At 39.5% G+C, this 144,179-nt stretch overlaps 2 protein-coding genes and 1 long non-coding RNA gene across 5 annotated transcripts in view; 1 reads left to right on the top strand and 2 right to left on the bottom strand.

The window, feature by feature from the left end:
- The window catches only part of agbl4 (AGBL carboxypeptidase 4), a 498,974-nt gene extending 488,344 nt beyond the window's left edge, over positions 1–10,630 (bottom strand). Inside the window, exons 1-2 of the mRNA XM_079826732.1 lie at positions 10,544–10,630; positions 8,248–8,370 (exon numbers count right to left, since the gene is read on the bottom strand). Of these exons, the coding sequence (XP_079682858.1) occupies positions 8,248–8,370; positions 10,544–10,577 (157 nt within the window). The 5' untranslated portion in view covers positions 10,578–10,630. The remainder of the gene's footprint in view (positions 1–8,247; positions 8,371–10,543) is intronic.
- A 15,178-nt stretch (positions 10,631–25,808) lies between these two features.
- Positions 25,809–116,875, top strand: elavl4 (ELAV like neuron-specific RNA binding protein 4). 2 transcript variants are annotated; one of them, XM_079827844.1, is made up of 8 exons: positions 25,809–26,334; positions 61,209–61,295; positions 67,361–67,601; positions 85,122–85,225; positions 95,851–96,004; positions 106,931–107,156; positions 110,396–110,434; positions 112,813–116,875. In XM_079827844.1, the coding sequence occupies exons 1-8, from the start codon at positions 26,287–26,289 to the stop codon at positions 113,138–113,140; spliced, it is 1,227 nt and encodes a 408-aa protein (XP_079683970.1). In that variant the 5' UTR covers positions 25,809–26,286; the 3' UTR covers positions 113,141–116,875. The 2 variants fall into 2 exon arrangements, with proteins under 2 accessions (XP_079683970.1, XP_079683971.1); XM_079827845.1 differs by lacking the exon at positions 25,809–26,334 and adding an exon at positions 44,869–45,241.
- Positions 70,075–85,265, bottom strand: LOC307133065. 2 transcript variants are annotated; one of them, XR_013817364.1, is made up of 4 exons: positions 82,896–85,265; positions 77,804–77,945; positions 73,389–73,682; positions 70,075–72,009 (listed from the first exon to the last, which is right to left on the bottom strand). It is a non-coding gene; the product is annotated as an uncharacterized lncRNA (long non-coding RNA). The 2 variants fall into 2 exon arrangements; XR_013817363.1 differs by having other exon boundaries at positions 70,075–73,682.
- Positions 116,876–144,179: the final 27,304 nt, after the last annotated feature.

The raw sequence follows: 144,179 nt of genomic DNA, 5'->3' as shown, positions 1-144,179 counted from the left end.
ATAAACATTGCAGATTTATTTTTACAGCCATCTTTGATCATATATATATATATTTTACAGCCATCTTTGATCATATATATATATATATATATATATATATATATATATATATATATATATATATATATATATATATATATATATATATATATATATATATATATATATATATATATATGGAACGATTACCGGTTTCACTATAAACCACGGTAAAATGTACTGACGGTCAGTAAGATTGTTTGAAATTTAATTATCATTAAAACCGTGTTTGATTATCACGATTTTGAAAACTCGCAGTAAATCCTGTCCAGCCAGCATCATTCTAGCGCAGGTGCAGCGCGCAACGTTGTTTTTTGAATGAGAAGAAATGGCAGAAGGCAGTGACAGTGCCGGGAGATTTTTCAGCCTTCTAAAAGGACCAAATCTGAGGTGTGGTCATATTTTGGCTTTTACAAAAGTCCTGAGGGAAACTTAATCGAGTATGGTCACCCTGTCTGCAGAACATGCAGAAAAAAAGTCGTTGGGGAAAACACTTCAAATCTGCCGAGTCGTTTTCGTGACCACCCACTGTTGTATAGCAAACGCAAGGCAAGTGGACTTTGACCTCAATACCAAAACTATGTCTGGGAAATAATTGGACACAAAGTTGAGTTGAAATATTTTATCTCACTCACTTGAAATGAATGTGAAGATTCCACAAAGAAAAGTTTTGCAGCTAGTGGCTTTGAGCCAAAGACGAACGAACACGTTCAGACAAGACTAGGGTGACACTCGTTAGTTACTCCCTAACACTGGTAGACACTGTACATACACACACACACACACAATATATCAACTGAATGTGCTAAAACTGGCTTTTTAGCCATTTATTTTGAAAAAGGGTTTAACTTTTTTCTCAAGATCGGAGCAAGTGATAGCTAATGCATCTATACTATTATTTTCATTTTTTACAGGCTATCCGAGGGGATATTTTATCCTTTGACTGTGTATTAAATATCATTTCCATTTTGAAGGTGCTGACTTTCACTGTAACAAAGGAAAGGCTACGAACGGTGAAAAGTTATCACTCGCTGACAGGTGGCTTTCTGACAAATGAGCCCACATCGCCACAAACCTGTACATTTCCACATCTTCTTCAACATAAAGGGAAGAGCATTTGATTAATGACCGTGTGTGCCTAGCTCCGAAAACTTTGCTGAACTATTGCGTCTTAAGTCCTTCAATTGACACAGGGGCTTCAGCTCTCAAAGTCACTTACGTCAAAATCCCAGATTGTTGCCAAGAAAGTGCCGCTTCCCTTTTGTCAGTGTGTAAGTGGTTAACATCATTTCACTGCAGTGTTGCTTTGCTGAAACAGCAACAGGACATTAATTTGACATTAGCGCTGTAACATCAATTCCTCTCCATTTTCCAACTTGGATAATGCGTTTACTGGAAGCAGATTAATATCTATTCCATAAATCATTCAGAGAATTTGCCGAGCCAGAGACATGGGGGTAATGTCATATATGTTAGCTGATCCCGGTCTTGCGGCTGGATGTTCATTAATCAGTGCCTCGGGGTCCTTGGGGCCAGTCAGAGGGGAAAACAGAGAAACTTATAAAACATCCTGATTATTTATTTATATTGACTTTGGCTCTGTAACTTATGTTAATATTCTATGTCCTTTTATTGTCGCCCTGTGCCACAAAACATCATCCACTCTCGACTATCGCTGACCACTGACAACATCCAAGCAAGCCTACGATGAACGTCATTGTTTTGATAACAGTAATAAACATCTCGAAGATGACGGATGGCTCGACTCCTAAAGCACAATGTATACACCGTTTTATTATTAGTTCCGGTAGAGTTGCTCAGAATTATATTGATTTATCAAGTTACTTTAGAATTGATTCGAAGCGGTCAGTCTTACGTTTCAGACACTGGATCCATAACCAACTGCTTTCTTTCAGTTTAACATTCAACCCAAACTACCCGATAAGACCAGAAAGACTCGCTCCACCTAAAATTTGTACTATTACAGAATATTTCCAAGACCAAAAAATCTATATATAAAAAAAAAAAAAAAAACTCCCCACAGGGAGCCTAGCCACAGGCGAGCTCTTTCCCCGCAGAGGGGTGAATTGGTTGGCTGTCAAGAATATGAAAGCTGAGTCTCATCTGCTGGAGACCCTGAACCTAATCTCCCAGCAAAGAATGATATTGTGCCTGTTCCAGCCATACTGATTCACTGTCAATCTGGCCCAAAGCTGCTCTCAGCTGCCCACTTGACCTTGTCACTGCAAAAGCACTTTATTTTCATTACATCACTGTTCATTCAGGCCGGCAAAAAGTGCCAAACAAAGGCCATTTACTCAAAAGCATTCTTCAAAATATCATAACTTGCTTTAATTACAGTTTTCAGCGAGGTAGACCGACAAGAGCAGTCACTTTCAAATGAAACACTTCAATTTTTACCCCTCCATTTAAAAGGGAGATAATTATCCATTAAAAGCCCCGCTCACATGGACAATAGTCTCTCTCAGACTGCGCTGCCATATGCTAAAATAGTATGGTTAAACAAAAGACACTGATTTTTGCACAAACATGTTTGACGACAAAGGTCTACTGCTCTCCTGGGAATTCAAGGGTGTATCACATTTGTAGAGGTAACAGAGGGTTATTCTAGCTGTTCACCGTATACATCCTTCTAAATCTTTATTTAACTGCCATGTTAAAGCAGCACTAGGTAACTTTTGCTCTCGGGCTCCCCCTACAGTTGTGAAACAGTATTGTCCTCTACTACTGTCGTAAACTGTCATTCTACATCAGCGGATGCATCGCACGTGCATTTGTTGACATGACAACTTTGATAGCCCTGAACACTGCAGGAGTTCACATGCAGGTGTTCTGCTTGCGTCGCGTGTGAAATGTCTTCATCCCAGGTACAGTGGCACATGTTTCAGCATGTCATATGAATATAATTTCATGGGTTTTATTTTTTTCAAACGCCAAATGATCGCGATGCTCACGTTTACAAGCCAGCGTCATTATAGTAGCCTAGTCTATTGGTTCCCGTTTTACAGAATCTATATGATACTTCAATTCAATGTTTGAGTGGTAGGTAATAACCATATATCGTCAATATTATAATATCAAGCTACCCTAGATGAATCTGTAAATTTGAAAAATCGATTTGCATTATAGCTTGAGGAAAGACAAATAAACCAATATCACAGACATGTTAGGTATCCTAAAATATGATTTTGTATGTATTACGTATATACTTGCAAGAATGTAGCCCCTCCTCCTTCAGCTCACGCCAACGAGCAAACGCTGGCCCAATGTTGATCCTCATCCTGCCTTTAATCCGATCACTTTCTCGTTTCCTCTTTTTGCTTTCCTCCGACAAAACCTTTGCTTTCTTATTTTTCTGTGCTGCTTCGGCCATGACTATAACATTTGGCGAACAATTATAGTTTTTCTCGCACGTCCGAATTTAAGGAAGTGGGGGTGGGGGTGGAAGTGACGTATATGCTTTAAAGCAGTCGAATTTTGTAGTTCTTTTTTTTCTCAGGTTACTACCCGAAACCCGAAGTTTAAAAGTACGATTAAAAACGATACAGACCCCGTCAGGCTATGGCAGACGTGTCATTCAACCTATTGTAAGTCAATGTATCATCACAAGAGTTTTGAAAATATATTATGAAGGTTGAAAAGTTACCTAGTGCTGCTTTAACATATTGTTCAACTAAGGTGCTGTTAAATTGATATTCTGTTTATATACTAGAAAGATTTGATCATGAACATGTCAACATCACACGCTTATGTTAACATGTTACATTCTGCTCACACATGAAACTAGTGTTAATAATCTGCTGATAAAATATTGGTTATAGATTCCCTTACTTTGTAATTGTCTGTTAAACAAATCATATTTAAAATGTACTTTTGAATTAAGTATTCACTTTTTAAAAATATTAAATCAGCAATTTACTAACGATAAATGTTAAAATGTCCTATCCTAGCTTAGTTCATTTTTATTTTATTTTATCCTGTGCTAAAGGTGCAGAATTTACACTACTTTTATCCAGCAAAGATCCATTAAACTGATCAAAAATGACAGTAAAGACATTTATAATGTTACAAAAGTTTTCAATTTCAAATAAATTATATTCTTGAATGGTATGTTGACTATGTTCACACAGGGCTTGACGTTAACACCCGCCAACCCACCATTTGCATCAGCTGTGATGTGTAACACAGTCTCTCCCACTAGCCACTTTGGTGGGTTGAATTTGATTGTAGTCTTCTCAAAAGGCATCTGTTATAATCTCGTTGAACATTATAACCAATCATGCGTGATTCTGTTGAGCTTATGAATGCAATGTCTAACAACCAGAGGTGTTCAGATTGAGTTTTGTTCAGTTTTGAGTTTTGTTCAGAGCGCGCTCTCACTCACTGAATCCTGCACTCTCATCATAAACAACAAAGCAGAGATGTAGTCATTCATCATACAGTGATTGACTGTTTGTGTTCTATTACAGCAGCGAAAATAGTTTCAAACAAAGACCACAGCAGAACCATAGCACATCTGATGTTACTGGGATAAAGTTGCCTTGATGTTGGACGTTGATATTCGCAAATTTCAGGATTGTCTCTAAAGTTACATACAACATTGGTATACACTAGGGATATTGGGCCGATACACTAGGGATTTCGGGCCGATACCGATACCGAATTTAACAAACAATTATTGGCCAATACCAATATTTTATTAATTAATTTTATTTGAAATGTTGTCATTAAAATAGTGTTTTGATCATGTTTTAAATCAGCAAAGTAGAAAAAAAAAATATGTACTTATTGCCTAATAGATAGTTTATTGCTGCATTATCAAATCATTTCTAATGAACAAAGACTGGATCCATTTAAAGGGTTAGTTCACCCAAAAATGAAAATTCTGTCATTAATTACTTACCCTCATGTCGTTCGACACCCATGAGACCTCTGTTCATCTTCGGAACACAAAGGAAGATATTTTAGTTGAAATCCGATCGCTCAGAAAGGCCTCCATTGGCACAATGCACTTTACACTCTCAAGACCCATAAAAGGTACTAAAGACATCGTTACAAAGTCCATCTCACTACAGTGGTTCTACAATAACTTTATAAAGCGACAAGAATCGTTTTTGTGCGCAAAAAAAACCTAAATAAAGAATTATATAGTGATGACCGATTTCAAAATAATGCAACATGAAGCTTCAAAGCGTTATGAATCAGCGAGTCGAATCATGATTCGGATCGCGTGTCAAACCGCCAAACTGCTGAAATCATGCGACTTTGGCGATTCAAACCGCTGAATCGACTCACTGATTCATAACGCTTCGAAGCTTCATGATGCCTTGTTTTGAAATCGGTCATCACTATATGAGTCGTTATTTAGGGTTTTTTTGCGCACAAAAACTATTCTCGTCACTTTATAAAGTTATTGTAGAACCACTGTAGTGAGATGGACTTTGTAACGACGTCTTTAGTACCTTTTAAGGGTCTTGAGAGTGTAAAGTGCATTGTGCCAATGGAGGCCTTTCAGAGCCATCGAATTTCAACTAAAATATCTTCATTTGTGTTCTGAAGATGAACGGAGGTCTTGCTCGGGTGTCGAACGACATGAGGGTAAGTAATTAATGACAGAATTTTCATTTTTGGGTGAACTAACCCTTTAACATTCAGCAGGCCAACATAAATATATACATACAACAGAACAAAGATACATATGAAATAAACAGTGCTTTTTAAGTAGGTTTAATGTTACATAACTGCATATTCTTTCACTGTATAAATTAAATGCATATATTATTATTACATTGAGACGTAGCTAAATTCTACTGTACAACATTAATCCTGTAACAATTACTTTGTCAAACTGAACTTTTATTTTGACAGGTTGCCGTGAAGACCTTTGAGTTTCTGTGTGTGTGTGTGTGTTTATGATATGACGTTAGATTTTGTCGAATTAACCGGTAAAATGCTCATGAAGTGACTGGAGATGAGGTTCATTCATTCATGTCCTCATATATTGAGGCGGCAGAGGCTGAAAAACACTGCAAGTTTCAGTGTGTGAGGTAAAAGAAACCGCGCGTCTGCACCATTCATTCACACAGAGACCCACAGAAACATGCAGGGTTCATATTTGAACATTTATTTATCAAAACTTTGACAAATTCTGTGACATTCCACGTTATGCAGTAAATTCCGTGTTTATGACTGGATTCTGTCTGTGTTTTCCGCATCGCAGAAATGAATCCTTATGAAAGTTACAAAAGTTATGTAGTCAAGAGTAGTTTTTTTTTGGCCTTTTGTTGTTTGATTAACATTAAAACACAGACAGCAGCGCAGCAGGAATATTACATTATAATCTTGGATTATGCAGATGACATTACACAGCTCTGTGCCTTCACGCAGTTAATTAATAAAGCATCGGTTTGTTATATCGGCCTTTTTCATGCTATAGCCGATGGTTGTAAATTAGGGCTGGGCGATATGGCCAAAAAGTGATCTCGATAAAATCTTTTCATATCAGTCGATATCGATAATTATCCCGATAAATGTCAAATATTTATTTCTTTCAAATTTAAAGGCAGATTTTTGCTCCTAAGTGAAAGCTGTAGAAACCAGACTGATAATTGTGGTTTTAAACTACTTTTTATTGTCAGAATATGACAAACACTTCAAGTGTTTGAATTCTTTACACTTTTCCAGTCATTTTTCCTTAAAATTAATTTCTTAATAAATGTCTTAGTTTCTGCGTGTTCTATGTGATATTGTTTCTAGTCATGAAACGAGTTTGTGTTGCCTGACTATGGCATATATCTTCGGCACAGTTTGTAGTGCAGTATTAATAATATTACATGTTTTGTCTCTAAGAAATGCACATTTGACAGTGAGTGGACAGTAGTAGTAGTAGTAGCTTGAGTTAGGAGGATGCAGATGTACTGTACATTGATGTTCATTAACTAAAACACGGGCATCTGTAAAAATTGTAACAGCCTTGTTTTTATATGATATAATTTATTTATTATGACTGAGTTTTATTCAAATTAACCATTGATCTTCCATAGTATCATCGATTTAGATCATGATAACCACAGTTAAAAGCATATAGCTCTTCACTACCATGGTAAAATATATCTATATGGTTTCTATGGTATTTGTATGAAAACAGTAGACCTAATGCACAAATTCTATAGCTAAATAAAAATACTGTAATAATATTCCATTACTCCTTTAATACATTCCATACATGTCTACATTAATAATATAATACAATTCTATATGAATATCCCGCATTTCTGGCACAGTACCACGGTGCAGTTAGTGTCACAACAGTAAATCCATGGTAAATTATGGATCAGATCGAAAAGCTTTCTGACTGTATCATTGCGCACACTGTTTCTCCTGTTTGTCAGCGCGGTTCCATCTGGCTTTAAACTAGTTTAAATCACAGAGACATTTGTGTTTTTCGTTGAATTCACACGCTTCTTGCTGAATCTCACAGCGCTGCTTAGTGGTCGCGTGACCGATCAGAGTAAACCGATCTCTTCTAGTGAGCTCGCTGCCATTTGGACTTTGACCCGAGCGGATAAATGGTCTGTGTGACACGGTTAAACAGTTTGTGCTACCTTTTATCAACAAATTCGTCATCTTTGGATGATGACTCAAGGTTAGTTTCACTTTTGATTGGACGTTCGTCGCAGCTTCCTTCTCGTGTTGAGTTTCTTTGCCAGTAGAGCGGGTACTTTTGATGTGCAAATTAAAAGCTGCACGCTGATCGGCTCTGACTGGCTGTTGTCGTGTTTATTTCTGCTGTGCGATTGGGTGTTAGAGCAATCCATATAGAGTAAAAATGTCCAGAGCTTATCGTTATCAACATGAATTTTATCGCGATTCGATATGATATAGTTTATCGGCCCAGCCCTATTGTAAACTGATTTTAAGTGAAATATCGGCGGCCGATACATCGGTGCATCTGTAGTATACACGTTTCTAACTTTAATAGTATTTAAAGAGAATGACTTGCAGTCATAAAACCAACTGTAAAGTGTTCATCTAGGTGTCAGTTATGATACCTTTTATATTTTTGATATTTAATCAAATAAACTGTCAAATCACATGAAAATATGGATATGCATTTCACTCAGCTACTGTGTGGGCTCATTCAGTATAGAGATGAAAATGGGACTGTAAAAATACAAATACTCTTACCACTCTCAAAGCAGGCGTCAAAGATGACATGACCTTTCTTGGGTGGTCCGGTGTATCCTGGAGGGGTGATCATCAGTTTGTTCACATTCCCCACCAGAGCATCCTCTCCCCCGGCTTCATTATCTGCCACACAAAATTCAGAAGTATGTGATTGGCCCACAGTTTCAAATATCAAAAAACTCATTTTAAATATTCATTTTAATACACAAAAAACTGAAATTACTCAGCATATTCCTGTAACACAGCAATTGAAAATGGCACACAGGGTTGTTCGTCTGTGTGCACTGTGTGTATGACGAAAGAAGTGCCAATATAGAATCTATTGAGTTTCTGAATCATTTTTACATTAACATGAGCTGAAAAATGACAACAGAAATGAAACATCAAAAATAATAAAAGCAGAAACTATTACAAAAAAATGGTTCTCCCAAAACGGTGTCTTAATTTACTCCAAATCTGTATCACTTTCTTTCTTTCACTGAAGCCAAAAGGAGATGTTAGGCAGAATGACAGCACTCAGTCACAATTCACTTCCATTTAAAGTGAATGGTGACTGAAGCGATGAGGATAAATAAATGAGGATGAACTTTCATTTTAGGTGAACAAGGCATTTAAGTATTGCTGAACATCCACAGAACAAACAAACATTAGAAAATATTAACATAAAATTAACCTAACTGTAAAATATAGTTCCCTTAGAGTGTATAGATGGTTTTCCAAAAATGAAATTTACTCACCCTCATGATGTTCCACACCTTTCAAAAAAGTTTCTTTCTTCTGTTGAACACAAAAGATGATATTTTAAAGAATGTTGGTAACCTGACAGTTGATGGTAGCCATTGACTTCCATAGTATTTATTTTCCGACTATGGAAGTCAATGGGTCAACAGTCAGGTTACCAACATTTTTTAAAATATCTTCGTTTGTGTTCAACAGAAGAAAGAAACTCATACAGGTTTTGAACAACTTAAGGGTAATGAAATTTTTTTCATTTTTGGCTGAATCATCCCTTTAAAGGATTAGTTCACTTCATAATTAAAATGTTCTGATAATTTACTTACCCCATGTCATCCAAGATGACATGTCTATCTTTCTTCAGTCGAAAAGAAATTAAGGTTTTTGAGGAAAAACGGGGAGCAATGAGTTGAAGGTTCAAATTGCAGTTTCACAATTTGACATAGGCGGAAGTACCAACCCAGTGTTTACAAGTGTGGAGAAGGAGGACCGTTCAAAAGTTTTCTGTAAGTATGTTGAACGACACATGTGTCAATTTATTGTTTAAAACGGTTCTTTTGTGTGTGTATCCTGGATGTTTTGAGTTTTAGTTCTCAGTCCGCCTAGGTCACGTACGACCTTTCCAACGTCCTGGAGCATAAGCTAGTGCAAGATAAGCATTTGTGGTTAAAAAGTATATACTTTTTTATTTTATTTTTTAGAAAATGACCAATCGTTTCACTAGAGAAGACCTTTATTCCTCGGCTGGGATCGTGTAGAGCCCTTTGAAGCTGCTTTGAAACTGCGATTTAAGTTGGAAGTCTACTATCCCACCTTGAATCCTGGAATGTTTTCCTCAAAAACCTTAATTTCTTTCGACTGAAGAAAGAAAGACATGAACATCTTGACATGGGGTGAAATCAAAGAGAAATTTTAATTCTGGAGTGAACCCTTAAAAAATGTAAATAAAAATACTACAGTATTTACCTGTGCGTGCGCACATGTCGAGAGAGAGAGAGAGAGAGAGAGAGAGAGAGAGAGAGAGAGAGAGAGAGAGAGAGAGAGAGAGAGACATCGATGGGATGAATTATACATGAATTATACAACTATACTAGCTAGTCAAGACTTGTAAGGCTAGCATAAACGATTACATGTCTAGTAAACTTTACCAAGAAATGCATAGCAAACCTAGTATAGTCCCTTAAAGATGTAACGTTGGTAGAGCCAGTAAAGTGTGAATATATCAGTCACAGTATCTGGAAACGTCCACCTTAACCAGGCTGGACTACAAACACACGTGGGATTGCGTTTCATGACTTATGCAGCTGTAAGTGAATATATATTGCAATATATAAACGCTTTGTAATGTCTTGACTCTCCGAGTGCTGGAAAGTATCACAATAATAAGGTTTATTCGGCTAACGTTAGCAAACAGTCACTGTGTTTACATGGACGAAGCGCTCATGTCATGCACCTGACGGCTATATTTGCACGCGCTACATGCACAGACAGCATCCAACGCGTGTCTGTCAATAGAAAAAGGTGAGATGATTGTGTATGAATGTGTTTTAATTTTACACACCAGTATCGAGATGTTCTCTGCTGTTTTCTTCCATCTTCCGTTCTCTCAACCTCACACGGGCTTGCGACGCTGAAGGAGCGTTTCCAAGACGACGGCGTGCTGCCGCGCGAGAGGAAGGATTTGACGTAACCAGCAGGTGCAAGCGCGCGAAAAGCGCACAGCTCCCCCAGCCACACGGATGTCTCCCCACAACGCGCCAAGTAAAGCGTGCACATGGAAAGAAAATGTCAGCAGTGTTTACAGAGTACAAGCCCTTTATTAGCTGCTGATAAAACATGCACTATAACATCCACTATATTATGCGTTCATGGTAAAAAGAAAAAAAAAAGTGTACTGTTACTTCATCCTCTACCGTTAAAGACCTGGGTGTTATATTAAACAGCAACTTCAAATTTCATTTAACAAAAACAGCCTTTTTCCACCTCAGAAACATTGCTAAGCTATGTGACATGCTATCTGTATGCAGAAAAGTTAGTTCATGCATTCATGACCTCAAGACTAGATTACTGTAATGCATTACTAGGTGGTTGCCCAGGCTGCATACTACTCAATAAACAAGCAACAAAAAGGTTTTTTGCTTACTATAGGTCAAGAAAATATGAACATATAACACCAATTTTATCATCTCTACTGGTTACCTATTAAGTTCTGTATCAATTACAAAGTATTACTGACCTATAAGACCCTAAACAGTTTAGCTCCTATGTATTTAACTGATCCTCTCGCACTACAATCCTTTATGCTCTTTAAAGTGTCATCCATCTTTAAATGATGGTTCTAAAAAGAACATTATTTTGTGTATTTGGTTTAATGAAATGTGTAACATTGGCTACCAAAGCTAAGCAATAGGTGGGTTCAACATCGGCTGTGGCTGGATGCAACCATAGACTGTAAAAAATACTTGACGTCACCCATAGGATTCTGAAGAACAGTTTTGAAGCGTAAAGTAGGGTCGAGCTGGCCGTTGCCATCTTGTCAGCGCGTCATCGCACGTCACTCCCGGATAACAGAAAATGGGCAAAAGGGCGGGACGTGGGTGGAGCTGAAGTGACGCAATGACTAACAGACAGCAGATAAATGGCTATCCATCTGTCACTCAAAGTAGCCACGCCCTTAATTATGCAGAACTTTAAGGCTTTATATAATGCAAAAAAAATTAAAGTTATAAAAAAAATTCACACCCCCTCACAGTTGTCATGAATGGCAAAATAAGCCCTATAGACCAAAAGCACAATTTGTACCAGGCTAAACATGTGTTTTTCTGCTGTAAAGTTGGCTATTTTAACATGGGGCTCAATGAGATTCTGCTCCCTTCTGGAGCCTGTCTCTAGCGGCCAGTCGATGAATTGCAGTTTAAGTCACTTCCGTATTGGCTTCAAGAGAAACTGCGGGAGGTTGCTGCTTGGATGCAACCGATCGGCAAGAGTAGCCGCATGCAGGTAGCCTGACGTCGTCATACTCAATTCTAGTCAGAATATGAGTCTGATTCTGCTCCGTTGGGCTGTGATTATGGGACGTGTTTCAACCGAACCAGGAAAGACCTCAATTGGATAGACCTACAACCAATCGGAGCAACGGAGCGACCGAGCGACGCATAACGTTAGTTGTCAAATGTCAACAGAACTCAACTGTACTGTGTTGCCAAGTCCACGGGTTGAAGCGACCGCAATTATGTGATATACAGACCCAGGAATGCAAATTTTAGCAGGCAGTCCTTCCAAAATAACACATATTTTACCCCCCAAATGTCTTTTTTCCCGGAGAACCCCCTTGGAAAGCTATTGGGCTTGTTTTTGGCTAGTTTTGAGGAACGTTAGCAATTGGGCGGGTTTTGTTGTAAACACTTGGCAACCCTGTCTGCACGCACGCTGGACTAACGTTAGAAGAAAAAGATGAGTGTAAACTAACTTTGCCGGTGTTGTAAAAAAAGAATTTAAGGATACACAGAGTACTTACCAACACGATCATCATTTCTGAGAGAAATAGTAAAGGTGAATGCATATATGAACAAGTTCTCCGTTAGGATTAGAACAAATTCAACCCAAGCGGCTTTTGATGACGTGGATGATTACGTTACTGTTGATCATCTGTCCATCATCGTCTAAAGCCCGCCCTGACAATTTCATTGGTCCGAACAGCTTCTGTTCGGGCATAATTACTTCTCTATTGAGCAAGTCCAGACCGAACTGCCCGAGTAAAAATGTTGTGGGCGGGGCTAAGTTCGGCTGGCATCCAGGCTAGCATGCAGGGGGGAGGAGCTGCAAACGGAGACGTGAAGTCAGACACTTTCTGCTTCCAGTAGTGACGCTCGTGCTGTGTTGCATACTTCATCACAGCTAAAGTGAAATAAATCCCATATTTGTCGAATACAGATGTTTCAGAGACATTTTCATTCAATACTTTATGTACTGCTCAATACAGTGTCTGTTTGTACAATAATAAAGTTGAACATAAGCCTACAATGAAGTGGGGTCTATGTTTTTATCAGTTTTATTTTGATAAACATGACAATATAACATCGCGACTACATAAAAAGAGCTTTTACTGTTATAAAAACTGATTTTTTAGATTAGATTAGATTCGATTAGATTCAACTTTATTGTCATTACACAAGTACAAGTACAAGGCAACGAAATGCAGTTTAGGTCTAACCAGAAGTGCAATAGCAGCAAGTGCAGGATATATACAATGGTTGCGTAAGTGCAGGACATAAAAATGTTCTGAATATATATAAATATGTATAAGTAGAGAGATGGTTATTACTATAAGTAGAACTGAATTTACAGATGAATATATACAGTGAATAAATATACAGATGGCTATTACTATAAACAGAATTTACAGGTGAATATGTACTATGAATAAATATACAGATGGCTATTACTATAAACAGAATTTACAGGTGACTATGTACTATGAATAAATATACAGACGGTTATTACTTGAACAGAATTTTACAGTTAGAGGTATACAATAATATGTTAGGCTAATATGAGGAATATAGCAGTGGATTAAGTTAGTACAATAAATTATGGACAGAGCTATCCGAAAGAAAGTGTAAAAGTGCAGTGGAAAGTGGTTGCATATTCCAGTTAGAAGTACGGTGCAAAATGCAAATGTAAACATTGTTACTGTAAATACAGTCGGCAGTGCAGATGAGCATAATCCAGTTACGGTATGGTGGTGCAGAATGCATAAGTAAACAGTTGTTACTGTAATAAACAGTCAGTAGTGCAAATAACAAAGTGAAGGTGGATGTGAGGTAGGAGAGTTATCAGTTTATGAGGGAAGTGGATCAACGGGGGTTTGAGTTCAATAAAGAGACAGCTCTGGGGAAAAAACTGTTCTTAAGTCTGCTGGTCCTGGTCCGGTGGATCCTGAAACGCCTGCCGGAGGGCAGGAGAGAAAACAGTCTGTGGGCTGGGTGAGAGGAGTCCTTGAGGATGCTGCGAGCTCGATGCAGGCAGCGTTTCCTCTGGATGTGTTCGATGGCAGGCAGTGGAGTCCCTGTGATGCGCTGGGCAGTTTTCACCACCCGCTGCAGTGCCTTGCGCTCCGCAACAGAGCAGCTCCCATACCACACTGCCACACAGTTGGTCAGGATGCTTTCTATTGCGCAGCGGTAGAAGTTCACCAGGATAGCCGAGGAGAGCTGATTCTTCCTCAGTGTCCTCAGGAAGAAGAGGCGCTGGTGAGCCTTCTTGACCAGGCTGGAGGTGTTGGTCGTCCACGACATGTCCGCCGAGATGTGGGTCCCCAGGAACTTGAAACTGGAGACACGCTCAACAGCCATTCCATTGATGTGGATGGTGTCGTGTGTGCCTCTTGACTCCTTCCTGAAGTCCACAATGAGCTCCTTCGTTTTGGTGGTGTTGAGGAGCAGGTTATTATCAGCGCACCATGTGGCCAGGTGCTGGATCTCTTCCCTGTAGGCAGTCTCATCGTTGTTGCTGATGAGACCAATCACCGTAGTGTCGTCCGCAAACTTGACGATGGAATTAGTTCCATACACAGGCTTGCAGTCGGAGGTGAAGAGGGAGTAGAGAAACGGACTTAGCACACAGCCCTGTGGTACACCAGTGTTAAGAGTGATGGATGTGGAGCAGGTGGATCCTGATCGAACATTCTGGGGTCTGTCAGTTAGGAAGTCCAAAATCCAGTTACACATTGAAGTGTTGATGCCCAGGTCTCCAAGTTTGGCAATTAACTTGGATGGGATGACAGTGTTGAATGCTGAGCTGAAGTCAACAAACAGCATGCGTGCATAAGTGTTTTTACTGTCCAGATGGGTGAGCACAGAGTGCAGTGCCATGGAAACTGCATCCTCTGTGCTCCTATTGCTGCGGTAGGCAAACTGGTGTGAGTCCAATGTGGATGGTATAGAGTCTTTTAGGTGTTCCAGGACCAGCCGCTCAAAGCACTTCATAATGATGGGTGTGAGTGCTACAGGGCGGTAGTCATTAGGGCACCTCGGGCTGGAGTGTTTCGGCACTGGCACAATGGAAGTGCGTTTAAAGCATGATGGTACAGCTGCTTGGGCGAGAGACAGGTTGAAAATGTCTGTAAAAACCCCAGCGAGCTGCTCCGCACATGCCCTGAGCACACGTCCAGGGATGTTGTCTGGTCCAGCAGCCTTGTGCGCGCTGATCCGGCTCAGTGCCTTGCAGACATCTGTGGAGGAGAGTGTGATTGGTGGGTGGTCAGCTGAGGGTTTGAGCTTGGTGGCAGTTTCTCTGTTGTCTCTTTCAAAACGAGCATAAAAGTAATTTAGCTCATTCAGGAAGTTGACATCAGTGGCTGCGGGGGTGGAGTGGGGGGGTTTGTAGTCACTGATGGCCTGGATGCCCTGCCACATGCGTCGAGGGTCAGAGTTGGAAAAGTGACCCTCAATCTTAAGCTTGTAGCAGTGCTTGGCCTTTTTGATGCCCCTCTTCAGGTTTGCCCTGGATGCGCTGTAGGCTTGTGCATCTCCTGATCTGAAGGCAGTATTGCGTGACTTCAGCAGGAGTCGTACTTCCCTGTTCATCCAAGGCTTCTGATTTGGGTATGTGGTGATCTGTTTCTGGGTTGTAACACTGTCAATGGTGGTATTGATATGATCCAATACTGAGGAGGTGTAGGAGTCCTAATATTCACGGAACATTTGTGAGCATTAGTGGAACTGAAAGGGTTAGTTCACCCAAAAATGAAAATTCTGTCATTAATTACTCACCCTCATGTCGTTCGACACCCGTAAGACCTCCGTTCATATTCGGAACACAAATGAAGATATTTTTGTTGAAAGCTGATGGCTGAGAAAGGCCTCAGATAGGCCTCCATTGGCATTCAGTACATTTAAACTCCCAAGACCCATAAAAGGCACTTAAAACGTCGTTACAAAGTCCATCTCACCACAGTGACTCTACAATAATTTTACGATGCGACGACAATAGTTTTTGTGCGAAAAAAAAAATCAAAATAACACCTTTATCCAACTTGTTCTTGTCTTCCGTGTGTGCCTCCACGACGCATGCGCGAGAATATTACGCAGATCCGGCGTTCGGACACATGACCCAGAAGCGATTTGTTTACAAGCAGAGGAAGACGCGCGTATCTAAGCTGTTGGATTCTACATTGATCGTGCTTTAGGTCTCGGCGTAGTGCTCAAAATGGGGTTAAAGTGTGCATTTCATGGATTCCCGAACCCCGGCACTACGTCATATTCTCGCGCATGCGTCGTGGAGGCACACACGGAAGACAAGAAGAGGTTGAATAAAGTCGTTATTTTGATTTTTTTTTGCGCACAAAAACTATTGTCATCGCTTCGGTGTGGCTGAGCCTTAACTTTTACAAAGAATATCTCTTTGGGTTTGAGACTTTGAGCTTTGTAACTCTGCAGATCTTATACATGCACAAACAGCTACATAACACACTAAAGAGAAAGGAATGGTCAATGGTCACAAAACTCTGGTATACCTAGGGAGAGTGTTTTTGCATTTGGCTCCTAAACTCTGGAATAGTCTTCCTGATAATGTCCGGGGCTCAGACTCACTCTCCCAGTTTAAATCTAGATTAAAGGCGCATCTCTTTAGCCAAGCATTCACAAAATGCATCTCATAACCTTGTACTCCAGTTATATCAGATCAAATGCACATGATTATCTTTGCTTAATGTTATGAACCTCAGCTACACTAATTATTTTCCATTTGCTTTTCTCTTTTATCTCGGGATTCCCATCCCTAGGTAACTAGAGAGTTCGTCAGCTCGTTTGGATTCAGCCTCTTACGAAGACTTCAGATGCCCCAAAAACCTGTGAAGAGATGACTCCAAGACCAAATCCTGCGAGGACTTCAGATGACGCAACTCTGAATCAACATGCACCACTGCTAAATTTTCTATATATCCTAATAATTTTGTTAACAACATGTATTCATCACTTCAATGAGCTCATTGTTTCTGCCTTAAATAAATACCCTTCATTGTTTAAATAAATTGTTGGCTAACTGCGTGATTTGTATACATTTCTTAAAGGGTTAGTTCACCCAAAAATGAAAATTAGCCCACGATTTACTCACCCTCAAGTCATCCTAGGTGTATGTGACATTCTTCTTTCAGACGAATAAAATTATATAAAAAAAAGTCCTGGCTCTTCAAAGCATTATAATGGCAGTGAATTGTTGGGTCATTTTTGAAGTCCATAAAAGTGCATCAATACATCATATAACTGCTCCACACGACTCCGGGGGGGGGGGAATAAAGGCCTTCTGAAGCAAAGCGATGCATTTGTGTAAGAAAAATATCCATAATTAAAACTTAATAGACTAAAATAACTAGCTTCCAGCGGTCAGCGGTACGTGAGTCGACTTGCGCTAACCCTTGACGCATGCATATTGACGAACGCAGAAGAGCAGAGGATAGAGCAAAACAAAACGTAGCGTTGGCATTGTAGCTCTTTTAGAGCAAGTCGACTCGTGTACCGCCGGAAGCTAGTTATTTTAGTCTATAAAGTTTTAAATATGGAATTTTTTTTTTACACAAACATGCCACTTTGCTTCAGAAGGCCTTTATTAACCCCCCGGAGCCGTGTGGAGCAGTTATATGATGGATAGGTTCACTTTTATGGACTTCAAAAACGACATAACCATTCACTGCCATCATAAAGCTTGAAAGAGCCATGCAGGACATTTTTAATATAACTCTGATTATATTTGTCTGAAAGAAGAATGTCACATACACCTAGGATGACTTGAGGGTGAGTAAATCATGGGCTAATTTTCATTTTTGGGTGAACTAACCCTTTAAATACATTACTTGGACTGCTCTAAATTGCAATGTAGACACATGCACAGCTGTAAAGCTGCTTTTAAATTATATGTATGGTGAAAAGTGCTTTGCACTGTAAAAGAAGATGATCAATTATGTGGTTTTATTTAAAGATACCATTGTTATTTCCCAGCATGCTTTGCACACGGCTGGAAATGGAGAGAAAATATTGAAATCAAGTGTTATTTGATGTGTTTTTGAGTGGAGGGAAACATCTGTTAATGTTTAATGTTCAGTTATGTTTGACATTTGAGAGAGTTTCTGTTATTTTTGATTGTTTCCATTGTGCAGAAGAGTAGAGCTTATGGTTAGGTTGTGAATAACTGCATGTAGTAATAATATGAAGCATGTTGCTTTGTTCAATGATCAATAACTTTGCTATTGCCAGTGCAGTAACAAGTTTGTTTCTGCTTGTGCTGTGCTAGCAGCATGCAGTCTTTTAATTGTACAATTTAACTCAAAGTTAAATATAAACAGGCCATTTCCATTCACTCAATTTCACACACTGAGAGCCAACTTAACAAAAACAAAGCACATTTCACTAAAAAATATTAAATGTTATTTTTAAGTAAATAGGACATAACATCTTTTACATTTAACATTTAAGTGTACAAATAAATGTGGATTGAATTGAAAAATGTAATCGAGCAACTGAATTACTTAACGAAGAGTGCATTAAGTGGTCAGTATAAGAAAGTAATTTTATCATTAATGATCATGTGATATTGGGTGGCATGTTCACACAATTTCATTTCTGAAACTTTTCTCTTAAAACCCATTTGTGCCCAAATTGTTCTGAATGGTTTCATGCATATAGTCATATATAGTCAATAGTGTCCTATGTGAACATGTTCTGCATTTATTTTCCCCAGGTTTTTTTTTTTCTTTTCGTTTTTCTTGAAAATCATATTTGAATGTGCGGCAACTAGTTGTATGCACCCCTTCAATGCCAAATTTGAATAGGAGGAGAATATTTGTCATCCAACTCAAAATAACTGCTTTCAACAGATCCATCTTTATTCATAAACAAAAGTAAAAGTCGTAGAACATTCGATGCAAACTCAAAAAAGCTGCATCTATCTTATAATCTTGTAATTATAAACACAACAAACAACAAATACAATACACTTAAAGTGGTGGAACATAGAGCAGAACAGACGAATGAAAAAATTGCATCTATGTAACAAAAAAAATAACAAAATAGCCCCATAGTATTCAATGGCTGACTGTAGTAGGTGATTTCATATAATAATGTAAATGTAAACTCATTACTTGTATGAATTTCCACATTATAATGGAATCGTAAGCTACTAGTCATTAAAAGAATTAGGGTCCTTAACTGATTAGAATGAAATGCATCCATTCTAAACTGGATAAAGGGTCCTTAAAGGGTTAGTTCACCCAAAAGTGAAAATTCTGTCATTAATTACTTACCCTCATGTCGTTCGACACCCGTAAGACCTCCATTCATCTTCAGAACACAAATGAAGATATTTTAGTTTAAATCTGATGGCTCTGAAAGGCCTCCATTGGCACAATGCACAGTTCACTCTCAAGACCCTTAAAAGGTACTAAAGACGTCGTTACAAAGTCCAACTCACTACAGTGGTTCTACAATAACTTTATGAATCGGCGAGACTAGTTTTTGTGCGCAAAAAAACCCTAAATAACAACTTATATAGTGATGACGATTTCAAAACACGGCATCATGAAGCTTCGAAGCGTTATGAATCAGTGAGTCGAATGAGCAGTTTGGATCGTCAAATTTCAGCAGTTTGGCGGTTTGACACGCGATCCGAATCATGATTCGACTCACTGATTCATAAAGCTTCGAAGCTTCATGATGCCGTGTTTTGACATCGTCATCACTATATAAGTCGTTATTTAGGGTTTTTTTGCGCACAAAAACTATTCTCGCCGATTCATAGTTATTTTAGAACCACTGTAGTGAGATGGACTTTGTAACGACGTCTTTAGTACCTTTTAAGGGTCTTGAGAGTGAACCGTGCATTGTGCCAATGGAGGACTTTCAGAGTCATCAGATTTCAACTAAAATATCTTTATTTGTGTTCCGAAGATGAACGGAGGTCTTACGGGTGTCGAACGACATGAGGGTAAGTAATTAATGACAGAATTTTCATTTTTGGGTGAACTAACCTTTTAATATTTTGGCCCTTACAAGACATAATATCATAAAATATGATATTTTCCCCTATCAAATTAAGGTCTACTGTTCAGCAGAGATGTCAGATAAAGGGTTAAGTTTTATTTTAGGTGGGATATTATGAAAGCAAAAAGCACTAAAGAAGACCAAAAATCTTGATTTATTAACAGTATATGCCATTTCCCCATTATATGTATTTACAAGTCATTTGCCTTGGACTTTTGACTAAGTATACAAAAAACTATTGATCTGTTGTAAGATTTGTTTCGTTTGGATGATTCTAGAGACCTTCACGATTATGTAGATGTATATATATATCAACAAAAATACTTAATAGTAACATGAAAATAACCTTTCTTTGGGAGGATTTGCCTTTGCTATGCTTCCTGGAAGCAGGGGTAGGAAGTTGGCAGCCAAATGTGACAGGAAGGAAGTTAATCCCTTTTTTTCCCCCCCTTGAAATCCTTTATTTTGTTGTTTGCTTGCATGTCATTGAGATATAAAACATGGATAATATCTAGAAAAATACTTACAAAAGGAAAACGACAACTATACACTGCGGCAACTATAGTTCCGAGTGGGCTTACAAACATGTTTTTTACCAAGCACCACACAAACAGCCAGTACACAAGCTGAAATAAATATTTAAAAACACAAATGTTAATTTATCACAACAATGTTATTCTATAAACATAATTTTTTTGGTTACTGTATGTCATCAATGCAACACAAAGATTCCTAATAAAGTGGTAGTGATAGGCTATGGCTTTGTTTCAAACAGTCACATGCAGTACGTGACTTCAATTGCTCTGCCCTTTGGAGTGACTAGGATATAGTGATGCTCACTTTTGAATGGAATTCACTCCCATTTATAATAAAGCGGGTTAGCACTCAACATTTATGCCTTATATGAATTTGAAAAAGAATCATATTACTATCTCTAGCTACCTTGAACCTGATATTTCTTTTTCTTATATTGTGAGGACGGAGATCGAGGTCATCAACCATCCCTCTACAAGTGTCTAATTTTTTTTTAAATTGCAATGTTCCTCACAACCGACACTGGCTGTCTCTCAATATAGATTGATTAAAGTGTATGGATTCCAGGACAATTGGAGCATAGCCTCTGCCATCAACCACAATCAAATCCGACCTCATTCATTTTCCATTAATAGTGCAGCTTTCTGATTAGCCTGCAAATGAACAACCATATGACTTGCGTTTCAGGAGGACACAGGCATAGAGACCCTCAGCCACTAATTTTCAGGTTATGAGCGGAGCGGCGAGTGTCAGAAGCAGATGAAGAGAACGGGGGTCGTCTTTAATAAGACAAAATTGGCAATGATTTTTTTTCCTTGCGATTATATTTGACGGCAAACTACAACCAGCAGGGCAGCCGGGGTAGTTTGATTGTTTTTAAATAATGAGGAATTGTGCTGCACAGTACACCCTTCAAACTGAAAATTGAAAAGCTGTCCTTCATGGTGTGTCATTCCCTAACATCTCCAATTATCTGGCTCCATGCCTCCCTGTTTATTTATTGAGACTGTCAATTCGTATTATGAATCGGGCGACAAAAACATAGATCGCTCAAAACGATCTCCTCCTCGTTCTTTTGTGTCTGCGGACGTCTGCGCATGCTCCAGGGTGCGTGCGATGTGCATGCATACGCCAGATCTGTGAACAAAAAGCAGGAAATATAATTGTAGGGGAAATAGAATCACAGCAGATATTCCTATGACAATTATGACGTGCCTGCAAAAGCAGAATTTCTTCTTCGCGCGCTGGTCCTGTCATGCGGTCTGCCAAGTGAACAGATGATTTAATGAACCCATCAATCACAGAATACAAAAGCGAAGTACAGTCCACTTCTTGATCCTCTGATTTTTTAATTGGTTCCCACGAGACGCAGTGTTTTTTCCACATCAAAATAAGTTTTACCCCACCATTATAACCGACTCTGCTGCTAACAATCATGCGAGACGAGTGTGACGCCAACGACTATGGCAAAACTGGATCGAGTTAAACATTAAAGATGAGACTTTATCTTTTGGGCTGGAGGTATTTGAAGCAAGCGCTCTAAGAAGAGGCCACTTGAGTGTTTGTAAGTGTGGGTGTGCATTTCCAACGTGCCCAACATGTTTTTGGTGGTGTACAGGGAAACCCTTTTTAGACGGACCATGTTGGGAATCCACGCATGAGTCTCTTGCAGTGAATGGCAGGTCATCTGCATGGAACAGACAGCACACAGGAGAAGCGGCAGGCTCTGAACAGGCTTTATGAAGACACATAGAGTCACTATGGAGACAGCAATCAGAATCCTCCTGGGACCCTGGTGGACAGAGGAGGGAGAATGAGAGGCAGATGACTCTGGAATCAAGCAGTAGACTCCATGATTCAAGTGACAGCCCATCCCATTGCGTGTGCACGTACACACACCGTCTCCTTTACGATTTTTAACCAGGTCTATTGTATACGCTAAAATCAGGTATGGGCTACGGTACTTGAGAGTGAGAAAACAGAGCTTTTTAGCATATTTAGCAACAGTGCCACACTTGGTGCATTCTAAACTTCATAAGGTTTGCCCATAATGATGCTATTCTAAATGGATTTAGCATTAAAAGTTACAACGCAGACGCTATGGAGGTACAATAAATGTAATGCCTCATGCACACACCCTCTATGACGTAAAAATGGTTGTGTTCTCTCTCAGCGCTCTCTCCATCTCTCTTTTTTCAGTTGGCTTCAGTCCACCCTAACAGATGGGTCGGTGTCAATAGGCTGCTATTAACTGGACACACGCCTCTCATGGGGCCTGGAGACCAGATCATACTGTACCATACGCATTTTTCAAAAAGCGGAAAGAAAGAAACAGCTTATTTTCCTGCAGTCATAGCCACTTTCAGCTAACCTCCGCTTTTCACACTCACTAGAAACAAAACAGGTTGAAAATGACTTATTCTTGCCTGCTTTGTTATTTTGAGAGAGAAACATATGGTTTTGTGGTTTGTCTTGTACCTGAGTTTAGCTGCATCCGTTGGCATAAAGATGATGATTAGGCTTTGCCATGCTTAGACAATATTATAATTGTTAAACAAGAAATTGTTTAACACAAAACAACATAATGAATCTTGACACTTTTATCCACTCTCTCAATTACAGCTAAACATTTTAAATTAAACATACTGTGAAAGTCTAATTTAGTATGCATATTGAATACTATTTTTTAAATGGTAAGATTACAGCGTTATGCGGTCATTGGCTGATGGGAATACATCTGCGAGAGTATGACTAAATCGATGTATAACAATGACCTCACGATTACTCATACTTTTATAAGTTTGTCCATATAAAATAATTATAAAGGAACATGAACCAACATTTAAAATCTAAAGCTAAGAATATGAGTCACTAAAAGCAGTTATTTATACTAAACAAACAAACAAACATTAAGTTAAAATAAGCAGTATGATTTAAATCTGATTTGAATACTGTATTTTCAGGTTGTTTCTTATTCTCAAATGAAATTAAAGGGTTTGGTTGTTGATGTTTAATTATTCATAGGACAGTCATTACTCCTCTGGTTTCTCCTGGGAATCAGCGTGTAAGTTTCCATCTAAAGATTATTGTATTTTTTGTATCTTTTGAAACTACTTTTGATGAATCATAACGATTAATTTTTAGTAAATTCACAAAAAACACAATTGAAAGACAAATTCCGTTTAATCCCACCGGTCACAATTTTTTCTTATTTCTGAAAGCTCTAAAAGTGTTGGCCAAGAAATTCAACTTTTAAATGAAAACGTATCAATGTCATGTGACTAGTGTGAGAGGTCACATGACCAGATCAGTTTACTTCCTGCTTGCACATCTAGACGAATATGTCTTCCCCAGACTAATACAAAAAGAAGCAAGTAAAACAGCTTAATTAACAGATAGAACTATCATATTGTGTACACATGTTCTTTAAAGGGTCTACCACTGATATATTTTGAGAATTATACTCCTGCATTTATTATTATGTATTTTGCTCGTAAGAGGTGTAAATTTGTTAACGGTCACAATTGTGACCTGTAGTATAACACAGTATCTCAATTGAAAACACAGATCCCGGCTGCCAATCCCAGCCACCATTCATCCACTTCTACACAGTTCAAAACTACCAGATGTGACCCCCCAAGTGCTGTGTTTAGCATCACCACCCTTCCCACACTTGAAAAAGAGGCAAACCGAAAGTGGCCACGACAGTGATGGCCCAGCACCTGTGTGAAACGGCCCACCCGCCAGGCAGAACACAAAATGGTGTTGCAGAGGTGAACCATCCAGAGGACGAGGCGGATGTCCACAAGAACCAACCAGTGTGACCCACCGCCCACTGGTAGGGCACACCAACCGGCTCTCATGAACATCCACCCCATCCTCCAGACAGTTCACCTCTGCATCGCCACCCAACAGTCCACCTGGCAAATGGGCCGCCCCATCCTTGCACTTCCCATCTGAGCCACAGTCACCCCCAACTGCCAGAGATGCCGCACACAGCATGCACGTCTAGGAGGTCCAACACGTCTGCAAAAAACTGACTGGGATCAACAGCCAAAACCTGTGCTTTCAATTGAAGAATTAGAATTCTGACTATGCTGTTTCCCACCGGTCACTATTGTGACCGAATATAAAACCTAATATTTCACTAACTTCAAGAACATACAATCAAAGAGGGCATACTGTTTGTGAGTTAGGTAGGTCTAAGGAGTAAAATGCATGTACTCAATTTACAAGGAAAAAAATGTGATTAATAATCAGGCACTATGCCCATTCCTTTATACATACAGTACAATGGCCCCAAAATGTATTTGAACACTTAAGCCACATTTAAAATGTATACATTTCACTGCAACAAACCAAGTGGAATATGTAAACAAATGATGCTAGACCTTTCAGAATCAACCAAGGTCAAGTCGTATTAGTAAAAAGGTAAGTTCACACAGTTGTCTCTAGCACAGTAACCACAGGTTACTTCATCACATTGAATATGCACATGCCCACCTTACATTTGACAACCAGAAAGTATGCTTGTGCAACCTTTCTGTAAAATAAATACCACTTGGTTTGATATTTTGTAAATGTAAATGAAGTGGCATTTATAAATATCCACATATTTACATTCATACGCAAGTATCCAAATGCATGTTGGGGTCGGCGTAGCTATGTAAAGCAGTGAATCGAAGCACTGAACAGTGCACATTTACGCCAATGTCTTGCTCTGACGCCATTTCAGAGGAAGAGACGTGTCCGTTTCACAAATATGCTCCGGGAACGATATGCCGACATCTCAGCAGGGGTTTTCTCCGGCTAGGTGCCACTGGTCAAAATGTTCTTAATGCTATTGGTCTATAAATCAGCCCCGTTCTCTCCCATACATCAAACATGGCTGTCGTGAGGCGACGAAAGGCGCGGGGGGAGGCGAGAGAGAAGAGAACGGAGGTGAGCGGGTGCCAAAGCGATCATGTGTTCCCCGCAAGCAGCAGGAGGAGAGCCGTGAAGCCAAACGGAGAGGAAAAGATGAGCCAGGAAAGGCAGATGTGCCTGTGTCATGTCTGTTATGAACAGTCTTCCCACCTTGTGGTAACACTGTGAACTGTAACTGCAGGAAAGCGTGATCGAGAAATAGACAGAGGGAGAGAGTGGAGGGTGGGGTGGGGGTAAAGAGAGATAGAGAGAGAGGGAGTGTGAGGAAGGGAGGGAGCAAGGAAGGAGAGAGAAAGAGAAAGGGTGAGGGATGGAGAGAGAGAGCGAGAGAGAGAGAGAGAGAGAGAGGAGTTTAAACTAAGAGCTATGTTTTGGGACGAACTAATCTGCTAGAGAGCAGTGTGAGGATCGGAACGCATTGTGCGAGCGAGTGTGTGGAGGACAGATAAGGGAAGAAGCCCGGCAGACCGACTGCTTGTTTTAATGTGCTGACTCTGGGGAGCTAAAAAAAAAAAATATTGACTCTTCAGTCGTGTGCCGTGAGCCAGGGCACAAGCGCCACATTTAACAGAGGTGCACCAGAAAACACGGGCGCGAGAGAGGAGAAAATACATCCAGCAGCAGCCAGACAGCACATATAGAGGATTTCTCCTTCCTTTTCTTCTTTTTTTTTAATCTGTTCATTTTTCTTTCTTTTTTTTGCTCGGGACTGATTCCCATTTCCAGTAAAGAAAAAGGAGCCGTAGAGCCACGAGAACGCGAAAAAAAACCTCACAAAAAAAACGACGAGAAACGAAACACCGCCAACAAGATGTTTGAAATCAGCCGAACACTGAATGCTGCTTTGTTGAGCAATGAGGTAAAGGAATTGGATTTTCTTCTTCTGTCACCTCACTTCTCTAAGTGTGTGTTCATTATTCCGTTGTGCGTAACGTTTCTCTGTTTTATCAGTGTGTCCATGCTTTTAAATGTGGCAGCTGACAGGTCTAAATGAATGTGCAGGGATTGAGCATTTAGGTCCAGTTAAACGGCTGCTAGCTAAAGGCAGAACCTCTTTGCTCTCCGGGCGTACTGTAATGGATGAGAGACTAGACTCGCTCTCTCTCCCTCTCCCACGCACAATCATTTCATTTTCTCATTTACTCAAAGCAAGATAGCTGTAACTGCTGAGCTTGCTTGATGACTTGCCCATCTGGGGCTTGCACTGACTGTGTGCGTGCGTGCGTGTTTGTGTGAGTGTAGCGCCAATGTGAACGTAAGCACACGGCTCTTTATCACTGTGGCAGTCCAGTTTTCTCTTTCCTTTCGCTATTTCTTTAGCCTGTATATTTCGTTACCACCTTGGCTAGCATTCTGTTCTATTCCTCTTCTCTTCTTTTCTCCTCTTCCCTGTAAATGCGCACCTCGCGAGCAGTGTCTGAAGATGATGGTAAGGTGTTCACAGAACTCGGCAGTAGCCCAGGCGGAGGGCTCCTTCCCAGGCATGGGCTCGCTGCTTTCCCCCCGAGATCCATCCAGCCCACTGGGGGCCAGGGCGCTGGGGGTAAGAGGATAGACGGATCTGTCAGACAAATGAACGAGAAAGTAGATGGCACAGTAGAATAAGAACACTAACTTCATTTAGGTAAATGTGTGCAGCCCTAAGGCTTGAATTAGCCAATGTTTTCATGCCTCATTGTGTGATGATACGGCCGCCCACTCCGACTAGATCTTTCTATCAGTTAGCCAGAGAGAAAGAGAAAGAGAAAGAGCGAGACAGATTGCGAAAGAAAAAGCAGCTTGTGTAAGTGTATCGTTTGTGTATTCCTGCTCGGAATGTGTTTGTGCGGCAGTGTGCTGATGCCTAAAATTGAAAGTGCGCCACGTGTGTGTGTGTGTGTGTGTGTGAGTGTGTATGCTTAAAGTCATTTGAGCCTAGTAAGGTTAGATTTTTGTTTCTGCCATTATTTTGTATTACAAACAACTTTCTGAATGTGTTCTTTTGGTGCTCCTGCAGCCTTTCAGCACAAACGTGCTTGGAAATAGAAAGTATGTGTCTTATACTACACAGTGAGTTACTCTCTATTGTATTTATTTAATTCGTAGCACATCAAAATTCAGCCGCTGATTGGTGGCCATACTAGTAGATAAATAGCTGGCTTAGGCTTTCCTGATTATAATGAATGTGATTTCACTCAAGTCTGGAGCTATGAAAGTGGATATCCATCTTTACATTCTCATTCAGTAATTTCTGATATTCTACTACGGGGTGGGGGGTGGGGGGTGGTTGAAGAGAGATGGCTGCATGGGAAAGCCCTGGCTGGCAGGCTGGTGCTGTAAGCGCCGGTCGGTTAAGAATAAATCCCTGACTTGGTGCATTAAATCGACACGAAACTGTGGGTGTCTAATCTGTGATGGGCTCTCGTTCCTCGTCTCCACAAAACAGGATCAGCCTGCCTGCCTGGAGCCGCACCACATTCTCACACAAATCAGACTCATACTGACAGCACTGGAGCTCTTCTGCCAGTGCACAAACACACACAAGTATACACACACACACACTGCGATCGCATGCAGCTGGGTGTTCATAGGCACAGAGAGCAAATTTTTAAACCCTTCTTTACAACCTTTCTGAGGTGTGTGTACACACTTGCCTTAAAATCCTCCACAGCTCAGGGATTTGAAACATTCTGAATATTCATCCTGGTGATTCTCTAGCTCTAAGAAGACAGAAAAAAAAGAAACAAGGCATGTTAAGTCACAACCACAAATATTCTCATTTGCACTACAAAACCTTTACAAGTAAATCCAGAAAATCGCTGTCATCCAGCAATCAGTTACTGTTTGGCCTGGGAAGGTGGAAGATCTATGCAACATTTGATATATAATGAAAATTAGTGACAGTGATATGTATGCGCCACTAGTCGTTATGAACCGCGTGACTGCGCAACGTGTTATTCTGGATTTTTCACATTAGCAGTTTTTGAAGATAAAGATGGTTTGATGAGAAGTGAAGCTTCTCTCTGTTTCTCTTTCCTCCTCGAGACTGTCAACAAACAGTTTTAAAGATGTTAAAGATAGAAATCAACAGAATGAAATGACTGAAATACCATTTTCAGTTGCTATGTCTGGCATATTTTGATTTCACATTTTTTACTGCTATACAATAACGGTCTTTGTACATCATATGTAATAATTTTATTTCTGGTTATAAAATACTCCCTTGCCAATTTTCTCGTTTTTGAATTACATTTGGATTATAAATTGTGCTGTTTATTCACATGGGGGCAGGGAAATGATGCTGGACTGTTGCTTCTCGTAAAAATCTGCATTTGTGACTCACATTTATCCGCAAATACACAACTCACATTTCAGATTGTAATTAACCAGGTTAAATCAGACCATCGTTACAGTGATTAATTGTGCCTTCATTAACTGAAGCCAGATAATTTGCATACATTAAATCATTGTACAGGGAAGAAGTAGAGGTCTGTCTAGGCATTTTTTTGTGAGAGGGAGAATTTATTCTCCTTTCTACTTCTCTGTCAGTATTTTTTTCCACATGCATTAGGTTGCTCTCAGACATCTTGCTGAGGAAAACGACTAGAAAGTTCCATTTGGATGCAGCTTTTTCAATTATATTTCTATATGCGCAGCATGTGTAGAATTCATATATCAAAGTAATGATTGTATTTTATGATTAAGTAAATCAATCAAGCAATGAAAACACTAGATCCGAAGATGTTTTTACAAACATGAACTGACATTAAAAGCCAAGCGCAATCATGAGAAGCAATGGATCACTAACTCGGAGATCATTTATTTATCAGTGCGCGGCGTTAACATCTACCTCTAAACAATCTGGAATAATTGAATAAAAATAAAACATTTTATTTTGCGGAAGTAGCAAAGCAGTTGCATCACATAACAGTAGTTATGTTTGATTTTGGTATCTTCGTGCCAAGCACTCTCATGGGTTCTCAAGCATCCAGAAGACATTGAAATGATTTCTAATCATGGTTAATAACCGCAGTGTTTTTTTTTTAAATTGAGCATGACACATTGCCACTCGAGATACTGCGCTAAGCAGGATACGGTGTGATTTCCAATTACAGAACATTTTTTAGTATTCAGCACAAATAATGAAAACCTCTGAAATAGCACAAAAGTATAATCACAAGAAAAACGGCGTGTTCCGATGAAAATACATCCGACTTGGTAGGGTTACGTGTATTAATCCAAACACATGCAGATTTGCTAGATTACAAATTTCTGATGCTGATTGGAGATGCTGTTCATGCGCACACACACACACTCCAGCAGTCCACGGGTTACAGCTGCTCTGTCAAATGCTTTCGTGCTCGCTTTCTAACTTCATTTTCAGCCATTTTTGAAGGTTACGTTCACTCCTAAATTCGTTGGAGGGAGCTGAGAAACAAACAGAGATGAGGGGGAGAGGAGAGGGAATTGAAGAGCGATTGGCAAATGTCTGTTGGCAGTGCGAGAGATAGGCAGGGTCATCTCTATTTCACAACAATGATTAGCTCTGCCCATCTGCCGGCTCGACAGGCTCCTCCTGCTGTGATTGCAGTGTTCTCTGTTCAATGTAGCCCTGGAAATTAGTTCATTTGTGCTGCTCAACCCCAGCCTAACTGTACTGAGAACAGGTGCAGCATTCTACCCCCGCACAAAGCCATAGCGAGCGTGTGCGCGTGTGTGAATCCTGTACAAGAGCAGCCGAGCAGCAAGCAAAGCAGACTCATCAACTGTGAAAAGATTCGCATCTCGCAACACAATAGCAGTAGATTGCAGTGGATCAACTTCCTGTTCAGAAATAAGCACCTTTTTCTCCTTAGTAGGACGTCTCTCCTTGCAGAGTTATTAGCTTTCACCTCAGAATTCCGACATCAATACCTTTTTACCTCTGTGTATATTTAGCAGGGTACAAAAGCTACTGTGTTAAACCAAATATGACACTAGCACTTTATTCTCACTGCTGAGAATTTTAAGTAGTTCCCATCAATATTCTGTCCAAATTTAATTCCCAACGGCTCTGTCAAGAAGCCTCAGTCTGTGATTCTGTGCTAGTGTGGAAATGGCAGAGCCTTCACAGAGAAAGATCTGGAGCTCAGAGCCCTGCAGCTTCAGAGGCCACCGCTATTGTCAGGGCACTTTGCCATTTTGGAAGAAAAGGCCGCAAGAATGAGCTATTTAACATGTGGGTCACTCAACGGTCACTGCGCGCACGCACAAGGCATTCGTGTGGGAATTAACCACCTTTCACTGCTCAAACGCAAGTGTGTGTGTGTGTAAATGACAGAGTGCAGAAACAGAGACTCCTGTTCCGAAAACTAGTGATGAAGGACCACCTGTTTTTAATAGACATTTACCAAATGTTGCACAGAACTGCATCCAAAAACTGTGTGAGCATTATGGTGACGCTCCAAGCTCATATGGGTTGTAAATAGATGTGAAAATAAGAGAAACTAAACTAATATTTCACATTTTGTGAATACCAAAGAAAACATCATTGTTGTTGTTTTTTCGTAATCTGATGGATGACAATAAAAAATGTCTATCTATATCTATCTATCTATCTATCTATCTATCTATCTATCTATCTATCTATCTATCTATCTATCTATCTATCTATCTATCTATCTATCTATCTATCTATCTATCTATCTATCTATCTATCTATCTATCTATCTATCTATATATCTATCTATCTATCTATCTATCTATCTATCTATCTATCTATCTATCTATCTATCTATCTATCTATCTATCTATCTATCTATCTATCTATCTATCTATCTATCTATCTATCTATCTATCTATCTATCTATCTATCTATCTATCTATCTATCTATCTATCTGTCTATCTATCTGTCTATCTATCCAATATAAAACATGAACTGACTGCAATAATGGCCCGGTTGACTACTGAGTTTGGGTCTAACTAAAGAGGCAAACCAAAGCTACAATTCACATGGGACCCTAGACATCCTCTGAAACGTGTCTAAGGATGCATTAGCTCAAGCAATCTGGCTGCAGAGCCATAAACGCTCGCAGTTTTGTGTTTTCAGGCATAAGCATGTTAAGCAGAGAAAGAGGATAAGAGTGCTCATTAGGAAACAAATGTAATGAAATTACGTTTGTATTGTCATCACAAGGGTGCGTGTGTGTGTGAGAATCTCAGTCACATAAATATGACACACAAACAACAGACACCTCACTTACATATACGCACTCGCACACCCACTGGGCTTCAGGATGCTCGTGCATGCGAAAGTAGATGAAGAATTCTCCATTGGGGGCCGTCACCATTGAGGCGAAGAGCAGGTGTCTCCAGCCAGGCAGAGAGAGAACCAGGGCAGCCTGCCTTGGTTGAGCCTTTAGCCCCACCAGAGTTCCCCTTGCCTGGGAGGACAGGTGACATCTGGCCCCTGTGCCTATGTAGTGGAAGATGCTTCCTCCAGGGACGACAGTCACTACTGAATCTCTGAGCCCTGAGTCGGTATGGAAAAATTGGATTTTTTTCCCGCTGCCTTTACTTTTTGATGATTTCACAGGGACTGGGTGTTGATGAAGATTGGGGGTCTTGAAAGCTCTCCCCTTTTTCTCTTTGAAAAGACAGCGAAAAAAAAAGAGTCAGTGAAGAGAGGGGTCAGCGTGAGTGATACAGGCACCATGACCTGGAAGTAAAAAGCCTGTGATTTCAGCAGCAGGGGGCGAGTGCTGGCGATGATGGTCCCCAAAGAAAAACCATCCACTTACCTCTCTATGCGTACAGAATAAAGGTCTAGTCTTCATCAGGAGTTTCAGGGCTGTGATTTCTGCAGGGAAAAAGAACATCAAAACAGAGGATCCAGTGAACAGCGAGAGCTTTGTGTTTTAAGTGAGACTATTCAAGCAAAGCCATAAAAAGATACAAAATAAAAGAATGAGCAGAAAAGGGGGAAAAATTACAAAGGAAGAGTAATTTCTATGGCTGAGCCAGCACTCAAGACTGTTACCGAGAATGCATACAAAAATGCACAGTATTTTCGAATGCAAAAAATAGCAGCAGTGCTGTTTTATTCGTCCAGAAAAAGAAATAGACATTTTAATGATTCGGTATTTCAGGAATGATGATGGAGTGATTTTTAAAAGAGAAACATTAAACGCTTACACATGAATGTGTGTTAAGTGCATGAATGCTCGCTTGTCTGGTTTACCCCGGCTTGCTTAAGTACTATAATTAATGGTTTTGTTAATTGAACAGGAATTGCGAAGGCGCTGTAGTGTAGAAAGCAGCACCAGTAATTCATCAATTTCACTCTTTTCCTCCTTCTCTTTTTCACGTTGCGCGCACGTTACTTTTACAGCTTGAGCACTGGCTACAAGGGCAACATTAGTTGGCAAATTATACGAGCCACCATATTTTAAGACGAACTCAGGACAGGATTTGTTCACTCAAATTGAACAAAACATGCTGCTGTTATTTTACAGGAAAACAGATTCCAAAGACTCCTTGAAACACTCCAATACGTTGATTTGCATGTTAAATACATTAAGAAAAGCAGTCAACCCTGACCGGCTGTTATTAAAGAAGTCCAATCATCCATCAGAATCGGCGGCCATTTTGTAGTGGGATTATCCGCTATGACACGCAGGCTGTTTCTAAAGTGATAAATGTGCTCTCTGCCTGAATGATAGCCTGTGCCCAAGAGCTGACACGTTGACGAACGGCGCTGTTTCCCCGAATTGATAGGTTCTGAGCCCATACATTTCATTGATTCGTTAATTGTTCGAGGGAGTTGGAGGCGCCTGACTGTCATGAATAAATGATAGATGCCTGGCATGTGTGCATTACCGAGGAAGACCTTTGAGGCGTGGTGTTGCTTCCTCAGAGACGCCAACCGTCCTCTTCACAGCCCCGAGGAGCTGCTGGTCCCCGTTAGTTTCCCCTCACATTAATAATGCATTCTCTCTAACAGCAGTGTTCAGCATTAAATGCTCTGCCATGGAGCCTGTTCAAAAACATCAATACAAACTCACTGAAATAACCCTGTTTCAGGCAGAGGGGGGAAAAAGAAGTTACATATGCTAATTGCTTCTTAAGGCATTCCTTCTGTCTACAGCTAGCGGCTCTTGTATCCTTTTCTCTTTCTGAATCTTTTCTCTTGCCTTGCTCTCGTCTGCTCTGAATAAGTAAGGCACCATGAATTCTGGGAGAAAGACAGCATGGATGGAGGGGAGTGGTGCAGAAATACTGACGATGCTTTTCCCAGGGCTCAGAAAGACAAGGTGATGGAGTATCTACAAACAAGGAAAGATAGGCGGGGGAACGGGGGGAACGTGAAAAGGAAAAAAGAGAGATCGATGGCACATTTCTGTTCGATTTTACCCCAGAGATATGTGTTGTACATATAATATCAATGAGCTAAAAATGACACTTTTTTCAGATAACTCATAGTAGATGCTTGGAATCAAATTCTGTCAGTGCAGCTTTAAAAAAAAAAAAAACGACTACATGATTGCTATTTGTCATATGAATATCTGAGACATGTAAATGTGTCAGTCTAGTGGCACAGTTTTAGGGGACTAGTTGCAATATTGACCTATTGGGTATAAATAAATGTGTGTATATTTGGCAGTTATACATGTTTTGAGCGGCAGAGATATAAAGTTAAGAAACTATTTTTTCATCGGACACTTCATATTAGAGCTATGACAACTTTTTTTCTTTCCTTCAAAATGTAAATCATACATATTCAGGCACCAAAACACAACCTTATTAAAATCCACTACAGACTAATTGAAATCCACTATGGATATTCATTGTTGTAGAGGAATGCATAAAATAATGAATAAGCTACATTCATCTTGTGGTTGCTCTTAGCGAAACCTGGCCTGGTCTGCACAGTGAAAGCGTAGCCCCCTCTCTGAAGGGAAGCACTGATTAAAGACCAGGCCAGATGGACCGCAGCGGTCTTCCTCATCGCGCTCGAGAGCTCCGACTGCGATCAAACACAGCAAAGGCCACCCTACAGCCAACCATCATACAACTCGATCTTCACCATCGCTCAGTCTCCCTCCAGCCAACCATAAGTGGCTGCACCACACAAATGAGATGGAGAGAATCGTCAGTGATATTAATGATCAGAAAAGAGCGTCTTGCTCAATGTCACCTTCGTTTTGAACAGGCCACAATGAGAGCCACGCACCGGGTTAGATATCTGCTCAAGGATTCACCAGTGCCACATTTATCTAATTTTAGCCACAATTAACAAGGCTTTCCTGAATTGTAAAAAGTCATCATGATAAGTACCATCAAAATCAGCATGATAATTATTTGTAGTCATATTTTTGACCTTGATGTTTTTTATTAGCACTGAAAATCTATAAAACTCAGCGTTTTTAAGCAAAAAGTGAACAGACATGGATGATAGGGGAGAGCAGACATGGATGATAGGGGAGAGCGGAGCACAACCTAACGCGGGGTTAGTTGTGACACACATGGTTTAAAACTTTCCACACATGCCAGGATGACGAAACTTAGAGCATTTACTAGTTGCCATATCAACATTATTTAGAGAAAACATTGCGGCAAAATTAAAAAATCTATGGAAGATATCACTGAACATTTATTTAACCATAGCAAAAGTAAATTTCTTGCTTAAGTTAATTTTTCATCTGTTTTTTGTGTTTATTTAAAATAAGACAAATCTGATATTATTGTAATCTTATATCTGTTATTTAACAGTTGATAACAGTTAACTTTCTCATACGAAGGGAGCCCAGCAAACATTGGTCCGACGGCAACGTCGTGTGCCTGGATGGCATAAATCGGTAAAAATATGTAACGTTAACACAGAACATTTCCGAAAAATGCATTCCACTTTCATTTTGGAACTATTTTTCAATCATTCACTTTAATGCTGATCTAATCAGCAGAAGACACAAGCCGGAGTTTAAATCCAAGTTGAGCAGGTGGGGTGCGTTGTATCTGCGTTACAATTAGCCCCTATTAGAAATATGATATTATATTCTATACTTTTATGAATTCTATTGAGAAACCATGAGAGAAAAGTGAATAATGACGGAGAATCAATGTTCAGAAATGATTAATTATTATTATGTTTTTAGTTATGCTGTATAGCTGTATTTAGCAATGTGTTTGTTGTCGAACTCAAAAATGTGTATATTTTAATGATTAAAAAATGCTATTCTTTTATTTTTAAAAAGTTAATTATTGTATTTTATTGACAAAATATTTTAGTTTGTCTTGGACATTTTTTTGATTATATCAGATAACATTTTAAGCTGTCATTTGGTCATGTTACAACGTGCCCCTCACATGTTACAATGTACCCCACCTCTGGGGCATGTCGTCACATTTCACTTTCATTCTTTCAGGGTAAATCAAGAAAAAAGTATACACTGTATTAATGAAACAAAACCACATAATTGTACTAGATGTGTGAAATGAATGTGGGAAAAAATAAATACTCTGAACCCCAAGTGAATTTACACAAACTGAGAAAGTCAAAAAGCATTCGGTTGTGCCCCGCTCTCCCCTACATATGTTTTTACCAGTTAAATCTTAACTCAAACATTACCTGAATCCTTATCCTCTAAAATATCTCGGATACGAAGCACAACCGTCGTTTTTAGACAGGTTTTTTCGTATTTGAACGTGGCGAGCTCCATCTGGGTGAGCCGAGCCTGAGCTCAGCAGCCTGACACTTGCAGTGCTGCCTGGCGGTGAAGCCGCCAAAAAGAGTTGATGTGGTGTCGAGGTTCTCCTTTGAGAAGGTGACAGGAACAGGAATTGGGCTGGGTGATACTCATGTCCTCTGACAGAAAGAGATATTTGCTTCAGAGGGAGAAAACTTCACCCCTTATTCCCAAGACGAATGAGAATTGTGACAATCGGGATATGTCAAATAAGAGAGAGAATTTGATGTGAGGAGAAAAAAAATATTTGTCCTTCAACAAATCAAAATTGAATAGAAATAGTAAGTCTGGGAATATCCGTTTCTTGTTTTTGTTTAGTTTTTTAGTCATATTTTTTTTTAACAAAGTAATTTGAGGGAAAATACTAACTAAAATAAACATGCAGTGTTTTGAATGTATTTCAGTTTTTCTCTACCTAATCTATGAGTGAATTCCCAAATTACAGGACAAATTGAAGTGCCGTTGGAAAACTTTCGAAATTTTTAAAACAAGGCTCCAAATGAGATGTGCAATTTTTAACACACTTCAGCTGACAGCTTGCAGGGGATCTACACTTCAGTGTCTTTAAATAAACCTGTTATTATTCAGGGTGAAAATTGAGACAAAATAAATGCTCCATCTCACCGGAAGATTTTTCTCAGTTGAAACAATTATCACCATGTCTGTTGCATGTTTTAACATGTTAAACGCTCAGAATAGATGCCTGGTGCTCGTGGTGGAAGCAGGAGTGAATGTGAAGTGAATGTGCAAGAAGCATATTGTGGAAATCGATAACATTGACAGGACACTGAGGGAGCATGAGTAACACACTCATCCGAGTGGACTGCGGGTTTGAAATATTTGACAAACAAGAACACCTGGATTTGTGGTTATGGCCAATGGGAAGAAGTCAGGTGGGTGCGTGTGTGTTTGGAAGCAGGGAGAGATGGGGCATGCAAGGTTCAGAGTAATTAGTTAGATTGAGGGCTGAAATGAGGAAGTGTGAGAGGAGGCTGGGGCTAAGCATTTGTGTGTGTGCGTGTGTGTGTATTTGTGTTAGAGGCCAGGTTGGTGGGATGCTCTAATTGGAGCTAAGCGGCCGCAGAGGATCAGAGGTACTCCAGAAACAAAGGAGCACAGGCAGAGAAAGAGAGGGAGAGAGAGAGAGCGGTTGCAGTATTGGGTGTGTGCATGTGTCTCTTAGTGTTTGAGTGAACAATAACTAAAGTGACATTTTACATGCTCAGCTAGCAAAGGCTTTGACCAAACCTCTGACTGCATCAAAATCACACACATGGCCAAACTCAGTTTTGAAAATGAGAAGAGACATTCCTACATGATTAAAAAAAAGAAATGTACACATGAATATTTTCATTTCCAAGAAAATGTGTTCTGACTAAAAACAGCATTTCAACCCACAATGACAAATTAAATTCCAATTTACAATCATATTTAACTACTGTAAACCGAACGCATCCAAGATAGAAAAGAATACATTTTCAGTGTCAATTAGTTAGCTGAGCATATAAAAACACAATTTTACAGAATGAAAATAAATCAATTAGCCTCGTTGCTTTTAGCTCGTTACTCAATTCGCATGCTGCTTCACTTTTAATGGCTTTTTGACAGCCGATAAATTATATGATTTACATTAGCTGGCCTGTTATAAAACCCCTCTGCCGGTGGTCAGAACAGCCATCCTTTAGCTCGACAATACCTGCATAAAAAGCCCATTTGGCAAAATGGCCGACATAAAATGCATGTGGGTTGGAGGACAAATAACAGCATCTTATATAAAATGATGCTATCTATGCTATTATCTGCTGTTCGTTTTTCCGAGAGGCTTATCCAACGAATGATGACTAAATGAAAGTCGTTTATGTACAGACACACACATACAGTACACTTTTCTGCAATAGTAAAGATCCCCGAGGTCACATCCTCCCACTCAAAACCTCCATGTATTCTTGGCCAAACCTCCCACCGCAGACCTCATGCCAGTCTAATCCCTAAGACCCCTCCCTCCATCTGTCCCCACCCAGCCCAGGAGTGAACAGAGAGACAGAGGGTCACACGCCGCCTCTGAGTCATACTGGACGCGTTCCCTCATCCTGCACGTCTACTGCTGGTGTGCACGGCCCCAATTCAAAGCACTTTCTCATACGAAGGGAGCCCAGCAAACATTGGTCCGACGGCAACGTCGTGTGCCAGGATGGCATAAATCGGTAAAAATATGTAACGTTAACACAGAACATTTCCGAAAAATGCATTCAACTTTCATTTTGGAACTATTTTTCAATCATGATGGGACGTGTGTCAGAGGGCTGTCTTTTCAACGGTCATTAAACGTCCAAATGTTTGCTGGGAGATCTCATACTGGATGCTGCAAATGGATTGATTTTACCCAGCAAGCAATAGCAGCCATTTCACTGCCTCGAGTAACCCACTTCTAGCCAAATTAACCTTAAATTTGATTTCTTGTCGTTTTTGCCAAAATAACTCACAAGATGTGTGATATTCCATCATGTAAGCAAAGTCAACCGTGATTACAAGGTGTTTAGTTTCACTTTATATTAGTTAGGCTTAACTACTATGTAATAACATTTAAATGAATCATTTGATACAATGCACTTTTTGTGTACATACATGTTTTTACATTGTACTTACATTTACATTGTACTTACATCTATAATTAATTCCTGTAGTTACATTTGTAATTACACTGTTGACAAATCCCTTACACCTAACCCTACCCTTAAACTTACCCATACCACCACACCAGATCCTAACTTTACCCGTATCCCACCTCAATATCAGCAAAAGTGTTTTGCAATACAATATGAACACAATAAGTACATTGTACTTATTTTTTTGATGCAAGTACATAGTAGTTAAGGCCACCTAATATAAAGTGGGACCAGTTTCCTTTTCTTTGACGTGATCTAATTGATGAGTAGTCTATTCTTGGGCTATGGTTAGTTTATTAAATTTTCACTGACAGCCCAAATTTTGCCTTGTTTTAGCCTAGACGTCAGGACTGTGTTTAGATGGCTATTAGATGTTTTAATTAAATGGGTAGGTTCATATTTATATATATATAAGTGTGCATTTTAGATGCTATGACTGCTCATCATTTTACAGTCTTGTGGTGTGATTTTTAAAAAATACCAAAATCCCACGTAGTTTCTTAATTCATATGGGGTCATAAAAGTGCATGTGTAATTGTCTAACAATTTGAAAACCATTTTAGTTGAGATGTTAAAATGCAGGTCACAAATACTGCATAATGATAGTGATTAAAAACAAAATACTGATATTTTCCAAGCATAAGCTATTTTGAAAATAGCATGATAGCTGGTATATTACTATGCAATGCAGATATTTCTGATTTGTCTGATGCTTATGTTTTTAGTACGTACCCTGTGAATACAGGGAAATTCAAATTGAACCTTCCAGATGGGACTCGTCTCCTCTTCTATCTGCAGTCTCAGCTGTTACAAAGACCAGCAGCTGACATTTAGTCCTTTATAAAGATTTCCGAAAAAAGAGAAGGAAAGGAGAGAGAAAGAGAAAGATAACTGTCATTGTTATTTATGATTTGTTGATGTTTCTGCCTCTTTACAAAAGCATGGTGTAGAATACCTGGTGAATGTTACAGTAATGTCACAGCATTCTAATCTATTTTGTGTTATTTATTATTGTTTGTAACTAACTATTGCCAGGAGCCGATCTGTTCTCCTATTATTGTCTGAAATAGACGGAAAGAAAAAAAAATTCAAGAGAATAAGAGAGCGAAACATTCAATCTATATGCAATAAATCCACTCCACTGAAATATAACATGAAAAATACATCTGCATAAAGGCACTCAGCACTTTGTTTACATTCAAATGAGAGAGCAGAGACCTTGGCATTGACTACCCACATGAATATGTCTCTCTCACACGCACAGAACTCTGAAATGCCTAATGATCAGATGTAGAGAAAGTAAGAACCTAGCAGTTTCCCACCACACTTTCCTCTCTTGCTCTGCATAAACACACGCAGTATGAAAGTCAAAGTCAAAGTGCACATTTCCACCTGCCACCCATGTGATGATGAGAAATGGTTGGTGGTGTCAGAAGGGTGGAGAGGGTTTCTGCTGGTTTTCGTTCAGTGGTGGTTTCCATCAGTGGTTGCTAGACTTCAGATTGGTAAACTGACACAGGTTAATGGACTGACTCAAGTTTGCCTGCGCTATAATGTGAGGTGCTGTATAATTGAATCAAGCCTGCATATGAGTGAAATGACAGGCGGGTTTTTTCTATCTCTCTCTCTCTCTGTTGGTGGGAGGAACCTGAATTAATGTCTTGTTGTGAGGAAGATGAAAGGTAATGCCTTCTATAACTCACATGGTGCCACATGGTTCAGTGAGCAATATGGGAAGCAAACACATAACTAGATTATGCCGAGTTTCGTGATATGGGCTGTACATTGCGGTTTTAAATAATGCATTTTCAATGTTATGTTATATACGTATATATATCTCGCTACTGGGCCAAACACATTTAAAAAGAACAGAGAAATATAAGTAGTCTACATGAAGTTTGGGTTTTCTCGGGTTGAGCTCTCAAGTACGGTGTCCCTAAAAGAGTGAGGCCTGGCCGTCTAGTGAGAAATGTCGTTCATTTTTTATGGCTCCGCTGGACTCTCATGCCAAAAGTGGTTCTTGTCAAGTCAGTTGCTCACCGTAAGGGACCTCCGCTGTGGTTTTTAGAAGTGCAGGTGCAGAGACGATAAGACCTCAGCCGTTTCCCAGCCCATTCCAGCCCTGTGATTTGTTCTATTGTACCAGTACAGCAGCACAAAGACCCACACCATATTAAAATGACACCCCCATTATTTCCCCACAACAAACCTGAGAGCAAAATGCATTCACACAAAACTCCCCGAAGACCCATTGAATGTGTAACATTAGGATTGTGTATGCGGAGTAAATGGGTGCAAGCAGGAAATGTGTTTTTGCCCGTGATGAATTCCATATCTTGGTAAATAAAACAAGATCTGAAATCCCTTCATTCGGCGAGCAGTCGCTCTCGGGCAGCCCTCACCGGTGGAGATGTGAAATGGGTTTTGTCAGGGGTGGGAGCGGCTGGTCTCGCGGTTAATTATTGATTCAGTGCGCGTGCAGCTGCGAACAACAGAGAATGTGGGAAGAGTTTGCACTAATATTTAGAAAAGAGAAAATGGAAGAAAAAAAAATAATGCATCGGGTGTCATTATTTTACAAAACTGTCGTAGATGAAACCGGAATGCAGGAATGAGTTTGAGTAGGTTGTGATGTCACTACATGGGAAGGCCGAGTTCATAAATATTAATTAGCTTGTGCTGCTGTTGCTGACGTTCTACACTAATTTAACATTGAGATACAATACGTACATTTTTAAGCAATTCAAGATACTAAGTCACTAAATAAATTATTTTTTCTACGATGTAAGTAACCATGATTTGTGAGACTCAACCTTACACCTGAAATAACCATAGAAATAAATTGCCTGGATTAATAAGATCTACGACACAATATTTAAACAAATTTTAAATATTAAACAACAAAGGTTTAAACCAATTAAGGGACGGAGGAGGGGGAGAGACCTTCCTTCAACCCAAGAATTCCAATTATGTGAACACGTTATTATGTGTGTAACTTACATATAATAATGTAAATGTGTAGGCTTCTATATGTGTATGTGTGTACAAGCATGAGGTAGCCATCCGCTTGTTAAGTCGTGACGTAAGGAACGCCGTTTCTGGGTCCAAGCCTCAACTCGTTTCACTTGAGAATGCCATCGACATCCAACATCAAACATTTAAAAAAGTTAAACATTTTAAATACTTACAGTCTACTCAACAGTCTCCGTGCTCACAGCGTCGCAGACATGAATATTTTAAAGATTTATAAAAGATGAATCACTGTCTGGCCATCTGGAATTTTGATATGGAGATAAAGGTTATGATTATATATTTTGTTGTAGTATTACACCACATTGTGTGTGTATATTAGCACTGTTTGTTGTTTTTCTTGAGGTATGAGCGCTTGGACCCGGAAGCGCTGCTGCGTGACCGCATAGCACCAATACGCTGTGACCAATAACTTATTTACCACTTTATTATAAATGTATAGTTCACAAATATATCATTAAAACTAGGGCTGTCAATTTAACGCGTTAATTATATTTATTAGTTACAGTAAAAAAATAACACGTTAAAATTATTAACGCATTTAAGCACTTGCCCCGCCCCAGACCAACTTAGGTCATCTTACATTTCATACAGTTGATTGATAAAGAATATGATGCAGTAACTCACTGTGTGATGAAGCCTATAGAATGCAGTTAGAATGTCCATAAAATTCAAGGTTGAGTTTTAGTCTAGGGGTGTTTTTACACTGGGCACATTTGTTGTGGTCACGCGATTGTTCCCGGCGGTGCTATGCTCGAATACACTGCAGGCTCACTCTTGCTCATGCTTACATGTGTTTTATTGAACTAAATATGTTGTCATCTGATAAAACGCATGCGCAGGTTACTTTTCTTGCACACCAGAGTCCGTGTTGCTTTCGCATTCACGTGAATTGCGGCACAGCTCGAGCGCAAGTTGCGCAACCGATCTCAGACAACCTCCTTCAGGCAGCCTCAAATTCAATTCCCTGAGCTCAGCACAAGTCTGCAGTGCTCCTGTCAGAAATTGAAGCTTTCGCACCTCTATCGCCCCCCGGTGGCCGGTCCCAGTATAGCTCCTAAACCCCACCCCTCCATGTATTTGAATGGACGCGAGACACACTAAACAATTCATTTACACTTCAAATAATTGTTTCCTAAAGATGGTTTCTGTCATTTTAGGCAGTTTTTATTACGATAATTTAATTTCAAGTGTTCGTTTTTTAAATAAGTTTAGTTTTAGTGAGTTATTTGATGCTATAAAAACGGGGGGTGTGACGTCATGATTGACAGCTGAGATTGACGGCTTCTCTGAGTGAAGTTGTCACTGAGGCACTAACTGACTTTTTTCAGGATTTTTGGGAGGAGATTGGAGCTTTAGCTTTAATTTCTACATTTCTATAACTGTTTATTTCACACCAACACAATGAATTAATCTGCATCTGCGAGAGTGTGGGCGGGCTTTTGATAATCGCGCCTCTACTTCCTGTTCTCTACTGCGCAACTCCAGTCCCGAGATCGCTACTGCGCAGACTCGGTCCCAAGATGTCAGCGCCGTGAGCGGGCCTATGAAAGCTTCAACTATGGTCAGCGGAAGTCAATGAAGTCGCGTCGTCCATATTTTTTTACGGTCTATGGCTCAGCATGACAGCTTTCACATTACCAATGTTTCATGTGAACCGTGCCCCGTTTCGAACTTAACTGCCAGAGTGAAAACACAATGCGATACTGATATTATACAACAGTGTAATAAAATAGTCAAGTAAGTTAATATTGTGTTGTTTTAGACACAATATTGTCTGTTTTGCTCAGTTTTGCCAACGAAAATATAAGGACAATGTAGAAATGTTTGTCTCCGACTCCGAGCGATACACAGCGTAATCCGCATTTTGAATGAATCAGGTGAACCAATGATTCAATGGTCCATTATGGCCCTGTCCCAAATGGTACCCTAAACCCTCACGGTCTTCCTCTGAGTCCGCACTTTCACTTTGTAATGCCACTTTGACTGCCGGGAAGAAGTCCGCTGCGTAACGCACACCAGTGCGGGCTCGGCAGAAGTGCGCATCGAGGGCGCATATCGACCTCAAAGGGGGCGCTCGCGAGCACCCTTCTGAGACCTAAAATGACAAATGGGACACCCTGCGGTCTCGTGGATTTAACGGACACGCGCACACAGCGACCATTGTAAGTCCACAAGACCGAAAGTGCACATGAAGTGTGCCATTTGGGACAGGGCCAAAGAGAATGATTTACTTCACTCCTGAATGAATCAGCCAATCGAACGAATCGAATGAATGAATGGATGACTCAATGACTCCATTAGACATTTATCGCCATCTATTGGCAGTTTTAATTTCTTATTTGGAGTATTATTGCATTCAACATTATTTCATATTTCTATATTAATAAAAACAGACATTAAAGGTATAACGTTAGTTCTCCCAAAAATATATATATATATTTTTTTTTTACACAATAATGACTTTAAATGATCTTTTGGGAGTAATTTCTCAGCCAAATTTGATGTGTGATTAATTAATTAGATTAAAAATTGTAATCGCTTGACAGCCCTAATTAAAACGTGTGTTAATTGTTTAAAACTCTTAGGTCGGTAACGTTAACTGCTAGTGGCGCCAAAATTACAACATGTATTGCTCAACAGATTGCGTCTCGAAAATTACTTAAAAATAGTATGAAACCGAGTAAAAACCACTCTATGTGCGCGTGCGTCTTCCCTCAGGTTCCAAATAGTACATAAATCCCTATCTAGTCATCACAAGTACAGTTTGCTTTTGACACTACACTTAAATCCAAAATGTTTCACGTGTACCTGTCTTCCACACGCAACCGAAGGTCAAATTAGCTGTCAATCAGAGCCCGTTATTTCCCCAAAGGCGCGCCGCTCCCCACGGACTCGCGCCTCACCCTCTCCAACCGTCTCCTCAAGAGCAGCGCGCGCCACCCCCTGTCTGTCCCCGCTCAGCCAATCAGATCTCACACCAGCCTGACACTGTGTTCCATAAATGGTGTGGAGGAAAAAGGGACGCTCGCACTACTAGCTCCACAGAATCAAGGGAACCGATCTTTTTTGTTTTTATTGTTTTATTTTGGATACTTCCCCCTCAGCTACATTAATTTATGACAAAATAGACGCTCTCCGACCGCAGCTGTAAGTTTTCGACTGCATCTCAGCATCTCTCAGCCGACCTGTCTGCATCCGACTGTCCTTGGGTCCACGCGACACATCTCCTCCAAGACTTTCGGGAACGACTCCCCACAAAAACGCTCAAAAGCGCAACGTTTGTTTTTTGAACCGGGTATCTGAATAAAATAACGAGCTTTTTCCTTTTTTCCCCTTTCACCTCCGGACACGAGAATGGTCATGGTGAGTAACGCAATGTGTTCGCATTTGAAAGAGAAAATCACTGAAACACGCCGTCACGCGCAGCCTTAGAATAATCCCTTCATCCCTCGTAATACTCCTTCAACAACTTTGCTCTTTTCCTTTCTCCTAAGCACATAAACGGCGACAATAGGGATGAAGACAAAATGTTATTATTTAGAGATTATTTTTAGGGTGCGCATTTCGCGTAAAGGTGTGTGTGAATGTGTGTGCAGTTATGGTTTTGTACAAAGAGCAGGTGTGTGAGATCAGTAACCTGTGTTTTCTTCAACCTGATACTCAGTCGATAACAACTGTTGTTTATTTAATTAAACAAGTTTCGTAACACATTTGCCAATGACTAAAAATATGAATTGCCTTAATCAGTGGAGTTAAACTGCTATTGACCACTTGCTGATATTAATACAGATATGCAGAGATAAATATAAAGTTAATGCAAAATGATATATAAACTAATATATTACAGAATAATGACCGTTGTCCAGGGCAACATTGTGTAATTGACTGTTCATTCGTTTCCTGACGTGTCAATGTTAATCAACTAAATTCAACATTCATGTATTTATTTATTTGTTAATTTATTTAGCATTGTTTGTTATATAAGAGAGGTTATTATTGCAGAATAAAACCTGTGATAATGACCATCAGACTGTAAATTATCCGTATGCGTATATTTACATGGTGTGTGTATATATTTATTTAACATACTCCGCAATCATTGCATGCTTTTCTTGCATTAATTAGCATTGCATCCTATTTCCATAATGCCTGCAGGTGCAATCAGTCTGCTCTAACTCAAGCTGAGACCTTGGTTGCAATTGATTGCCTTTGCTGGTTCCGAAAGGGCTTTTGCTAGCCGAAGTGCCTGTGCCTTCGACTGCAAGGCTGCCTGAGCGAAAGTGTTAATTTTCCAGAGTAGAGCAGATGACGGACAGCTGAGGCAGCCAGTGAGAGACGTGAGGAGGAGGGGGCTGCTCTGACCTCACCAATGAGGAGGGGGCAGGGAGTGGGGCTGCAGCGTTCAGCTCATGCTGAAGCCCGTGCATTCACAAGCAGCCTCACTTGGAGGAGGAATGCCCACTCTCTCTCCCGCTGGCCGCACGCTGCCTCGCCACCGCTGAGACACATACTGAGAGAGAGAGAGAGAGAGAGAGAGAGGGGAGACAGAGAGAGATCTCCAAGTGAGGAGACATTAGCACGGCTATAGGCGAGAACTCTGCCCGCCGACTTACAAATGGAGTGGAACGGGTTTAAGATGGTAAGGATGCTGCGGTGGTTTTGTGCAGACAATTGGGTGTGTATGTGTGTGTGCGGACGAGTGTGTGTTTGCCCTTGCTGTGTCTCACTGCCTGCAGCTGCAGTGGCAGCATTGGAGTCTCTCTCTGTCTCTCTCTCTCTCCTTTCTCCTCTTTTTCAATTCTGCATGCTACTCCTCCCCTTTCTCTTAGGATGAGAGGAGCTTTATTTGAGAACAAGGCTGAGGAAAAAAAGAAGAGCTTGAGAGGAGAGAAAGGACAGGTGTAGCAGGTCCTTAGATGCTGCGGTTTAAAACCCATCTACGATGTAGAGGCAGCGTTGAATCTTGATGCTCACCTTCTTTTGCTCTCATCTTCCATTTTCACCTTCATTTTAACACTTGCCGCTCCGGTTTGATCTGTCAAAATAATGCATTCACGAGTAATGTGATGATCCTTTTTCTGAATGATTTCCTAAACACACGCTTTACGGTTTGTTCAAAAATCACATTTACGATGCATGCATAGAAGGTTGTGTAAATGTACTATGCTATAGAGTGTAAGTTTGTAAATGAGAATGAGTGGGAGTGACCTCGTGCGTGTGTGTGTGTGTACGTGTGCGTGAGAATCTATTAGGCAGTGTGCGAGGGTGTGTTTCCGTGCATGGTGTAGTTAATGTTCAAGCACGTCTGGAGATCACTGCCTGTGTTTGCCCATCTTCTCTGATAGAGGTAGGGCAGGCTGCACTAAACATGCTGCGTTGTTTGTGTGTTGTGTGAGTGTATGTGTCCATTGTTGACTAAGGGCTCAGAGACTGCCTCCCCCGGCTGTCACCAGGCTAGTGGGAGACTGTGCCTGCCAGGAACCAACTCTCCCCGAGAGAGAGAGATAGAGGGAAGTAGCGAAGCGTACACACAGAGCTGGGTAAGAGAAAGCCTAGGCCTGCCTTAGCACATCATTTAAAGGTGGAAGACATCATAGTTACACCGTTTCGAACAGTCGAGACCGCACAGATATATGTATTTACTAACTAGCAGTGACTGTCAAATTCCTCATTTGAGCGATGCGGCGTTCAGACTCAAATGTGGGCAGCATTATTCATTTTTCAGGCAAATGTTTGACTGTTTGTGTGTGGGCTTTAACATGCAATCAAAATGCTAATTGAAAAGAGAGTGATTCCCAACAGTGGATCCCTGTCTTACCTCCTGCCTCCGTTTCTTTTGTGTGAAACACAGTTTGTGTGAGGCAGAAAAACATTAGGGCAGTGAGGGGGCTTGTCCACGATGCTTATAGTGAGAGAGGAAATAAGGTGTGGGAGGGAGGAAGTTAAGGGGAAAGAGCTTCTTCCACATAGGCCTATACATTTCTCCTCCTCCTCCGCAGTGCTGACGTTAACGCTACATGCGCTCCTAATGGCCACTACACAGAACTATGGCCACGTAGAGACAGCCTCTCCTCTTCTTTCACCTCACACCCTATCCTCCTCTTCACCTCTGTGCTTCCTCATAATTTCACTCCCTCCTCCAAGCTGCCTTACTACTCTGCTTTAGGGCTTTCTCCTTTGTTGTCCGACTCCAAGGTTGCATATCAATGCTAATAAGGCTAAAGCTGGACTGAATATTAAAAAGGGGTGGATGAGGGCGCAGGTGGACAACTGAGAGAGAGAGAGAGAAAGAGAGAGTGAGGACAGGAGACGAGCTGCGAGATGCTGAAATCTGGGCAGCAGGGGTGGGAAAAGTGCCCCAGGATGTGTGATGGCTGGGTGGAAGAGTTTGCACCCCTCTGCACACAGCGTGACTACAGATGACAGCTGAGTGTCAAAGTGGGCCACTTGATTTCTCTGAGAGTTAGAGTAGAGGCTCAGGTTGCCCCCCTCTGGCCGTGAAGACTCTGGGGCTCCGCGAGCATGTGACACCACTGCATCCATCCCTCACGGTTTCCCGCTGCAGGAGAACAGCAGCATCCATCTAACTGACTGCCTTGGCGTGCTTTTGCGACGAGCCCTCAGATGGTGGCGCCGTAGAGCTTCCACCTGAGTGAGTTTTAAACATGGTTCATTGTGCAAGTTTCAGTTTTAAAATTGCAGGCACATAGCACTTTCGGTATTGCTTTTCTGTACAAAGACATTCATTCTGTTATCGGAACTTTTTGTCTATAGGCTCTTGAAACAAATTGAAGCGAGTAGCAAGAAATTGTCCAAAAAAATGGTTGTTCCTTTTGTTATTGTTCCTTTCATATGTAATGTGAAATGAATCAGAGGATGTGTCAGATGATTAAATTATTATAATAGCAGTAAACGGACTCCTCCGCTCCTAAAGACAACAATTGACTGACATTAGATCAGATAACCTCGGATTCAAGATGGGATACTATTTTTCACTCATAAAAAAAAAACAAAAAAAAACAACCACACAAAATAAAATGAATTTCCCGTCTATTGGATTTAGCACACTACATTTAATATTAAAGGACAACAATCAACTACTTATATTTTAAGTATAGCCTTTGCTGTATAGTTCTATAGAATCCATGCCAGATGCCATTCTTAAGTCTTTATGTTCTCACTGCTATTCCGACATGGCATCGTTAAAAGAGTAAACAACACTCTTTAATCTATTTGCTATGCTCTTCATTCCGATTTGAAAAAGTATCCTAATACTTAATCGTTTTCAACAGCTCTGACAGATTTAGAACACAAATGTAACCTCTGAATGTAATTACTGAATGAGTCTCACTCTGCCAACTGATTAGAGAAAATGTCTTGAGAGCTACTGAGGTAACTGAACATCCAGCTCTAGGGAGGATAGAGTGCACTGACAGGTGAAGTCAGAATGCGCTTATTAGACAAGTCTCGCATTCAGACTTAAATAACTCAGAGAAGATTTCAGTAGCTAATGTGAGCTTTCATCACATTGCATATTTGGGATCACTTCTGGGAGAGTTTTACCCTTAGTGTTTTAAATGAGAAGTGAGCAAACCCATGAAGAAAACCCAGGAAATTGTGCATGTAAGTTTGAGCTCGTATTAAAATTGACCAGTTCAATGAAATCTGCCCATAGGAAAGAGATATTGCAAATGAGATCTCAGTAGTTTCCCCTAGATGCCAATGAGATTTTAAGTCTCCATGGTTTCTGAGAAAAGTCTGCGTTTCAAGACAGAATGTCAAATTGTGCTAACGAAACTAAAGCGTGCAAATGTCAGAACGTTTAAACGTTTCTGATCAAAGTATTCCAAGATTTGATCATTGGTGCTATATCAACTTCATTGCTCTCTTACAGTATGCCAATGATTTGTGTCTATTTATTTTTCTAAATAATCTTCAGGAGAAACTTCTGAGAAAAAGATGATACTTTTTATGACATTTGATCGAGCAACACCTTTACCCAAATAAAATTAGGGTAAAACTGTATGCCCTTTATGTAAAAAAAAGATTTAGCCTAATGCATTAAAAGGTTCAGGTAAGATTAAACAATGAATAACAATCTAATATAATCTTAATAATATGCTTTCGCAAAGAGGCCTTTTATTATGTCAAAGCTAAATATACATGAATAACAACAAAACGTTCAGGTTTAAATTTTAATAGGCGTCCACAGTGATTTCTCAGTTTGATTCATCCTCATTTTCCTTGCAGAAAGCTGAGGAGAGAGCAAGAAGGAGAGAGGGAGCGAGCAGGCTTCACAAGCGCAAGCATAATAATTCCTCTGGCGCAAATTCAAAGTGCCACGCACAGACAGACGATAATCAGCCGTATATACACAGCACACACAACCTGCTTACCAACACAACACACCGCTCATCCTGGCAAACTGAGAGATGCCTCTCCAGATACACATTGCATATATATGTAAAATAAAAAATACAAATATGCTCAGCAAAGGCTCCATCATAAACAGTGATTGTTGGTTAGGGTTGATCACATAAAATAGAGAAAGGTAAAAGAAGCGCATTACCACCCATTTCTTTCAAGCTGGCTCTCATCCCCTATCATTCTAGCTTCCGACCTCCCTCTTCCTCCATCCCACTTTCTTTGTTTCATTCCTTCTCCTCTCTCCCCCTCCCTCCCTCTCTCTTTCTCTCTCTCTCACCGCCTGTGAGTTTTGGTATTCATACAGACGTTCGGATTTGAGTGGCAGGCTCTCTCGAGACTGTGCACAAACTGCACATTTCTCTGATCTACATTTTGCACCCCAGGAAAAGACAGCACTAGCAGGCGAGTCTTTGCTCCCACTATTGCAAAAGCAGTCGCTTTTTCTCTCCTGCCCATTAGCCAATTAACTGACCCGCCTCCTGTGACGCTAAAGGACATCTCAAGGTCATTCACATTACAACGGCTCGCCTCACACAATCACATGGAAATCGAAACCTGTAAAACCTTTACAACGCATAGCTTTACGACAACAACGGCTGATGCATTTTAAGAAATTGCATAATGACGGCTGGTACGGCATTCAAAAGAGCACACTCGAGGAGAGATTTTATTTGTGCTTGTTTCCCGTGGGTGAAAAAGGGATACAATGAGGAGAACAAATGAGACGAGAAAGGGAACATGGATATAAATGTCAAAGATAGTTCTGCTCTCCAAATATCAGTGCCCGGAGGTCAAAGGTCACAGCAGTAAGGGGTTACGGAGCGTATGAGGCACAGTAGCTCCAGCAACGAACCCCGACTGAGAAAGGGCAAATGGGGTGGCCCGCAAAACCCATCTTCCCCACAACAGTAACCATAGATACCGCCGTTGGCATTTCACGAAGGGATTGCTTTGCGTGAAATCTTGCCCCTGTAGATCCGCTCGGATTGTGGATATTGTTATCTCGCTGTCAAGAGGAGTTAGGCTGATTAGAGGTGAGAGCAGACCTTAAGCAGAAGTTGCTGTCTTGTCCGGGAGCAAATGTCTTTCCTTACACAAACACACCCTGCCTTTTTTCCTTCCGAGAAGCCAGACATTTATTCCATTAGGTCTCCATCAGCCTGCAATCAGGAAACCGTGGTTAGTAAAAGCACATCGGACAAACACTGGTAAATATTCCAAGCACAAACCAGAATGCCAAATAAAAGAAAGGAAAAACAGTATTCCCCACACACTTCGCACAATCATCTCTGAACGCTGATTCTGATGGATTCTATGAGGATAACCCTATATTCTCTAGCACATTATATATGAGCGTAGATGGTCCCCTGTAGGCATTTTCAATTACAATGTACCCCGGCATTGGAAGATTAATCTGCTCTTTTGAATGCATGCCACATTTGCTGCTTTCGTTGATATTCTGCAGAGGTTTTATCTAACCAGCTGCAATGGAACACATTAGGTCGCCCTCTCCCTCATAATGCCATTCTTTATATCCCCACCTCCAAAGAAAAAAGGACATCCTGGAGACGTGTTGACACAGTGTTTAGGTCATTGCTGTTTTGTAAAACAAGATGACAGTAAAGGCTATCACTTCACTATAGTTGCAGAAGAGCAGGGGGAAGAAATGCCCTCTTGTAAATTACATCCATTAATCTGCATTTTGGAGCCTATAAGACTACATTATATGCCTGACATATATGAAGAGGTTAACAGATTGAATTTCATTCACCTCGTTGTCTCTCATATTGAGATTGGTGCTATTTATTAGCTGCCTGTGCTAGTTAGTAATTCAGTCAATCTTCCATCAATTACCTCTGCGTTCTCTTATTAAAGCAGATGCTGTGGGGTTGCCGCTCTGTCTCGCAGCTACTTTCTTTTATGAGCTCAAGCGCAGAACTTAATCAATAACTAAACTGACTTCATGCATAGAGATGTTTCTCCACCAGATGCAAGTTTCGCAGGGTCAAAGAGCGAAATGCATTGGTACAGATATTTTGGCCAATATAAATATCATTTATTTGGCTGAGAAAAAAATGTAATGCCCATATAAATATATACAGGCTTTTGTCTGTTTCCTTGGAACAGCAGCACTTACAATAACATTTTAAATGCTTAAAATTCATCAAAATGTACAGTAGAAAATAATTTACTGTTTGATTCTGAATAAAATAATATGTGCCCCCAATATCAACCAATATATTTTTTTTAAATAGGGATGTACAATACAGTATATCGGTTATATGTTAATATTAGAGATGTTTAGGGGATATTAGATATGTATCAGCCAATATTGCATATTTATTTGTGCACGCTAATTTTTACATTGATTTCTTTCCCCCACCTAGCACTCATAACCTAATAAAAAACTAAGTTAATAACACTGTTAAATGTAAATCTTAGTAAATCCCTATCTATTTTTCATACTGTACATTATAATGTTGTGATGCCTATTTCACTTGAAGCATTTAAAATGATAGCGTTAGTTCGTTTTTTAGTGTTTATTTATTTTATTTTTAGACAAAATAACATTTCTCGGCTATCAGCCATAACAAAAATACTTATTAGCTTGTTGCATCAGCCAGAATTTGAATATTGGTGCATGTGTATTTTAAAATATTGGTTGATATACCAGAAAAGTCATCACGCGTCCCATTTATAGGATCGGATTTTGTATCTCTGTAGTTCTTCTGGACTGTAGTTCTTCCCTGTAGAAACAAAAAGAGGCAGAAAATCAGGTGTGTGTGTTGGTTCGAAGAGAAGTCCAATGCTGGTGAAGAAAAATAGTTTAAAAGATGTAGAAGGAGAGGGAAAACAAAAGACCACAGGGGAATGAGAAGAGAAAATGATGGAAGAATTGTGTGTTGTGTTGGAAAGGAAATGTGCAAATAAGAGATGGTGTTTTGGAAAAGAGAGAGTGTGGAGAAAGGACTTTTAGAAAGAGGCTGCAGGAAGATGAGGAGGCTGAGATTGGATTAACCAGAGCTCATGTGTGTGGTTTGTTAGACTAAAAAAAAAGAGAGGGAGAGAGAGAGAAGGAAAGCTCAGTTTATGTGTTCAGAGCCCACCTCATTCTCTCAGGAACTTGAGATGCAGTTAGCTGCCTTACCAACACCGTCTTCCTTTCCTTTCACTCCCCTCACACACAAACACACACATCTACTTTCAGGCTATTTGTAAAGCTTTTAATGTTTCTCTATAATGAGCAAACATTGCATGACAAGCTTAAACAGAGGAAATAATTAAAAGACAAATATATGGTGCAAGGTCTTTAGCTGGGTTTCACACTCCGCATAACAAAACACATTCATCCTCATTTTACCAGCTCTCCACACTCACACTGCAATACTCACCAAGGGCTCCCAAGCGCAGCTTTAAAACTCATCTATATAGTCTCAATGTGATTTGTAGTTGGTAAAGCAGCTTGTTAGCCGGAGAGGTTCAGGAGTGCACAGTATGCATAGTTTCCAGGGCACGGAAGAATGAGGCTGTGCACTCGCTCTCTCTGTGCCCGGCGCAGGTGCGGCACTGTTCTGCCACCTGCCAGCTAGCTACAGCCATGTCAACACCCCACCTGGAGCTGACACAGCCTGCATACTGCATGCACAGAGTAAAAGGAAACCACATAGACACACAACTAGAGAGACGGCACACGTATACACACACAACCTTGACAGAGGAGATATCTGAGAAAAGACCATGTGCATAGTATAGTGTAGGGCTAGGTGGTAAGACGTATATTTGATGTGATAGTACAAATGTGTTAGCTGGTAAATATTATACTGTGGTATAGCTAGGGTTTGATTTAAAAGGAAGAATTCTATAGCCTATTCGGCAAAGTGTCTTGCAGGTGATTGCTTCTAGTGTGGATGTCTGATGAGTGTAATGGGAGCAATTTAGCTTTGACGCATCTCATCCAGTGAAGGCATACTGTTGTTGAGCAGTATATATCACAAGAAAGTTATTTTTGCTGGAAATTATAATATATAATTGGCGGTATGGTTCCGTTCTGGGCAAGAACTCCGCAGCCTAAGCTAGCATGGATAACGGCAGGGAGTGCAGAGATAACCCCCTTAGGATAAACAGAACAGAACTAACAGAAATGTATTAGATATCATTAACATTCTTAATGACAATAAATGAATGTAACAACATAAATCAAGATAAGTGACAGTCTGATTTGAAGAGGAATATCAGAAGGCCAAGTCCTGACTGTGGACGAGAGGTGAAGCTGGGGATGAAGGAGGGTAATTAGCTCCTGAACAACATGAAAACACTGCAGATAATACTCAATGGTGCCTTATACAGAGATGCTGTGATGGGCGTCATATTCCTATTGGTAGACATGGATCAGTTGAGAGTTAGCTGGTGTGAGCTTGACTGACGTGATTAAGCGGCAACCTCCCGCGGTCTCTCTTGAAACCAACAGTATCTCCCCCATGTTAAAATGCCCAACTTTACAGCAGAAAAAAATATGTTTACAGCCTGGGACAAAAAGTGGTTTGGGTCTATACAGCTAATTTTGCACTTCATGAAAACTTTGAGGGGGTGAATTTTTTTTATAACTCATCCGTTTAAATTATATTAAAGGTGCAGTGTGTGAATTTTAGTGGCAACTAGCAGTGAGGTTGTGAATTGTAATCACCCACCGCTCACGCCTCCCTTTCGAAGCATACAGAGAAGCTACAGGGACCGACACAGGACACAAATGTTGTCGTCGGAGAGAGCAGAAGGGTACTAGCTCTCTAAGTTTGTCCGTTTAGGGCTACTGTAGAGACATGACTGCGCAAAATGGTGATTTCACTGTAAGGGTCGGTGGTGTATGAAGATAGAAATTGCTCATTCTAAGGTAATAAAAACATAACGGTACATTACGTAAGGTCTTTTTACACCACTGAATACATAGCTATGTATGTTATGTTGCATTTCTGTCAATAGATCCTCATAAATACTACACACTGCACCTTTAAGCCTTAAAGTTCTGCATAATTAAGGGCGTGGCCACTTGAGTGACAGGTGGATTGCTACTATGGTCGAGCTAGGCAGGCATGGTTTCAGCAACCAGGCACCTCAGCTCCATCCACGTCCTGCCTCTTTGCCCATTTTCAGTTATCTGGGAGTGATTTTCAGTTATCCGGGAGTGATTTTCAGTTATCCGGGAGTAATTTAAGATGGCTTATAGGCTTCAAAAATGCTCTTCTGAAACCTACGGGTGACGTCACGGACACTATGTCCGTTTTTTTACTGTCTATGCACGTGACCTGCCAGAACTGACGCCATGCGTGATTTTATTATTCAATATATTTTAATGACATACAGTGCATCATATTAAAACAATCTATCATTATATCATATGGAATATCATATGATGATATACGTGTGTGTATTTCAGGGATCAGTTATCAAAAAATATATTGTTTTATGTACCATTAGATGACATAATCGCTCATACCTTGATATAATATTTCAGTCCTACCGCCCACTCCCAGTGTAGCTCAGAGAGTTCCTCATACAGACATGGCAAGGCCACCTTTATTCTAATGCCAAAGTCCCCCAATGGTGGGAGGCAATATGTGTAGGGGTTACATAGAGCAAGCGGAAGGGTATGTGAAAGAGAAAGAGCATGTGGGGGTGGGCAGTGTATCTCTGAGCCTGTCACTGATAATCAACTCGTGGTCCGAGGCTAGTTGACAGACAGGACAACACGTGCACAAACCCAAAGACGTCCCCTGTCACTCTTTGATCATTACCCTGCACATAAAGTGAGTTTCATAATACAGATTTGAGTGATTTTAGAGACACATCCACCAAATACTCACCCATTAAATCTGCCTTGAGCCTCGTGTCTGATAGTGAAGGCCTCTCCGCATCATAAGCAGTGCTCGTGTCCATGGGAGATATCACAGAGATGGCCAGGGGCTGGACCATGTCAGTGGTGTGCCACTGGGTGTGTATGTATGTGTGCGCAGAGCCAGGCCCAGCAGGCCGCTTGCCCCATACTGCCTGAAGGACACGAGTCCTGCCGGAGCAGGCAGAGGGCCAAACTCTCATATTTCCATCCGGCGCCGGAGGATAGAACTGGTCACTGGAGCCACACAAATTTAAGTGTCATCCCTGAATCAAGATGCTCACCAATTTTCTGCTTGCCTTGGCAGCGAGCTGGGCCGCTACCAGCGGCTAACGGAGCCAGCGGCCCCACGGCAGCATGGACTAGATAGTGGATTGAGCAAAAAGAACAAATGCAGTCAAGAAATCCAGCTCTATATGATATTTTTTGCACGATTATGGCTGTTTGTGTTTGTTTGTTTTTAATCTTCGACAGCAAGCACCACAGTTGTGTAACTTCACGAAAACATTCATTTTTGCATTGCGGTTCATCAGCACAGCATTGAAGAATTTTTTGCCTTTTTTATTTGAAAACTCCGCTGAACCCTCACCAACACATTAGCCGCACTGTCACGTTGGGCGCTAATTCGTCTCCAAAGAAAATCTGCGAGAGAGGTTAATTTAAGGCCAAGGAGATCCCACGCACTGAGAGAAAATACAGCCATTCATCCAGAGAGAGAGAGAGGGGGAAACTGCAAAGGAGCGACGGTGGATAGAGAGAGTGAGAGAGAAAGAGAGTGGGGTCAGCTGATGAGGTCAACATTGTGAGATTTGGAGAGAGTGGGTAGGGAGAGACGCAGGTGTTTCACCAGACCCGTAGCCCAAAGGAAAAACACGTGTCACTGATGCTGCCGTCCCCCACACGCCCCCTTACATGTTCTCCTCCTATCATCCTTCCGGTCCTTTCATCTGCTCCTTTTCCTTCCTTTCTTTTCGTACAAGATTTTTACATGACATTTACATGAACAACGGTTCGATTTCTAGGATCAAGATTTTGCACTTTTTTCAAGTACTTGATGTGTCAATCTGTATTCATGCATTTGTCGTTATTTAAAATCTCTGATAATGGTTTCAAGCAATTAAACCCTCAGACAATCAATCATCTCTCCATTATCCAGGCATTTAAATGAGAAAATTGATTTTTTTTTTTTTGCAGCTTGAATGATTTCAATTTGGACTAAAAAGTAGGGTCGTTTTTTTAAAAAAAATGAACAAAAAAACAATTTATATCTTGTAGTCTAGGTCATCTGAAGCTATAGAAAATCACGTATTAACATTTTAAATCTATTTACCATGTGGTGACCTAAAGTCAAACTGCTTAGAAATATTTCTCTTTAAAATACAAATTCTTTAATAGCATAAAATTACTCAAGCAATGATCTGCGAAAATCCCTGCAATCCCGGCTTTCAGCATTCAGGTTTCTGCAGTGGCCTGTATTCAACCTCACCTATTACTCTACAGACGTGTCATTATATAGTCACCCTGAATCACCCCAGGAAGCAAATCAAAAGGTCAGAGTAATTCCTCTGAGATATTCATTGGACTCTTAGACGGGTGCAAGAAACCCATCTCTGAGAAACAGACGCTAAGAAAGAACACGAGGCATGGGCCAAATGAACAGCAGCCTTCATTACTGATCAAATGAGGCTCGCTCTAATGATGGGGTAATGTGATCAGGGTGTGGTCCTCTGCTTTCCTCTAACGTCCTGGCTCAACCAGGCCCATCACCATCACCCAGGGGAGAGAGCAAGAGAAATTATGGGAGAACCTTCTTGGAAGCTTCTATTGATCCGGCGTAACATAAAACCGGACTTCATCTAAAGAGGGAAGAAGAAAATGTGTCAAGCAAAAGTTAAATGAAAAATTGCTTTTATACTGAGGCATTTATTTTCCGAAGTCCCTCAGAGGAAGAATAAGAGGGCGAGGTACTCAATGAGAGGAGGGAGGGAGGGAGGGTGGAGAAGAAAAAATCCATTTGGTAAAGTAGATGCGGATCGATGGTGACAGAGCGGAGCAGTCTTGGCGCATGCCGTCCCACATTACTGCCCTGATTGATCTGCCGGAGTGGCAGTCTGACCCGAGGGCTCTGGAGGAGGTGTCCCACTGAGGAGGGGAGCCCACGCAAAACACAGGGAGAGAAAAATAAAAATCAATACACTGAGAGAACTTTACTGACCTGACGTTAAGATACAAGAAATGTATGAAGCTGCGTACCTGAATGGGTTCTGACAGCTCACATCCCCTCCAGCAGTTCAGTGCACAGGAGGGTTGGAGTCTCGGGCAAGTGCAGCGACCTCTGTGAACATTAAGGAGACTTGTACCCTCCGCCCGGAGACTCTGTTAAGTACAAATTTGTTTATTTCTCAAACTGAGAATTATTTGAACGGATTTGGTCTAGGGTTACTAACCACACTCCTGCTGTTTTTTAAAAAGAGCTTACAAAAAAATGAATGAAGGAAAAGGTTATTTCCCCAGCTACATGTTCCTGAGCGGTATGAGTAAACAGAAATTATGGTGCAAGGAAGAACATTTCAAGATGAAATCCTCCCAGATAGCTTTGAACCCCATGAGTGCGTGTGGCAAAAACAGCAAGATCATACATTCACATTTTATATATATATATATATATATATATATATATATATATATATATATATATATATATATATATATATATATATATATATATATATATATATAGCTGCTGAGAGTGACCTCCATTTTGTGGCAGGCAGTCTTTTTTAACAGAGCCTCTGTAATGTCAATTATCCGGTACAAGGTTGTGTGATATGGGCGCATGGAAATGATTGTGTGAGTCCTGTTTGGGGTTAAGTATGGGTTGTTTGACAAGAGAATGTTCTGCCGTGGATGAAGTGGCTGATTTATTGACCATCACTCGAGCAGAAAAGAAAAGCGTGGGAGATTCTTTTGATCGCAGAGGGCGAGGTGAATTCTCTGTTTTATTGGTTTTTGTGCTGTGGCTACTGTGGTTAAGCTAATGGCAAAGTTACGCTAAGCTAATATGAGATGCAATTTACTGAAAATCTTTCGTTTTGAAAAACCCCATGAAGTCGCTAGACAACTGCAGTTTTATGTCAGGTGTTAATGTAAACCGAAAACAGGAATATCTTATATTAACAACATTAACCATTTTCCTTGAAGAGAAAGACATTTCTAAATTAGTATATCTGCTAAAAGTTCTTTTGTCAATGTTTAGGAGAACATAAGCATATAGATGGCCTCAAAGTTAACATTACATGGACTAAAGCCACAAAACTTTAAGTTAAGTTTAAGATCAGTGATTCTTTTTCATTTCTCATATTTTTGAGCATCTAGCCTACATGTGTATGTGTGTGTTTCGTTTTATGTGTGTGAGAAAGAGAGCGAGTCAACAAGTTAATATAATAAAGTAAATATACAAAATCTGTAAAAATAGGGCACAATGTACTGTATTAACGTATTTATTTGACCTGTATTTTGAATTTTGCACTTCATTGCGTTGTGTTTTAGGATTGATGAAAATGACTGGATAATGTTCGGGTAATGACCTGCCAGTACTTTTTCTGTTATTTCATGGATTTATTTTTTTAAAGTGTATTAAAAGAAAAGCCTTCAGATAACTTACCTTGCATCAAACTGCGGCTAATCTCTTTCTGGCGTGTCTGATGAATGATTTAAAGAAACAAACGTTAATTTAATTGACATGTTTGTTGACATTGTTTAATTGATATGAACAACAGCAGTTTGAGTACTTTTATTTTTTCAACAAATAGAACGTAGAGAGAGAAGAGAGAGAAAATAAGACAGAGAAAGAGAACAAAAAGCAATTTCTCCATTGTTACGTATTCCATATTTGATTCCTGTGAGCTTTGAGAAAAGGTCAGTGAAAACAGAAGATGAATTCATTTATAGTCTGTCCTCTCCCTTCTGTCGCCCGTGGACATCGATCTCTGTAGCTGAGTAACAGCGAGAGCTTTTTAAACCTTACTGTGAATGATGCACCAAAATTCTGATGCATCATTTGGCTGTGTCATCCTGTTTCTTATTTTTTGGAACAATTCAGCATGTGGATCTAGAGCTCCGGATTGTTTCATGCAGATATGTTGTTTCATTAGAGAACAAATACACATCACGTTTAAAGCTGAATGTTCACTTATGTTTCATCACTAGAACAATAAAGTGTTTTGTTGCACCCTGCGGTCCTCACTAAAACTAAAACCAAGGTGGCACATGAGATTAAAAAAAAAAATCCCATGAGGCTCTTTTTTAAATTACCGACCCATGCCCCAGATAACACTACACCGAGAGCTGTCAGCAATCCACCTGCCCACCCCATCTCTCTCTCCTCTCCCTCCTCCGCTGACAGTTCATTTTTCTCTAGATCCCGACACCTGGGCGCTTACACGAAGGTTTTAAAGATCTGCAGAGGACGCCAAGCCCCCCCCTCCATCCCTTCCGATGCAGAAGTGTCTCCTCCATCATGTAGTGCTGGATGCCTCCTATTACACTCCTCCTCTAATTCCATCCATCCAACAGAAAGGTCATGCTCAGAGACTCCCTCTTTTCCTAAATTGGCTGTTTTCCCTGTTAGCGCCACAGCTCAAGCTGTGATTGCGGCAGCCTCGGTATTGGTCCTCTAAGGTCTTGTTTACGAAGCTGGATTTGTCGGAAAACCCATGATATTAAATCTACAGTAGGAGGCTTGCTGGTTTTTTTTTACAACTTGCAGTTTCTATATCCGACACAAATTTGTCTATGTCCTAGAGTGTGAAAAAATACTTCCATTTCTCCAGCGAATAGGCCATTCTATATATCACCTGTTCTCTGCATGCACCATTTCAATTATGCTATATGTGTCTTTTGAGCCCAAATCAAAGCCACCTGTGTGTTTTAGTGTGCCTGGAGACCGTCAGGAGTGTTTGTTTGGTATGGAGAAAATGGGCATGTCTGAATATTGACCCTGCCCCCCTCCCGTAGGGATCGACAGAGACTCAGTGGCGTCAGGCAGACCTGCCGCAGCTCCAGGGCTGGGCTGAGAAGGGACTGCTGACACAGCCAAAGATGGTAAGGAGACTGCTGCCCACTAACTGCCATTTTTACCCCCATTAATAGCCATATTGCTGCTATGAAATTGTGCTATGAGAGGGAGGGTGTGTGCAAGGGTAGAGCAATGATAAGTTTTAAATAAAACTTGCTTAACTGTATACCTCATGACATATTTTGGATGGATGCTGTATTGTCAAAATGTATGATGTCTGTGCAACATTTCAGTGTCTTGTGCAAGTAGAAAAATTGCATATATGCATAAGGAATCACGTTAGAATGTAAAAAAGGTTGATTTTGCATTTGCATTCACAAAAAACAATCCAGCTTCATCCCTTTATTTCACCTGAAGATGATTACCAGTGTTATTTTCTACTAGATTTAGCTGTCACAGGTCCACATAAATGAGAACCGACATCTATAGGAGGGAGCACTAGCATCAGAAGGCTCTGGTAATAACTGGAGAGCATTACCAGTAAAAACACACATCAGAATAGAAGCCTGACATTTTAACATCTTAGCTAATAAGGCCATTAAAGTGCCGTGTTGAAATGGCAGGTATCAGGACACACACCGAAACGCATCTATCTGCAGTGCTGTGAACATACACACACACACCTCTGGCACTGCGTGACTCAGGGACATTGGACTGGTTGAACCTGTATTTTTATCCCCGTCCTGACATCCTCTAAGGCACTTATGTAAGACAGAGTGGCAGAGCCTCTTCCTTCCGCATTCACACACGCACACACACACACACGCTCGTAGCCTGAGCCGGGCCGAGCAGCGTTCAGAAACAGTTGGCATATCTGCCATTGCGTTTGAAAAAATAAAGGAATGTAATCTGGGGCTACTGTTCAGTTGAATCAAAGGGAAGATGATGTCTGTCCCCCGGCTGACACCAAGGCCTTTGTGATGGCTTAGCATGTCTGCCTGTCTGCTTGCCTTGCCTGTCTGTCTGTCTGTCTAACTGTCTCCCTGCCTTTTACAGATAGAACCAGCTAGGCTCTGCCTTAGCTAGCATCCAAATCACAGTAGTTTATACTGAACTATTCCAGTTAAAGGTGCTGTAAGCCACGTATTAAATGTCGCTACTGCTTGACAGATATCACTGAAATAGATATCCTGAGAAATCACACCTGTCTCTGTGATTTGTGTCTCTCACCAAATATCAATAGCAGTTGCTCAGCTAGCACGTGACTAGTAAATTGCGTATTAACCTGGCTGCAAACAGCACCAAAAAAAGAGAGTTGCGGAATGCAGACCAACTTTTTTGCCTAACCAAAGCTGTTTTCTGGCCTTTTACATGTTTAAGTTCGCTGACAGGCCCAAAAGCTATTTTTCTTCACACATAAAGTACCCAAATAGATTCTATAAAAATTATATAAAAAATTATAAAAGACAGTCGTGCTGATTGTTCAATAAAGCATACACTGTCAGAAAAAAAGGTACATTGCTGTCACTGGGGCGGTACCCTAAGGTACATAACAAAAAAGGTACTAATATGTACCTTTAAGGTATTAATATGCACTCTTAAAGTACTGATATGTACCTTTTGAGGTACTAAAATGTACCTTTCAGGGGTGAGTAAGGTACAAAGATGTACCTTTTCACTTTTGTACCTTAGGGTACCGCCCCAGTGACAGCCCTGTACCTTTTTTTCTGAGAGTGTACCATCTGAGATAAAATACACGATATAGCAAGGATTTCACTGACTAAATCTTCTACAGAAAGAATGACTCTTTATAGATTCCGCAATAGTATATAAATATACACACACGCATAATTAATACAATTATTTTTTTATAAAAATACCGTAGCCTATTTCAATATCTCCCAGTTTTACAGACAAGGCTTAAGCCTAGCCCCAGACTAAAATATATGTTTGAGCGCCATTGTTTTGTCTCAAGATGCACACCAGTAATGCTTTTGTCTAATGTTCATAAAAGCTACTTAAATATTCTAATTAAACCAAGGCCTGATCCTGGTTTAATCTAAACCCCGTCTGTGAAACCAGGCCTATATGTCATATTTTAATGAAGTTCCTAGACATTTTGAACAAATCACTTGAGTGAGCGATTCAGTGACTTACTAATACAGTCCAATGTTTCCTTCGTGAATGATTCAGCATTTTTGAATGAATCAGTTGGCTGAATAACTCATAAATCACCACCTACTGGTGCAACAATGTAACCGGCAGAAACAGTCACTAAAACAAAAATCTATTCAATGGTCAGTTCTGCCTTTCACTCTAATCTGATCTACTCAGAAACAGTAGTTAAAAGAAACGAGGGGACACTACGCTGACCCCTGTCAGATGCTGGGGCAAATGTCCAGCAATAGTGAGTATGTAAAAGAACAATTAACCTTCTCAATATGACAACGAGGTAGTTCAACAACAGGAAAATAATAAGGCAGCATATAAGTACTAGTGAAGGGATCACAAAGGAAAGACTCGGTTTTTAATTGGCCATCGAGACACAACAGGTCCCTGGAATCAGAATGAAAGGTGTCCCACTTTCATCTGTCCCTTCTCTGGAATATTCAAAGCTCTTCTCCCATGAGGTTTGAGCATTTCTTTTTTCCCCTGAAAGAACAGTGCACAGCAGGAGCCGCAAACAGACTTAATAAGTCTCCCCTCACACATGCACACAGATGAAAACACACAAAAATAAACATGTACACACACACACACACACACACACATCAATCAAGACCTGCTGTGGCGATGGCTATTTTGTCCCTTTGTGTCGCTCCATGCCTCTTTTCTGCAGAGAAGTGCGGAACAGGATCCATTTACATGCATATCCTGAGAGCTTTGCAGATGAGCCTCCTATGGGCTGCAGGCAGTTTTTTTTTCTATTTGTCACGTCGGAAAAATGTGAATGTCTTCAAAGACTAAAAACAATGGCACAGCAATTGATCCAAAAATTTCTGTTTTTTTATATATAATCATTTTACTCCAAGTGAATCATGACATACACACACACGCACACACACACACATTGGTGCAACTACATTATGAGGACATTCCATAGGTGTAATGGTTTTTATACAGTACAAACTACATTCTATCCCCTACACTACCCCTACCCCTAAACCTACACGTCACAGAAAACATTCTGCATTTTTACATTTTTAATAAAACATTGTTTAGTATGTTTTTGATCGATTTTAATAATGAGGACATATGAAATGTCCTTATAAACCAGTTGTAATTGTAATACCAGTGTAATACCCATGCCATTATACAAATTTGTGTCATCATAAATCACATAAACAAGCACACACACACACACACATATATATATTATTACATTATACAGGTTATTACATTTTAAAGGGTTAGTTCACCCAAAAATGAAAATTCTGTCATTAATTACTCACCCTCACGTCGTTCGAGACCCGTAAGACCTCCGTTCATATTCGGAACACAAATGAAGATATTTTTGTTGAAAGCTGATGGCTGAGAAAGGCCTCCATTGGCATTCAGTACACTTATACTCCCAAGACGGATAAAAGGCACTCAAAACATGTTACAAAGTCCATCTCACCACAGTGACTCTACAATAATCTTACGATGCGACGACAATAGTTTTTGTGCGCAAAAAAAATCAAAATAACACCTTTTTCCAACTTGTTACTGCCTTCCGCGTGTGCCTCCACGACGCATGCGCGAGAATATGACGCAGATCCGGCGTTCGGACAGATGACCCAGAAGTGATTTGTTTACAATCAGAGGAAGACGCGCGTATCTCAGCTGTTGGATTCTACATTGATCGTGCTTTAGGTCTCGGCGTAGTGCTCAAAATGGGGTTAGAGTGTGCATTTCATGGAATCCCGAGCCCCGGCGCTACGTCATATTCTCGCGCATGCGTCGTGGAGGCACACGCGGAAGGCAATAACAAGCTGGATAAAGGTGTTATTTTGATTTTTTTTTGCGCACAAAAACTATTGTCGTCGCATCGTAAGATTATTGTAGAGTCACTGTGGTGAGATGGACTTTGTAATGACATTTTAAGTGCCTTTTATCGGTCTTGGGAGTATAAGTGTACTGAATGCCAATGGAGGCCTAACTGAAGCCTTTCTCAGCCATCAGCTTTCAACAAAAATATCTTCATTTGTGTTCCGAATATGAACGGAGGTCTTACGGGTGTCGAACGACATAAGGGTGAGTAATTAATGACATAATTTTCATTTTTGGGTGAACTAACCCTTTAAGACTTTAAAATTTGGAATAACATGCCCTATGAATCATTCAATAAGACCCAAAACAGGCATTAAGAAAGTAAATTTTTTAAAAATTGACTTTAAAGATCACTGGAAACTAGGAACGAGGAATGCTGCAGCTATTTTTGATGGTTTCTCATCATACACAACTATATAGCTTTGGTTTTAGCATCCTCTTTACTGTGCCTGCGTGTTTCTCAAAAATACTCCCAAGTGCAAACACGAGCGTGGTGTCAGATGGGGAAAAATTGTTAACCTTTCTAAATATGCCCACTTTGATAAAGGAGAGTCAAACTTCAGAGTGCAGATGCAGAGCATTTTTTGAAGAGCTAAAAATAAGCGCAGCTGAATTTCAGCTTAGATCCATTTTTTTTTCTCCTCCTCATCTCTATTATTTTCCACTCTTGAATCTATCAGCAGGAAACATTAGCGCTTTTCCTTCACTCTCTCAGTGCAGATCTTGATCTGAATTATGCCACATCCAGTCAGAGAGGAAAAGAAAATGAATATTAAACATGGTTGACTTACAGAATCAGCTTAGAATGAGCTATAATCAGGTCATGCTTGCTGTTTTAAATCTTATTTGTTTGTTTTTTTTTTTTTTCCTTCTTCTATCCTCTTTTTGGTTTGAGACTTTTGTCTACCAATGAAAATCCATTGAATTTTCCTTAAAGACTGACACTAAAACACTAAAAATTACAGCCAACCAGACTGTATTTTATAAAAAGCCTCTTATCTTTTTAGTCTCTCCTCCTCCATGCTTAATATACATGAGGAGCTGGACTTTGGTCCAGTAATATTTCAGCGTGTTCGGGGCTGCTCGAAATGACGGCACAGAAATAAAAACCAAACGGCAGAAAAAATGTAGTGTCATGTTGTCACATCACGTCTGGTTAGGACACGGTTTTAGGCTTTACCATGGCTGTCCAGACAGTCAGAGAAGGTCAGTCTAGTGTTATAAAAGGTGTAAAAGCTAAAGCAAAATCTGTCTTCAACGTGCGCCTCTGACTGACGTAGCTGTTGTTTGTTCCCCTGAGAAAATCTCATGGAGTCTTGCTTTTGCAACCATGAAGATTTTCCCCCTAATCTGCTCTCGCTCACACACGCTCACTCGCACGCATATCTTCACCCTTCGTGACAGTCAGAATATGACACGATTCCAGATGTCACCCAGCCCCCTCAAATAGAGTAGGGTGACAAAATTAAACACACATGCGCTCGCACACAAACATGCTTTATGCAAATGGATGAATACATTTAACTGCGGCGTGGAACAATCTTGAAATAAAAAGTTTGAGGCTGAAAAGCAGCACAGACTGGGGCCTCCTCTGTTCCTTCTTCCCCAGGGCCAGTAAGCTTCTCTTCAAACACCTGCTCTTAAAAGCGCACGGCTAAACCAGTGGCAAACGCTGTTCGCCATGACAGTCGTTCCACGCCGAAGGGCTCACATTGTTACCCTGTCAAGTTGAGCCAACCATCAAAACGCACAGCCAAACTCAAAAATATCTGTAATAGAGTGAGGGGGAGGGCGGGTGGAAGAAAGCTAGTAAAAGTCTAGAGATGCATAAACAGTTTTTCAGTAAGTGTGTCATGCATTGTATTATTTAGAGTGAGTCTGTGAGGTTTTGCAGCTAATAGTTGCAGTTGCAGCTACATACACCAGATTGCTCCAAACCCCTTTATCTGGGATGTCAGTAACTCCACTTAAAGTAATCAGTATATACTGCATAGTAAATCAGATTTGTAAATGTTAAAATATGCTTTTTCTTTATGGTTTAATATCAAAAGTCTGTCAGGGATTAGTGAACTGCATACGTTTCAGATGCCACTTCCTTCAAACCTTCTTTTGCCTGCAGATAATCAGCAACATGGAGCCTCAGGTGACGAATGGGCCGAACTCTGCCACGGCCAACGGGCCCTCCAGCAACAGCCGCAGCTGCCCCTCGCCCATGCAGACCGGCGGCCCTAATGACGACAGCAAGACCAACCTCATCGTCAACTACCTGCCCCAGAACATGACCCAGGAAGAGTTCCGCAGCCTCTTCGGCAGCATTGGCGAGATCGAGTCCTGCAAGCTGGTTCGGGACAAAATCACAGGTAATAATAAGAAGGGGGAAGGCAACAAAGAAAATTTGCATTTGATTTGCATAATGAACTGTGTGTAGTAGAGGCAAAAGCAGGGTTGCCAGGTATGTGCAACAAAAGTAGCCCAATGGCCAGTCAAAAGTAGCGCAAAAATAGCCCAATACGATGTTCTCCATCGGGTGGCTGAATTATCCTCTGAATTTGTACGTCTGAGGAGTGTTTTGGGGGTGTTGGAGTTCCGAAATCGTACTTACGGGGATGGAAATCAACCAGCGGAAAAAGAAAAATTACCCTCTGCGAAAACTGTCTTGGGTATTACAGGAAACTTCGGGATGGGAGCCACTTAGGTTGGAACGGAAGAAGTCATTAACTTTTAACTCAGCTGTCTATTGATGTTCATCAAATTAATTACATATATATATATATAGCAGTAATAACATATTTATATGTTTATAGCATATATGGAAATATATGACTGGTACATTCATTAACAAATAAAAGTAGACACTTAACAGTTTCGAATGATGTATCCGTCAAAATCAGTCTCTTTTGCAACTGATAAGAAAAATAGCGAGGTGGTCGCGCCGGCCCCTGGGGGTTAAAAATAATGCAAGCACCATGTGATCTTTAAAATGACATTTTAGTTATAATAAAAAATCTAAATAATAAAGTCATTTTAGAATATTCAGCATTTTGAAGGTCTATCCAAAACCAACAACCTTGTATCACAAAAAAAAAATCTTTTTTTTTACTCCACTGTTGAATATTTAATAGAACCAATGAAATGAAAAATGAAGTCTTACACTGAAATCATTGCTTCATTAGGTCTGTTTGACGCAGTTGTATCAGGTCAGACCGCAAATTCATGGATATTCCAGAGTTGGAAACACTGGATAAGAAGGCCTAGCCGTTGTTTACAGTGCCCAGAGAGAAAGGAGGAGAGAGAAAGAGGACATAGAGGTGTTTAAGCAGCACTCCCCTGCTAATAAGAGTTCTAATCCCACCGTAGTGACTATGTGGGTGGTAAGCAGATGGATGGCGAGGCTGCTCAGAAATAATGCCAGATAATGGCCTCCATTTTATATCCTACTTAGTGACACTTCGCTCTGGATAATCTCATTAAAACAGGGCCAGGCCTAAAGCCACTGGTTTTTAGACAAAAGGGGAGAGAGACAGAGAGAGACAGAGACAGCGAGAGACTCTTGGCTCTTGACCACAGGTTTGGTAGGATTTCATTGCCAGGCAGTCAGATGGTTGGGCAAGAGAATTGTCATTAGAATCGTCGTCATGAGAGTTGACACATGCTCCTTTTTCAGTCTTTACATGTGGGAAATTCACTAAAGTCTCAGGATATCCTCACATACACCAAATGGAATGTGTTTTTATTAAATTGACGGTTGTGTAAGCGAAAAGATAGCGTTAACAAGGATCACTCACTTGTTCAGGCTCGGGAACACATAGTGCATCATAAATATGGCTCTTCCCTGTACTGCACTCTTTGCTTTGGGATCCCAGGGGTGCAATTTCCCAGTTCAGAATTTTAAGCTAACAAATCGCTTCTTGATCATTGTAAAAGCAGAGCGAGCTAGGAGACAGCGAGTTCTTTCTGCTGCCGTCATTAGCTGCCGTCTGGGGTTCAAAATAGATAGCGGGGCATCAGAGATTGTATCTGAACCTCCATGTCATAATATTTGACCAGATCGACCTTCCTGAACTCTCCGCTCGGCTTTCATCTATAGGGTATGGACGTCGACGAGAAGTCACTTCTCAGATTTTCAAAGAATTTTGACGTACGAGAGAGCCTTTTACACGGCAGTTGAAAAGCTAGTGAGAGACGGCTTCCTCGACAAGGTGAGAAGCTTTGGGCCTTTGCACGTAATAGACAGGCTTCTTCTTTTCCCTTTTTTCCTTCTCCCGCTCCTGTCAGCTTTGATGAGACGCAATGCAGTGATGTACCGTTTGCCACGGCTACTGTTCTCTTGCCCTGTCAAACCCGGGTGATTGCCGCTTGCCAAAGTGCCACCCCAGATTGTTTATCCGTCCTTCTCTTTCCTCTCCTTGCACTTTCACATGCACACATGCTCTCTCATCATCTTCTATCTGACCTCTAGCTGTACTTGAATACGCCGGAGACCTGAAGCTCAATCTTTTATTTAATGTAGTCATACACGCATGGATGTTTTTTTCAACTATGGGCAATTTTGAACCTGCAGCCTTTTAAAAAAGTACCTTAAAACACACTTTACAAATGAGTCTACTAACAATGTCCACCAGTTTATTTACACACATCAACCACCATTGATTCAGCGATGGAAATTACACATTTAGACATTTTGGGATTACATTAGTTTCATAGTTAACACATGTTGTATCCTAAATACACATTATTAAATATTTTATTAAATATTATATACAAAACAAAAACAAAATATATTTTTTAAATAAAATATGAAATAATAATAAAATAGTCTATTCAAAAGGGAAATGTAAAAAAAATAAAAATAAAAATAAATTAAAGGGAAATTCAAAAAATAAAATTCAAAAAATATATTTTTATGGTAAATTTTCATAGTTTAAGACCAGAGTAAAACAATAAAATCTGTACAAAAAGGGCATTTGAAAAATAGCAAAAATGAATTATGAAGGCACGGTAAAGTTTCCAAAACAGTGTTAATATGACCCTTCATATAACAAAAAGAGCAATTATAATGAAGAAACAACTTTGTATATGCTAAGAATACACAATTGTACTGACAAACCACACACAAAACACATCTCTGTTTATTTTTTTCATTGCACAAAATAATTCTAAGACTGAATTTTAAAAAAAACAAAACAGTGGGCCAATATTTATCAGCGATTATGTAAACTGTCAGCAGAAAACGGCTTTATCACATCCCTCTCAGTGGGGAAAGCATTTCAGAAGTCATTACCGCAAGGATTGTGTCGAGATGCCGAATAAAGCAGATGGCGAGGCTGCTAACTTAGCGGAAAGCTTTTGTTTTTAAAGGTTCATATCAAGCTGAAAATCCCCTACTCTAAATGCACACATGCCCAGCGCAGTGTTGCTACCTCAGCAACACCCCGTTCTGTGCTAATAATGAGGATAAACACATAGCCCATAGGGAGTAATGGTGATTTTCTTGTGAGCCAGGAATCATATTGAATGAAAACTTTTAATGGAATACATTAAGAAAGTGTTAACGCTTCTGGCTATCAGCACAAAGCAAAATGAAAAAGACTGATTGAGCGGCGGTTCGAAAGGGGAAAAGAATTGGATACTTGTCAAGTTTCCCGACACGCCGGATCCTTTTTCTGCGTGAAAATGAACACAATTGTGTTTATAATGATACGGCAGAAAAAGGACACACTCAGGCAAGGACGTGAATTGATTGCGTCTGTGATTTTCCATCTGATGAGGAGAGGGGGGGGAAAAGAGCGACTGCAGATAATCTTCTGTTCATATTCTTCAAGCAGTAAATAATTACCGCACGATTAAAAATGGCTTCTGAGAAACAGCGCCAACCCCCCTCGCACCACCCCCCTGCGGTTTAGGCCTCTCCCTGTGTAGCAGAAAAGCAACCGGCACATGCTATCGCTCCCAGCCTACTTTGTCGCCTGCCATTTTGCTTCATTATTTTCCCTTTCTTGTCCAATCCACAGATGCCATTGTTGGTATTTAATGGCTTGGCGCAGGCGGCGGTGCTGCTATCAGTTCGCTCTGTGTTTAACACTTATGTAGCTTACATCAAAGCTGCTTTGTGCGACTGCTTGTTCAGGTACACAACCCACTCGCACGCCGAGCACCCAACCATCTGTCACTCTGCTGACCCGAACGCGGTGTCCGCTGTCCGCTGCCAAGCTTAGCACGTGCTAACCTTAGCGTCAAGCTGAGCCGACATCAATACAGAGCCGTATATGACTTCTGTCTCTACACTGACCAGCGAATTAAGAACGCCATGTGATTTAAAACCAGAAAGACATCTTGGCATTCCTTCGCAGATGTGCTGGAACTCACACAATCATACTGATGAAAAACTGCAGGGAAAAGCAGATGTAGTTGCATGAAAAATTCATTGTGCTTGATGTTTGCAAAAAGCACATTGAGGTTTGAAACACCTCAGTAAGTGTTAGACTGCTGCGAACGTGTGAAAAAGCACCATGTCAAACATGCGGCGTGTTTATCTGATGCTGAAGAAATAAAACATGAACTGCTTTCCATGTTTTGTCATTTCCTGTTGAAAACAGCATCAGGCCGAATTAAACAAGCCAACGCGGCATCTAAATGGTCAAATCGTACAGGTGAAATTGGTAGTGGGGGAAAAGTCTGATAGAATAGCAGGAATTAGCGACCGTAGTGATTGCAGGGAACACTAACTTCCTCACATAATTCGGTGCCATGAAGTGTTCCGCGCTCAGCCTGGAGTAAACAAAGTAAATGATAGGTTGTTATTCAGGGTAAAACATTCAGACCTCATTTACATTGTTTGACAATGAACTTTCTGTCACCAGCCCAAAGCTGCTGACAAACAAAGCCCAGGAATAAACCAATCACCTTCTGTTTTGTTTTGTTATTTTCAAAGCAGGCTATTTACCCTCTACTGGGTTATATTAAAATGTGCATGAGGAAACATTGACTTTATTTTCTCTCTTTTATCTTTTTTTGCTACTGACATTCTTTAAGCAATCATGCACCTGAGTTGAAGCCGTGGCCTTGTGGTTAGCAATAAGTCTAAAATTTAGAATTCAAGAATTGGCCCCCTAGTTCTTGTATGAATGTGAATTGGCCACATTTTACAGGAAGGTTCATTTGAATGACTGGAATTTATTCAATTGTACTTCAAAGAAATTCAACACAGGTAATGCATTCTTGTATTAAATATACAATCAAATTAAAATAAGGAAAAATACAAACTAAATATAAATTCTATAAGTGGCATCTTCAAAGGGGGCTTTTACATTTAGCTTTTCTAGCTTTTCAATTCTACTTTTTTTATAATCAAATAACAAATGCATCCTGTTTGCTCAAATTCAGGAAATTACTGGGAGTTTCAGGAATTGAATAAGAGAACCAGTTCACAAAATTCCACAATCCTATTCCCGTTTCACTTATTTCCTTTTCTCTCTTTACCTGTATATAAAAGTGGCCGAAAAGTATGTTTGGATCTACTGCTTCACCGTTCATCTATGTCAGTGTTTTTCAACTGGTGGGTCACAAGACCATTTTGAGTGGGCGTTGGAGTGTGCAGTCAAAGAAACAACAACAAACGTGATTCTATATGAACTTTCCAGTCCTGTCAGCCGCTATACTGTGCTCGATTTCATGTGGCCGCACGTGCTGTATATCACTTCATTATAAATAAAGTGCAAAATAAATTACAAGCATGCAACATTGTAGTTATGTTTGTCAATTAGTAAGTCTAAGTATAGTATAAATTACTGTATATCGTATACTGTAACTGGTATATTGTGTGTTAGTTTGGAATGATTTGCATGCATGTATTGTTAATACTTTATTGTACTAACAAAAACTAGTTTGGGACTGCTATATACATAAATATAGCTATAAAAATGGGTTGCAGCTTAATGACCATGGGAAAATGTGGGTCCCATGGACAAACCAGTTGAGGACCACTGATCTATATGATCCAGAGCTAAACTTAAACGCCAACAAATTCTCTGAAATCCGGACAATATTTCCACTAATGCTCTAGCTCATATTGTAAACTTTATTGTTCTTCATTCCCTAGCAATTTTACTATCCCACGAAGTGCTGCTGAGGTTAGTTACAAACATTACCTTGCGGTTAGCTTGGCATTAGCCACTGGCTCCATGCAGCTCCAGCAGTTCCAAGAGAGCGTGGGATCTCAGCATTCCCTGGGGTGGCTGCCAGTGTTGTCATCTAATATGCGGGGTCTGACGTTGCTTCGTTGGGGTGTCCCAGATTTACAGGGGCTCCTTTCGTTACCACATGCACACTCCTCCCAGACAGCCCACACACTGCAGGCTACACGCCAACACGCCGCAGGCTCCGGCACAGCAGAGTAGGGGAACGGGGGCGGGAGATTCCTGTGTCTTCCAGCTGTCGCCAGCCTGGCACAGCAGAAATACAGACGCGCAGTTTCAGATGGATTTACAGTTTAGGGTATACTAGAGACTGAGTTGGTAAAGACATTGGGTAAATGATAAAACTGGTTTCTAGACTGACATGTGCCGATCCACACGCTGTCTGTGCCTTCAGAACTTTCTTAATCGCAACTTTTTATCTCACAATTGAGGCTATTTCTCAAAATCATGACTTTATATCTCACTAGTAATATCACTTGTAAGATTCAATAAATGAATACTTTTATTCAACAAGGATGCATTTAACTGATCAAAAGTAGCAAAGGTTTTTACATTATTACAGAACATTTCTATTACAAATAAATGCTGTTCTTTTGAATTTTCTATTCATCAAAGAATCTTGGGAATTTTTTTTAATGATTTCCACAAAAATATTAAGCAGCAAAACTATTTTCAACATTGATAAAAAATAAATGTTTCCCGAGAAACAAGTATATTAGAATGATTTCTGAAGGATCAAGTGACATTGCAGACTAGAGTAATAGCTGCTGAAAATGTAGCTGTCAAAACAAGAATAAATTACATTTCTCCTTTTTAGAGCATGTTAAATCTCTGCGGCTGGATGCAGTCTCCATTGACCGGATGACCATCTAACACTGCACTATTATTTTTGTTTTCCCCAGTTGAGCTCTTGTATTGTCAAGTTAGTAGCATACATTATTTACTACACGCATAACTTGATTTTCCTATATTCCCCCCTTTTTGTTACTTCTCTTAACTTATTGGACCCAATTAAAGGGTTAGTTCACCCAAAAATGAAAATTCTGTCATTAATTACTCACCCTTATGTCGTTCGAGACCCGTAAGACCTCTGTTCATATTCGGAACACAAATGAAGATATTTTTGTTGAAAGCTGATGGCTGAGAAAGGCTTCAGATAGGCCTCCATTGGCATTCAGTACACTTATACTCCCAAGACGCATAAAAGGCACTTAAAACGTCATTACAAAGTCCATCTCACCACAGTGACTCTACAATAATCTTACGATGCGACGACAATAGTTTTTGTGCGCAAAAAAAAAATCAAAATAACACCTTTATCCAGCTTGTTATTGCCTTCCGCGTGTGCCTCCACGACGCATGCGCGAGAATATGACGTAGCGCCGGGGCTCGGGATTCCATGAAATGCACACTCTAACCCCATTTTGAGCACTACGCCGAGACCTAAAGCACGATCAATGTAGAATCCAACAGCTGAGATACGCGCGTCTTCCTCTGATTGTAAACAAATCACTTCTGGGTCATCTGTCCGAACGCCGGATCTGCGTCATATTCTCGCGCATGCGTCGTGGAGGCACACACGGAAGGCAGTAACAAGTTGGAAAAAGGTGTTATTTTGATTTTTTTTTCGCACAAAAACTATTGTCGTCGCATCGTAAGATTATTGTAGAGTCACTGTGGTGAGATGGACTTTGTAACGATGTTTTGAGTGCCTTTTATCCGTCTTGGGAGTATAAGTGTACTGAATGCCAATGGAGGCCTTTCTCAGCCATCAGCTTTCAACAAAAATATCTTCATTTGTGTTCCGAATATGAACGGAGGTCTTACGGGTCTCGAACGACGTGAGGGTGAGTAATTAATGACAGAATTTTCATTTTTGGGTGAACTAACCCTTTAAGGCTTACTTTTGTGTTGGCCTATGTCTGTATTGTTACATATGGTACTGTTGTAATCTATTGTATTCTGTTATCAACCTGTTAGTTGGGTGAGGGACTGCATGTGGTGTTTTTGTATTTTTTGTTCATTTTATTTATTCAATAATTATTTTTGTGATGGTTGATTGTCTCTATTATTGTGAAAATGCAATACATTTTATTACAAAAATTATAATTTCTATCACGAGAACTCTCAAAAGATTTTTTAGCATGATAATGGATATAACTATGTTAATGTATTTGGTCTTGGTGGAATAGATTTGCTACGCTGCTGCTGTAAAGCAAGCACGGGACTTGTTACTGCCAATACATTCACAGATACTCTGCTCTGAGCATGTAAGACATAGTGCATCAGCACAAATAACATATATAGAATTACCCGTAGCAAATCCATACAGGTGGAGCTGGGGAAGGTGGGGGGTTTCTTTACGGAGGCTACTCTAACCGGCTTGTTAAATGTTGAGCAGCAAGCTCTTTGGCTGCATATGCGACATGATGTAAATATCATCAGTTTGTGTTAGGGACCCCTCAGCCATCTTGAGTTTTATGACAGAACTTGGTATTTATATATATCACAATATGACTGTGTTGACTATATTTTTGACAAAATAAATGCAGGCTTTTTGATCAAATCTTACCGAACCCAACCAACGCTAGTGTGTCACAGATTAATTCAATTAAAACTTTAAATACCATGCGATTTTGTATCAAAAATGGAACTTTATATTTTAGTTTTAAAAATCTCTCAATAACCTTTTTTTTTTTTACTCTGATGTGGTTTTCATATTAGTAGAAGAAAAAAAGCAATATTTATTTTCCTTGTAAAACACGCAGTAAAATACACAACAGGATGGTACACGAGGAAACAGGAAAAAGGTGAGGTAAGCTAATGGTTTACACAACCTCTTAGGCGAAATATGAATCTCTAATGCAAATCCAATCAGAATGATGCTTTTGTCTGGGAGAGAGCACTTAGGCATCCCTTAAGTGTTTTATGTACAAATGGGTCGAATTAAGGCTATTAGATGCAACGATAAACAGCATTAAGAATAGAGATTATCTCATTGCACCTTACATTATCTAATTACACTTCAGCCAGCTTTTGTCTCTTTGGATGGAAGATCACTAAGCTAATTAAAATGAAGTCATGAAGTCGTATGTTGCCATCTTTTGACATTACACAAGTCATGATGACCTCAGCTTTGTATTTATATATCATATAAAGTGAAACAAAAAAAAGTCTTTGAGATGTCTTTTACTGCAGAGACATGTTTCTGTCCCAAGATGCTGTAGCGACAAGGGCAAAATGTCAAGCAAGCAAGCAGCAGAGATACGTTTGTTTTGACAAATTGAAATGGATTTTCGTCTTTGCTTTTTTTTTGCCTTCCACATCTTAAATGTGACTAAATTTAAGTCTGACCAAACAGATTTTTCTGTTCGTGGCCGGAGAGCTTTGTGATATCAAGGTGCGTTAACGTCAGATGCTCGATGAACTGTCATCTTGCATCTGCGCTGCTGTTTTCTCCCAAACGAATGCTAGTTTCAGCTTTCCCACCTGATTCAAGCTTAAGGGAACTGCAACTGTCGACTCAACATGGCTGCCGGAGGGTTTGGGGGGGGGGGGGGGGGGGGGCTGGGGGGTTGTAGCTGGAGGCAGTTTTGTGTTTGCTACAATGTTCATCTCATTTTCAATCAATGGAAGCACTGGGCCTTTAAATTATGTATCAACAATTGATGTAGAGAGAGGGTGAAATTAGCGAGAATCCAGTGTGAAGACTTTTAGCTCACTGCCAAGCAGAACAAGTATCAGTCAAATATATCTTTTATGTGCAAAGCTTTGATGATAAATGATGTTGAGCACAGAGAAATATGTGGGTGCGTGAGTGCGTTATTGTAAATGATATGTACCATGAAGTAAAAGTGTGTGTGTGTGTGTGTGAGAAAGAGAGGAAGGACACCCACCGGACACACTCATTTTATCATCTCACACACTCTGACTCCTGCTGCTGAGGTAAGAGGCGTAATGGTTCAAATACGACTCCTCCAAATGGAGCCTCTCACTCCAAACAGCCTCAATTTAACAGACAGAGAAACATCTCATTCTTCCCATTTAACTCAGCGTGTTCCTTAAGAGCTAAAGAAGAACCATATGGGGTGGGGTGGGGGAGCTTATGCCTGCCCTTCCTCATCCTCTCTATCAAAGAGACGGTGTTTACGAGAGAAAAGAGGACAGCGGCTTTGGGACCTCGTGACTCTAGTTGTAACATCACTACACTAATAATCTTCTTCATGTGTACATACCGTGGGTTCACAAACATGACAACACACGTCTCTCGGGGACAATATACAGCTGTGCATATTATGGATAATCTTTTCTGTATCAAAAACATATACCCCAAGTTATAAAATCATACAGCAGGGGGTCTATAATACCTGTTATCCGTTAGCATTCCCATTCCTCTTAATGGCAGATGCTCGTCTGGCGATGGACCCCCTGGAAGTACGTGATTGTAATCGGCCATCTTTGCTCTTCATGGCACCACATCATTTTTTGGCCAACTGTGAGGCTCTGGATCTGCAGGAAATGACATCATGAAAATCCTGATTGGTTGTCAGCACCACAAGAACATGCACTAAGCATTTATCCTGAACTTTGAATGAGAACAGAAATTTTTTTTTCTTCTCTCTAAGAGCCTCCAAAAAGAAGTGGACATCTTATAATATCATGAGATGTATACACATATATATATTTAACAAATAAATGTTAGTTGAGCACCAAATATTAAACCATATTAGAATGATTTCTGAAGGATGACACTGAAGACTGGCGTAAGGGCTGCCAGAAATTCGTCTTTGCCATCACAATAAATATTTGAAAACATATTACTAAAGAGAAGTTATTTTCATTTTTCATCATATTACTGTTTGTACGTGATCAAACAAACTGAGCCTTTGTGAGCATAAGAGACTTCTTCCGAAAACATTAAAAAATCTTACCGACCCCAAACTTTTGAACGGTAGCGCATGTTGCTGGCAAAGTTTTATTTCGTTAAATATGCATGGCTACAGTTGAATTGTTGTCAAATGAGAAAGATGCTTTTGGATCCAAAGGATGCTAACCAGCCAAACCTATACTCTTTGTTTTACCCACACACTGTCTCCATCAAGCTCTCGCACATCACTATTACGCTCCAGCTTCAGCCGTGTCCCATCGCAATGAAAAACCCATCAGGAGCCTACACACTAATAGTCATAAGCTGTTTATTTGTGAAAAATATCCTTTTAATTGGTGTTAAGCATTGTCTTTGAAAAAGCCTTACCAATGTTTCCAAATTTGACTGCACGTCTATCCTGCTGGGGAACAGAAAGTGCTGGAAAAATGGAGATCCGCACTCATTAAAAGCTCATTAAAAACGCAATGCATCATTTCAGTTTCAATTTTAATTGACAATTAAAACATATAAGTTAACGTAACCATTATACTAATTAAATAGCATAGAGGTAATTCTCTTTTGCTGTGGCATTTGATGTTTATTGCATATTTCTAATGGGCTCTGTCAAAATCCTCAATCATCTTTTTGCAGTTTCACATTTTATACAGTTTATGTATATCGATCGTCTCACTTTAAACCAGAGAAAAGCGAATATTCTTTTTGATGTCATGTAAACAGCGCACTCGGCCCTGAATGCTTACGACAGAACAACACAAAGTATAATTCTGTAGATCAAACATGACATGAAACATTCACAGAACAGGTATGACGCAGATTGCTGGGCGCTGGCTTTGTCATGAAACATTCTCTGTGATTCTTACTTCCCTCAATAATAAATTCATGAGGCAGACCTGACTGTAACCCTCTCCGGTACCTACGCTGCTGTCCATTGTAGGTAACCCTGGCTGTGCTGAAGAGATTGTGTTTGTGCGCTTTGTATTCATGTGCTGTCTCTGCGTGGGTATATGATCTGGTTGTGTGAACAGAATTTTATATTCTGTGTGTGGGTGTATATACCACATATGTATGTCCAAATATACAGTACCTAGTATATATATATATATACTCATGTATGGGTATCCTGTGTCTTTTTTATTTTTATGTGTGTGTGTGTGTGTGTGTGTTTTAAGGAAGTGCAAAAATACATGGGTTGTCAGAACAACTATTCGGCTTTACTGAAGCCCCATATAATTGGGTCCATCAGACTCCGCCCAGCGTGCTTTGTGTGTTCAAAAACATAGCTACAAAAAAGACAGAATGGAACAGAATGCAGGGGGTCTCAAGACACATTTTTAGGTTGAACTATTTTTAACTTGACACACTGTCTTGAAAACAATGATCGTGGCCCAGAATGCTGAAAAACACAGCAAACGCCTTGAAACAATGGCCATAGATGTTCAGTCTGTTCATAGACTGACATTTCAAAAATAGCAAACCCTGTCCACACGAAGCCAGAGCTTTCCCTATCCGATCTTTTTTTTTTCCCTCGTTTAAAGAAATATCTGCGTACACACGAGAGCGCTGAAACCAACTCAAAACGATGTACATGGCAGGCCAGTATGTGGCGCTGTAATTCTGCCACAGAAATACACTAAAAATGGAGAAGAAGAGTTGTGGCTAGAAGGGGTACAGCAATGGTAGGAAGTGAGGCAAAATCTTACAATAAAATAACAATAAATAAAGTTGCTACTTATGTGTTTTATTAATGCCTACACCCCTTACAATAATGCAAATACGGTAATTAAATGACGCAATATTGATGTGCGCATGCCCAGTGCCCGTAGTTTTATTCCTTTCTAGCCTTTCCCGTGCGGGACGTGGTGTGATGACATCACCATTTCACAAAATATACGGATTGGCTGTACACACGAAAACGCAAGAGTGTAGTTTTCAGATTTATCCACTTCTGGGACCCGGTTTCAAAAAATACCGGATTCGTGCTCCCAAAATGCCGGATCCGTGTGGACGAAACGCTGATGCGGCACAAATTTTTTACATATACAGCTAAATGCGTCTCCGTGTGGACGGGGCCGGAATGTAGGAACATATAGCCCTTCAACAGATATTGAACAAGCTTTAGCTCTAATTCTGTTTGCATTAGGTCAGATTCCCTGATTTGATTCGATTCTGAATCACAAGCTCTCTATTCAAATTTTTTTTTTATTCAATTCTGATTTATATGTTATTTTAGTTATAATGTTAATTTTGCTTACATATGAAATGAATTCTCTCTCAGTCAATTCTGCTAACTAGAGGAAATAGGCTTCTTATATGGTTTTTAAAAAAATATATAATAATAATTTAATTCAGGGCCTAAACTATGCCGTTACATAATCAACAATACCAAAAACTGCTCTGAAGATATTAACTAAAGTCAACTTTAAATTTAATTTCTTGTCTGAAACTGTTATTAAAGCAATGTATATAAAAAGAATCAGTTTCAGTTACAAACCCAAATGCATCTATAAATGTCTAAATCAAGACATTTCAAGTAAACATTCGCATGAAAGAGTAGAACAATGGTTCGGTTACACTTTATTTTTAAGGTGTCTGTGTTACAGTGTAATTATACATAAGTACTGAGTAGTAATAATTAATTACATGTACTTACTATAGGGTTAGGATGAAGGTTTGGAATAATTTACAGTTATTACTATGTAACACGTGTAAAATACACTGTAAAATAAAACATTACTGAAGGTACTTTTAAAGTAACACAGTAATGCTCTCTAAGATTTTGAAGATGCAACTTTTCAGTGGCGGTTTTAGCGTGCTGATAGTTATTTTGTGACTTTTGCATGTTAAAAACCCTCCCTTCAGAGTTGAGTCTCATTATTCAACCCCTTTAAAGCATCACTACTAAAATATTAAAAAGAGTATATAAACTAGTCAACCTCACTAATCTGTTATTGGACAACTCGTCGACCATCCTTAGTATGTCTGTATGTCCATAAGCAGGTGCAGTTGTGTTTATAAAGAGGGAGTTTGTTTTATGACATGGCTATGTGCGTGCATGCATGTCTGTAATATTACATGTTTTCTTTGAGGTTGTGCCTCTGCAGTTTGTTAGAGAGCACAGATGAGATATGAGATATTTAATAGAGATCAGTTTAAGGTTCTGTTAATGTGTCTGTTCGTGGGGAAATTAAATTAGCTAAATAATTGCCTTGCCAAAAAAAAGGCCCTTAGAGATTGTCAAAACAACTCGCAGCCTCCTTTCTTTAAAGCAGGATGGTTTTATTCTTTGTATTGTCATAGACTACAAAGACTAATAATGAAATTATGCACTTATATTAATAATTAATGAACTCACTAAGGGGTTCTTCTTTCAATTTTCTTACATTAAGAATATGACTCAGTACCACAACAATCCTCGTAACCCAAGTGTACATAGGTGTGCGCGCTAGAGCTTTTTTCTTAGCAAACAGCCTGATTCTAGTCCCCCACCGAGATCTCCACTGTCGCACCACTGTGTGATGGAGAACGGATGTGTGTTTTGTGTGTGTGTGTGTGTTATCCTGATGGGAGAAATCCCTTTTGACTGAAGCAGTGGCCTTGGTCGTCCTCACCTTATCCTCAGGCAAGAACTCCAAAGGAGGCAAGAACAACTTCTAGCGACGTTATGGAAATGCCATCAGGCAAAGGGGCATTACAAAACAGATTGTTTTATGAACCCATTACTGTACGCTCAAACACACAATCATGCAAACACATGCATCCACCCACACGTACATATACACACAATGAAAATGGCATTACGGGGCATGCCAACGTGGGGCCAAATGCTCTGGGCCACAAAGGAAGGAGCGAGGAACACAGCTGAGATGGTGTAGACAGAGAAAGACAAATGGAGAGGTTAGGCATTCAGTGTCTTTCATTTCTCGACTGCTTTCTCCGAATGTATCATTATCCAGAGCTGAAGTTCTGCATGACAGAACTTTGGAAACACACTTCATTTACACTAACCTTTCCATTTCAATTTTCTCACACACACATCTTGTTAATTATCTTTGCGAGGACTCTCCATAGACGTAATGGTTTTTATACTGTACAAACTGTATATTCTATCCCCTTACACTAACCCTACCCCTAAACCTACCCATCACACAAAACTTTCTTCATGTTTACATTTTCAAAAAAACTCATTCTGTATGATTTATAAGCTTGTTCCCTCATGGGGACCAAAATAAATCCCTAAAAGGTCAAGGATTTTGGATATTGCCCTCTTTGTGGTGACATGTTTTCCCCCAAAACGTAGGGTTTACCTGAACCACATACACACACATACACATACACACATTTTCACTTTTAGAGCTTGACACAACACATGTCAAGAATATTTACAACCACAAAAATATAAAAATGATATATTACATAAACAAATATACTACTGTCCAAAAGTTTGAGGTCAGCAAAAAAAAAAAAAGTGACCTTTGAACAGTAGTGTATACATACATGTTATCGACTAGAAAACACAATGGCAGAAAAAAAAATACAAATCAGATTTCTTGTAAGGTTAAATGGAAAGTCACCTGCATCTCAGCTGTTTGTTTCTCACAACAAAATGTCCAGTAATCTTAGGTGTATCTTCCAGTGGTTTCTCAACAATGTCACAGATTTCACTCACATCAGCCAAAGTCTGAAAACAAAAGATTTCAATATGAATTCAAACAAATGATTTCAAAACCAAAATATAGCTGCAAGCAGCGATGTCGGGCCCAAGCTTCAGCGCCACCGCAGAGGCTTTAGGGAGACTGTGCAGGACAGGCAATATGCAATTAAACTATGGGAATGTAAAAGGATTATGTCAAGATATGAGACTCTTCCTGTTTTCCTTTTTGTCATTACTTTAATCGTTCAGATATCCAATATCTGTTCGCAATTTAACATCGTCAATGTCTTGCCATGTTCAGAAAGTTTGGTGTAAATCGTATGAATCCCCTAGGAGGAGTAGATAAAAGTTCACAGCCTGATTATTCCAAAAAATTCACATTCAAAATATCTGACTTCCTGTTGGTCTACTGATTGTAAATTAGAAAGTTGTCCGTCTCGATGAGAACAATATATGTACTCATGTATAGTTTGGTGACTAGGTAAAAATAAGCCCCCCACTTTTGTCAAAAGGTGGTGCTACTGAGCCCCTCCACCATGCCCGTTTCTAAGGCTTTGCCCATGTCTACTGGCCCGAAAACGATGTGTGTGTGTCGAGTTTCAAGCAATTTCAAGCATGCTAAGAGCCTAAAAAACACCCAACAATATTATTAAAGTTTGATGTGTTGCCATGGCAACAGTATTTAAGATATCAAATATCCTTTCACAACATCTGCCGTGTTTTGACATTATACTGATGAAGTAAATTGTCGAAAAATAAGAGGGTGATTTTTGAAAGTGACACTTCTTGCTGCCAGTTGGTGATGCTATGACTCACAATAGTCATGTGATCGGCCTCCTACAACAAACACAAGTTTCATCCAAATCAGCTATCAAAAATCCAGCTTTGCCCCGGACCTAATAGCCGCGGATTCTGACCTGCGTGCAGAAGTTTTTTGAGCACGCTAAGGGCCCCAAAAGCCCCCAAAACCTTAATAATATTAATAATAATAATAATTAGAACAACAATAGCCCCTTTCAGGACCTATGCTAACAACATTGCTTTTATAGCTCCTATACACTTAGTGTATGTGAATGTGTCTCATTAGCTAACTAGATTTAAAAGAAACATCTAAGAATGTTATGACAGCAAACAGAATTAATGAATTAAGAGCAAAAATAATGATTATTTTAAACAGGTTTTCTTAAACACTTTCCCCTTCCCCCAAAACTCAGCATTAGCTGACCCAATGTTGCTGTAATTGAGCTTGTCGGGTTGCTCTAAGATATGAAAGAGCAGCACCTGAGCAATAAAATATTGCCTAGAATCACAGTATTTATATTTAAAGAAACTTTGAAACATCAGTGTCAGGCTTTGAATAGTGCCGTATCGCCTTTTCTTGGTTTCCCAGTTCTGGCCGGGATCTTAATGAATGACAGAGGGATTGGTAATCCTCCCTAATCCAGAGAGAAAGAGATCGAGGCATGCTGTTTGAAGCGAGGGCATCAAGAAGTTCTCCGCTCGCCCCCCCGCGGTATCTGGCGCGCTTTAGCTTGTGTTTGTTTGGCGCAGGGTGTAGCACTCTTTCGCATTTATGATTCACTTTGTGTGTACACTGTGGACTTAGCGCTGTCTGTTTCCATTAATGAGGATAAGTGCAGCGCTGTTCTTGAGTTCCACTGCACTTGTGTGGCGAGATCTTTAAAGTACGAAAAGGAAAAAGGAGGAAAAAAGCAGTACCACAAAAGCCTTTAGCTGCAGGGTTTCTGTTTAAGTCAAATAGCAGCTGATGTCTGCCTCGCCTTCAGAGGAGCAGCAGACGGTTAGAAGAGGTTAAATCAAAATAATTCCACCAAAGACTCTGTCAGCGGTTTCCAGTGGAAGCTTTCGCTTAATGTGCGCTATCTAAACAAACTCAAACTAGTCACCGCTAGTCAGGCTAATGCTACATATATCATTAACCGCTAATGTCATCTATCTCATAATGTATGCAGTTTTTGTGATGAATGCTTTGAAGTGGTTTTAAAGATTTTTAGGGTTGTTAACTAAGGACAAGTGATTGGCTTTCAAAGGAAGGATAGTTAAAAGAAATGATTTCACAATTGTAAGTCTTTCCAGACACAATGAAACGTTTTAAACTAAAATAAGTCTTTTTTCTTCACTACAGGGCAGAGTCTTGGCTATGGTTTCGTCAACTACATTGACCCAAAAGATGCAGAGAAAGCCATCAACACATTAAATGGACTCAGACTTCAGACCAAAACTATTAAGGTAAGTGACTACACTCACTAGCAGAAACCATAAAGTCCAGTCTCACACATGCCATACTTTTAAAAAAGGTACCTTACAGTACTATGCAAAAGTCTTAGGCACATTAGTATTTTCACACACAAAAAAATGGCTTTAAGCCAGTTATTTATATATTTTGCTGTAGTGTGACAGTAGGAAATATCACTTCACATTTCCAAACATTCTTTTTGCCATTAATTGTGATAATCCAATGAGATTTTTGTATGCACAAGGAGTCTGACAACAGCCGGCATGCTCCATCTGATCTCACCATCATCGAGTCCATCCGGAATTACATGAAGAAACTGAGACAGACTAAATCCAGAAGAACTGTGGCAACGTCTCCAATACACTTGAAGAAACCTAACTGTAAACTACATGACAAACCCTGTGCATGTGTACCTAGGACAAAAGCTGTTTTGAACGCAAAGGGTAGTCACACCAAATATCGATTTGATTTAGTTAATAGAGGTTAATTGGAAAATAACATTATTTTTGAAAGCATCCTCACTTTACAGCATTTTTCCGGCCTAAAACTCTTCACAGTATTGTAGCTTTGCATGTAGGTTTCTGTAAGCATCTTGGAGACGTTGCTGCAGTTCTTCTGGATGTAGTCTCAGTTTTCTGTTTCTTCATGTAATCCCAGATGGACTCGATGATGGTGAGATCAGATCTCCGTGTGAAGCATACCGACTCCTTGTGCATACAAAAATCTCGCTGGATTATTGCAATTAATGGCAGAATGTTTGGAAATGTGAAGGGATATTTCCTACTGACACACAACACTTTTTTTTTTGTGGGGGGGGGGGGGGGGGGGGATACTAACATGCCTAACGCTGCACTCACACGGGGCATCTGCGTCAACACTTCTTATTTACTTTGAATGGGTGACGTCAAGCGTTGCCGAACTGATTTGTTGGTTCTGTTGCTTCACTGCCGTTTTCAACTTTTCGAGTGCCAACGCAGGCGTCAGCCAATCAGATGCCTATGCAAATACACTGGCCAGACGCTGGCCAAATGTGTTCATGCTACACTGTTAAAGTAGTATGATTGGCTGTCGCGTCAGCACCAAGCTTCAGATGCCTTGTGTGAATGCAGCGTAAGTGCTAACTTTTGCATAGTACTGTACATATATTTATAAAAATTACGTGTCATTTTTTTTGTTTAATTATTATTTAATTTAAAATGTTCAAATGTGTATGAACAGCAAACAATTAATGAAACAATATCCTAATTACTGAATCACATGGAATTAAAAGACTTTTCTATGATTGATGTAAAAACCATAAACAGCTGTATTGCGGTGTATCTGTATGCATACCTGAATGCGTAGACCTCAGTGTTGGGATCGGCGTTCTGGTTCATGTTGTTAGGATACTGCTTACCTGTTGTTTACCAAACACTTTTCAGCCAAAGCAACCCACATTACACTAATTGCAGGAGCGGTCCCCCCTGGAGCCAGTGCCTCTCGCTCAAGGGCACAGCGCTGAGAAGCTTCTCTCAGAGCCTCTCCCGTTAACAGGTCACCCGCACCTGGGATTGAACCTATTTAAACATAACAGATAACAGAGACGGTAACAGAGCAACATCACATTTAGGTGGAAACGCTCTCCCAGTCACCGTTTCTCACGTCTGTGCCAGTCAATTCGTTGAATGTTTCCTGTCACCGTTTGTGCCAGTGGAGCTGCAGTGATTAGAACATGTGGCGTACACTGGCTCGTGCTGGGCTGAGGCGCGGCAGCACAAAGAGAGAGGAGGGCAAATCTGACTCATTAAGATGCAGAAGGAAACAGGAAAGCAAGTGAAGGAAGAAAAGGGAAAAATAGTGTAATTGATATGTAAATGAATCTCCAAATGTCAAATCATGAAGTCACACAAAAAGAGGGAAATCGCATGTATAATAGAATAATGTGGACATGCTAAATAGACATCTAAAATGTGTCTGGTTTCCACCGTAGAAAAACAGTTTTATTCTATTCTGTTCTATCATGTTTCATCAATATTTTAATTTATTCATATATATGCCATGTTTTGTTCTTTGTTGTTCTGATAAATTCCATTAAATTGTTTTATTGCCTTCCGATTTGTCCAATTCTATTCTATTTAGTTCTGATCTGTCGTTATATACTCTATTCATTTTTGTTGTTCTATTATTCTACATTCTATGCTGTTGTCCGATTTGTATTATGGTTTTTGTTGTCATGTCCTGTTTTGATATTCTATTATTCTCTTATGATTTGTTATGTTCTACCCTGCTCCTGTATTCTTTTCTATTCCACTCATTTCTGTTCTATCATTAAAATTAAATTACGGAACAAAATCGATCCTCCGCAATCTGATGGCTTCCATTTTCCTCAACAGTGCTTAATTTAGAAGCAGCAGCTGGTTTTATCAGTAAATTCCGACTGCTGCTTACGCCATAATCTGGCTGTGTGTGTGTTTTCATCTGGCCTATAATCCCAGACCTCTCACTTACATCCGCCCTAATCTAATCAGATTGGATTTCGCCTGCTTATGAAAACACGGCTCAGTCTGCGCGGCTCAGTACCTCTTAACATAAAAGCAAAAGAACGCGCGTGTGTGTGTGTGTGTTTGTGCATTTGAGTGTGGGAGCGAGAGAAAGAAAAAAGAGAGGAGAAAGAAAAGACTTGTCTGGGCTGTTTTTGAAAGAGCACAATGCTCGCAAACATGGGCGTTTTCCAGAGTGGCAGCATGTGTATGTGTTGGTCGGCAGTGTTTCTAGTACCGGTTTCAGCATCAGCTAAGAATCCATCAGAGACAGAATGACTCACTCTGTGTGTATTTGCCGATCATCACAGCTTCTTGCCACGCGGCACTTCTCTCAGTGACAAAACACACTTCCAAGGAGCGGTACACACATACATAAACACTATTAAAACACTGCACTTCCTGGCCAAACACACCAGCCTTTACCCTCCCATCCTAGGGCTATGATCAAGTGACTCTTGAGCTGGTCCTTTCAACTCCCACACCCCATTTTAGAGCACAATCCTGAAGAAGAAAAACACAACACGAAAAAATTTAATGGCTTTAGTTCATGGCTACTGGTAATGTACTGTGAATCAGTCAAAAACGCCCAAGTTATCAGTTTAAGTCATTCTAACAAATCATTTACTCAATCCATCACAGCAGTTACTGAATTAACATCTGACTCACTGAATTGCAGGGCATAATAGCTGTCATTCATCGCTGACTCAAACTAAACCAACATTTTATGTGAACTTAAAGGATCAGTTCTCTTCAAAATGAAAATGTCCTGATATTTTGCTCACCCCCATCTCATCCAAGATGTTCATTTCTTCAGTCGAAAATAAATTACGTTTTTTGAGGAAAACATTCCAGGATTTTTCTCCACACTATTGACTTCCATGGCAACCAAAATGTTGAAGGTCCAAATCAATGCAGTTTCAAAGGGCTTCAGAGACTCTCCACGATGGAATAGGGTCTTATCTAGCGAAACAATCGGTAATTTAAAAAAAAAATAATAATAATAATTAATATACTTTTTAACCAAAATTGCTCATCTTGCGCTGCTCTGCGGCTCGCCAGTGATTGCACAATCATGCCGAAAATGTCACGCTAGACGTAGGGAGAAGTACCGCCCACGTGTTTACAAAGCACACATGCGAAAACTAATACAAAAATCCTTTAGCAAAAAAAAAGGTAAAACAACAATGTCGGACGAGGTGCCGTGATGAAGAGATAATCAGTGTTATTCACTACACACTAGTCATAATGTTATGCCTGATCGGTGAATTTGCCTGAATTTTTTTTTTACACAACTTCAATATTGATAATAATCATAAATGTTTCTTGAACATCAAATCATCATATTAGAATGATTTCTGAAGGATCATGTGACACTGAAGACTGGAGTAATGATGCTGAAAATGTAGCTTTGCATCACAGAAATAAATTACATTTTAAAATGCACTCACCTAAAGGATTATTAGGAACACCTGTTCAATTTCTCATTAATGCAATTATCTAATCAACCAATCACATGGCAGTTGCTTCAATGCATTTAGGGGTGTGGTCCTGGTCAAGACAATCTCCTGAACTCCAAACTGAATATCAGAATGGGAAAGAAAGGTGATTTAAGCAATTGTGAGCGTGGCATGGTTGTTGGTGCCAGACGGGCCGGTCTGAGTATTTCACAATCTGCTCAGTTACTGGGATTTTCACGCACAACCATTTCTAGGGTTTACAAAGAATGGTGTGAAAAGGGAAAAACATCCCGTATGCGGCAGTCCTGTGGGCGAAAAAATGCCTTGTTGATGCTAGAGGTCAGAGGAGAATGGGCCGACTGATTCAAGCTGATAGAAGAGCAACTTTGACTGAAATAACCACTCGTTACAACCGAGGTATTCAGCAAAGCATTTGTGAAGCCACAACACGCACAACCTTGAGGCGGATGGGCTACAACAGCAGAAGACCCCACCGGGTACCACTCATCTCCACTACAAATAGGAAAAAGAGGCTACAATTTGCACAAGCTCACCAAAATTGGACAGTTGAAGACTGGAAAAATGTTGCCTGGTCTGATGAGTCTCGATTTCTGTTGAGACATTCAGATGGTAGAGTCAGAATTTGGCGTGAACAGAATGAGAACATGGATCCATCATGCCTTGTTACCACTGTGCAGGCTGGTGGTGGTGGTGTAATGGTGTGGGGGATGTTTTCTTGGCACACTTTAGGCCCCTTGGTGCCAATTGGGCACCGTTTAAATGCCACGGCCTACCTGAGCATTGTTTCTGACCATGTCCATCCCTTTATGACCACCATGTACCCATCCTCTGATGGCTACTTCCAGCAGGATAATGCACCATGTCACAAAGCTCGAATCATTTCAAATTGGTTTCTTGAACATGACAATGAGTTCACTGTACTAAAATGGCCCCCACAGTCACCAGATCTCAACCCAATAGAGCATCTTTGGGATGTGGTCGAACGGGAGCTTCGTGCCCTGGATTGTGCATCCCACAAATCTCCATCAACTGCAAGATGCTATCCTATCAATATGGGCCAACATTTCTAAAGAATGCTTTCAGCACCTTGTTGAATCAATGCCATGTAGAATTAAGGCAGTTCTGAAGGCGAAAGGGGGTCAAACACAGTATTAGTATTTTTTGTATTTTTAATTAAATAAATGCAGCCTTGGTGAGCATAAGAGACTTCTAAAAACATTAAAAATCTTACACATCAAAAACTTTTGTACGTCAGTATATATAAAAACATTAATTATTTGAATATTTAATATTAATATTATTTTATTACACATATTTTTATAACATAATATTATTTAAGACTGGTATTAGGTTTAGTATTATGGTATTATGTTTTGAAATTTGAAACACTGATGTGAGCATAGAGATTTAGCCTAAGGGCACACTTTAGTGTAAAACTATTTTGTGTTGAGGAGTTGTCATAACCTGCAGGAATGATGTTGCTGAGCATACTTCTAAACATATTGAATCTCCATCTCTAGCAACATACACACTCCAACAAAAGCAGACGTATGGCTAATGAAGCAAGAGTTGTCTTCCATGACCAACCGTGCCTACATACACAAACACGCATGCTACCGTGCACTGTGCTGTTCACCCGCGCATCTCATGCGTGATTGATTCGTGAATACTGGAATTGACATAACCAAAGATGCTCCCGTTTCACACACTCCCTAACCAAGTGCAAAGCGACAAGCAATGCGTCTGTCCACAATGAAAGCAAAAATCTCACGTGGAGAAGAATTTTGGACCAATTTTGCACTAAGACGGAGCAACAAAGTGCTGCCACGAGCGAGGGGAGCTTCATAAGAAGGCTGAGCTCATGAATATTAATTAGCTAATACTGATGATCCACACTGATTTGATATGAGATACAATATCAAGCTAGTTTAAAGTTTCATCTTTGAAATGTCAAAACTGAAATGCCACCAGTTTTATATCAAAATAATAGAAATAAAGATTAAGATATTGAAAATAGACTACACGTAATCATTTGAAAATGTGAGTTGTTGATTACCTGTTTCTCTACAAAAAAAAAAGTTGCTCTCCTAAAATCACTGCAATTTGTTCGCTTCCCCCCCACACTCAGTTTTTGAGCACAAATGAACGTAACCAATTTTATGCAATAACTTCATCCTTAAAATGAGCAGAATACACAAACTCAAATATAAATTTGCTTTAGTAGGTTTGATGCATGAAGATTTAGCACCAGCTCGGATTTCTCCACCTACTTACTGTCAATGATCATCTCTGAATAAGCACATTCTGGCTATCCGCTCTGGAAATTAACTATGTAAATGGATAGATCTGCTTTTATTTTTTTTGTTGCTTTTTTACCTCTACAAAAAAGAAACTATCGCAGATCTGATGTGCTTTCAACGCAAGCCATACATATTTTCATATCAGCAGACTATGTTGGATTGAGTGGGTTCAAGTCTTTGGGCCCTGAGCAATGCTACAGAAATAGAAAGCAAGCGACCGTCAAAATGTGCTGTTGTTTCTTGTGGTCGCAGCTGCTAAGGACAAAAACTGTGATTTAAACGGAAGAGCTTTGATTGCTTATCGCTTCATCGTGCCGTGCCTGGATGGCTCTGGATGCTGTCAGTCCAATCCGTGTTCTTTGTTAATCATCTAGATCTTTCTATCTCCGTATTTTCTCTCTCTTCATCCATCCGTCCATCTCAGCGTGGGTCAGAGAAGCCAATGTCTTTATCTCTTCCATGTGATCTCTCTTTTACACATCTCACGCTCTCTGCCCTCCCCGCCCGGTCTCTTTTCTCTCTGCACTCCATGAAACCTCTTATTCAGACCAGCACCAACCCTCTCAAAAGATGCTCTCCTGCTGTAATACGACGAGAGAGGTGAAATCCTCTGTCTCATAACTTCTAATAAACGTGTTCCAAGGTCATCCTTCTCATAAAGCCTCCATCGTAACCCCACCCCCCATCGAGCCGGGATGAAGACAGACCATCTAATGGCAAAAGACAGCTGTGTCTAAGAGTGGATGAGCGAGAAAAAGCGGAAAAAAGAAGGAGAGGGTAATTATCCGAAGTGCAGTTCTTTGCTCTTTTCAGTGGAGCAAGAAAAATGCAGCTTTTGAGGGCCCTCCTGCTGAAATAAGCTGATGATGTATATGTTTACAAGAGGCTGTTTAGACGAGAAAAGGGAAGTGAGAAAAGATGTCTGTGGTGGTTTACGATTAGTTTATATTCTTTCGCAAGATGCCGGTGTCAGGTTCAGGGACACGCTGTTGCTCGAGCACATGCAGGAAGTCCATGAAAACAGATCAACAGAGCTGCGTTTCACTGGCTAAAAAAATAATAATTTGAGTTTCAATCCAGTCACAACTTCCACACCCTCATCATTTTGCTACACACACACACACACTTCTCCATGACACTTCTCCGTTTCTCAGCAAAACTCCGGCTTTGCCTTCCTGTCGAGGTGTGATGGGAGAAATCCCACTGAGGGCGAGAAGAGTGTAGCCTTGTGCTGTGAGATACGTGTACACACACACACACTCACACACACTCCTCACAGCAGACAGGGTGTTGATAGATCTGACATCTGGAGCTGCTTGACAGGGCGAGAAAAAAAACAAAAAGAAAAAGAGGAGAGGAAAAGAAAAGAAGGGAAGAGAGGAGAGGGAAGAGCCTGCCAGGGTTCCATGCCTTTTGCCTTCTCCATTTAAGTGGATTTGAGGAGATTACAGCGGAGTGTTTAGCATGTTTAGCTCAGCATTTGTAGCAGTGTAACAGCCTGTGATGGCTCTGCTGCCCAAATGTCAGAACTAATGAAAATATGAGATGGAAAGGCTGCTTCAGCCATTAATGGGAACAGATTAAATTGACGTGAGCATTAAAAGGGCAGGGAGATAGAAACATCTCCCCATCTTGAATTAAAACTGAACTGCTGTAGCGGGAAAGAGCGAAGACAGACAAAGACTCGTGGAGTCGACAAGAAAATTCAGTCTGTTAATGGATTTGTTTACCTAAACACGAAAATGTTGTCATTTTCTCACCCGCATGTTGATTCAACCCTTATATGACTTGCTTTCTTCTGTGAAACACAAAATGAGACATTTTGAAGAAAGTACTCGTCGTTCTTTCCAGTACAGTTTAAATGAAGATTAAAAAAAGTAGCATAAAAGAATCCATATGACTTGTGCGGTATGCGTATATTTAGGCATGCAATCAGCTAAGGACAAAAAAAAGGAAAGGAAAAGCATTTTTTCTCCATTCAATATGACTAAACAACAATAAAAATAGTTATTATTCAAAATAATATTAATATTTTGTACAAAATTTTATCAAATGAAGAAATATATTACTATTGCAATAACACAAAAGTATTTAATTAAAAAAAACAACTAATATTTATAGCTGTATGAATGTTGTTGCTTTCAAACATTAATTTAGAAGGGTTTATTTTGGAGGAAAATTGCCGAGGGACCTTAAAGGATCTCTTTTTGTTGACAACTGATTTATATATGATTCTCATTTCAAATTTGGGAAGATATCCAAGCATGAAATACATGTATTGGAATCAGCAATTTAGCAATAAAAAATAAATCACATACTTAATACTCAAAAAGTAATAAGTAATAAGAGTAGTAATAAAGTAATAAGAGTTTGGAAAGAACTATCCTTTTAAAAATAATTCTCAGGATGAGCCACAGCACTAAAGTTTCCCACAAGGATTATTGAATTATTGAAAGTATCCCTGTTTTTTTTATTTTGCAAAGTTTAGTGACATAACGGTATTTTACATTTGCCAATGCCTTGATTTGATTGAGAGAGTGCAATGGGTGAAAACTGTGTCATGCGAGTCAGAAAAAAGACAGACTGGTATGTGAAGTTGAAAACAAGTACTGTGTGTCTTAGAGTGCGAAAGACTCTGTCCAAGGTGCTGCCGAGTTTGACAAGTCGAGAGAGGTGAGAACATGCTGTGCGAGTGTGTGAGCGATAGATGGAGGGAGTATGGAGGAAAGAGCGCTGTCCAAGGTGCTAGTAAGCGCAGCGCGCTGATATTAGAGTGTGTGAGGAATGCGAGGGTGAGAGAGCTATAGATGGCTTGGCTCTCACTCTAGGCACAAACAGAAGGTTCCAAAGTGTTATTCAGCACAGATGACAGCCAGCCTTCTCTCTCTCACTCACACACACACACACACACACACACAAAGCCTTTCCATCATGTGTGTTTTCTGAAAACAAATTAGCCTTTATCATTTACTGCTGTGTGCTCTTAGTGAGGTTTATGAACCTTATTCTAAAACAAGTCAATCTGTACAAGAAACTGAAACTGTCCAATTATGTGTAATTAAATCCATGCTTAAATATTTTTAATTTACTGTTGATATTGATACAGTACTTGATACAGTCCAGAAGGCTAAGAACTATCCTCATAAATATAAATATATACTCCTATCAGGCATAACATTATGACAGGTGAAGTGAATAACACTGATTATCTCTTCATCACGGCACCTGTTAGTGGGTGGGATATATTAGGCAGCAAGTGAACATTTTGTCCTCAAAGATGATGTGTTAGAAGCAGGAAAAATTGGCAAACGTAAGGATTTGAGCGAGTTTGACAAGGGCCAAATTGTGATGGCTAGATGACTGGGTCAGAGCATCTCCAAAACTGCAGCTCTTGTGAGGTGTTCCCGGTCTGCAGTGGTCAGTATCTATCAAAAGTGGTCCAAGGAAGGAACAGTGGTCAACCGGCGACAGGGTCATGGGCAGCCATGGCTCACTGATGCATGTGGGGAGCAAAGGCTGGCCTGTGTGAGGCTACTGTAGCTCAAATTGCTCAAGAAGTTAATGCTGGTTCTGATAGAAAGGTGTCAGAATACGCATTGCATCAGGGCTGTGTAACCTCCAATAATAAAGGCTGTAAAAAAAAAAAAAAAGCTATTTCTTTGCTAGTTCATGACACACGCATGATAACCAAAGTTTTGTATGACTTTAATTCCATCTAACTCCATCGCTTCTTTCAAAATAGACCACAATTATGCCTGTAGTTTAAAGGGTTTGTGAACTTCAACCATTGTACTTTGGGTGTATTTCTTGGGTACATTGTTTCTCTTCAGAAACGGGGTTAGAGGTGGAGCACATTAATATTGAATTTATATTTTCATTCCTCCTTTGAGAAAATTTGCAAAGCTCTTTAGATGTCATGTGTATATCTCTTATCTGTGAAGCGTGGATCATAGAGAATCCCTTGCAGCAAGTTGTTCCTTTTCAAATTATTATAATAAGTCAAAGGGATTCTCCTTTGTTCTTAAGTGGAGGATTTTGGGGCATTATCTTTCTGAAGTCTGTAGCTGCTCCAGGTCAATGTAAGAATACAGACCACCAGCACAGCGTGAGACAGAACAGGTGCGCAGATGACCTCTGGCATCTGAATGCTGCATATTGCCAATGCAAGATGCTGGCTGTAAATTGCCTGAACGAATATCCTCTAAAAGTTAAATTAAATGTTCAACAAGCACATATGGAAGTGGAGTTCGAATGAGCACATAAACCACTGTAGTTTCATAATTGCAATGAATTCTCAAAGTGTTTTTTTGTCTTACAGGTGTCGTATGCACGGCCCAGCTCGGCTTCTATCCGTGACGCCAATCTGTACGTGAGTGGACTGCCCAAGACCATGACCCAGAAGGAGCTGGAACAGCTCTTCTCTCAGTACGGACGGATAATAACCTCCCGCATTCTCGTCGACCAGGTCACAGGTATCAGTGGGACCGCTTTTCTCTCACCCTGAGCATGCATACAAGCATACAAACAAAGAAAACATGTCATTTCACATGAAACAATCTCACAATCTACTATAGGGTCTACTATACTATATTTAGTTTATTGTAGCCGCTAAAATATAATGAATTCTGCATTACTTTGAGTCATTTTTTGGCGCTATATTAAAGGTCATGCTAGAAGAAACCTAAATGCCATTCTCTAGTCTGATTTAACAAAAAATAGACTAGTGCAATTTTAGCATTAAAGTATGTAACTTTTGGCGCTCTAGTGGTTAATAAACAAAACTGCATGAGTCTTGTGGAATTAAATAGTCTTAAATAGTCAGAATATAACACTATTATAGGTGTACCCTAGTGATTCAGGATAAGACAAAAACACGCCTTGGAAAATGGATTCATTATGTACTTGCTCAATCTAAATTTTGAACACAAAAAAAGTTACATAGTGCAGCTTTAACATGACATTCAAGATTTAAAAACACGATTTTTTTGCTGAAATAGAACCTTTAAAGTGCATGTAAATGCACTTGACATGTACTAACTGAAGCTACACTCAACAATGTCACCATCTTGTGTGTGTAGATGTATGTGCAGGTTGGTTGGTTGTTTGCATTTGATCAAGACCAAGCATCCTAATCTTAAGAATCATTAAATGACATGGAATGACTGATGAGTCTATTTTAAAGCAGCCTTGGCCTATCCTTCCTCCAGCATCATGAATAAATCAATTTGGATATAAATGGTCATGGAGCTGAATTTCTTACAAATTCAATATTTTTCCAACTGCATAATTCATATCGGCACTTTCCATGCAAACAATATCGCATAAGCCACAGGAAAATGTACTCCACGTTCTAGTGGTGCAGAACCCTTTCGGAAGAACTGCTGAGGAACGCTGCATGGCCACATGCACACATACACACACAGAGGCCTTCCTCCCTTGACACCGATCCTTCCTCTGGCCCTGAGAAGGCTCCCCGGGAGAAATGGGTCCGCAGGAGGGAGCTTAATGATTAATTAAACTTGAGTCGCTAGTGATTAAGAAACAAGGAGGGTTTTTTTCTTTTCTTTTTGAAGCTACTGATCGGAAGGCTTCCATAAAGAGACATGAGCAAATATTAGCCTTGAAAGCCAAACAGGGATTCTGCCTTTGTCAATAACGAGTGTTGAAGTCGAAAAAGGGATTGTTACTTAAATAGTTTAGTTGACAAATCAGATTAACTCACCGCCATGGGCCACATACGTATATGCTGACAGAATCTAAAAGTACAATCATTGGAATATCAATGCAAGCCATTTGTGGTACATACAACAACAGCAACACTGGGTCACCAAACAGAATTGCAGAATAGTGATTTAATACTGGTGAAATATAAAAAATGGTTCCCTAAACACGTTAATTGTCAAACCGCGCATTTACAGTATGGTGAATTAATGACTCTTATGAGACTTATGAGAAATTGAATCACAGTCTAAAACTACTCTACACAGTAATGGCCGATTATAGTATGTCTAGTACCCAGAACATACCTAAAATTTAGCATAATGTCAAAAAAGATTTTCATCAGGGCTGGACTGGGGCTAAAATTCGTCCCTGGCAAACCCAGCCCATCCGGCCCATGAGTTCCCCATGAATGTTAATTGGCCTTATATTGGAGTAAATAAATAAAATGATGGATAAATAAAAAATGATGGATATTATCGAATTTACTGCAAATGCAGATAACAAACTTAATATAGCACTTTTGTCACACAGAAATGCACTTAACAGTAAAGCACTGATTTTGAGCTGGGACGCAGTAAAGTAAATTTACTGCTTTTAAATTCTGTTATCATTTACTCACTCTCATGTCATTCCAAACCTGTATGACTTTCTTTCTTCCATGAAACACAAAAAGAATATATTTTGAAAAATGTTGGCAACCAAACCATAGGCTACCATTGAATATTGTATGGACAAAAAAAACACACTCAAATGATTTTCTACCCCTTTAAAAACAATAATTTTTTCAAAAGTTAACACCTTATTTATGCAAGACACTGATATCTATCTTTCATGAGGTTCTCATTTAAATAAAATTGAGTTAAATTTCATTATATTTCAAATTTCATCTATTAAAAAGTTAAAAAAAAGTTTAACTGTAGGCCAGTTTCATTTAACTGTAAGAGCATGGTAGTCACAGGTAAAACCATGCTCCTCATTACCATGGGTATATAGTTTCTAAAATAAATAAATAAATACTAATAAACTATTGAATTTGTAATAAAAAAATAATATTATAAACACATGTAGAAAATACGAAAACAGTCTCTATAAAAGTAATTTATAGTCCGCAATATTTAATGTAAGTAATAATAGCAACATTTTTAATAAATACATTTCTTCCAAAACACCCTATTTCTTCACTGTTAGTAGCTGCAAGGTAAATTGTGGTTGTGCTAGAGACAAGTTGTGTGTATTGCCGTTTTCCAATTTACCTCGTCGTGTATTTACATGCTGTTTTCAGCTAGATTCACCACAGAACCTGTAATGTTCCCATATCACACGATTGTATAAAACAAAATTCGGAGTCAAAGTGCCGTTCATCACTTCATAGAGCATAAAAAAATAAAAAACAACAGCGCCTAATATGGTCACAGTCTATGAATATGGAGGAAGGGAGGTCTCTCTCGCTTTGGCCTGCCAATTCAGAAGACAAACCAAGCTGTCCCTGCATGATGGGCCAGTCAGTGGCAAAAAAATAAAATAAATAACCTTGTATCAGGCCCCAAAGTGTGTCGGCCCACCGGGAAAATGCCCGGTGTGCCAAACCAGCCCTGATTTTCATGCACACACACATTTTCAAAAATCAACATCTGCCACATGCCTTTTAAGGAAAATCTAATTATGTCATATTTCCTCTATCAGTTTCAAGAAAAATACAATATCCTGAAATAACACAGAAAGTCATTAATAAAAACAAACACATATGGCATGATAAACTAACAGTGGCTTTGCCTTTCTGAAATAATAATACATCATACATCCTTGTCATAAGTTTCCTGGTAACAATTAGGGAAGCATTTTCTCTGTTCACCCTCACAGGATAACATATTGCTGTGGAAGACCTCTTCCCACATGTCTTGTTTATATAACTCGTTCCCTAGGGTGTGTCTGTTTGTTTTCAGTTTATTGGGAAAACGTGACTAAATTACAGGCATTTGAAAAAGCTTCTGAGCATTTGACTGAAACCGTGCCATGAGTACTTACACATAGCATGTAACCTAAGTGAAGTAAGATAGGTTTGGCTTTTTGATCAATAGTCAAATATTCAGAGAGGCTCCGTGGAGCCTTGCCTAGCAGTCAATACATGTCCCATCAATGAGAGCAAATACAATTGATCCAAAACGGCGGCTCCTACCAGCTGCGCCTCTTAAGTGAAAAACGACTGCCTCGACTGAGCTACTTGTGGAAATCCCTCTTTTAAAATGCTACGCTTTCTCCTAATTCGTCTCCTTTTCTTTTCTCGCTCATTGATATTTTCCCATGACTCGAATTCCATTAACTATACCGTGTGAGCATGCTGTAAGGAACACGACGTCCATGTGCATTTGAGCCAACGTTGCACGACGAGTGTCCAAATCGAGGCCTGCGGAACACAAAGGATCTGTGATGTATACAATGAATCGAGATGCTCCACCAGACATTGCAAAGCATGTCATGACACCGCTGCCTTGGCCTCCAATTATACAAGGACAAACAGATGGATTTATAGCCGTGAGCCGGCAGAACCAAGCAAAGAGCTGCTCGAGTCTTCAAAGACCTCCCTTACTGAGCCTTTTCAAACACCATCTGTAGCGGTAGCAACTAAAAGTTACATAAAAACGAGGATGCTGCTCTCCTTTCTCTGATTAGGCAGAAGCCACGGCGAAGAGGTGTACGCTTTTTTCCTCATAATATATTTAGCGCACAAGTTTAATAAATGTTCCATACAGTTGGCACAGCCACTTAAAAGTGGAAGAATGAGAGACAACGGAGAGGTGCTTATATGTTCAGACAGAGGAGAGAAGGCTTTCATTAACAGCAGAGCTTTTCTGAGCTTTCTCTTTTCCCCCAGAGGACTCTCTCTCTCTCTCTCTCTCTCTAACTCTCTCTCTCCTGTACGCTGTACGCAGTAAGTGTCGAGGACCAGAACAGTGGGCGTGCAGTGGAAAGCGCTTTGTCAGGCCGGCTATAGCAGTCTCCTGCCACTGTTTCTTGTGCACTCGCTCTGTGTGTCACGGTTATTATTAAACTCAGCATTCTCCGGCTTCATGTGTGCTGAGCCGAGATAAGTACAGGTAGAAAGTTACGTAAGGTAGGACTGATTACTGGGGAGAATAGTGCTGTTAACCGGCACATTGTAGCTGTAACTCTGTTCGGTTCATGATAAGCGCTAAAAAGGAGCTAGCGGTGCCAGTGTCTCCGGTTTTAGCCCGGCCGCTCGCTTTGTTTAGGCAGCCTGTTATAGAAACGGCTGCAGGCTCATTATGGTAATGTCAGAGAAGCGAGGGGAAAAGAAAAAAGTAAAGCACAGTCAACATTAAGGCTCCCATTTGCATTTTTTAACCGTTAAATTGCAAGGTTTTTTTTTTTTCTGGACCCGCTATTTTAGCAATTCTGCAGGCATCTGATAGATCGTCAGCTGTTTGCTGAGTTGCAGCCTGAATGACATTGGTCAGCACTATTTCTACCCGAGGAAACCGAGATCCCATCACGATTTCATTATATTTGTGTTAGAGCACAGTGCCGAAACTCTCTGGATTGAATCATACCACAGATTACCTGCCCTACGGCCCTACACTGTGTTTTAAGGTATGATACAAAACAGACTTCCAGAGGACAAAAGGCAATAGACACTGTTGACAGTATTTACAACATTTGCTGTTTAATAGCCATCAGTCCCATCATTATGGAGGCTTTTTTCCGCCACAGAATAAAACATTTTAAAAGATAATTGTGACTTTTTATCTCACAATTGCGATGTTTTTTTCTCCGAATTACGAACTAAAAAAGTCAGAATTGCGTGATATAATGTTACAATTACGAGTTATAAAGTCAGAATTACATGATATAAAGTCAAAATTGCGTGTTATAAAGTCAGAATTGTGAGATATAAAGTTGTAATTACGAGTTATAAAGTCAATTACATAATATAGTCACAATTGCGTGTTATAAAATCATAATTGTGAGATAATAAGTTGTAATTACGAGTTATAAAGTCAGAATTACATGATATAAAGTCACAATTGCGTGTTATAAAGTCAGAATTGTGAGATATAAAGTTGTAATTGCGTGTTATAAAGTCAGAATTGTGAGATATAAAGTTGTAATTACGAGTTATAAAGTCAATTACATAATATAGTCACAATTGCGTGTTATAAAATCATAATTGTGAGATAATAAGTTGTAATTACGAGTTATAAAGTCAGAATTACATGATATAAAGTCACAATTGCGTGTTATAAAGTCAGAATTGTGAGATATAAAGTTGTAATTGCGTGTTATAAAGTCAGAATTGCGTGATATAACGTTGCAATTGCAAGTTATAAAGTCAGAATTACATGATATAGTCAAAATTGCGTGTTATAAAGTCAGAATTGTGAGATATAAAGTTGTAATTACGAGTTATAAAGTCAATTACATGATATAGTCACAATTGCGTGTTATAAAGTCATAATTACATGATATAGTCACAGTTGCGTGTTATAAAGTCATAATTACATGATATAGTCACAATTGCGTGTTATAAAGTCTGAATTGTGAGATATAAAGTTGTAATTGCGTGTTATAAAGTCAGAATTGCGTGAAATAACGTTGCAATTACGAGTTATAAAGTCAGAATTACATGATAAAGTCACAATTGCGTGTTATAAAAGTCAGAATTGTGAGATATAAAGTTGTAATTGCGTGTTATAAAGTCAGAATTGCGTGAAATAACGTTGCAATTACGAGTTATGAAGTCAATTACATGATATAGTCACAATTGCGTGTTATAAAGTCAGAATTGCGTGATATAATGTTGCAATTGCAAGTTATAAAGTCAGAATTACATGATATAAAGTCACAATTGCGTGTTATAAAGTCATAATTGCGTGATATAACGTTGCAATTGCGAGTTATAAAGTCATAATTACATGATATAGTCACAATTGCGTGTTATAAAATCATAATTGTGAGATAATAAGTTGTAATTACGAGTTATAAAGTCAGAATTACATGATATAGTCACAATTGCGTGTTATAAAAGTCAGAATTGTGAGATATAAAGTTGTAATTACGAGTTATAAAGTCAATTACATGATATAGTCACAATTGCGTGTTATAAAGTCAGAATTGCGTGATATAACGTTGCAATTGCGAGTTATAAAGTCATAATTACATGATATAGTCACAATTGCGTGTTATAAAATCATAATTGTGAGATAATATGTTGTAATTACGAGTAATAAAGTCAGAATTACATGATATAGTCATAATTGCGTGTTATAAAATCATAATTGTGAGATAATAAGTTGTAATTACGAGTTATAAAGTCAGAATTACATGATATAGTCACAATTGCGTGTTATAAAAGTCAGAATTGTGAGATATAAAGTTGTAATTACGAGTTATAAAGTCAATTACATGATATAGTCACAATTGCGTGTTATAAAGTCAGAATTGCGTGATATAACGTTGCAATTGCGAGTTATAAAGTCATAATTACATGATATAGTCACAATTGCGTGTTATAAAATCATAATTGTGAGATAATATGTTGTAATTACGAGTAATAAAGTCAGAATTACATGATATAGTCATAATTGCGTGTTATAAAGTCATAAATACATGATATAGTCACAATTGCGTGTTATAAAATCATAATTACATGATATAGTCACTATTGCGTGTTATAAAGTCATAATTACATGATATAGTCATATTTGCGTGTTATAAAGTCATAATTACATGATATAGTCACTATTGCGTGTTATAAAATCATAATTACATGATATAGTCACAATTGCGTGTTATAAAGTCATAATTACATGATATAGTCACTATTGCGTGTTATAAAGTCATAATTACATGATATAGTCAGAATTGCGTGTTATAAAGTCATAATTACATGATATAGTCACTATTGCGTGTTATAAAGTCATAATTACATGATATAGTCAGAATTGCGTGTTATAAAGTCATAATTACATGATGTAGTCACAATTGTGTTATAAAGTCATAATTGTGAGATATAAAGTTGTAATTATGAGTTATAAAGTCAGAATTACATGATATAGTCACAATTGCGTGTTATAAAAGTCAGAATTGTGAGATATAAAGTTGTAATTACGAGTTATAAAGTCAATTACATGATATAGTCACAATTGCGTGTTATAAAGTCAGAATTGCGTGATATAACGTTGCAATTGCGAGCTATAAAGTCATAATTACATGATATAGTCACAATTGCGTGTTATAAAATCATAATTGTGAGATAATAAGTTGTAATTACGAGTAATAAAGTCAAAATTACATGATATAGTCATAATTGCGTGTTATAAAGTCATAAATACATGATATAGTCACAATTGCGTGTTATAAAATCATAATTACATGATATAGTCACTATTGCGTGTTATAAAGTCATAATTACATGATATAGTCACTATTGCGTGTTATAAAATCATAATTACATGATATAGTCACAATTGCGTGTTATAAAGTCATAATTACATGATATAGTCACTATTGCGTGTTATAAAGTCATAATTACATGATATAGTCAGAATTGCGTGTTATAAAGTCATGATTACATGATGTAGTCACAATTGTGTGTTATAAAGTCATAATTGTGAGATATAAAGTTGTAATTATGAGTTATAAAGTCAGAATTACATGATAAAAAGTCACAATTGCGTGTTATAAAGTCAGAATTGTGTGATATAAACTCAATTGCGAGAAAGTCAGAATTGCAAGATATAAACTCGCAATTATGACTTGTGTGTTATAAAGTCAGAATTGCGTGATTTAAAGTTTATATCTCACAATTCAACTCGCAACTTTACATCATGCAATTCTGACTTTATAACTCACAATTCAGAATTTATATCACAAATTGCAAGATGTAAACTCGTAATTGCGAAGAAAAAAAGTCTGAATTCAGAACTGTGAGAGAAAAAGTAGCATTTACCTTTTTTTATTCTGTGGCGGAAACAAGCTTCCATGCATCATTCATAATGTTACGCAAGGTTGTGCAAAATTCTGAATTCTGGCTCCCTTTCAATTAATGAGTTGAAATTTAAATTGTATATGCCACATCCCACAGAAATTTGAAAAATGAAATAAGCAGAATTGCGTGAATTGCAACCGAAATAAATTTAGAACGTGGAATGTATTCTGGGAAAAGAAGTATTCATCCACCCTTGCCCACAAATGAAATGTATTAAATATAATGAATTCCTATAATTAAATTAATTACAATTTCTATAAGAAATTCTATTCTTTATAAATATAAAAAAATTGAAGTAGTAGGCATTATTTAATGAAAAACATTACAACATGTTACTTTGTTGTTGCATGACCTCATTACATTGTAAGTGATTGGTGTCTAGCATGGAAATGAAAATCGTTACTTTAGATTTTTAGTAAAATTTTGTATAATGCCTATTTAGAGAAAAGATCATTCAACACAATGCAATGGAAATAGAAGTCAAGAAAGCATTGCATTGTGGGATACAGTACTCCATGCACTGTACTCTGTTGCATACTGCATATTTTGATAAATCAAATTTTGAATGCTTGGTATTTATACCAAGCATTCAGACAATTTGCATACTATGCACAGTATATATAATAGGTCTGGAAGGACTTGACCTTTTACCTCTGGTTCTGTGTATGGCAATGACAGGGAGCATTTCGGCAAACTGATTTCAGATTCTAAGTCACCATAACATCACATCTAATGAGCTAAAACAAATTCAAGAGCGCTTTAAAGCAAGTATTTAGTGACCACAATACTTATTTCTAGGAAGATATTGTCATTTTTATCTATCTATTCCACCAACTGTCGAACCGCGTGTTGTGGAGGATGCATCTCTGTTGCCTTCAAAAGCATTTAAGGCATTATAGTATAGACAGGATGTCTTGATGCCTTCCTCTCCCCGCTTTCAGTATCAGCCGGTGTTTGTGTACGTCCTAAACAAGCAAAAGCACAGAGATGGCATATAGTTTATGTCAGATCCATCATTTCATTCCTGCACAATTAAACTGACAGACAGAAACAAAAAGTCGTCTAGTTTTGGATCAAAATTTTATGAAACGGAATGTGTAATCTCTTGTATTTTTAGATACTTGAGCTGTTGCACGTCAAATATCTTCTAGACAGAGCGAGGAACAGAGAGAGGAGGTGTCATTCCCAGTTTCCTCTCTCTGCTCCACTTTCGAAGGATTCTGCTTTGACCTCAACATCACTTCACGGTGAGCACGAAGTTAACCGTGCATCCTAAACTCTCTGGAATAATGCATGCTTTTCCTTCCACGAGCCTTTACTTCTGACGGTCTAATTAAAGAGAGCAGGTTTTAGGAAGGGAGAGGGAAAAGTGAAAAGCTGTCAGGAGTGACTCACGCTGTGAGGGAAAGAGAGTAATGCAGCCGCAGTCTGAATGAAAGCTCACTGCATTGAAAAGATTGTGTGCAAATATTTGTTTGCAGAATGGAACGTATCAAAAGACACTGATTTGAATAGACAATCAGGCAGCCCAACAGAAAACATCAATACTAGCGGATGACAGCTGAGAGAGTGAGAGGAGAACGAACTGACAATATAGAAAGCAGAGCGCAGACACACACAAATAGGTGTTCATTGTATTATGCAAATTGCCCTCTTGGCAAGTCGTCTCCACACGCACCTCCCCAGAGCAGAAGGATCGTCTCATTAAAAACCAACCCAACAAAAGACCTCCCAGTAAGCCAGGCTCTTTTAAATGTTACTTTCAGGTAGCGGTCAAAACCATCGCCTTGGAAACCATGGAAATGTCGCGGACAAGCCGCATACCATGAGGCGGCGTGTGGCCGTCAGCTGGCGCAAACCACACAGCGTGAGGCCGTCGCACACACGCGCTCAATTTCCAGAGCAGCGGGCGACAGCATCTCCACACAATATCGTCATCCTCTCATGAAGAAAAGAAAACAAATTACACGTCTGCCTGACAGCACCGGAATGCTGGCCGGCCAATAGAATCTCCCTGTTCCATCTCGCCTTATTTGCATAATGTGACACCAGCAATAGGATCCGTCACACAGGCGGCATATCTCTGAAAATGATTCGCCGTCGACAAATGACAATATCTAAATATAGAAATGAATCATTTTGAACGAAGGTGTGCGAGTCAGGAAGTGTGTGCATTTGTGTATGTCACATTTACGGCGTTCTCAGATGTGGAAGTCGTCAGAGTTGGATAAACGTTCCTATTTGTTCCAGTAGCAAAAGAAAAATCAATGATAGTGTTTCTATGACTTTCCAAAAGAGGAAAAAAATCTTGAGATTGTTTACATTGGTCAAGGTATAGGCCTGGTTTCACAGACAGGGCTTAGATTAAGCCAGGTTAGGCCTTTTAAGTAGACACCTAAGTAGCTTTTATAAACATGTCTTAGAAAAATCATTACTGGTGTGCAATTGGCTTTCAGTTAAGGCAGCTCGAACATGCAGTTTAGTCCGGGACTAGGCTTAAGCCTTGTCTGTGAAACTGGCAATAGTGTTATAAATGTACATTCATTTTTTTACTATAAAAAAAACAACTTCTAGATTTACGATGTCTGTTAAGAAGGTCTGTGTCGCTGTTGCAGGCCGAATAAAGCCAGTAAACGTATGGTGTGTTGTTTCTGGTGTGCTGGCCCCACAGGTGGCTCGCGGGGTGTGGGCTTTATTCGCTTTGATAAGAGGATAGAAGCGGAGGAAGCCATCAAGGGTCTGAATGGACAGAAGCCCTCAGGTGCCGCCGAGCCCATCACGGTGAAGTTTGCCAACAACCCCAGCCAGAAGACCAGTCAGGCGTTACTGTCGCAGCTGTACCAATCCCCCAACCGGCGCTACCCGGGACCCCTCCACCACCAAGCGCAGAGGTTCAGGTAAATACAGTCTGCAATAACAATCTGTATCTTTCTGTCAAAAATGGTGGAACTGTGGATTATGAAACTGTTACCTGTAGAGCTGAAGTTGGAAGTATGTGTCACGTCATCACCGAGGAATAGCTGCTCCCAAAAATCTGCAGAAACAAAATGAGATTCAGAAAAGAAACAGAAGCGAAGGACTGATAAGAGACAGTGGGGTTCTGTCATTCACAATGTCCCTCTGATTTCTTTTTCTCATACACCATCCTCCCCTTCTTTCATTTCACATCTGTTCCTTTCATTTCAGTTCAGCAGGCCAGCAATAACTTCACTCTGGCAGCTAACACCTTTACAGCTTTGGGCAGTGCTTCTCAACTTTTTTAAAAGGCGATGTGAAGTAAATGTTCTCTGCCGTACCTTCTCACCACTCATATAGTTAGTCAGAGGCAACAATAACAACACCTTTGATCCTGCCGTTGACTTGCTAGGTCTTTGCTTAAGATCTCCTTTCCTCTGAGGCTAATTCACATTAACTATGAGTCACGTCTTATGAGTTCCAAGCTGGCGAAGTCTGCCAAAAACAGATCCATCTCGCAGTGAAAGTTTACTGCTTAAAAGCAGCGGATATCAACTCAAAATCAAGCTGACATTGAATGTAGTATCAATAGTGTTAGCTTTAGCCATTTAGCTAAGTGTTTGCATATACAAAACACTATTTGTGCTTATAGGATAAAAAATAGAATCAAAGCAGACACAAATATAGGTTAAATAAACTAGCTTTTTCAATGCAATCTACAACATGTGTTTTGGAACCACTGTGTATAGGTGCATCACACTAGACTTTAAGCATGCAAACTCAGTTTGAATATGAGCAACAGGATATGATGTCATGTTCCCGGGCTCCTGTACTGGAAAAATTAATCATCAATAGCAAATAATAATATATTATATACACTACCATTCAAAAGTTAAAAAAAATTTCCCACCAGAGATGCATTCAATGAATTAAAAGTGACCGTAAAGACATTTATAATGTTACAAAAGAATTCTAGGTTACACTTTATTTTAAGGTGTCCTTGTTACTGTATACATTTAAGTATTTCAATTAACTACATTGGTTCAGGGTTAGGTGCATGTATTTATGCATAAATTACTGTTATTATATTACAGTAAGTATTTTAAAAAAGTGTTACCGTAACTGTTTGCAACATTGATAATTATAAGAAACGTTTGAGCACCAAATCAGCACATTAGAATGATTTCTGAAGGATCATGTGACTAATGAAGCTGAAAGTACTTTTATATGTATGTTCGCATATGGAACATGAAGTGTGTGGCTCATGAAAACCATTCAAAATATTGAATAATTCAATTTGATCACAAATATAAAATACTTTGTATGAGTTACAGTCTATCTCCTCTAGATGCATGAACTGTCAGTGTGATGTTTGCTTTAAAGCAAGAGATCCTTTGTTTAGACAAGCAGGACTCATCAAGCAATTAGCACTGCACAGCAATACTGATGGCAGAAATCAGTAATTAATTCTTTATACATCACAAGCACTTATTACTGAAGAGATCTGAAAAGGATGAGTCCCATTTGCATGTATTAGTTGGCCTTATAAAGGCCTCATTGTGTTGCGTGTGTGTTTGGAGAGGAAGTGTGAAAAGCCGTAGGCCGGACCGAGCCGGGTTGAGACACGCCTGCATAAATCTAACACATCGCCTGCTCTTGCACCTCAGAGCCCTCTCTCCAATTAACTCATTTACCCACAAAGCAACCTGCCTCCCTAATTGGCTAATTGGCATCTTAATGACTTGACACACTGAACGTCCCCGCTTTATTTTGGCTGCGTTTTTCCTCTAAGTTCACAGAAGGCAGAGCCACCAACTGTTGACCCACCACGGAGAGGGAGGGTGAGCATGTGTACGCGTGTGTTTGTCTGGAGAACTTCAGTTTGAAATGTGAGAAAGCAGTAATTAGCCTTGCCAGCCATCTTGCAGCAGCTTTAATAGGAAATGAGACAGGGCCGAGCTGAGTGAGGGACGGAGGTCGCAGAGTAGCCAAACAGACGGGAGTCCAAAATGAGAATGACTGACGGGGAAGGAAAACGTAATACACCGGCTCGGTGGGTCACTGGGGCTAATAGAGAGACCGCAGAAGAAAGTGACAGCAAAAGGAAGAAAGGGCACACCCAGTTAATGTGGCATTACATCCTGCCTCCAACTTCATTGAAATGTCATTTTATATTAAAGTTTTCAGATAGCTGAAAGATGGCCCCAGACCAATTTCATCCATAACACTAGCGCATTATCTGCATTCTTAATATATCACTCTTAATATCTGTTTGTATGATTCATTTATTTCTCTTTTTGAGTTTTGTTTTCAATTTGCTCATCTCTCTCTTAATCATTCTTTAATTGTCACTATAAAAATACAATTTAGGATCAAAATATAGATTGTTTTCAATGACAAAAGTAATTAAAAACATATACATTTCAATATTACAATTATATATTATTGTGATATACAATTAGAATATAATATATAATTAGAAAAATTCAACCCCCATCCCACATTGTTTTAGTCCCCATGAGGAAAAACCCAATGTGTGCGTGAGAAAGAGAGAGAGTGATTGAGTGAATGAAATGAAAACATTAATATATGGCCCAATTTACCTCCTGTTTTTGAGGTGTGGCTTCCACAGGATTCAGGGGCTGAAACTGTACCTCAGTCCAGCTCCGGGTTATTTGCTGCCAACAACAAAACAAAGTTAAATATAATACCAAGTTATCATATTTCAAAATATACACCCATAAATGAATGCCATTACATATAATTTAGCTCCCCTGTCCACATTGTTTGTTTGAAAAAAGCAACCAAAAAAAGTCTAAATTGTTCTTAATTAGTGCGTGCAAGTCAACCTGCACAATATTTGTATATGTTATGATGTAGTATACAATACAAATAAATGATGTAGTGATTAATATTTCAGGACTGCAGCAGTTAAACTAAACAACACTCCTAAATGGGTGGGCATTCAAAGTGGCCTCCTGTTACCATTAGTGCTGCTGCAAGTCTGATGCTCTTTGGATGTATGATTGACTCTGTGAGATGCCTGATGGGGCAGCACAGTGTAATGGCCCATTGCTAGATGGGCGTCTTCCTTCAGTGAGGCAGGGATGTAGCATTAGTTCCACTGAGTGAGTCAACCATCTGCCTGGCATTAACCCCAGAACCCTCCTTCTCTTTACAGGCTGGACAATTTGCTTAATATGGCCTATGGCGTTAAGAGGTAATTAAAACTTCACCGAATGCCAGATGTCCATGTTGACAGTATGATTTCTATCCTGTTTTTTTCCCCTTTTTTTGAAAATCACATGCATTCAGTTCAGTTCAAGGTTTTTCCTTTCCCTTCAGTTCTTTTGCTTTACCTCCTTGATTATGTTTGATTTCAATCTACCAGTCAGTAGCCCTTAAAAGTAAGTGTAAGTATCTTTTATAATTTGTAGTGTTTGATTATGAATTTTTTATGAGTTCCGTTTTGGTATTTTGTGTTTTATTGTGTGTAGCTCCTGTTTTGAGGCGTGGCTCCCACAGGATTCAGGGGCTGAAGCCGTACCTCCGTCCAGCTCAGGATTACACACTGCCAACAATTTGACAAATTGATGTATATTCCCAATGCATTAAGTCTAACAGCTAAAACGCATGGAGAGATAGAAGGCTCTTACGATTTTCGTCTTACCTCTTCTTTGTTTCATTTGTTGGATTGAGCTGGTCAAGAGCGAGACGGAGGGGGTGACAGCTCGCCTGGATCCCTGCAGGAAATGTAGTGTTTCACTGCAGGTTTAGGAGCCTCTGATCAGTTGGGTTTGCTCATGTTCTTTTTGCTTTGTGCTGCTGTGGATGTAGTGAAAAAGGCTTCTTTTGAACATGTTTTAGTGCTTATGACATTTTGTTGCATATTTTAGTATCTAATGAAACACTTTGATGTCCCTCGAACACCAAAGACTTAAGGCTAAGATAGAGGGAGTAGCATGAAAGGTTGTGCATTGTGCAAGTTTCTTTTTTCTTTTACAGACAGCTCTCTGTAAAGACGAAAGGCACCGTATTTACTAGATTTCTTCTCTTTCTAGAAAAGTCTGTTGTGTTTCAGCGCTGGCTGATCAGAATGAATTATTCGAACGATTGTTATGAGAAAGAAAAAGTGCTTTTTTGGCAAAATCGTGCGACAATAAAACAGGATATGCAAAAGAGGTGCCTTTCAAAACAAATGACGAGACGAAAGATTCCTTTTTATTTACACTCGGTGCGATCAGCTGTCAAATAAATCCGTCTGCCTCAAGAGAGGGAGAATTTAGGGGAGATGAAACCGACAGGGGGTTGGGGAGGCGTCGTGCTCACAGAGCTGGCTGTAGAAGGTAATTAATGAACAAAGCCCAGTCTGAAGAAGTGAGCATCACTAGGTGAAGGTGGGCAGCTTGGAAGGGTGGGATGGCTCTAGGTCAGTCGCTTGTTGCTATGCAACTCCTCGTCCAACTGTTCGCCTTAGTTCGAACAACAGACAGCTCTCGGCCCTGCCCTAGCAGTCACCAGACACCTTTGTGTCAGCAATACGCTAGTCCGACCCTCACCCGCTTGCCCACAGATGACTGGCATCCAAATTACCAGGAAGCCATATTCGATGAATAATGGCACTGGAGACGTTATTTACACAGAAATACCAGCATAATTGAAGTCATGAGATGGTTGCTTGTCACACGGCGTAAAGTGAGCCGACTTACCATTATACCCTTCATTTACATAATGAGACGCAAGCGACAGGACACAAAAGCGAAAGAGAGAGACAGATGTATTGACTCTGCCAGGACGAACAGGCTAAAACGCAGATGAAACGTCTGAGTAATTCTTGGCAGAACAAGAAGCAGGGAATTGGCCGGCCCTGTAGTCCGTGCAGTGCTATCGATCACAGTCACACACTGCGGAGCGGCAGAGGGTGTGGGTGGAATACACTCTGTTCCCCGTGCTAGCTGGCTGAAAAGCACCGCTTCCATTTTCTGCTCGCTGGCAGCTTCCTATCCCCCTCCCCAAACCTCTCGGATTCGAAGACGTCGGCGGCGGCGGCGGCAGCAAAGCGGAAATCTCAATTAAAGCACACCCAATAATGCCTATAGTCATTCCTTGAGAGGTGGCACACAAAATGAACCTTTTATCCAATTTACCTTTTATTTAAAGTGGAAATTTTCCTTTAAGCGGAAAGGCAATTAAGTGAAATCAACTGAGCATTCAAATCTCTGTATCATGAGGGAGGAAAAAAAGAGAAGAATGGAAAGATTACAAGGAGAATGAGAGCAGATTTACTCGGTTGCATGTGAAATCTCTGATGAATTTCGAAGGTATTAATGTGCAGAGTTCCTGTAATTTAGTTCCCCAATAGAGCTCGTGCACATGACACTTCTGCGTGGCCCCCCGCAGCCGGCGCCGGAGCGCAGCCTTTTCAGTTTCTCCGGTTGCCTTCCGCCTGAAAAAAAAAAAAAGGAGCAGATATTTGAGACTCCAAAGTGATAGATTGAAAAAAATTTTTGCTAGCGTAACCATTGAAGAATTAGAGGTTTGGCTAGACTCACGCATCTTCCTCACTCTCTCTCTCTCTCTCTCTCTCTCGTCCTGCAGGTTCTCCCCCATCACCATCGATAGCATGACCAGTCTAGTAGGGATGAATATCCCCGGTCACACAGGAACGGGCTGGTGCATCTTCGTCTACAACCTGTCCCCGGACTCGGACGAGAGCGTCCTGTGGCAGCTCTTCGGACCGTTCGGCGCGGTCAACAACGTCAAGGTGATCCGCGACTTCAACACCAACAAGTGCAAGGGGTTCGGTTTCGTCACCATGACAAACTACGACGAAGCGGCCATGGCCATCGCCAGTCTGAATGGGTATCGGTTGGGTGACCGTGTCTTGCAAGTGTCTTTCAAGACCAACAAGACCCACAAGTCCTGAACTCCCCTCCCATCACTTGTGTAGCTCCTTACAGCTCATCTAATACTAAAAACCCACCTCTGCCCACTCAGCTACTCAAAACAGGAACACACCCAACCAACAAACCCACAAAAAAAAGAACTGGATATGGCTTATAATATAACTTTGGACCTATAAGCCAATGTTGCCTAAGTATTACAAAATGACAAATTGAGAATATTCATTATTTGGAGACCCTGGAAGTGGTACAGGGATTCTGTTGTATATCTTTTTGAGTTCTCGTGGTTGTCTTTCCTTTTTTCTTTTTTTTTTCTCTGTAAACAGTAGCAAAACCAGACCGCCCTTATTTTGAAGAAGAAAATGTCCTTCTTTAGATCGAACTCTCTTGGTGTCGATTCAGGATTTTTTCTTTCTTTTTTAAATCCGGATCCACTGTCGTTAGAATAACACCTCCCTGGTAAGAGAACGGGAGGGGGCTCTTTTTAAAAAAAGAAGAAGAAAAAAAATCGGTGATCATTCATTCATTTGTTTTGGTGTAAATTGTTAGAGAACCCCAATGAATTGACAGGGATGAGGCCATCCCTTTTCTCTAATGCAGAAGATGTTTCTAGCATAGTTTTGGTTTTGTACTGCAAACAAAACACACGTCTGTCCTCACGGGGGATTCAGGGGGAAGGGGCGAGGGAAGGGATGGGCTAGCGCTCCTGATGACACGTTGCGTCAAAAAAAAAACTACACACACACTGTTGCCAAAGAGAAAATCTCTTTGCTTGAAAATGCGTTTAGAAAAAATGAAAAAATAAAGAGAAAGAAGATCTATTTTTATAAATAATGATTAAAATAATTATTGAAGAATTTTTACAAGAATCTGGATTTGAAAAAAGAGAAAAATATTTTGACTGGCTAATTAGGGACGGGGGGAGGGGTCAGGTGCCACCTTGTCTTGTTCGTTCTGCCGTGGTACTTTTTAGGATCCAAGGTTGTTTGTTTTTCGGGGAGAACCGGATTGGCGATGGAAGAATTTTGTAGATGGAAGAATTTATCAAGGGATGCAAATTCAGGCAGGTAATTTTTCATAGCAGTAATTATTCAACAGCGATACCCAATAGGAGAGGGAGAGGGGTCTTCCCAGGCCGACTACATCTTCAGAGTCAAGAGCCCAAAGCAAGGCCACTCATCGTCCACTCGTTTACTTTAGACCATCCGTCTTTGGGATATAAGTAATAAAGATACATGCGCACACACACACACACACACACGCACGCACGCAAGCACACATACACACACTTCTTTCTCCATTCGGACGACATGTACATGGTTACGTTTCATTCGCTATGATTTCGTGATATCGCATTCGAGATGTACTTCCTTTAGCGATCAACAGTAGGTGCTATATTACATGGTTCACATATCTTAAATATCCAACTTTGTTGTTCTTCGTGTTGTTTAGAGAGAAAAAAAAGAAAATTTCGATGTTGGCATTATATTAAGCTGCTGTTTTTCTTCTTCCGTTCCGACGTTTATTCTTTGGCAATCGTCGCCGTTGGCCGGCGTATGGTCTGGAGAAAGCCCAGATAAACAAATTCGGGCCTTGACGACGACGACGTTCCTTTGGCTTGCTTACTTCTAGGTTATTTGCTGAGTGTACAGCGTTTGTCGAAATTCAGCGATAATTAGCTAGTTCTGTTAGTCTAGTATTCGTTTCCTCAAAGGATCTATTACGACTGTGTCTTTCTTTGTTGTGTACAAATAGATAATATATAGTCAACATTTTCTGTTCCAATATCTATATCTATCTGAGTTGTCACTGTTTTTCGTTTGGGATTGTCTTTTTTCATATGAAAACTTTATGAAGTGATGGTTCAGTTACTTAGAAAAACTTGTGAGGAATCCTGTTTAATATGTTGTCATGTCGCTTGTGAAGATAAAGAAAAAACGCAAAAAAAGTACTGAAAAATTGGATCGATTAATTTCATTTACTGCCGCAGCAAAAGAAATCGAACAAAAAGCTTCTTGAGAAAAATCTGTATTTATTTATTGATCGATTGATTGATTGATTGATTGATTGATTGATTGTCTCATTGATTAAATTATTTATTTATCTCGATTATTTATTTATTTACTTATGTTGTCTGTGTTTTTGCGTGATTCTGGTACAGGGAGGGGGGGTCTTTCTGAGCTAAAGGGAACAAACGACTAGGGGAGACGCTCTTCCATTAGTCCTGTGCACTGAGAAATTTTAGTACATTTGTGCTTTGTACCAATATATCAAAATTACAATATAAAAAAATCTAAAAGTCAAAAACGAAAAAAATGTCAAGAGGGTTGGTGAGGCTCTTCCCTTATTAATAGAAACAGTTACTCGCTATGCATAACCTAGCCGATAGTTCAATTTGCTATTGCTTTTTTCTTGTCTTGTTAAACATAAATCTTTAAATCTTTTTCAATAAAGTTTAGTCTTAATAGAATGTTATAACAGTTGTTCTGGTTCAATATAACCTGTGATAAGTTTGTGTAGTTTTAAAAGCCACTTCCCGCCCTCCCTCCACACACTACCGTTGCTTTGTGATTAAACTTTATGCAAAAATGTGGGTCTGAAATGTAGTTTCTCATGGATCTCGACAACGTTCACGTCAGGCTTTGCTGCCCTAATTTGATTGATTGATTGATTGATTGATATGTGTCCATTGTTTTAGTATGATTCATCAACTCATCTGAACTGTAACCTTCATTTGAACCACATTGATACTCCAAAAAAAAAAAAAGAGAAAAAAAAAAAATATTGACTCTGATTGTACTGGTTGAACAAAAATAGCTATAGCAGATAATATTTGATAGATGACACCTGTTATATATTTTCTAAGATATAGTCTATTTTGAGAGGTAAACTTCCTGAATGGAGAGCTCGGCTCTTGATAAGAACGGTGTGAATGCTGGAGAACGAAAAAACTAAGTCACGTTCATGAGCAGTCTTACATTCCTCCACCTCTAATGCCATCCATCCTCCTCTGCTCCGTCTCTAAGGGGGCGGTGGCACGGCCCTTCTCAAACCCCGCTGCGGCTGGGAGTTTGAATTATGCAACGACCCCAGTAGAATGTTGTTCTGATGTACGAACAAATTTCCTGCATTACGTCCTCCTCTTTTGGTTAATGGCATCACCCTCCGCGTGTCTGAGCGTGGATGACTGCACGGGAGAGCGTCTAGGACGCGCGAGAGTTTGCGGGGGTGTTGGAAACGCGGGGCCGTGCCTCTATAGTGCGTGCCCATATCGCAGTGTCTCTCCCCCTGTAGCGCCTTATAGTGGCAGCCTGCCAATAGGAACCCATCAGCCAGTAGTGTAGGAGGGAAGGCAAAGTGAGGAACAAGGCTCTTGTCATAATTCATTTTCTCCTGAAATGTGTTTGTTTACTATCTGAAAAATCTATAAATCTTTAAAGACAAAAAAAGATGAAAAAAAGAAAAAAAAAAAGTTCACCTGACCAAGCTGGTCTCTCCTACTTACGTTATTACTTATCTATCGATTATTGATTATTGTTACTATGATTAATATTATTCTCATTATCCTTATTCTTATTATGAATCAAATTACTGCGATGAATGACTTCATGTTATCCTTGCTAGTTTAGGTCATTTCTGAAACTGGAAACAAAATATGGAAAAAAATACTTGCTGTAAATGTTTTTTTCTTTTTCATAAAACTGTTGTGTTTGAATTATTTGTACTTTTGAATGTTGGGACAATAAAATAAGGTGTTGAAAGCTGTGTGCTGCCATGTCATGTTCCAAAAAAAAGAGGTTTGCTCCTCGCGTAACGAGGTGATTTAACTAATACCGTGATATTTGAAATGTATGCAGGAAGTTTCATTTTCTCAAGACCCCGAAGGCACCAAATGTCACTTGAGCTGCAGCTTTTTGATAAGAGTTTGATCAGTTATCGCAATGAGCGTGAATGCCAGCACAAAAGTTGAAATTCAGAAAGAGGCACGGAAACTTCCAGCAGGTTATTACATTAAAGCATATCCTCTCGCAGGCTGTAATACAAAACAGACAGATGTGATGTAGTGAGGCATGAGAGTACAGCGCCCCCTGTGTTCTTTCTGGAGAACTGGCTGTCTTTCAAATACTACAAGCATCTCTGCTTTAAAAAACATGCACATGGTTTTTGTTAATTAAAAGTTTCATGAATACATCAATGGTACTACGATATGATTAAATATGTATTACACAATTATAAGAACAATATGATTAAAAGGATGTGCACTCACATGAGAGGAAGACTCCAGTAATAGTAGTCTTCTAGAAAAAGCTGTTTTCTTTTGTATCCTGGTATTAATAAAACAATGATGATTCGTGGTATATAGTTCTTTCAGCTAGTGCTCAAGACATTTTTCAAAAGTACGTCTAAACAGAAACAATGTAGTGCCAAACACAATACAATCTCACGACAGTATAACTCTACTACAAGGACAAAATAAAATGAGGAATTACATTTTAATTGAGGTAGCAAACAATTCGAACGTAACATTAAAATAATATGAAAACCAAAGAAACCGATTGCAAAGCAAATGTAATTTTTACCAAGAAAACTTTGAATTATGGCTTCATAAAGTCTCGTCAGACTGATAAAGATGTTATAAAGGCTTTATAGACAGATAAACAAACAGATGTTTGAAATGTCGAAATTTGTATCTCATAAATCTATAAACTAAAGTCGAAGAACACTGAATTCCCCCAAATTCAATTACCTGTGCTAAATTAAACAAATTCAAATTCCTTTCATTTCAATTAAACTTCCCAGGTACTTCATTCCAAATTCCAACTTAAAATAGTCGAAAAATAACCAGATAAACCAACAGCTTTTGTTATAAAGCAGAAGCATTTAGTAAACAAACTTTAAGCATGCATGCAATCAGGTGTCAGTACAAAGTGCAAAATCGATAGGATGAAGAACCAAATGGCCCTGCCCCAAATGGCGCCCTAAACACTCATGGTCTCCCAACGAGTCCGCACTTTTGTGACGTAACGCCACGTTGACTGTCGGCAAAAGTGCGCATCGAGGGCGCATATCGACCGCAAAGGGGGCGCTCGCGAGCACCCTTCAGAGACCTTAAATGACAAATGGCTAAAAAAAAACCTACGGTCTTGTGTAAGCCACTGTAAGTCCACAAGATCGAAAGTGCATATGAAGTGTGCCATTTGGGACAGTGCCATTTGGGACAGAACTAAAAAGTAAGCAAATATAATGAATTCAATTATCACCCTTGAAACAAAATATACAGCCATATTCACCTAACAAACAACACTTTATGCGTAACTTGCCTGCTGGGGCATTTATTATGTCAAAATGTGGCTTAGGATTCATTAAAGTACATTAGTATGGATGTGGGTGCTCTGACTCACCATATGGATGGTTGGGCTCGGTTTGTGGCCTGTGGCGTCGGGGTGGGCAGGGCTTAATGGTGGTCTATGTCCTTGGGGTGGGCAGGGCCCGATGCTGAGCTGAAGGGCGAAAGGGACAAGGGGTGTGATAAAGCCATCCGGTCGTTCCAATTCTCTTCACACCGTTAAGGATTTAATGAGGCAAAAGCCCCATGAAAGAAGAGAATCGGCATCATGAGTCATCCTGCCTCCTCTTTAAAAATTCCTCTACTACCCACAGTCTCCTAACAAAAGCTGGAGATCTGATGCGCCCGATTCTGAATGTAACTGATGGGGCTGATATCTTTATATCATTACACGACAGCTTCACCTCGTGAGGTATCTGCTTTGGAAAGACATGGCAGATGAGTGATGCACACATCCGCCGTTTGATTGCCATCTTCCGTAAACATCTGGCTGGATGCCATATGTGAAAAATTTGCATGTTATGCAATGCAAACTCAATCTCTCACAATCTGACATACATTTTCTCTAAAGATGAGGAGTTGCATCATTCACCATGAAACAGTACACAAATATATTCAACAGCTACACAGATCTCTCTTGAAATGAACATATGACTGTACACACCTGTGGCATCCTTCATACATTAGTCAGTGCCGAATATCTAACGATTAGTGTAGAAAGGTATTAATACTGATGTCACACTTAAAAATATCAAACTAAATGGCATCGGCAAACAGATGATGCCGTTACATTCCTCCATAAAAAGTGTGCTTGTGCTATATTTTTTTAATAAATGGCACTTGCTTTTGTTATTTTGTTGTATTAATGTATTTGCATTATATATTTTTAATTGACTTAAATGTTCTAATATAATATAATATAATGAGAGCAAACAAGATGGGCATGAATTAAATTTAATTAAATTTAACGCAATATTTACTCAAAATTACTGAAGGCCATTTCCTTCTTGGAATAAAAAATAGAAAGGTAATCACAACTTACTTTCTTTTACATTTTTATAAGTGCAACTTTACATTTTAAAATTATGTTATGACTTTATATACCACAGCTACAACTTTATTGCTCATCATTTGCAAGGGGGCTTTCTTGTAATTGTGAACACACATAAAATGTGCATCAATCATTTAAGAATTTGGAATAAACAGAAAGGAGAGCTGCCCCTTCTATTGCACAGCCGAATATCTCAAAAGAGCTAAATACAACCCCAAATCAGAAAAAGTTGGGACAGTATGGAAAACGCAAATAAATAAAAAAAGAAGTGATTTCTAAATTTACTTTGACTTGTATTTCATTGCAGACAATATGAACACAAAATATTTCATGTTTTGTCTGGTCAACTTCATGTCAAATATGCATCCTTTCCTGTCATTCAGACCTGCAACACATTTCAAAAAAAGTTGTGACAGTAAAGCATTTACCACTTTGTAATGTTGCCATTCCTTTTCACAACACTTAAAAGACGTTTAGGGACTGAAGACACTAAGTGATGAAGTGTTTCAGGTGTAATTTTGTCCCATTCTTCCTGCAAACAAGTCTTAAGGTGGGCAACAGTACGGGGTCTTCGTTGTCGCATTTTGCGCTTCAAAATGTGCCACACATTCTCTATTGGAGACAGGTCGGGACTGCAGGCAGGCCAGTCAAGTACCCGTACCCTCTTCCTCCGCAGCCAGGACTTTGTAATGTGTGCAGAATGTGGTTTTGCATTGTCTTGTTGAAATATGCATGGACGTCCCTGGAAAAGATGTCTTCTTGAAGGCAGCATATTATGCTCCAAAATCTCTATGTACTTTTCAGCATTAATGGTGCCTTCACAGAAGTGCAAGTTACCTTTGCCAAGGGCACTGACACAACCCCATACCATGACAGACCCTGGCTTTTGGACTTGTTGCTGGTAACAGTCTGGATGATCCTTTTCTTCTTTGGTCCGGAGCACACGGCGTCCATTCCTCCCAAAAAATACCTGAAATACTGATTCATCTGACCACAGTACACGTTTCCACTGTGTGATGGTCCATCCCAGATGCCTCCGAGCCCAGAGAAGTCGACGGCGCTTCTGGACACTGTTAACATAGGGCTTCCTTTTGACACAGTACAGTTTTAACTGGCATTTGTGGATGTAACTACGTATTGTGGTACTTGACAAAGGTTTGCCAAAGTAGTTCTGAGCCCATGTGGTGATATCGCTTATAGATGAATGACGATCTTGATGCAGTGCCGTCTGAGGGATCGGAGATCACGGTTGTTCAGCTTAGGCTTGCGCCCTTGTCCTTTACGCACTGAAATTCCTCCAGATTCCTTGAATCTTTTAATTATGTTATGCACTGTTGAATGTGAAATATCCCAATCTCTTCCTATCTTTCTTTGAGGAACATTGTTTTTAAACATTTCAATAATTTTCTCACGTATTTGTTGGCAAACTGGCGATCATCGCCCCATCTTTGCTCCTAAAGGATTTGGCCTTTCTTGGATGCTGCTTTTGTACCAAATCATAATTACAATCACCTGTTGACATCACCTGTTTCAAATCACATCATTTAACCATTTTACCTCATTACTAGCCCTAAATTTCTCCTGTCCCAACTTTTTTTTAAATGTGTTGCAGGTCTGAATGACAGGAAAGGATGCATACTTACAAATGACATGAAGTTGACCAGACAAAACATGAAATATTTTGTGTTCATATTGTCTGCAATGAAATACAAGTCAAAGTAAATTTAGAAATCACTTCTTTTTTTTTTTTTTTGCGTTTTCCATACTGTCCCAACCTTTTCTGATTTGGGGTTGTATTACGTGATTAAACAGCCTGGTCCATTTACTATAATAAAAATTTAATTGAACTACAATGTGCATTCAATGAAAGAAAAATACCTTTTACATATATCCATCACAGAGGGCAACTTACCGTTTAGTTCTGACTTTCTCACCCCTCTCAATGCTGAGCAGTCCATTAATTCTGCAATGAGGAAGAGCTGGGCAGCTGCAGCATTTCTGTGTTGGACAGTCAGCGGTTTGAGTTCCTCTCACAACCAGACACATATGGCCCGCTGGCTTTGCTCTTTCTGTCAGGCGGCGTGTGACCGTTCGCCTCCCTGCTAGGCTCTGGGGGTGAGGGAGAGACGGCAGTTTGGGTGGCAGGGCTCCCCTCTGGCCGAGGCCCAGGATCTGCTGCCCATTTATTAGGAGACAGAAGGCATAGGTCTGCTCCATTGGCTTCATTCTTCAGCCTCTGACCAGGCTTACTTATCTATCTTTCTCTCTCAAACACAAACACACACACACACACACACGTCCATGGTTTTTTATTCTGTACAAACTGTATATTCTATTCCCTTACACTGAACTTTCTGCATTTTAATATAATTTATAAGCTTGTTTCCTCATAGGGACCCCAATTTAGGTCCCCATGGTGACACGAGTCACCATGAGTCGGAAAAACATGACCACACACACACACACACACACGTTTGTTCTCAGTTTTATAAACTTTGTACTCTTTCATTCTCCATTGATTCTTTTCACTGTAAAAAATGATTGTAATTTTGATAGTTAACATCGACCAATAGTTTTACATCATCACACCACAGGCCCCGCCTATTGGCATTCCGTCACTTAACGTGTGTAAAAAGTAAATAAAATCCATTATCATCACTGACGCTGTCTACACTGGAGACAGTACAGATGCCCGTTCACTTTACTCCACATGCTTGAGTCTGCTGACAAAGGAAGAATAAATAGAAGCTTAAATGAATGTTCGCTTTGATGCCCGGCCCTGTTTAAACAGCTTGTTCGCGTCTCTGTACAGATTTCAGAAGGGTACCAGCATCAGGAACAAGTGGATGATTTGGTTTTAATGGCATCCAGGATCATCTGAGGATTATATGTTTGTTCAGAGAATTTGACCGCAAATTGTTCTGTAAATGAGTCGCAATGTAGTGGAGAGTTTCCAAAGAGACTTTTGTTGACAGATGAAGCATGCCACTGTATTGGATCTGACAGCAGCTACTTCACAAATAAAATTTTGCAAAAATCTAACCTTTCGTTGAAGTAAAATAATTGAAGGCGGGGGAAAAACTCACATTATGAAATAAATGTTTTTTCTCCAAAACATGTTGGACACAATTATTGGCACCCCCAGAATTGTTTATAAGTAAAATATCTCTGGAGTATATTCCCATTAATTTTAAATTTTTTAATACACCAGGATGACTAGGAACATTAAATTATACAGCTATGACTTCTTGTTTCACATGAGTATAAATATGAGGAACACAAAGGCCAAATTCCCTTAATCCTCCATCCCAATGAGTAAAACAAAAGAAGTTCTGATGTGCAGCAAAAGATTGTTGAGCTTCACAAAATAGAAAGTGGTTGTAAGAAAATAGCTAAATCATTGAAAATTCACATTTCCACCATCAGGGCAATAATAAAGAAGTCTGATACTTCAAACGGGACCTGGTTCTGTGGTCAGATGAAACCAAACCAAAAAGTTTTTTGGCAGCAAACCCACCACACAGGGTTTGGTGCACACAGGGATTAAAAGTACCCCATGTCCACGGTTAAATATACAGCTGGATATTTAATGTTGTGGGCCTATTTTTTTGCTGGAGGTCCTGGATATCTTGTTCAGATACATGGTATAATGGATTCTAGTAAATAGCAGCAGATAAAAAAAAATCAAAACCCTGACGGCCTCTGCTAGAAATCTTATAATAGCCGTGGTTGGATCTTCTTTCAGGACAATGTTCCAAAACAAACATCAAAATCAACACACCAATGTGTCACTGAGCACAAAATGAAGCTTCTGCCATGACATGAACCCTATAGAAAATGAGTGGGCTGAACTGAAGAGAAGAAGCACCAACATGGAGCTGGGAATCTGAAGGATCTGGAGAGATTCTGTATGGAGGAATGGTCTCTGATCTCTTGTCAGGTGTTCTCCAAACTCATCAGGCATTATAGGAGAAGACTAAAAGTAAAAAATATTGAATAAAAGGGTTATGTCCAATGTGTTTTGGAGAAAAACATTTATTTCATAAGGAGATTTTCCCCATATTTTAAATGTTTTTACTTCAATGAAAGGTTAGATTTGTGTAAATTTTGTGAATAAAAGATCAAAAGGATTGACAATTAACAATGCAGATTTATTTTTACAGGCTTATTTGTTAATATTTGCCAAGGATGGCAATGATTCTGACCACAACTGTATGTTGCTTCACTGCCATTCACAAATCATCTCCCGTGGCCTCATGGAATAGTAAAGTGTACAACATATGCTCACTTGCTGGAGGTAATGGGTAATAATGGGTTACTTTTTATGAGTACTGTGAATTCGGACATAATTCTTTTGTGACTGTTTTTCGCCTACTATATAGTAGGGAAGAATGCAATTTCGAATGCAGCTTTACAAATGTGCATTAGCGAGGGGCGTTGATTCTGTTTCCTACGCAATAGCTAATCATAACAGTGGCCATTTACTGACAAGGAGCCACCCCTTAAAAATGTATCATTTCAGACGGAGGGTCAGAACTAAGGTTGAAAATAATTGTTTTACCACATATATATTTGTTTTATTTAGTTTTTTTGTGCAAACATTATAAGTGAACCTCAAGGAACATAATAAAATAATTTTAAAAAACCATGTCATGACCCCTTTAAAGGGGTGGTTGATTATGATTTCACTTTCTTAACTTTAGTTAGTGTGTAATGTTGCTCTTTGAGCATAAACAACACCTGCAAAGTTACAACGCTCAAAGTTCAAATAAAAGAGAGATATTTTCTTTTAAAGAAATTGCTTTTTAAGGACTACAACAAACGGCTGGGAGGGACTACAACGAGCTTCTTGTGGGTTAGCGTCATCACTAACCCTAAAATTTACATAAACCCCGCCCCCAGGAACACGCAACAAAGGCCATGTTGAGAAGAGGAAGAGTCATTAGTAGTGTTGTTACCATGCCGTCGAAACGCTGAACCTTCCAGAACATTAAAATGCAAATATAGCTCTCTTTGTTGCACATTTTACAGAGGACAGCAATTTCCACTTTAAAAGCAGAAGCTGTTGTTTATGGGCCACAACCTGTAAGTATGTTTTATTCTTTGTTGATATGTTTTCCATGAACAGTTTCTATTGTTATCTTTATGCTGTAGCAAGGACGTAAACAAAGGCAAACGCTGTTGGCTCTGCAAGCCAGATACCTAAATGCTAATTCACATTTATCCGACAAACACCTGCAAAATTATTTTTAATCCCACTAGCGAACTTCGAATGTTGGTGTTTGTTGACGTTTAAGTGATCAGTGTAAATACAGGCACGCTAAACATGGTTCTGTGTTTGATATGGCCACTGTAATAAATCCATGATTAGTCTTCGTAATGGTCTCATCGTTCTGGCGACAGATATATGGATACACTCGTTGTATAAAGACAAAACTAACGATCAATATAGGTCCAGTCTGTAATTAAAAAAAAATCCCTTTGAGAACTTTAGTATCATTTGTCAGAACGATTATATGAAAAAGGCTACAAGGCAATTCTGCCGTATTCTGCTGTACTAAAGCTTTAATAAGGCTAAAACCGTATATCATAAGCTAACATAAACAGTAGTAGCATTTACAAATAACAGCGTATCTACAAAGTATGAGACAACTACAAATAAAAAACATGCCATTCTGAAATGCCCTGTAACAGTTGTTCTTGCGCAGATTCAGCTCAATCCTCTTCACTAATATTCTCTGGATCTGATTCGAGCTCAAATTGATAAGGCAATTTTGCTGCCATTGTTTATTACAGTACACCTGAGCATATGCAACTACCCGTAATGGTAAAGGGCGTGACATTTCCGGACAACGGAGCTTCATAGAACCAGGAAGCTATCCAAACGTTTTTACAAGAAGGTGTGTAGAATAAAGGTAAAATATGTGAAAAATAATGTTTTTTTTTAAAACAAAGCATGAAACCATATTACAGTGCACCCCATAAATACAATCAAGCCTTCGAAAAAAAGCTGATCAGCCACCGCTTTAAGCAATCCACCAACTGGTTTAGATCATTTTTAGTGTGGTGTAGACAGAACTGTCTATTGCCGTTAGGGCCTCTTGCACTTACATTTTATGATATCAGTTTTTTTTGGTTGTGCTTAATGTAAAGATTCAGCTAACTGTAAAATCAGCTTGACAAATTATTATGGTGAAAAAAGAAGACAAAATAATGAATTCCTACTTTCAGAACATCCTGAATGGATACAAATAAACAAAAAAGGCAATTTTTGGTTTCTCCACAAATCTGATCAAGCCCTCTCCTTCTGTCTGATCTCACCTCAGTTTTTCCCCTTCCGCTCTTTATCTTTCTCTCTGCAAGAGGCTTTGCTCTGGCCAAAAACCCTCTTCAAATTCTCCAAGATCAGATTTGAATATCTCTCCTCAGCACTTGCTGTTTTCCACCATCTGTCACATACAACAGAGAAGTCTCTGAGCCAAACCTCCATTCAGAGGCCCATGAATTCTCACTCTGTATTCCAAACACACACACACACACACACACACACACATACACACACACACATACACACACGCACGCACGTATGCATGCACTGCATACTGGGGCAAGACAGATAGCCTGTTCCTAAATCATTCACACACAGCCAGTCAGCAAAGTTCATGGACCCAGCTGGTTCTGAGCCAATGACACACCTGCTACAGCATCAAACTTTCCTCCACTTGATAGAGGTTCTATGGCTGTCTTCACACAGACAGAGTTTGGGATTGACAAATATTTACTAACAGTTGCGACTCTCAAGCTGTCCTGTTCACAGTAAAGCACACAGGAGTAAATAAATACTTAAAGTCAAGACACTTTTAAACAGCGATAGTTGAGATTAATGTCTGTGACCATAGCGATAAAAAAGAAAATAATAAGCATCATGTAAAATCAAATAAAAAGTGACACAATATTATTTAATAAACAAGTCCAATCGAGGCACGAGTTCATCTTTGCAGTAACCATCAGAGGCTTAAAGGGTAACTAAACCCTAAACCAACTTTTTTTAGTTAATGATCTGCAAGACTGGGGCTTTATTAGTGCTGTTCATTGATTCGAGTAAATGTTTTGACATTTGGATATAAAGTGTTTTAATTCTATAATATATGGTGTAAAAACGTCTGAGGGCTGCCCACCTAAGGTTGAACGGTGACTACTGCAGTTGAATTTTCCTATTGGACGTTGTAGGTCATCGTGACCTATGTTGGTTCTTCAAACAGCTCACTTCCCACGCCCCTGGCACGAGCTCACCACGCCCTAAGAAATCTTTCCCGCATTAACCACATGAGAACTGCTTCACTCCAGTCATTCTCCATCTTTGCGAGTCTGACAGCAGTCAATCAATCCGTCACTGCGGATCAACACCTCAATGTGTAACTGGATTTTGGACTTCCTAACTGACAGACCCCAGAATGTTCGATCAGGATTCACCTGCTCCACATCCATCACTCTTAACACTGGTGTACCACAGGGCTGTGTGCTAAGCCCGTTTCTCTACTCCCTCTTCACCTCCGACTGCAAGCCTGTGCATGGATCTAATTCCATCATCAAGTTTGCGGACGACACCACGGTGTGATTGGTCTCATCAGCAACAACGATGAGACTGCCTATAGGGAGGAGATCCAGCACCTGGCCACATGGTGCACCGAAAATAACCTGCTCCTCAACACCACCAAAACGAAGGAGCTCATCGTGGACTTCAGGAAGGAGTCAAGAGGCACACACGACACCATCCACATCAATGGAACGGCTGTTGAACGTGTCTCCAGTTTCAAGTTCCTGGGGATCCACATCTTGGCGGACATGTCGTGGACGACCAACACCTCCAGCCTGGTCAAGAAGGCTCACCAGCGCCTCTTCTTCCTGAGGACACTGAGGAAGAATCAGCTCTCCTCGGCTATCCTGGTGAACTTCTATCGCTGCGTAATATAAAGCATCCTGACCAACTGTGTGGCAGTATGGTATGGGAGCTGCACTGTTGCGGAGCGTAAGGCACTGCAGCGGGTGGTGAAAACTGCCCAGCGCATCACAGGGACTCCACTACCTGCCATCGAACACATCCAGAGGAAACGCTGTTTGCATCGGGCTCGCAGCATCCTCAAGGACTCCTCTCACCCAGCCCACAGACTGTTTTCTCTCCTGCCCTCCAGCAGGCGTTTCAGGTGCCACCGGACCAGGACCAGCAGACTAAAGAACAGTTTTTTCCCAGAGCTGTCTCTTTACTGAACTCTAACCCTCGTTGATCCACTCCCCTCATATACTGCTAACTCCCCACCCACCCGCCACATCTGCCTTCACTTTGTTATTTGCTGAATGTCAATTTGCACTACTTTATTATAGTAACAACTGTTTACTTATGTATCTTGCACTACCATACCTTAACTGGATTATGCTCATTTGCACTGCCGACTGTTATTTGCAGTACCAACTGTTTACATTTGCATTTTGCACCGTATTACATATTACTTCTAACTGTAATATGCAATCACTTTCCACTGCACTTTTACACTTTTTTCTTACATATCATTGTATACCTCTATCTGTAAAATTCTGTTACCTTTAAAGTTTTTTTTAAATCAATAAAAATATAAATAATTTATTTAATAATACTTTATATAAATAATATTAAAATAATAATAATTATTATTATAATTTGTTTTTAAAAACAAAATCATATACTACATTTCAAAATTATATACACTACCATTAAAAAGTTTGGGGTTAGTAAGATTTTTTGAAATTTTTATTTTTTATAAATTAATACTTTTATTCATCACCGTTTCCACAAAAGTTTCAACTGATAATAATAATTAAAATAAATGTTTCTTGAGCAACAAATCAGCATATTAGAATGATTTCTGAAGGATCATGTGACTCTGAAGACTGGAGTAATGATGCTGAAAATTCAGCTTTACCATCACAGGTATAAATTACATTTTAAAATATAGTAAAATAGAAAAGCACTCATTTAAAATTGCAATAATATTTCACAATATTTTAGTTTTTACTGTATGTTTGACCAAATCCCCCTTCAGGCCCTATTTTGAAAACCCAGACATATATTGCCCTAAACTCATTTCACAGTTGTGTTTAAACAGGCTGAATCTTTACAGGTCAAAGTCAACTATAGAAATCTTGGTGAAAGTCTCCAAATTGCTGATGAAGCCGGTGTTTAAAAGCACATTCATTTAAAAAGATTGTCTCGAAGATAAAGTTTAATAACGCTTGAAATTTTAATGTGCTTGTATTCGGCTTGGGCTGTAAATGTGGCCTGTATTGTAAAGCTGGAGATAACTCTCTCATACCCTGATCTTTTGTCCTACTCTGTGCAAAATCTAAAATATCTCCAGAGTAATACCCACTTATTTTTCCATAAGCCTTGGGATTTTATAGACGAATGAAAGAGAAAATATATCTTCCGTGCTCTATCGTGGACAAGGATATTTATTTCTTTATGTTCGCAGATGTGCAGGCGTAAGATGAGATATGTGTTGCGAGCAAGCAGGTACATACACATTTTAACACACATGCACACAGCCCTGCACACCTGTCAACATTGCTAGTCCGGCCCTGAATCCTCGGTCTCAGTTGAGAGTACCATGAATGGGAGACCTGTTGGTAAGGACCAAATATGGCATCAGCTGTCTAAAGTTGCTGCAGGCAAAACATCCAAGAGAAACCCAGAGGCAATGATTAAATAAAGAACGGACCCTGCTGTAAATATCAGAGAAGCCTACAGGTACACACACACAGTCCTGTATCCTGACACTGCTGTGGCAGGCCTGAGGGGAACCAATCAGCAGCCAAGCTTGCCGAGTTCTAAATGAGTCGGGTGTCAGTAACGAAAATAACTTTAATTTGGCCTGTAGTTGACAATGAGAAGAAAAGCAACTGAATAAAGACATATATATATATATATATATATATATATATACACACACACACACACACACACACACATACACTGTTCTGGTAAAAAGGTTTAAACACACCTGACTAAATTTATGTTTCTTTATAACTTTTTGTTATAAAGACGCAGACAAATAAATTGTGCCTGTGCATTCATTTCTTTACAAAAAAGAATATTTTATTTATAATAATAATTTTATATAATAATAACATTATAATTACAATTATTTCATTTCTGTTACTTAATATTTTCGAGAACTTTATTATGCCGTTATTTAAAATATTTTTGAATAAAAATAATGAGTAGATGAATTTATGTTTCTAATGATCTTAAAAAACATCTGTCATAAAGGCATAACATTAGTTTTGCAGACAAATAGATTGTGGCTATGTATTTATTTCTTTAGAAAAATTTACATTTAATTTTACATTTAACATTTTGGTTAGTAATTACCTCAAACTGCCCCTTTAATTTTTATAAAAAATATTTTTATGTATAATATGACCTGACATATCTGTTCAATGAAAAGAGGGGGTGAAGTGGGTGTGGTCTTTTGTTTGGGGGTGGAGCCATCCTTTCATGAAGCAAAGCCACATGAGACACAGTAACAATTAGTAAGAAAATATCACTTTTTAACATGTTTAAGTTGAAATAACTTCACATTAAAATATATATGCATTTGCATCAGTATGTAAAGATGTTGGATTTAAAGATTTATTTCGTTTTTATTTATACGGTTATATTATATTGTTTGTTTGTTGCCTCAAGGCAACATTGTGCATTGTGCAGGCCACTTTTGTTCAGGCAATATCATAGGGTTAGGATCATCTTCAAGTCCTCCTGGGAAGTTTTTACCAGTTAGGAAAACTCAAAGAATGAGCATTATATGTGCCATTTATTATTGTTATTATTATTATTATTATTATTATGCTGCCACAGAGAATGGTAGGAATGAATGGCAAATATATTTTGGTCACTCAAGCCTATCAGCTCATAAAGTGGCTAAATGAGTAGTGTTTTCTGGCAAACTTTATCTCTCTTCTTCCTTAACAGTACACATAATTCTTACAAACTACATTGTACTGTCGGCATTCAGAAATAAATTTATCATGATTGAAAACAATTTGCTTCCGCCACTGCTTTCCACTCGTAATTACGACTTTGTGATGGTGTTCATGTGCATTCAACTCATAAATACAATCTTTCTGACATGACTTGAACCCACCAATAGTGAATGTTTTTGCTATCTACTGATACTTGCAGGAAATGGCACAAGAACATTTTATGGGCGGAACAAGGAACATGATCGAGCAGTTAGGGTCATTCCTTCTGACAGTGAGGACAGTGAGCTTGATGAGAGTCAGGAAGAGTGGACCCCTGACACATTTTATGATGGATATTTTATAAGGCACCCCCAAGCTCCCAAAAAATGAAACTTCATGCCATATAGCAGGGCGTCAGTCCTGGAGAGCAGAGGTTTGCTCCAACCTTAATAAAACCACACCTGCCTGTAGCTTTCTAGTAACCCTTAGACCTTGATTAGCTTGTTCAGGCGTGTTTGATTAGGGTTGGAGCTGAAGTCTGCAGGACTGTGGCTCTCCAGGACTGAAGTCAGCCACCCCTGCCATAGAGGGTTAGAACGAAAATAATAATGAGTAGATGCATTTATGTTTCTCATGATCTTAAAAACCTTGTTATAAAGGATTTTGCTTAAAGGTTTGAAATATTTTTTTAGCCAAACAAATTGTGCCTATTGGAAACATTTTTTTTTTTACAAAAGTAACATTTTAATAATAATAATAATTTTAACATATACACCTGGCACAATGCAACGGCAGGCATGCAAGTGTTTTTTGCTAGTTTCAGCCCGACGCAGTTATCATTTTCACGTCCTGCATTTGAATAAATAGCAAATGCACTCACGCCCAACTCTTCGCCCATGGTCTGAAAACGAGGTGTATTCAGGCGCATCGTTGGCATGTTGCTATTTTGAGGCAACTGAAAACAACTGTGCCATTGACCAACAAAAACCTGGTCTAAAGTCAATAGCGCAATATTTTTTTGTGTTATTTAAAGGGTGTGTTAGTAATACGTGCCTATAGCCCTTTCTCACAAAAAACGGAAATACGTAATCGTTGCGGAACCAGAGTTCCTGCCAAGTGTCAACACATCAGAAAAGCATACCCGACCAAGAGAAAATGGATCAGCAAGTCTCGACAACTTCGGTAACGGAGTTGCCAAATAATTACATTTGATGGAAATGAACAAGGCCTATTTACATAAGTCTCATATTACGTAGCCATAAAGAACCAGCGTTACATGACACGTCTTCCTTAACCAAGATGATATCTTTTTTGTCCGGACTTTGGCTACAGTTCAAAATAGTTTAATCATCACGCAGTGTGCACAGTTCTATTTTTTAACATACAACATAATACTTTTAATAAAATTATAGATATGTTTTTATTTTAAAAGACAATCTATAATAATATATGTTTACAATATAATAAAAAATAATGTTGATTAACATCACGTTATGTTTTAAAACAAAATTAATTCACAATATGTATGGAGGCATTTTGCAAAAGTGAATTTTATATATATTAAATAAAATATACATTTTGGAAATAAAAAATATATACACGACTCACGAGGCAACATCTATTTAAGCATGCGTGTTTATTTTAGTAGTTCCGTCAGTGAAACAATACTACAGCCTGAGAAACATTTAAATATTTCAGTTAATAATGGTAATATATATATAAATTTTAATATTTTTTAATAGTTAATATATACAAGTTAAATATTAGTTACAAATATATATTCGTTTTATATTTTCCCCACAGAGGTGCGTCATAAGCCGCTTTGCGTTGAAAGGGTTGTAGGACACGAGCAGGGAAGTTTGGTCCTTCATCCCGCTGGATAGCCTGAATCCATTTCCGTCAAACTCCACCATCAACAGGGAAGGAATGAAACGACAGATATGTCTGCTTTTGGGAATAACAAGAACAGCCCGGTAAGCAACAATCACACTTGCTCGTTGCTTGCGCCATTTGTTTACCTGTAGCCCTGCCCGGGGAGGAAGAAGATTACCACGACGATTGCGTGCACAAATACGCACAGATACGGAAGTTGTGAGAAAGGTCTATAGGCGGATGCACAACACACGTACACTCTTCTTATTACACACATACAGCAGCACACAAACATTTTTAAATATTAAAAATAAAAGGATTCCTCTCTGGAGAAGCGTTCAGTGTTTCTGCTTGCAAATTCCGCCATGTAAATAGTGAATCCGCCATGTTGCGAGCGCAACTGGCTTTTAAAGGGAATGGGAGATGAGACTGATTGGTTTATTGCACGTTATGCCCAAAACACACCCATGACTCAGTGACAAGGTACAACCCTTTTGGACCATGCGCCTGAAGCGCCGACCGTTTTTTTCCATCGTTAAACTAGCAAAAGTGTATTCAGACACGCCTTAAGTGCACCAGTGCCATGCGCTTCAGACCATGTGCTCAGATCGTTAAAAAGGGCCCTTAACATTTTTGGTTGCTATAATTCCCATACTTTCATTTGTGTTACTTAATAGTCTTTGATGACTTAATTATGACTACTTTAGAATATTTTAGAGTAAAAAAAATATTACCAAACTTTTGAATAGTAGTATAAAGACTACTACTAGTTCATAAAGACATTCAAATTGTACATAACAAACCTATGCATTTGATACATAGTCATTAAAATACACACATATGCAAAGAAGGCATGGGTCAGCTGGAACCAGCAGCTTCTCTCACCTTTTGAGGAACCTGTTCTCTCCTGCTGTCACTGCTGTCTGTCCTCCACGCATCACTTCACTTCTGGGTCAACATCAGCCCACCTCCCGCTCACCTCCAATCAAACACATGCAAACATGCATACACACACACACACACACACACACACACACACACACACACACACACACACACACACACACACACACACACACACACACACACACACACACACACACACACACACACACACACACACACACACACACACACACACACACACACACACGTCAAGTTAAGTTGCTCTTCAGGTGTGCTATAAAGCTGGTCAGGCGCACAGGACAGTCCCTATTAAGGCTTAAACATGAAAAATGCACAAGATTTCAAGATTTTTCTCCTTGACGTGAGTATAAAATATTGTACTACAATCATTCATATATTTTCATGGACAAATTCAGACTCTGAATAGTTTCAGTGCAATTGGTAGTGAATGGTTTTAGTAGTGAGATTTTGGGCATTAAGTAGCATCAGCCTTTACAAAAACTATACATCCCAACCACAGTATTTTTAATATTTTGCAATAAGGTTCTGAATGAGTTGTAAGTAAATGCAATAGCAATAAAAAAGTTATAAAAAAAGTTATTTTTATAGCACTTTTCACGATACACGCAGCTTTACAGAAAATCATGTTAATGTTTATAATATTTTTAATACATGCCTCCTAGTCATATTTAGCTGATAAGAGCTGTGCGATAATATATAAAAACAACCAAGAAGTTGAGTTTTGCTTTATGGTATATATCAGTTTACTTTATGTACGTGGATTTTAGTTCATTTGAACATACACCAATACATTTGTCACATTTTAAGTTGTATAAATCAGCATTAACATAATGTATGAACAATAGTATATTTATAAATTACTGACTTATAAGTTACTATATTGATGAATGCCGTTAAAGTCAAATTACCTTTATTTATATAGCGCTTTATACAATACAGGTTCAAAGCAGCTTTGCAGTGATAAACAAGAAAAACATGATTAATGATGCAATCAGAATTGAATTCTGCTGTAAAGCAACTCTAAAAAGACAGTATAGTGTCATTGTTCAGCCGAAGTCAGTTTAGTGTTGATTCGGTTTATAACTGTAATAATGTAAAGTTAATCAATTAAAGGGTTAATTCACCCAAAAATTTGAATTCTGTCATTAATTCCTCGCCCTCATGTCGTTCCAAACCTGTAAGACCTTCGTTCATCTTCGAAACACAAATGAAGTTATTATTGATGAAATCCGAGAGCTCTCTGACCCCTTCATAGACAGCATTTTAATGAACACTTTCAAGGCCCAGAAAGGTAGTAAAAGCATAGATAAAATAGTCCATGTGACTCCAGTGGTTCAACCTTAATTTTATGAAGCGACGAGAATACTTTTTGTGCGCAAAACAAACAAAAATAATGACTTTATTCAACTATTTAGTTCTAGCCTGTATCAGTCTCCTACGCAGTTTACGTTGTAAATAGTGCAGCACTCTCAAGTTCTACGGCAGGCGATGCTGTTCACGTGAGCACCACGACACATGCGTGTGATCACGCGGGAGCTGCACTACAACATAAACTGCATAGGAGACCGACATAGGCCAGAACGAAATTGTTTTATAAAGTCATTATTTTTGTTTGTTTTTGGGCACAAAAAGTATTCTCATCGCTTTATAAAATGAAGGTTGAGTCACATAGATTATTTTAACAATGTCTTTACTACCTTTCTGGGCCTTGAAAATGTTAATTAAATTGCTGTCTATAAAGGGGCCAGAGAGCTCTCAGATTTCAAAAATATCAAAAATATCTTTATTTGTGTTCCGAAGATGAAAAAAGGTCTTACGGGTTTGGACTAACCCTTTAATGAGTTCATTTCAGCTATAAAGCAGTGATGTCATCATCCAGCTCAGTTCTTATCCGATAGTGTCAGTACAGTCAAATCAATAATACTGCTGAATATTAAGTGTCCCTGACTAGGCAAGCCAAATGAGACTCCATCAGGTGACAGAATGGAAAAAAAAGAAACCAGGCTCAGTCGAGGGACCAGTTCTCATCTAACCAAACGAATAAACATGATGTGATTATGATTTCAGGCTGCATCACAAGTCAGATTGTGGAATAAAATCCTGCTAGAAGAAAACTACAGTAAAACCATGATAAAAATCATATGTGATCCTTCAAACAGTATAAGAAGCTTCAGAATCTTAGTGAAGCTCTGAGACTACTGTAAACACCTTGTACATTTTCCTCTGCATTCAGGGTCCTGTGAGCACCGGAGCGGTGTCAGGATATATTCGGATGTATTTAATAGCAGAGGTGGGTGGTTGATGAAGTGGTGGCCATTTTAAGAGATCAGGCCAGAACATTGGTGTGAACAAGCCACTCGTGCTTATGAAAAAAACAGAATGAGAGCAGACGGAAACCTCCGGTCAGCCCCATCAAAAGCTCTCGGCTGCCGCTCCATAGGCGAGTGGCCCATGCTCCAGTGCTTTTAAAACACTCTACCCGTGTCGGACTGAAGAGGGCCGAGCACACACGTGGCTCTCTAGCTGCTGTATTTACAATCAGCTCTCGTTAGCTTTGCACACCAGCTCTCTCTCTATCTCACTGCCTCTCAGCCCGCCGGTCAATTATAATCAAATTGAACGAGCGGCTGAGGAGAGAGTTCAGATCTTGACCCCTCCTGTAGCACTGCCCGGAATCTTGATATGGGCGCTGGATTAAGAACACTACATGCATAGCTGAACAAGAGGATAGTTCATAGGATGCCGGCATAGAGCAGTGGTTCTCAACTAGAGGGTCGTGACCTACAAATGGGTCACACGTCTGTTCTGATAGGGTCAGCAGGGGGAAAAACAAAATGCAAATAATAAATACAACTATTCATACAACATAAACAGGTCTAGCTATTTAAGTCTATTGCATATCTTTGCACTTCTAATAAAGTACTATTGATTCTGAGATTTGGTAAAGATTACATTTAACAGTGCGAGTCTTTTTAAAGATTAACTTTAAGTGAGTGTTACTGTAGATGACAGCAAAGGTCATCTAAATGTAAAAAACAAACAAGCGTTTACAATTCATATTCTAATAGCAAACAATACAGATACATTTAAAAGGACCATGTGACATTGAAGACTGGATTAATGGCTGCCATCCAAGAAATAAATTACGTTAAAACATATTAAAATAGAAAAGTTATGGACCCACTTTATATTAGGTGGCCTAAACTACTATGTACTAACATTTTAATTAATAATTTGATACAATGCAATTATTGTGTACATACATGTTTATACATTGTACTTACATTTTTAAAATTACCTGCTTGTAATTACATCTGTAATTAATTGTTGTAGTTACATTTACACTCACCAAAAGATTATTAGGAACACCTGTTCAATTTCTCATTAATGTAATTATCTAATCAACCAATCACATGGCAGTTGCTTCAATGCATTTAGGGGTGTGGTCCTGGTCAAGACAATCTCCTGAACTCCAAACTGAATGTCAGAATGGGAAAGAAAGGTGATTTAAGCAATTGTGAGCGTGGCATGGTTGTTGGTGCCAGATGGGCCGGTCTGAGTATTTCACAATCTGCTCAGTTACTGGGATTTTCACGCACAACCATTTCTAGGGTTTACAAAGAATGGTGTGAAAAGGGAAAAACATCCAGTATGCGGCAGTCCTGTGGGCGAAAATGCCTTGTTGATGCTAGAGGTCAGAGGAGAATGGGCCGACTGATTCAAGCTGATAGAAGAGCAACTTTGACTGAAATAACCACTCGTGACAACCGAGGTATGCAGCAAAGCATTTGTGAAGCCGCAACACGCACAACCTTGAGGCGGATGGGCTACAACAGCAGAAGACCCCACCGGGTACCACTCATCTCCATAACAAATAGGAAAAAGAGGCTACAATTTGCACGAGCTCACCAAAATTGGACAGTTGAAGACTGGAAAAATGTTGCCTGGTCTGATGAGTCTCGATTTCTGTTGAGACATTCAGATGGTAGAGTCAGAATTTGGCGTAAACAGAATGAGAACATAGATCCATCATGCCTTGTTACCAGAGGTGGACAGTAACTAAGTACATTTACTTGAGTACTGTACTTAAGTACACTTTTTGAGTATCTGTACTTTACTGGAGTATTATTTTTTAGGGATACTTTTACTTTAACTTCACTACATTTGAAAGACAAATATCGTACTTTTTACTCCACAACATTTCTAACAAGGTCCTCAAAGTCAAAAGTCGTTTCTGTAGCAGCTTTAAAAGTCAGTGGATGATTTTTTTCTTCTTTAAAGGTTTTTTTTTGTTTTTTTGCAGACAGCCTATCCGTAATCACTCTTGTATAGGGTCATGTGAAGTTTCCCAAAAATGTTTTTAACACTGATCAGTTTACAGCTAAATGGAAGAAGACGGTTCCTTGGCACAGTGTGTGCACCCATGGCTATACTTAAAAAGTATGTTTCAGTTTTCTCAAAAGATTAAAGATTAGTTTAGTTGGATTAGTTTAGTTACACTTTGATGCATGTCTCATAAAATGTTCAAAAATGTAAATGTTTGGGAGAAAGAGAAGAGTAAACAGTTGGGAGAATATTGGATGCGTATCAGTGTATAGGGTCCATGCAAGTGACAGCAGCTTTGTAAAGAGCTTTGTAACTTTTATACAAGAAATTTAACATTTCAATACTTGTATAAAAATTACAACGCTCTATACAAATGTAAAGAAATGAGTTTAAGGTAGTCGTATGCTAGCATGTGGGATGGAGCATCACTGACTGGCTTAAACCACCTTGGTGGCATAATGTGCATTTATACAACAATGCAACAATAATAAAATAATGCATTGACATAAAAAAGGAAATTTACTTTTGATACTTAAGTACTTTTAAAAACAAATACTTCTGTACTTTTACTTAAGTAAAAATCTGTTTTTAGAACTTTCACTTGTAACGGAGTAATATTTTACCAGTACTACTTTTACTTTTACTCAAGTACTAGAGTTTTGTACTTTGTCCACCTCTGCTTGTTACCACTGTGCAGGCTGGTGGTGGTGGTGTAATGGTGTGGGGGATGTTTTCTTGGCACACTTTAGGCCCCTTAGTGCCAATTGGGCATCGTTTAAATGCCACGGCCTACCTGAGCATTGTTTCTGACCATGTCCATCCCTTTATGACCACCATGTACCCATCCTCTGATGGCTACTTCCAGCAGGATAATGCACCATGTCACAAAGGTCGAATCATTTCAAATTGGTTTCTTGAACATGACAATGAGTTCACTGTACTAAAATGGCCCCCACAGTCACCAGATCTCAACCCAATAGAGCATCTTTGGGATGTGGTGGAACGGGAGCTTTGTGCCCTGGATGTGCATCCCACAAATCTCCATCAACTGCAAGATGCTATCCTATCAATTAGGGCTGAACGATATATCGTTATCGTATCTATATCTAGATATGAACTTTCAAGATATTACTATCGAAAAAAGCAACGATATAGACAATATAGATTTCCCCTCTCCGCGCTCGCTCTGCATACAACTCTGGCAGTCACAACAAACATCAGTTTTACGAGTGCCCTTGAATGCACTGCTAAAGCCAGCGCGCACACACTACCAGGGATGTGGGAACTATATTGTGAGAGGGGGGGCGGCGTTTCCATGGTGACGCGTCATTGCTTGTCACGTGACACACCGCAGCAGCAACAGCGCTGAATGAATGATGATCTGCTTTTATGTCATTTTTTCCTTTTTTATTCAGAATATTCACAAATGTGTTAGCTATGGCATGAAATATCTGCTATTCCGATTGTCAAATACATGCAAGTGGAAGTTTATTGTTGTTTAAACACCTTTATAACGATCGCGTTAGTTGAGCTGTATGCGCGATGGGCGCCGCCGTGTTAGTTTGTGCCGCAGACGCAGTTCAGAGAATCGGATCTGTTGGATTTACAACCTCTATGTTTACAACACGTGAATTCATCCACTTCTTCCGAAATACTTAAAAGTAAGTGGCTGGTGAACTGGGAATAGAATAGAGTAAACATTGAAGTTACTTACACAATGTGTATCTGATATGAATAAAACGTGTCGAATTATAATGGAAAGGATTATTATTACCTCTTCCATAGACATCAGTGTGTATTTTACAAACTCTAAATGTATTGTTTTTTTAGTACTTATGTGAATTTATGTTTGAAACCTAAAATAAACAGTATGTAGTTGAAAACACTGAAAAGTTGTGATATATGACAGCTCTGAGCGCGCCTGTCTCTGGCTAAATTCAACATTTGAATTTAGCAGTTGATCATGTGATGCACTTGATCATACGCTCCAGGGACCAGCCTAGACTGATTACACCTGTGTGATCGTTTGTGAAAGGCTTAAAAACAATAAATTCTCTGACACAATTTTTTGAAATGTAGGCTTAAATCAAACACATTTTAATTCAGATTCTGGTTTTCACCGAACACGTAGTCATATCGTATTGTATCGATATCGAGATATCTGGCATGAAAATCGAGATATGAAATTTTGTTCATATCGTTCAGCCCTACTATCAATATGGGCCAACATTTCTAAAGAATGCTTTCAGCACCTTGTTGAATTAATGCCACGTAGAATTAAGGCAGTTCTGAAGGCGAAAGAGGGTCAAACACAGTATTAGTATGGTGTTCCTAATAATCCTTTAGGTGAGTGTATAATTACACTGTTGACCCATCTTTTACACCTAACCCTACCCTTACCTGTATCCCACCTCAATATCAACAAAAATGTTTTGCAATACAATATAAACACAATAAGTACATTGTGCTTATTTTTTGATGTAAGTACATAGTAGTTAAAGCCACCTAATATAAAGTGGGGCCAAAGTTATTTAAAAATGTAATAATTCAATATATTACTGGAGCATCCCTTGCAAAACTACTAGTAGTTTACTGGGAGTATCCTTAAGTATAGTTTCATAAACTAAAAAAATTGTTAATACCTATAAAGTTCACTATAAGTAAAAATGAAAAATGTAGTTGTAAACTAGTTGTGTACTCAAAGTTTGCTACTGTTACGAAGTATAAACTAAAAAAGTAGAATTGAATTGTACACTTACAAGTATACTTCTAGTACATTGATATTAAAATACTTACTAAATGTAGTTAAAAATATACTTTACTAAAGTATAGTTATTAAAATGAACGTGAAGTATACTTATTTTTTGTAATGGATAAAATATTTTTTTCAAAAACACTAAATATGTGCTTTGTGTGGTGAAATACTGACTGCAGAGACCGAAATTGTAAAATTTCCTACTCAACCTATACATGTTGAAAAATATTGTTTTGCCAATGCTCTAGCCTGGCTCCACCAATTTTCATTTTCCTTCAGTACTCCGTCTGGGATTGCTGTATATTCTCTGGTTTTCTCCGATAAAATTTTAACCGGTCCAATCAGCGAACAGAGGGAGTGGCTGAGAACGATGGCGTTGATATCGTGCACTAGTTTGAGATGACATACGTCACGACCAAACGTTAGCGATTAGTTATGGCAACTTCAACAGAGTACCCGCCTTCAAGGAAGTTAACGCTTGTCAATGGACAAGTGGCCAGACTCTCTGTACAAATGAAATGTATGAGAGTCTGGTAGGACCAGGCTAGATGCTCATGGCAATGTTAATGAATTTAAAGTCCCCCTGTAGTCAATAATTTTATCCCTTAAAACTCATCTTTGATCACCAAAATGGCATATTTAAATGATTTTCCTGTGAAAAAATTATTCCTGCCTTAAAGCTGGGACCGAGATGGGTCTTGTGCATGTTGCCCACTTGGGTCCCACCTAGTGGCAAGTGGCATCCTATATGAAATACATGTGGGTAATTTTTTTAATATATATATGCATGTATATAAATACATACATATATATTGGTAAGGGAGAGGGCCAGCCAGATCATCTGTAATACAAGCAAGGAGCGATCCCATCCGTTGCAAGCAGGGAGATCAATGGGGTCCGGATGCCTCTACATAAAGTCCCTTACCTACATGTGGGTAATTAACATGGGGCCATTATGGAACCTGCAGACAATCCTATATGGGGCCCAATTTTAAGCCCATTTCATACCCATATGGGCCCCACATATAAATGTTGGTAGGGTTAAAATAGCTTGAATGTAACTCTTGCTTAATTTAGTATACATGGACCATGAATATGCAAAATATCCCCGTCTCCACTCGCTCAACTTTTACTCAAGTTACTGTAGTAAACGCTGCACAATGCACAATGGTATCGCTCTTTTTAATGTCGGACACATAACGGTAATTCATTTGATTAGCCTTTTGCTTGACTACGTTATCAAACAGCTAAAAATGTGTTGCTAATGTTACACAAACCATGTTCCCGTTCGCCATCTCAGTCTGCCTTCTAAAAATCAGCATCCTTAGAAACGCTTTAAACATCATAGAACGTCAGTGGAGAAAGGCATATCGTTCATCATAATATACATCATATACATAATTCACCCGCTATATTGCTAAAAGTAACCGATTTTTCATATCAACAGAAAAGTATACCGGGATAACCTCTAGGTTATCTTTGGCTCACTGCAGTTTTAAGGTGAAAATACTCAACAATGGTACTAACTTGTGAATTTGCACATGCATTTGTTTGAAAGCATATTAAAAACACCACATACTGTAGATAAGCAAACAAAATTTAAAACGTGATTATCACCACAGGTGGGTCTTTAAATGATTGATTTTAAAAGACATTTTTGTTATTTTAAGTGAAACCATTTTGTTAAAGTTTGGGTCGCCGACACGCCACCAAAAAGCAACTGAGAACAGCTGACAGAGTATCAGCACAAAAACACATTCTCTTAATATTGCAGGGTACAGGGTTTCATCAGCCATCAGCTACACAAGCGTGGTGCTGAAAACATCTGGAGTATTCAAGAACACATTTGTGAGACTCTGGCGTAACAGATAATTTTCTTTGGATCGACATTGTCCCGGTGTCGAATCATTCAGAGCTCTGTACAGCTGGAGGGCTGAGCTGGTATTGACGTGGCTGCTGTTACTTACAAAAGAAAACGCTTCTCTTGCATTCAGAGGAGCATCAGGCTCCTGTGCTGTTAACTCTGAGCGCCGAGCATCTCATTCAGACCTTCACTTCAGCTCATGCCTTGCAAATGTAATCAAGATCCATTCGTTCACTCACTCGCTACTTCCTGCGCATATACAGACACATACGTGCAGAATCCAGCAGCCGATATATCATCACACCTCAGTCGTCTTAATAAGAAAAATGGAGATACAGGGAGAAGCACACACCTATGAAGAAGTGTGTTAAAACAAGAGGAATGTGACTTTCCTGTTGCTTTGGTTATGTCGCGAGTTATAAGGAACATGCAATAAAAATTCCTCATAAGAGATTTTTCTTCATCTTGAGTCTGGAATGCATTTGGATCCAGTTCAAGCATGCACAGCGTCCCGCTTTACATGCATGCGCACATACACACACATGCTCCTTTACAAATGGCAGGTGGAATTCTGCATGCATGGCTGGGCCTCTTGGCTGCAGCAGCGGTTGCTAGGCGACAGTGGAGGGGAGCTGACATTAGGAAAGCAAATTGACCACAGGAGGGCTAATCTAGCATGAAACAGCATCTGGCCAGCCACTCTCCATCACCGGGTCCCTGTCGGGGGGGTGGGGGGGAGACACACCCTGTTACCCCAGAATGCTAAAGCCTCCGTCTGCGAGCAGTGAAAAATAACCACGTGATCGGAAACCAAACTGGCCCACGTGTGTCGACGCTCCAATGCTAAACAGAGGCTTTCCGGACCAGGGATTCTCAGACCCGGATGATTCGAGTTTACAGTTTGTTGCTTCAAGCTGTGCAGCACAGCTGATATGAGTCTGAATTTGTTGTGTCTGGCAGTAGAGCGTGGTAACATTCTGATCTTGTGTGTCTGTATGTGTAGGGTTACAGAGATCATAATAACCGTTACATTCTGTCATTTATCTAGAAATCCAATCCAGATGGGATGTTTGACTCTCTGTATTCTGGGGATACACATTTCAGGACATGGGATCATGGCATATGGCATCATCATAATGTTCATACCTTACATGTTTTGAAAGCATTACTTTCAAAACAATTATTTGAGTTAAAATGTGGGAACATATCAGTAAATTAGATTATCTGAGGTATTTCATGTCCCTTTCCATTTGAAGGTTAAAGTCAATTGTGGAATTTAATTATCTAAGCTCAACAACTATGAAACATGGGGAAAGAATATGAAAAATATGAAGCAATTTGCACATACGGTATATTCTACTACATGTGTCGTCCAAATGAATCACCGAACCCAAAATGTTTTCATTCCTTAGACTCAGTTATCTCAGTTAATTCAGTTATTAAATCAATTGGTAGCCCTGTTATATGTTTTATAAATAAATCAGCAATCCCTCCAACGTTCACACCTTTGACCTTGTGAGTCGGATTTGATCCCCATCAGTATTTGTCTCTGTTGTGCACATATTTACACCACTTATCAACACCCAAGTTAATAGGTTCCCAATCAACATTCTTTTGCACTTGCATCAAATACCCCTTAACTAATTAAAAACTAGCTCTGTCAAAAGATTACAATAATTAACGTTTAATCTCAGGATATTTTATTTGGGTTCAGCAATTCATTTGGGCTATATAAATCAAATTGACCATGGTGATATATTTAGATCAGCATAACTATAATACAAATTGTTTTTAGGACATGCATTCTGTATATAGGGTCAATACAGCACTTGCCGGATTGGGTAAGTGACAGCTCACAGCTCCATGAACTGGCCTTATTAAACACTCTGACAGAGGCCCCGGGACATCCTTACTGTTGAGACAAA

This window comes from Gobio gobio, assembly GCF_949357685.1.
Source record: "Gobio gobio genome assembly, chromosome: 10".
NCBI lineage: Eukaryota > Metazoa > Chordata > Actinopteri > Cypriniformes > Gobionidae > Gobio > Gobio gobio.
Note: the sequence above shows the minus strand (reverse complement) of the source record. Positions and strands in the feature narration are given on the sequence as shown.

What these genes read in the sequence shown, in the direction of transcription:
- elavl4 (XM_079827844.1), top strand. Translation starts at nt 26,287, where the DNA reads ATGTTTGAAATCAGCCGAACACTGAATGCTGCTTTGTTGAGCAATGAG. An exon ending in CTGCTTTGTTGAGCAATGAG is followed by an intron (nt 26,335 to 61,208) that starts GTAAAGGAATTG and finishes CCCCTCCCGTAG; the next exon opens with GGATCGACAGAGACTCAGTG. An exon ending in ATGGCCTATGGCGTTAAGAG is followed by an intron (nt 110,435 to 112,812) that starts GTAATTAAAACT and finishes CTCGTCCTGCAG; the next exon opens with GTTCTCCCCCATCACCATCG.